At 37.6% G+C, this 144,179-nt stretch overlaps 2 pseudogenes; one reads left to right on the top strand and one right to left on the bottom strand.

Moving 5' to 3' along the window:
* LOC143404295 (endoplasmic reticulum chaperone BiP pseudogene) overlaps positions 1-877 on the top strand; it is a 3,469-nt pseudogene extending 2,592 nt beyond the window's left edge.
* A 66,994-nt stretch (positions 878-67,871) lies between these two features.
* Positions 67,872-135,715, bottom strand: LOC143404294 (COMM domain-containing protein 2 pseudogene; annotated as a pseudogene).
* Positions 135,716-144,179: the final 8,464 nt, after the last annotated feature.

Genomic DNA, 144,179 nt, shown 5'->3' with positions numbered 1-144,179 from the left:
GATTCTGACTTGAAGAAGTCTGATGTTGATGAGATTGTTCTTGTGTGTGGCTCTACTCAAATTCCAAAGATTCTGCAACTTGTTAAAGAGTTCTTCAATGGTAAAGAGCCGTCCTGTGGCATAAACCCAGATGAGGCTGGTGTATATGGTGCTACTGTCCAGGCTAGTGTACGCTCCAGTGATCAAGATACAGGTGACCTAATACTTTTTGAAGTATGTCCCCTGACACTTGGAATTGAAACTGTGGGAGGTGTCATGACCAAGCTGATACCAAGGAACAATGTGGTACCCACCAAGAAGTCTCAGATTGTTTCTACAGCTTCTGATAATAAACCTACCATTCCAATCAAGGTCTATGAAGGTAAATAAGCCCTGACAAAAGACACCCACCTTCTGAGTAGATTTTATCTCACTGGAATTGCTCCTGCTCCCCAGGGGGTCCCTCAGATTGAAGTCACTTTTGAGATAGATATGAATGGTATTCTTTGGGAGACAGCTGAAGACAAGTGTACAGGGAACAAAATTGACTGACAACTGAAGAAATTGATATGAAGTTTGCTGAGGAAGACAAAAGACTCAAGGAGTGCATTGATACTAGGAATGAGTTTGAAAGCTACACTACTCTCTAAAGTATCAGATTGGAGATAAAGAAAAGTTGGGAGGCAAAGTTTCCTCTGAAGATAATGAGACCATTGAAAAAGCTGTAGAGGAAAATATTAAATGGATGGAAAACCACCAAGATGTTGACATTGAAAACTTCAAAGCTAAACAGAAGGAACTAGAAGAAATTGTTCAGCCAATTATCAGCAAACTCTATGGAAGTGCAGACCCTCCCTGGACTGGTGAAGAGGATACAGCAGAAAGAAAAGAGTTGTAGACAGTGATCTGCTAGTGCTGTAATATTGTAAATACTGGACTCAGGAACTTTCATTAGGAGACAATTGAGAGAACTTAAATCTCGAATGTACTTGGAATCTTCACCTCAGAGTGGAGTTGAAAATGCTATAGCCCAAGTGGCTGTTTACTGCTTTCCATTAGCAGTTGCTCACATGTGTTGGGGTGGAGAGAGAGAAGGAATTGGCTATCTTAAAAACTTGATATAAAAATGTGGGTCAGGATGTATGTTCACCTCAGAAATGTTCTATTTAATGATTTGGTCATGCACATCTCGTGTAGGAGTGTTTTTCTACCATAAGTCACACCAATAAACGTTTGTTATTAAAAAAAATACTAAAAAGTTTGGAACTGTCAAAAAATAAAAATTTATACAGATAAAGCTAAGGGAAAAAACACTATCAGAAGCATTAAAACCATCTAAAGCCAAATAACTAAACTATATAATTTAAACTATATTTATATATAATATATTATGTATTATGTATTATATATATTATATATTACATATTATAGAATTACAATATATGATATATTATAAGTCATTTATATATAATTATAATATAATCCATATATTTTATATATTATATTAATATAAATTAAACAATAATATAATAATCATATCATTATCTTATTAATAATAGAAATTATATTATTATATAATTACATTACAATAAGTAATATAACACAATTTAATATAAATTTAGATATATTATATGATAATAATATGTTATATGTAATATAATAATGTATATTTATATTTTGTTTATATATTATTATATGTGTATATAAAATATGTATTTCATATATTATAAATGATTTTATTAAATATTTATAAATCATATATATTTTTATATATATATACACATAAAATTTATATAATATATGATTTATATCATATATATACTTTACATATATATTTACAAATTAATATAATTTATATGTAAGTATATACATATATTATATATATATAATTTATATAAATATATTATATATAGATATATGAATATATAACATATAGTTTATATTATATATAATTTATATTATTATATAAATTATGTAATATATAATATAATTATATATTAGTATTTATTATTTATATATATATATTTAATATATATATAATTTATATATATTATATGTATATATAATAAAATAATAATATAAATTAATATAAATGAGAATGTTATATGAATATTTCTATCTATTTTCTCTTGAGATCACGTGGGTTTTGTTAAAACCATTCCTTTTGGCCAGGAACAGGGATGTATGCCTGTATTCCCAGTAGCTCCAGAGGCTGAGACAGGTGGATCTCAAGTACAAAGCTAGCCTTAGAACTGGAGAGGTGCTTAGCAACACTGTCTCTAAATAAAATTCAGAATAGGACTGCAGTTATTCAAAACATTACAAAGATTGCAGAATCACATCGGTTACACATCCACATTTTTACATAATACCATAATAGTAACTGTTGTATTCTGCTACCTTTCCTATCCTAACCAAGAAAAAAATAAAATAAAATAAAATAAAAAATTAAAAAAAAAAACAGACCAAAAAAAAAAGAATAGGACTGCGGATGCAGCTCAATGTTTCAGTGTCAACTAATGACGTTGATGTCATTAGTACGGAGAAGTAATTTATTTAAGTTTATTTTGAGAGTATAGTAAGTCTCATTGTTTGCAATTTGAGAAATGTAGATTACTGAATCTGTTTCACTTATTAAATACCCAGTTTTTAAAAACTAATTCATTCCTGTTTTTTTCTGGGTTTCATCATCTTGCCTAAAATACGATGTAAAAGGGACAAAAATAAAATAGCCTTCTTTTGTATGTTTGAACTATATTGTGAGTCAATGTTTTTGTATGATCATATTATACTTGATAAAAAATTATATGTACAGGTTTATACACACATTATAATATATTAATTATTTCAAGTACATCAAGTAATTGTGGCTTCTCTGAAACTGTTGCCTCTTGGAGTATGATACCTTAAGATTATTAACTATTGACTCAGTGGTCAACACCTGGGCTCATCACTTGACTATAATATGAAATGGGTTTTAGGGCATGTTGTCTTATAGTTCTCCATAACATTAAGGACTAAGGAGAAATGAACACATGGCGTTTTTTATACTAAAGCCATTTTTTTAGCCTTCCTTATACAAAGTACAAGAATTATATTGGTTTGAACTTAAAAATAAAATCAGAGCTAGAATTAATTGAGCTTCTTTTGTGTATTTAGACTTTACCAAGTTGAAATTTCACAGCAACCTATAATGGGTAAGTAAGCATTTTATAATTCCTGTGTTACAGGTGAGAAAAATGAGGCTTAGCTAACTGACATGCCTTTAGTTTCCAGAGATGCAGCAAGCAGATCCAAATCTCAAATACAAGGCTGTCAAATTTTGATTAGTGCTTCTTTTTTTGGGGGGGGGGGTACCAGAGGTTGAACTCTTAAGCACTTGGCCACTGAGCCACATCCACAACCATATTTTGTAATTTATTTAGAGACAGGGTCTCACTGAATTCCTTAGCACCTTGCTTCTGCTGAGGCTGGCCTTGAATTTTCAGTTCTCCTGCCTCAGCCTCCCGATGGGATTACAGGTGTGTGCCAGTATGTCCGGGTGGTTAGTGCTCTTAATGAATGTGATTACTAAATAATAGCAGGAAACACTGAACGTTAGAAAATGCATCTTTGGATGATTTCATTGTAAAATACACATAAAATTAGCCATTTGAACTATTTTGAAGTGTACAGTTCAGGAACACTAAATATATTCACATAATTCTGCAACTATACTCAAGGGTCCATTTCCAGAACTTATTCATCATCCTGTGAGAAAACTTACTTAAATTTAAACTCCTTCAGTTTTAAGGCGTGGATACAACTCAGTCAAACCTCACAAATACAGTTGCACTTTCATGTCCTTCCTGGGATTTTGTTCAGCTTGGAGCCTTCAGCCTGAATGTTCCAGCTTCCTGGAGGCACTGAAGCAAAGTGTCTCTGGAGAAGGGTTGATGTTTCTAGAGTACCCAGAGCATACACAGTGCCCTGCTACCAATAATGTGGTAGAAATTGTTCATTGGAAAGTTGTTTTAGGACACTTGGAAACAGATGTGAGCAAGGGGAAAGGGCATCATGAAGATTCCTGTTAGAGCTGCCAGGCCACCAGAATGCTTTGTGCAAAGCATATTGTTTATGTTTATGAGAAGTATTTCCTTTCATGGGCCTATTTTACATGCTGAGAATTTCAGGAGAATTTATGAGTATTTTAAAATACTTTTAATGTACAGTGTTGGTATGGATATATATGTAGACAATTCAGTGAATATCTGTAGTTTGGCAAAGTTTCATTCACCATCAGTATGGAGTAGTCTGTTCTTATTCCTGGATATGGGCCACTAACAGAAATTAAGATCTCTTTAATAATGAAATGAAAAGTAGAAGGGCTTAAGAATGGAAATGTATAAATATCTTCATGGATAAAATTTTAGACCACATCAGAAATTAGAAGCCTCAATATTGTAAAGACATTCATTTAACTTACATTTATGGATTTAATATAATCCCATCCAAAATATTTTTGGATCATTTGAAAATTAAAGACATAATGCTCCATTACCTCTAATCACTTGAGTGTGTACTTAAACAGTGACACTCCTTTTTAACCATAGTATACATAAAACTCCGGACATTAATATGATAACATCTAACTCATAGATTGAATTCACATTTTGGTAATTGCCCCAATAATGCTACTGTCTTCAAGCATCCCAATCTGGGATCACATGGTGCATTTTGTTGTCTTATCTCTTTGGTCTCCTTCCATCTGAAATACTTTTTTGGTCTTTTCATTCATGACCTTGACACTTGAGGAGCATAAGCCAATTTGTATAGTGTTGCTTGCTCAGTTTGGGTTTCTGTAATATTTCTCATGATAAGAGTTGTGATATATATTTGTGTCATAAATATCCAAAATGATGATTGATTCTTTTCATTGTATCTTACTAGAAGATGCACAGTGTTTATTTGTCCCCCTACTGGTGATGTGGTCTTTGGCCACTAGGTTAGGATAGTATCTACAAAGTTTTTCCATTGTAAAGTTAGTAATTGAGGAGATTCCTGGAGACCATGAAATGTTCTAATTCCTACATAATTGCTGACAGCTAGTTTGAGTCTATTGACAATTCTTTCCTGAATCAGTTACTATTTTGATTGCCAGGTGGTGAGTCCACCACTTCTGCTTTGATATCCTATAGTAAAGAAGAACCTTCCCTTGTCTATGTGTTTATTCATTTATATCAGTTTAGTCTTCTGGGTTCTCATTTTACTTAAGTAGCTGATAATATATCATTTATTTTCATGCTGAAAATTTCCCGGATTTTGTCTGTAGGAATCTTTTTACACTATCTTCTAAGTCCCTTTGACATGTCTTCATGTCTTTTTGGATTCTTCCTTATTTTTGGTGCCTCAAAATGTTACAAGGTCATCTTGTACTTTTCCCTACCCCAGATCTAGATTAGACAGTTTCAAAGGAACACTGTTTTCTTTAAATGGTGAATGGTATATGGAATCCAAGACTGGAGAAGGATTCATAGCTAATTGGGAAGTTACTGGCTTTAACCTACTGGGAGACAAACTTGTACATATACACATGTAGACACTAATACATTGTTGTGCATTCTCATGTAAGCATACATTGCAAACCTTGAAAACCTTGAGTTCCCACTGATATTTAATTGTTCTTCTTTGATGCTTTGGGATTTCAACTATTTCCCTTTTTATATTTGCAAATCCCTTTTCTTGTGGATTGGGATGCATGAAGACATCCCAATCAGGCTTCTATAATCCTAAGTATTTTATTTGTTCTCTTAACCTCCTGACAAGGTCAACTGCTCCTTCATTCTGCTTGGTCTCAAATATGCCAAATCCAGTCTTCAGTCATTGCTGTACTGGTTATGTCCACATGGATCCCTGAAATGCCACTTGATACATAACCTCTACTACACCAGCCTAGACCACACTAACTGAACTCTTAGCCTGAGGGAATTTCTTGCTGAGCCCACCATTGGAATCTTAGGTCCCTATCATTTGCTAGAGAGAGGCAAAAAACAAATCAACTATCTGTTGAAAATGAGCATTTATTGAATTTTGAGTTTACTAAGGAAAGTTTAAAAAACAATGGTTACACATGTTTACCAGAAATAATTAAAGAAGCAAGTATTTACGACATTTTTAGAAATAATTTGTAAAAAATAAAGTATGATTTTACTTTTGACTGTAACAAATTTCAAATAATAGTAATAAATTAATTAGTAAACCATATATGTTATGCTGTTCTAAAATGTCTTTACAATCAGCCAGTTTAAACCTAACACTTAAAAAGAAGAAAAAGAAAAAGAATAAAATAAAATATTATCTAACCATATATCACTAACAGATTGTTAATCAGCAAATTACATCCCTCCTCCCTCCTTAATCATAGGGCTGTTTCTTCCCCCACTAGGGTAAACATTTGTGAATGGTTGAGCTCGGGAGTGCTAGAATTAACCCAGCATTTTGCACATACCAGGCAAGCATTTTACCACTGAGCTAAAAGCCCAGCCCTTTTTCTATTGGATGTTGAGGCAGGTTCTAACTTGCTCAAACTGGCCTAGAAATTGAGATCCTCCTGCCTCAGCTCCCAAGTAGCTGGGACTGCAGGTGTGCACCACATCACCCAGACATTATCTTGAGTATTATCATTTTTTGTTTGTTTGTTTTAATTTGCCATGAACATAATATTCAATTTTGCCTGTTTTATTGACCTTTTTGCAAGTGGAATCACCAAATCTTTTGTTACTTTGTACAAGGCTGGAAAAAGAAACTTGGAACTCTCAATGTAAAAGCTCACCTAAATACACTATCATGTGATAAAACAAATTTTATGTGAAGAAGCACTATCAAAGACAAAGAGGGATATTTCAGGCCTAGTGTCATCATCACACTGCCTCAGGGAACAGAATGTCCAGGATGCATATATGAGCTGGTTTTCCACAGCATCAAGCTCAGAACTCAATATTCCTTGAGCTTCTCTTTGGGATACTGCCTCCTACTAGCACTTCCCATCAATGGATAGAACCAGCTCTTCAGGATTAAGCAGTTCACTCTCAAATCCCACAGCATAGTGTCCCCTCTGTATTCTGAATGATGCTCTTGAACCCAATTCTGTGCTTCCTTGAGTAGTATTGCAAAAACTGCTCCAGCATAACCAGCTTCAAGATTTTTCCCTTTGTGTGCATCTCCAGCCTGAGCCACACATAGCAAAGTTCTCAGAGCTGGGTCACTGCCTCATGGGGCCCAGGTGATATCCACACTGCTTGAATCGCTATCAAAAATCTTTGGGTCAGGGAGACAGTTCCACGTAATACTTGATCTCTCTTCACTATTGGGATTGTACTCAAGTAAACTTCACTATCAGAAGTTTTCCCCTCTTCATCTGGAGTTGGGATAAGTGCTGAATCTTCTTCCACTAAATATGCAGTCATCCTGAGTTACAGTACTTCCAGAAAATACAGTCAAGGCAGTATGAAAACCTGAGGTAAATGCCACATTTTCTTCATGAGTTCTCCCCTGGCTCAGGAACCACAACATCCTTGTTGTCCATGGCAGATGCAGAAACTCTGCTTCAAATGGTTTCCCATAAACTTCTGATGTAGGCACCTCAGAAAGTGAGTTAGTTACTTATAAGATGAAATGATACAGCTTATGTATGTGATGTAAAATCAGCAAAGAATTCAGAAGATAAAGTTGCTATGGCCATTGTTTATATTTCAAAACAGTCAAAATAAAATTTAGAAAGATGTTAAAAATAAAAGTAATTTAAAATAGAATAAAAATTATGAACCAAAATTTTGTGACTATTTATTCTACCAGCAAACTACACTATTATTCTCAGAACAATATGCAAAAACATACTCTTGGCACACATTTCAAATTATATCATGTCTTGGTAATTCAAAGTATTCCAAACTTTTTAAAAGAGTGATTAAAATAAAAAGACAACTGGTTGCTGGGGTTGTGGCTTAGCAGTAGAGTTCTCTCTTAGCACGTGCAAGGCCCTGGGTTCAATCCTCAGCACCACATAAAAATAAATAAAATAAAGGTATTATGTCAATATTCAAAAAATAATTTAAAAAAACTGCTATGAGGAATGCAGATGTTTGCCAGGTAACATTGTGCAAAGGTTAAAGCCAGGTTCAGATACTGCCTCTGCTATCTGCCTCCTGTCACTCACACTGGACGCATTCTCTAACCTCCCCATATTTCAATTTTTCTCCTCTAAGAAACAGAGAAAGTATCTGGAGAAATGAAATGAAATTGCACAGTATTCATAACAGTCTCTGGTTTATAGTGTGTTTCAAAAATAAATCTTAGAAGCTGCTGTATGAAGAATATGTGTAGTAGGTCTAAGTCCACTTAAATTTGTCCACTAAAGTAAAACGATGGACAAATTTGTAAGAAGAGAATTTTGTTCCTCAACATTAATGATGATCTCTGTGTTAAAAGAGATGTAGCTTCTTGGGACACAGAGAGAAAATAAACCTTTGGGGAGGAGGCAAAAACAAGTAAAATTGTGGCTTTTAATTGCAACATTAAGGTTAAATTAATCTGTCAACCCCAGAAGTGTCTTTATTTGGCTTAAGTGGGTAGAAGGTAGTATCCTTCATTGGGAAAAACTGAACACAAGAATATTTTGTTTTATTTATTTATTCACTGATGCATTTTGCTAGTGGGATTAGGGAGAGAAAAATGATCTGATTTTGGAGTGGCTCATTTGGAAATGTTTAGTAGGCAGACAGACATTTGCTAGAACTCAAAGAAGAGGTCAGGACTGAAAATACAAATGTGAAGGTCCTAATCATGTAAATGGTCACTGAAGACATGGGAATGGATTAGGCCATTTGGGAACAGTGGACAGAGAAGGAATGGAAAATAAATCCTAGAACTCCAAGGAACACCAATACTTTGGGTATTGGAGAAGGTGGGCAGTCAGAGGTCACTAAAATGTCAACAGAGGAAGAAGCAAAGATTAGGTTATCACCAAAACCAAAGAAAAAGATTTTTAAGAACGAATTGCTCAACATTATCAAGTGTGGCAGAGAGGTCAGGTAAGATAGAACTAAAGAGGGCACACTGGATTTACCAACAAGGAAGTCACTGATAACACTGGTGAGTGTAGTTTCAGTGAAAAGGTGGAAGCCAGATGACCATGGGAAATGAAGACAGGGAACACAGACAACTCATCTGAAATCTTTCAGTAATAAAGAGAGAATTCAGGGTGGCAGCCAGATGGGATACGACATAAAGGAAGGAATTCATTTTAACATCCAAGAGACTTAAGTGTGCTGTAGGAGGAGTGGGAAAGAACCAGAATGGGAAAAAGCTGAAGATGAATAATGGAGGAGATCCAGTGCTGAGAAAGTCAGAGGGAAGGAATTTAGAGGACAGTTAGGAGAATGGGTGCTGGACAGGAGAATGTATCCTCTTTTATTATGAGAAATAAAAAGAAAAGAAAAATATTTGATATAGTCAAATTTATCATTGAATTTTCATCACCCAGAATTGTTCTAATGAAAACTTTCATAGAAACAGCATAGCACTACTTGGCATGTAGAAGGTCCTCAAATGTTGGTGTGATACTTACTTTCTTACAATTTCATAAAAATCTTTGTAGCTTCATATAAGAAAATACTTCAATTGGATCACACAAATCCTAATGATAAATAAAAATTTTTTAAATAGCATGCCTTTTCTGGAGTAGGAGAAGGTGTTACCGTCTAATGAGGGATTAATATTCAAAACTTATAAGGAATTCACACAACTTAACAGCAGAAAAACAACAACAACAAACAACCAAAAAAAAAAAAAAAACAAAACTCAATTAAAAATGGGCTAAAAATTTAAATAAACATTTTTCAAAAGAAGACACATAGATGACGCACTGGAATATGAAGAGAAACTTAACAGTATTCATCAGGGAAGTGTAACTGAAACTACAATGACATAATACTCCACAACATTTAAAGCAACAATTATAAATAGATAAAAGAGAATAAGTTCTGGCCAGGACGTGGAGAAAAGAGAACACTTATACAGTATTGGTGGGGATGTAACTGGTATAACCAAAAAACAAAACGGTATGAAGGCTCCTCAAAAAATAAAAAAAGAACTGGGCACAGTGGTGAACAATTATAATTCTAGCTAGTTGGGAGGCTCAGGCAGGAAGATCCCATGTGACTTGGGCAAGTTAGTGAAACCTGTCTCAAAAGGGCTAGGAGCCGGATTTGGTGGCTCACACAATCAACCCCAGCCTTGAGGATTTGAGGCATGATAATTACAAGTCTGAGTAACTTAACGAGACCTCAGCAATTTAATGAGACCAGCCTCAAAATAAAAAATAAAAAAGGTTGGGCAGGGTGCGGTGGCACATGCCTGTAATCCCAGTGGCTTGAGAGGGTAAGGTAGGAGGATCACAAGTTCAACGCTAACCTCACCAACAAAGAGGCACTAAGCAACTCAGTGAGACCCTGTATCTAAATATAATACAAAATAGGGCTGAGGATGTGTCAGTGGTCAAATACCCTTGAGTTCAATCCCTGATTTAAAAAAAAAAAAATAGGCGGGGGGGGGGGTTAGGATTAAGCTCAGTGGTAAAGTACCCTGGGTTCAATTCTCATTACCATTAAAAAAATTAAAAATAGAACCATAATATTATCTAGCAATCCTATCCCTGGGTATTCACCCAAAGGAAATAAAATTAACATTTTGAAAAGACAGCTGCAACTCCATATTCACCTCAGCATTATTTGCAATAGCCCAAATAGGGAAATTGCCCTAAGGGATGAATGAAAAAAGAAAATGTGATGTGAGATACACACACACACACACACACACACACACACACACGTATGCACAATGGGTACTATTCAGGTTTTTTAAAAAAAAGGTGGGGGGGGAAATTTTCCCATATGCAACAATGTAGTTAAACCTGGAGCATATTATGTCAAGTGAAATAACCCAGACACAGACAAATACTGCTTGATCTCAATTGTATAGAATCTAAAAGTCAGATTCATTGAAGGAAATAAATTTATTTGGCTACTGCTATACAAATTCATCAATTCCACACTTTCTAGAAAGAACAATACAGATACAGAAGACACAATAAAAAGTAAAACGAAAAATTCCTAGGTTAATTAAAAAAAAACTCATAATAAAATTTTGAGAACACACACCACAGTCTAAAAAACCAAACAAAACACCCAAATTTCTCTACCTCATCTGTTGTTGTTCAGTTCTCTCCCTTCCCTCACCCTTTCCGCTCACAACCTCATATATGTGATTTTGTATAACGATGAGGGTTTCCTTCTGTTTCCATGCAATTTCTCTTCTCTCTCTCTTTCCCTCCCATCACTCATCTCAGTTTAATGTTAATCTTTTCCTGATGCTCTTTCCCCCTGCTCAGTTCTTAGTTGCTCTCCTTAAATCAAAGAAGACATTTGACATTTGTTTTTTAAGGATTGGCTAGCTTCACTTAGCATAATCTGCTCTAATGCCATCCATTTCCCTGCAAATTCCATGATTTTGTCATTTTTTAGTGCTGCATTATACTCCATTGTGTATAGATGCCACATTTTTTTTTATCCATTCATCTATTGAAGGGCATCTAGGTTGGTTCCACATTCTAGCTATTGTGAATTGTGCTGCTATGATCATTGATGTGGCAGTATCCCTATAGTATTCTCTTTTAAGGTCCTCAGGGAATAGTCCGAGGAGGGCGATAGCTGGGTCAAATGGTGGTTCCATTCCCAGCTTTCCCAGGAATCTCCATACTGCTTTCCATATTGGCCGCACCAATTTGCAGTCCCACCAGCAATGTACAAGTGTACCCTTTTCCCCACATCCTCGCCAGTACTTATTGTTGTTTGACTTCCTAATGGCTGCCAATCTTACTGGAGTGAGATGGTATCTTAGGGTGGTTTTGATTTGCATTTCTCTGACTGCTAGAGATGGTGAGCATTTTTTCATGTACTTATTGATTGATTGTATGTCCTCTTCTGAGAAGTGTCTGTTCAGGTCCTTGGCCCATTTATTGATTGGGTTATTTGTTATCTTGTTGTTTAATTTTTTGAGTTCTTTGTATATTCTGGAAATTAGGGCTCTCTCTGAAGTGTAGTAAGGGATAGTAAAGGCAGCAGAATACAACAGTCACTAATATGGCATTATGTAAACATTGTGAATGTGTAACTGATGTGATTCTGCAATTTGTATTTGGGGTAAAAATGGAAGTGCACAACTCACTTGAATCAAATGTATGAAAGATGAAAAAAATAAAATAAAATAAAAAAAAGAAAAAAGAAAAAAAAAACACAAAAACACCCAAATTTCAGTAAGATTTAAAAATCCTGCAAGGACATAGGAAATTAAAATCATTTGATGAACTGTGACCTTCTGAAAAAGGTAAAACTAAAAAGAAAGCAAAAGGAATCAGGGTTGAAGTAGAGAAAAGAAAATGAGATGGTACATAGTGGATTTTTAAGCAATGGAACTATTTTACCTGGCACTACATAGTAGTACTGGATGGTGGATACATTCTGCATGGTACTGTATGACGGATACATCTCATCACACTTGTTAAAAGGGTTGGGAATGTAGCTTTGTGAATGAGGTGCAATGAAGCATGCAGTTCAGTCCCAGACCTGCAATTATAAAAAAAAAAAAAATGGAGAAAGCAACAAGTGAATATAGAACTCGGAAGGTGATGTGAACTGTGGCATCTATACCTAGTCCAAACTATGCCTTTCAGAAAAAGGTAAAAATGCTTCCCAAAGATGCATAAAACTATTACCTTTCTGAATAAGAAAAAGAAATATACAATCACATAAAAAATAAATAAAACGTTAGGTCTTAAAAATTAAGAAAAACTGAGGTTGTCTGTTGTTTAAAAAGTACTGTATATATGAACAATAAGACTTTTTGCACTTTGTGAATATTGTAAAAACACAGGTGAAAATAATAGCTGTGAGCACTTTCTATTATCACATATTTTATTATTTTATGGACAGTTTTCTCAAGAATCTTGTGGCTCTTAGTGTATATACCACCATGTTCACTGAAGCATTGCTTGCAAAAGCCAAAATATGGAAATAACCTAAGTGTCCCTCAACACATAAAGGGATCCTTTAAAAGGTGATATGGTGGTATATAGCCACAATGAAATACTATTCACCCTACAAAAACAGGAAATTCTGTCATTTATAACAATATGGATGACATTATGTTAAGTGAGGAGATTATGTTAAGTGAAATAAGCTAAGTAGTGAAAGAAAAAACCTACACTCTCACTTAACATGTGGAATCTAAGAGTCAAAATCATAAAAGTGGAGAGTAGAATGGTGTTGACCAAGTCTCATGTGTGTGGCAGAGTTGCAGGAGGCAGCCGGTAGTGTACATGGGGAAAAGGGGAGACTTTGGTAAACAGGCATGAGGATAAGTTAAATAGGAGGAGGGCTATAATTAACAATAATGCATATTTCAAAATTGCTAAGACAGAATTTTAAATGCTCTCATCACAAAGAAATAACAAATACTGAGGTGATGCATATGCTAATTTATCTGAAATATCACATAGTACCCTATAAATATATGTGAGTAGTTTATTAATTAAAAATAAAATTTTAAGAAGGAATATTTACCAGTTTTTATAGATACACATGAAGCTTTACATAAACCACAAAAGGTTTTGCTTTAAGACTTCACACCAAAGCTTTTCTTAAGTCCCTGCTTAAAACATTTCTCTTGTTCTGGTAAATTCCTGTAGTCTTCTACATGTAGGTCTATAGCAGTTCCGTTGTAAAGATAAGGTACAAGAGCAAGGGGGATTAGAGTTTAATGAAATTTTGATATGTATTATGAAAGTATTCTGCTGGTATTACCACAAAACTTCTTATCAAAAGAGAAATACATAATTCTAGAGGAGTAAAATGATGGGGGTTTCTGTAAGAGGAATATTAAGTAGTGAAGTCAGAAAAGCCTGTATAGGCCACCAAGACATTCTTGGAGAGACAGATAAGGAGAAGAATGCAAAATGTTGACCTTATTGAGATTAAGAATGAAACAGCTGGGGCTGGGGATGTGGCTCAAGCGGTAGCACGCTCGCCTGGCATGCGTGCGGCCCGGGTTCGATCCTCAGCACCACATACAAAGATGTTGTGTCCGCCAATAACTAAAAAATAAATATTAAAAAAAATTCTCTCTCTCTCTCTCTCTCTCTCTCTCTCTAAAAAAAAAGAATGAAACAGCTAATGACAGAGTTGGAGCATGACAAAACAGCACAAAGAATGCTGCAAACTTTAGTGTGAAGCTCCATTCTGGCTGTCTGGGTTATCCTTGTGATAATCATATCACAAGGATACAAACTCCTGCAGCTGAAGTAAATTACCTTCAAAGAAACAGCAACACTACTAGCTAGCTCTACTTTGAAGGAAGGTCTGGGGAGGAGCCTGGAAGGGCTCTATCTACACATCTGTGAAAGGATGAGATTCCAAGGAGGCTATATATAAAAGGCCTGTACTGAGCACACATGCTGGGGTATTTCTTTAGTGGCATAGTTGTTTTTTCTTTTTTGTGTCTTGATTTTTATTTTCGATATTTTTATTGGTGTATCATAGCTATTACACATTTATGGAATATTTTGTTACATATTCATACATGCACATTTTATAAGAATATAATTTAGCCAATATCACTCCTTATCACTTTTCTCTCACTCCCCTTCTTCCACTCCCTTGTCTCTTTCCTCTTTTGATCTCCCACTGATTTTTAGGAGATCCTCTCCAACTTTTGTTTTCCTTTTTCTCTCTAGCCTCTACATATTAGAGAAAAACATAACAACCCTTGATCTTCTGAGTTTGGCTTATTTTGTTTAACATAATAGTCTCTAGTTCCATTCATTTTCTTGCAAATGACATAATTTTGTTTTAATTTATAGCTCAATAAAGTTTTGTTGTGTATGTTCACCACATTTTCTTAATATATTCATCTGTTGATGGACACCAAGACTAGATACATGGATTGGTTATTGTGAATTGTGTTGCTATAAACATGGACATACATTTATCCATATAGTATGATGACTTTAATTCTTTAGTATAAATACTGAGAATTAGTATAGCTGAGTTATATGGTGGTTCCATTTAAGGAACCTCCATACTGATTTCCATAGTGCTTGTACGAATATACAATCCCACCAACAGTGTAAAAATGTCCCTTTCTCTCCACATCCTCTCCAGCATTTATTATTATTTGTATTCTAAATGACTGCCATTTTGACTGTTGTGAAATTTGCATTTCCCTAATTACTAATAATGTTGAACATGTTTTCATATATTTGTTGGCCATTTGTATTTCTTCTTATAAGAAGTGACTGCTTAATACATTAGTATTTTTATTAATTGGGTTTTTTGATTTTTTTGAGTTCTTTATATATTCTAGAAATTAATCCTCTCTCAAAACTGTAGGTAGCAAAGATTTTCTCCCATTCTGTAGGTTCTCTCTTTCTATTCCTAATTGTTGCCTTTGCTGTGCAGAAGCCTTTTAATTTGGAGCCATCCCATTTATTAACACTTAGCATTATTTCCTGAGCTTTAGGGGTCCTATTGAGAAAGTCATTGCTATGCCTGTATGCTGGAGTGTTGATCCTATATTTTCTTGTAGGAGTTGAATTGTTTTTTGGTGCAATAGTAGCACAGTTTTTCTGTGGAATCTCCTGCTGATAATGATCATGATTAGTACAAATAATCTTCATATTTATGCATCACTTGACCTGTTTTACACCACTCCTCACATCTAGGAAACCTAAGAGTGTATAAGGTAGGTGAGTTAGAGAAACAACAAAAAATATTTAAAACATCTTCTTAATTATTTTGAATGCTAAACAGATGTTTCTTTGAAGCAACATAATACAGCAGAGAGTTATATGGCCACTAGGTTTTATATGTTAGAGAAGCAAAAACAGTTTTCAAATTCATTTTGACTTGTTACCAGCTGATATATTAGTTTTCTCAAATAAAGAAATGGTAAGTGCTGATATTGCAGTTATTACTGAGTTCCTGGTTGCTGAAGGAAGCCTGACAATTTATTAGTATAATGAATTTACAATTCTCAACTTATTTAATTTCAAATACATATTATCTGTATTACTAGTTTGTTGATTATTTTTCCATTAGTATAAATTGTAAGTGTCATTTATAGTGGCTCATTTACAGTTGCTTATAAATGATTCTTTATTACTTTACTCTAAAACAAAATTTTAGAACCAATTACCTTTTTGTAAGCTCTATGAACAATTTTTTGAATGACTTTGCTGGGGCTAATATATCTGAAGTTGTTCATATCTTGTACATGAAAATTGCAATGTTCACAGAACAGTCCAAGCAAGATAGTCAGGTGAGCTTGCTAGAAGTCATTTATTAACAATAAGGAATGACCAAAATGCACAGATGAGACATAGAGGTGATTTTTTAAAAATATAAAACTTACTTGGAACCTGAACAGGTCAAAAAAGATTAACAATAAGAGATAAAATGTTAATAATTTTTTTACACATCAGCACTAGAGAATTCCCAGAAAACTGCTATTGAAATATAAAATTTCAGGGAGGATATTATTAAATGAGCTAATTCTAATGCTATGCTACTGATGACTCATATGAAACAATAACAAACATGCAAAGTCTAAAATCAACATTATATGTAGTTCCTCATTTCTTCAGGCTAAAATAGGTCTTGAGTGTAAGTCAGATTCTAAGCCACAATGCATGAAAATACCAAATAATTAGGAGGAGTCTGAAAATTTCTTCTGAAACTAATTACCAGGATTAATACAAAAAAGAAAATAAAGTAAAAACAGCAGATGGACTTCCAATCTTCAGTTTGTTTTTAATACTCATATCCCTATTTTCTCTCTCTCTCTCTCTTTTGTTTTTTTAGTTGTTAATAGTCCTTTATTTATTTATTTATATGTGGTATTGAGAATCGAACCCAGTGCCTCACACATTCCGGGCAAGTGCACTACTGATGAGCCACAATCCCATCTCCCTATTTTCTCTTATACTATACCTTTACCCTAACAATGTTTCAGTCTCTATCTTTAAAAATAAATACCTAAGACTATGGGGGTTGGAGGGAAGGCAATGATCACACGTCGGCTGCTGGAAAGAACTGGATTCTTGTTTCAGATCACCATCAGAAAAGCTAAGTTTGCCTTACAGTAAGGATCAGGAGATCTGATCCTGTTTGCAGAACCATCCCTGATTACAGGGTCTTGGGCTGTGTCTCTCACTTCATCCTTCCAGATCATCCCAGAAGATCTGTAAGATTCCATCTGGGAAATCACTAGGAGTTCTTGGAAGGGAAAGAAGGAAGATTGTTGGTTGGAATAAAAACAGGGTTGAATGAGTTCCAGAAAGCAGGGTTCTCAAACTCATGGACAACAATCTGCCAAAGAAGACAACTTTATAAAACCAACTGGAAGAAACATGCAGAGAAGTAAGATGAGAGGGGCCTCCTCAGGAAAGAAGACAGCTGCTCCACAGCCAAAGAATCTTGAGCCAGCTCTCCCAGGAAGATGGGGGGTTGCTCTGCAGAAAACCCCCCTTTGGCATCAGTGAGGAAGACAAGAAAGAACAAACAGAAGACCCCTGGAAATGGAGATGGTAGCAACTTATAGGAGGAAAGAAAATATTTACAAATCACATATTCCTTAAGGGTTTAATATACAGAGTTGGGCTGGGTTTGTGGCTCAGTGGTAGGGCACTTGCCTAGCATGTGTGAGGTAGTGGGTTCAATTTCCAGCACCACATAGAAAAATAAATAAAATAAAGTTATTATGTCCAAATACAACTAAAAATATTTTTAAAAATACCCAAAGTAATAGGTTTTGGTTTTGGCTCAGTGGTACAGTGCTTGCCTATCATGTGTGAGGCCCTTCACCACATAAAAATAAATAAGTAAAAAAAAACATATGTGTCCAACTAGAACTTAAAAAATATTTTTTAAATAAAAAGTAAATAAAGAACTTCTTCAACTCAACAACAATAATACTTGATTAAAAATGGGCAAAGGACTTCTCCAAAGAAGTTGCACAAATGACCAATAAGCACAAGATGCACAGCATCACTTATCATTATGGAAATGAAAATCAAAACTACAAGTAGGAACCACCTCACACCCATTAGGATTGCCTACTATTAAATAATAATAATAATAATAATAATAATAATAATAATAATAACAAGTGTTGACAACAGAATGGAAAAATATGAACCTTCTTGTGTTGTTGGTCGGGTAATTTAAAATAGTGCAGCCACAATGGAAAACAGTATGGCAGTTGATGAAGAAACTTAATAAGCAATTCCACATTAGGGTATAAGTACTCAAAAGAATTGATAACAAAAACCAAACAGGTATTTGGACACCCATGCTCATAGCATTATTTGCAGTAGCCAAATGTGTAAGCATTTTAAGTGTTTATCAAAGGTTGAATGAATAAACGAAATTTGGCATACACACATAGAGTAGAATAGTATTCATCCTTAAAAAGGAAGGCAATTCTCATAAAACATTTATGAAATTTAAGGATACGATGCTATGTGAACTAAGGACAAATACTATATAATTCTACTTAACTTAGTTAATCTGACCAGAGTAGTAAGATTCATACAGACAGAAAATTAGATAGGTGTTTGTCATGGAATGAATAGTGGAATGTGGAGATGATTAGTGGAAATGGAGTTTTGGTATGTAAGATAAAGAGTCCTGAAGATTGGGCACACAACTGCATGACTGTAATTAACCCACGGAACTGAACTGTACACTTAAAAATGGTTGTGATGGTGAACGTTATGTGTAGTCTACCATTATTTTTTTTTTAAATGAGTAAATATTTTGATCAAGCCCCAGATTTTTATAAGGCTAAACTAATTATTTATGTGTTATTATATTCAAGTAAAGTACACAAGTTTTAAAAACAATTTTTTTTCAATACTCAATTTTTGATGAGTTCAGTCAGTCACTCTACTAACTAATATGATTTAGTAAACTATAGGCATGTAGGCTTAGGCTTATATGGTGATTATTTTTCTTTGACACTTTTGGAAAGTTCCTCCATCATAGTATAACGTTTAACTCTGAGGCATTGCCAAGTTGTTTTTCAAGAGGCTGCACTAGGAAATGCTTTCTTGACAGAAACATGACTGCAAGCAAATGTGCTTCAGGATGACTGGGTTCTGGGGATCAGGGTTCTAAAAAAATTAGATTTAAATCCAAGATCATAGTAGAACATGTGAAGTTCAATGCCATGACTGTGATGGTATAGGAGGAGAACATGGAAGGTGCCTATAGGACCCTCAGCAGAATCCTCACCGTGGATGGCCATGAGGACATGGTGCTGTGATGTGCCTGGCCTCCTTTAATGGCAGGGAAAAAGTAAAACTGCTGGTGGATCCACAAAGTGGAAATGGCTGCAAAAATCAATTTCTTTTTTATTACTCCCCAGTATAGGGACAGGAAGCCAGGAGCATTCTACCTCTGAGCTGAATCCCCAGCCTTTTAAAAAAACTTTATTTTGAGATAGGGTCTTGCTAAGCTGTCTAGGTTGCCCTCAAACTTGCAATCCTCATGCCTCAGCTTCCTGAGTAGTTGGGATTATAGAAAGGTTAATTTCTGTTTTTATGTTTGTTTGTTTTATTATTAATTGTTCAAAACATTACAAATCTCTTGACATATCATATTTCATACATTTGATTCAATGGGTTATGAACTCCCATTTTTACCCCATATGCAGATTACAGAATCACATCGGTTACACATCCACGTTCTTACATGCTGCCATACTATTGTCTGTTGTATTCTGCTGCCTCTCCTATCCTCTACTATCCCTCCTCCCCTCCTCTCCCCTCCCATCTTCTCTCTCTACCCCATCTACTTTAATTCATTTCTCACTCTTGTTTTTTCCCTTTCCCCTCACTTCCTCTTATATGTAATTTTATGTAACAATGAGGGTCTCCTTCCATTTCCATGCAATTTTCCTTCTCTCTCCCTTTCCCTCCTACCTCTCATCTCTGTTTAATGGTAATCTTCTTCTCATGCTCTTCCTCCCTGATCTGTTCTGAGTTTCTCTCCTTATGCCAAAGAAGACATTTGGCATTTGTTTTTTAGGGATTGGCTAGCTTCACTTAGCATAATCTGCTTCTAATGCCATCCATTTCACTTAAATGCCATGATTTTGTCATTTTTTAGTGTTGAGTAATATTCCATTGTGTATAAATGCCACATATTTTTTTATCCATTCGTCTATCAAAGGGCACCTAGGTTGGTTCCACAATCTAGCTATTGTGAATTGTGCTGCTATAAACATCGATGTAGCTGTATCCCTGTTTTAAGGTCTTTGGGGAATAGTCCGAGAAAGGGAGTATCTGGGTCAAATGGTGGTTCCATTTCCATATTTCCAAGGAATGTCCATACTGCTTTCCAAATTGGCTGCACCAATTTGCAGTCCCAACAGCAATGTACACGTGTCCCCTTTTCCCCTGGCTAGCACTTGCTGTCGTTTGACTTTGTAATGGCTGCCATTCTTATTGGAGTGAGATGGTATCTTAGGGTGGCTTTAATTTGCATTTCTCTGACTGGTAGAGATGGTGAGCATTTTTTTGTGTACTGTTGATTGATTGTATGTCCTCCTCTGAGAATTATCTGTTCAGGTTCTTGGTCCATTTGTTGATTGGGTTATTTGTTTCCTTATTGGTTAATTTTTTAGTTCTTTGTATTCTCTGGATATTAGGGCTCTATCTGAAGTGTGAGGAGTAAAAATTTGTTCCCAGGATGTAGGCTCCCTATTTATTTCTCTTATTGTTTCTCTTGTTGGGAAAAAACTTTTAAGTTTGAGTAAGTCCCATTTGTTCATTCTTGTTTTAACTTGTGCTATAGGTGTCCCATTAAGGAATTTGGAGCCTGACCCCACAATATGTAGATTAGAGCCAACTTTGTCTTCTATCAGATGCAGAGTCTCTGTTTTGATATCAAGCTCCTTGATCCATTTTGAGTTAAATTCTGTGCATGGCGAGCAAAAGGTATTCAGACTCATTTTGTTGCATATGGATTTCCAGTTTTCCAAGCACCATTTGTTGAAGGTGCTATCATTTTTCCATTGCATGCTTTTAGCATCTTTGTCAAATATAAGATAGTTGTAATTTTGTGGATTGATCTCTGTGTCCTCTATTCTGTACCATTAGTCCACCCGCCTGTTTTGGTACTTGTACCATGCTGTTTTTGTTACTATTGCTCTGTAGTATAGTTTGAGGTCTGGTATCGCTATACCACATTTTTCACTCTTCCTGCTTAGAATTACTTTTTCCATTCTGGGTCTTTTATTTTTCCAGATTAATTTCATGATTGCTTTATCTATTTCTACAAGAAATGCCATTGGGATTTTGATTGGCATTGCATTAAACCTATAGAGAACTTTTGGTAATGTAGCCATTTTTTATGATGTTAGTTCTGCCTATCCATGAACAGGGTATATTTTTCCATCTTCTGCGATCTTCTTCTATTTCTCTCTTAAGGTTCTGTATTTTTTATCGCATAAATCTTTCACATCTATTGTTAGGTTGATTTCCAAGTATTTTATTTTTTGAGGATATTGTGAATGGGGTGGTTGTCCTCATTTTCATTTCAGAAGATTTGTTGTGTTGATTTTATATTCTGCCACTTTGCTGAATTTATTTATTAGTTCTACTAGTTTCTTTGTAAAACCTTTTGCATCTGCTAGGTATAGGATCATGTCAGCCACAAATAGTGATAATTTAAGTTCTTCTTTTCCTATCATTATGCCTTTAATTTCTTTTGTCTGTCTAATTGCTCTGGCCCATATTTCGAGAACTATATTGAATAGAAGTGATGAAAGAAGGCATCCCTATCTTGTTCCAAATTTTAGAGGGAATGACTTCAATTTTTCTCCATTTAGAATGATGCTTGCCTGAGGCTTAGCATAGATAGCTTTTACAATGTTGAGATAAGGTCCTGTTATCCCTAGTTTTTCTAGTGTTTTGAACATAAAGGGATGCTGTACTTTGTCAAATGGTTTTTCTGCGTCTATCGAGATGATCATAATGGTTCTTATTGTTAAGTCTATTGATGTGGTGAATAACATTTATTGATTTCCCTATATTGAAACAGCCTTGCATCCGAGGGATGAATCCTACTTGATCATGGTGCACAATTATTTTGATATGATTTTATATCTGATTTGCCAGAATTTTATTGAGGATTTTTGCATCTAGGTTCATTAGAGATATTGGTCTGTATTGTTCTTTGAAGTGTCTTTGTCTGGTTTTGGAATCAGGGTGATGTTGGCCTCATAGAATAAATTTGGAAGAGCTCCCTCTTTTTCTATTTTCTGAAATAACTTGAAAAGTATTGGTATTAATTCTTCTTTAAAGGTTTTGTAAAACTCCACTTTATATTCATCCAGTCCGGGGCTTTTCCTGGTTGGTAGTTTTTGATGGCGTCTTCTATTTCCTCCATTGATATTGGTCTGTTTAAATTGTGTGTATCCTCCTGACTCAATCTTGGCAAATCATATGACTTAAGAATTTATGGATGTCTTCACTATCTTCTATTTTTATTGTAATATAGGTTTTCAAAATAATTTCTAATTATCTTCTGTATTTCTGTAGTGTCTGTTGTGATATTGTCTTTTTCATCCTGTATGTTAGTAATTTGAGTTCTCTTTTCTTCTCTTCATTAGCATGGCTAAGGGTCTGTCGATCTTATGCATTTTTTCAAAGATCCAACTTTTAGTTTTGTCAATTTTTTCAATGGTTTCTTTTGTTTCAATTTCATTGATTTCCGCTCTGATTTTAATTATTTCTTGCCTTTTGCTACATTTGCTGTTGTTTTGCTTTTCTTTTCTAGGGTTTTGAGATGAAGTGTGAGCGCATTTATTTGTTGTTTTTTTCTTTTTTGAGGAATGAACTCCAGGCAATAAATTTCCCTCTTAAAATTGCTTTCATTATGTCGCATAGATTCCGATATATTGTGTCTGTATTTTCATTTATCTCTAAGAATTTTTTGATTTCCTCCTTTAGGTCTTTTGTAACCCATTGTTCATTTAGTAACATATTGTTCATTTTCCAAGTGAGGTAGGATTTTTCCTTTCTTCTTTTATCATTCATTTCCAGTTTCATTCCATTATGATCAGATAAGATGCATGGTATTATCTCCACACCTTTATATTTACTAAGGGTTGCTCTATGGCATAATATATGGTCTATTTTTGAGAAGAATCCATGTGCTGCTGAGAAAAAAGTATATTCACTTCATGATGGTTGATATATTCTATATATGAGGGTTAAGTCTAGGTTATTGATTGTGTTATTGAGTTCTATATTTTCTTTATTCAACTTTTGTTGGAGGATATGTCCAATGGTGAGAGAGGCGTGTTGAAGTCACCCATAATTATTGTGTTGTGGTTTATTTGATAATTGAACCTGAGGAGAGTTTGTTTTATGAACATTGCAGCACCATTATTTGGTGCATAAATATTGATAATTGTTACGTCTTCTTGGTGAATGTTTCCTTTTAACAGTATGTAATGTTCTTCCTTATCCCTTTTGATTAACTTAGTCTTGAAGTCGATTTTATTAGATATGAGGATGGCCATACCTGCTTGATTCCTAGGACTGTGTGCCTGGTATGATTTTTCCCAACCCTTCACCTTCAGCCTGTGTATGTCTTTTCCAATCAGACGTGTCTTCTGAAAGCAACATATTGTTGGATCTGTTTTTTTAATCCAGGTTACCAGCCTACGTTGCTTTATTGGTGAGTTTAAGCCATTAACATTTTGGGTTAGTATTGATATATGGTTTGTACTTCCAGTTGTGCTTGATTATTTATCTTTTTTTTAAAATTTGGTTTGTTTCTTTATGATTAACTTTTTTTCCACCCACTCTCGCTTTACTGAGGTACTTCCCACTGTTGGTTTTGGTTGTTGTTTTTCATTTCTTCCTCGTGTAGTGTTTTACTCAAGATGCTTTGCAATGCTGGTCTTTTGGCTGTGAATTCTTTTAACTTTTGTTTATCGTTAAAGATTTTTATTTTGTTGTTGTACCTGAAGCTTAATTTTGCTGAATACAAAATTAATACAAAATTCTCAGTTGGCATCCATTATCTTTCAGTGTTTGTAATACATTGTTCCAGGATCTTCTTGCTTTCAGTGTCTGTGATAAAAAAATCAGCCGTTAAACTTATTGGTTTACCCCTGAATGTAATCTTCCCTCTTTTTCTTGTAGCTTTTAATATTTTCTCTTTGTTCTTTATATTGGATATCTTCATAAGAATGTGTTTTGGTGTTGGTCTACTGTGATTTTGTATGCTCAGTGTTTTGTATGCATCTACAATTTGTACATCCGTTTCCTTTTTTATATCTGGAAAGTTTTAAAAAAATATTTCATTCAAGAGATTGCTCATTCCCATGATTTGAACCTCTATACCTTCCTCTATCCCAAGGATTCTTAAGTTTGGTTTTTTAATGTTATCCCATATTTCTTGGATGTTTTTCTCATGGTTTCTTACCAGCCTTTCTGAGTTGGCTAGACTCTTTTCAAGATGATATATTTTGTCTTCATTTTCTGACGTTCTAACTTCTACTTCCTCCAGTCTGCTAGTGATACTCTCATTTGAGTTTTTAATTTGGTTTATAATTTCCTTCATTTCTAGGATTATTGTTTGATATTTTAAATAATCTCTATCTCCTGGTAAAGTTGCTTATTTGCTTCTTGAATATCTTTATGTAATTCATTTTCAATGTGTTTTTTCATTGTTTGAATTTTCTGTCTCATATCCTCTTTAAGATTCCATTCCATCTTTATAAGGTATTTTTTGAGTTCTTTATTTGACCATTTTTCTGATACTTCTAGGTTCTCCTATAGATTTAGGCTGTCCTACATTGTTTGTACTCCTTTTCTTCCTTGCTTTTTCATGCTGCTCATGTTACTTTCGGTTCTGTTTGACTGCTCAGTAACTGTTTACTCCTATAAATTTATTTTGGTTTTGTGTATCTGCAGAGTCTCTCCTTTGTGATGGAACACTATGACTAGAGATGATAAATTTTATTGCACTTTAAAGCAGATTCATTTGTTTCATAAAATGTATATGGATTCTGATGGCATATAGTGATCTGCGGTTTGGTCTTGGGACTTATGTTTAGGTCGAGTGATGTGATGGTATAGAGGTTGGTATATCTTGGCAACCTTGGAAGATTGCTCTACTGATGAGGAATATTAACAGGAGAAAGGTCTGGAGTATTTGGGGGTAGCTAGGGAATTGGTAGCACTATATAATGCCTTGGAACATTACCTATACCCATTTAGTAAATTACACATAAACAGCATCATAATGCTTGGGAAGTAAGGTACTAGAAGGGGAGTGAAGAAGTTGCTAAAGAGAATGAAAGTAAACAGGTAAAATTAAAGAAAAGATAAATAAGAAAACTGAAATGAAATGAAAACACATAAAAAATTTAAAAATAATTAATAAATAAAAATAAATTAAATTTAAAAAAAATTTAAAAATGCCATCTTAGGGTTCGATTAACTTCTCTTCCAGTAGTTGGAGCTGTGACCACCTGGCCATGCTTCTCCTCTCAATACATAGGAACCAATCCCTGTGAGGTGGCTTCTCCTCCCCCTATGGGCAGCTCTCCAGGCAGATCCTTTCCTGGTCTCCAGTCACTTCCCTGCTTTTCCTCCAGCCAGGCCCCACCCACCAGTGACTTTCACCACAAAATTGGCTACACACCCAGTGTGTTGCTCCTGGGAAAACTATTTTCTTGAACAACTGGGCACATTCTCTCTATTTGCCATTTCCCCAGACCCTGAGGTTGTGGAGCCTGCTGGGAACTGTCAGCTTATTTTGCCTGCCCTCTGGTAGCCACGCCCCCGGTATTTGGTGCAAGAGACCTCGGTTTTCAGCGCTGGTGGGAGCGGTAGCCGGGGGTCATGCACTGCTCCTGACTTCCTCGGTCTGACAATCGTGCTCAAGGGAGAACTGGGTGGGGGGGTGCCTTGAGATTTCTTCTCTGTGTGGAGAGGAGGGACAGGGGGTCACACACCTGCAGACGCCAGTTTCAATAAAGCTATCCCCTCCGCAGAATTCTGGTGATGTAAGTTCTCTGCCATGGTGGTGTCCATTGCGAAGGGCGGCAGTTCGTTCCCTTTGCCAGGTGTCCGATGCGAACGGTGAGTCTGGTCCAGCTCTCCCAGGTCCTGTCTCAATCCTGGGCCTGCTGCCTATGAAGGCTTGGTTGGTATTATCTCAAAAGGTTCACAGAGTAACCGAAGAGTTATTTCTCTATCTCACGGGAGTGTCTGTAGTGCTGAGTCATGACGGTTGGCGGTGAGATGCAGACAATCAGCTAGAAACTGCCTACAAGGAGCCTGAATTCACCTGCTCCTGGCTTGGTGTGGGTTCTGAGGGGTGCAAACTGCTCGCCCCAGGTCCACTTTGGCCCAGCATTGCCTAGTGATCCTGAGCAAACAACATTCAGTTGGTTTAAGACTCCCTTTGCCCACGCAGCTGAAGAGGTAACAGAATTGATCCCTTAGCGCCTGCCGCCATGTGCCAAGTTTTCTTAGTTGAATCAGTCAGCAATACTCAATGTATTGCCATTGAGGAGGGCTTAATTTCAGAATGTCTAGTCCAGAATAATGGGAACAGCCAGAAACATCCACTGCCAAGTATCTGAATAAAGACAGAAGGCAGAATTGCAATCCTCACATTGCGCTCTACAAATGCTGAGGCCGTTGCTGCAGCAGCCTCTGTAGACATGGTCCCAGGGAAGACAGATCAGGTCTCAGACAGAATGTGGGTGGAGGCATTGGAGCAAGACCTGGAAGGCTGAAGCCAGGTCCTTTACTCACCAGTTTTGTGGCTCTGCCCATCTCACTTATTCCCTCCAACCTTTGTGGTCTTATAGGACAAATGGACACTGGTCACTATCTAGCTCCAGGATGCACTGAGTATTCACTTACTTTAAAATTCCCCCTCCCCCTGAACCTGGGTGACAGATACTTTCTTCCTTTTTCCTTGTTTTCTCCATGGCTCGGTCAGTCGTTTTACAGCTTTACCTTGAAAGTTCTCTTAAAGCAACTTAAGACTATTTTCTATCATTCAGAACCTGGAATTTTTTCAATAGGAACCTTGAGGTTTACTTTGCGTGCTTGGAGAGACTAATAAAATGCTTGGCAGGTAGTTGAATGCTACATGAACTAATGGCTTAAAAGTCCTTCAAGGGGGTGGAAATAATTCTCAAGAATATTTATAGTGTTTGAAATAGGAATTAGTAATAATTGGGCCTTTAGAAATTATATCTGGCCCTCTGACTATACAATCTGATTATAAATTCTTACATTTCATATAGGAACATGACTCGGCATTATTAAAAGTAGATTTTTCTTATGCATCTACAATTTCCTCTTTTTTCCATTTCTTGGCAATAAAATTGAGGTAAAGAGAATGCTTTTGTAAAAAAGGACTGTCTGGGACTATTGCACAGTAAAATGTTTTTAGACTCACTCCATAAATGAAAGGTATTTTGCTTTAACATTTATTGAGGTTTTATTTATTTTTATTTTTGGAAGTACAACATTCTCTTTAGGCCAACAATTAAGAAACAAATTTTCCCTTTAAGAAGCATGTCTGAGACTCACCACTGCACTGTGTTGCCTGATGCTGGAGTGACATGTCATTCAGATAGAGCAGAGTCGTGTCTGAGGAATGTTCAGCCATTAGCAGATGCAGTCACACATTTTCTACTTGGAGAAATGGAGCCCCAGAAAGGGGAGCCACTGAACCTCAGTTTTCCAGCAATTAGGCAGAGGGCAGAGAGAATGGTCCCCAGCTACAGGTTTACAGTTTCGCTTATGCTTCCTGAGTGTGCATGGGCATCTCATGGACATGTACCCTGCTGTCAGCTGGCCACTTTACATCGGAGAGGAAAGCAGTATCTGCAGCCTGATGCTGGGTCTTCTGCATAGAGCACAGCCTGGGCCCCTCTGGTCACCAGGGATCCCTAAGGGCCGCTGTGCCTCATCACCCTTGGCTGCCATCCTGTCCCATGTTGGCAGCACACTCAGCTTTCTGAGAGCACCCAGCTCACTGGCTGTACTTCTGGATCTTCTCTGACCACTGCTTTCCACCCCATCCAGCCCCAGGGAGCACAGGGCCTTGACTGCATGCTCCTGGCCCTTACTCACAGTGCCCAGTGCACAGTTCTGGTTCCTAGATGCCAAGACAAAAGGCTATTTAATATGAGAGGACATTTTCTCCAAAGTCAATCATGGCTCAATTTAAGGTGTGAAGAGTTGAGTTATGAGCAATATGATTATCCACACATCCAGGAGTACATTCAACCTCTGCAGAGTTAGACATTGGGACTTGCAAAAGAAACTAGGAAGGGCCGGTTCTCCTCAGCTCTCCAGGACTTTTCATCCCTATGTTGGTCCAGCAATGGACACCAAATGCCACCAAGGCCAGTAATTTCTTTTTCTTGAAAAGGCAAATAGTTGGCTCAACTTTATTGCATAATTACATTTCTTTTGCATGATCATGGCAAGATGGTTTTTCTACCCCTCAGAATACTACGTGTATTTTGAGCTCTCTATTTAGAATGAGATGGAAGAAGCTTAATATCTGCCAGAAAAGATCTCCTGTGGCTCTCCTTCCTCTTAGCCTTTTTGGGGATGCCTGATGACCAATGTTGCTTCCCACCTGCACTGAGCTCACGAGCTCCTGTGTCTGACAGCCCAATACGTTGGGCCTCCCTTCGTTCTTCTTCCCCCTGGAAAATGCTGCACTGACTTTGATTACATTTAGAAGGAGCTTGAATTTTCCCTGCTCTCTTTGAGTGGTAAAAGACATAGTCACTAGCTTTGGTCTGAAGTTAAATTCAACAGCAAGGAAACCCCTTGTAACATAGAGGCTGGGATGCTTTGTCCTGGAATCACCTGCAGATGGGGTCATGTGCGGCAACTGTGACTCAGCAGGGCTTGGGCAGGAGCTAACACAGACACATGTTGGAGTGACTCAGGGAAGGGTAACTCCCTTCCAGTTTAGAAGGTGAAAGACCCCAGCCCAGAAACCCCAGGCCCCATTGTGAAACCATCAGGGCCTGTTACTAACCCACTAAACACCGGAGAGGTCTATCTGTTAATCAGTTAAGGGTAGTCTATTGTGAAAGGACAGGATGGTTGGAAAAAGAACAAAAAAAAAAAACAGGTCCCAGGGCATTCTTAGGCAAATAGGAACTGATAACATAAAGTGAAGAGCAACTTTGCCCTTTAGGTAATCTATATGCTGGGTTCAAAATAACCAATAAGAAACCTGTTGCTTACCGCGCGCGCAAAACCTGCCCCATTATCCTATAAAAGACCTGTACCCGAAAGCCCGGTGTGCCAGTTCACCAAAGCTCCGGCTGAGGTTTTGCTGAGCACCCGCAGGCGTCTGTGTCTGAATAAACCTCTTGCGTTTGCAGCCAGTGCCTCGTGCGTCTTTCTTGGACAGGGAATCGGTGGGTCTTTCAAAGGCATCACAATTAACATAAAAATCCACTGATTTTCAAATCCCAGTCAACATTGAATTTCGAGAGAGAAGTCGTTGCAGTCTGATCTGAATTGGACATATGATTATATTCCCAATAAACATTGGGAACTTCTAATGTTACTAAATACATCTATAAAATATATAAAACAAATTATCTCCCAGAAGAACTCCAAGACTGGGGGGAGAGCTGTGTGAGTGTGCTTGAGTCTCCCCTTTATAAGCCTTCCCTGACTGATAAATGGCTTCCCCAGGCCCGGGTCAGGACAGCTGGAAGGTCTCTTCAGTCATCCTTGCAGGGCCCATGCAGTGTCCTCACAAGGGTCTTCTCACTCCCTGGCTTCTGAGGTTGGCCCCAGCTCAGTGAGAAATGCCCACACCCCCAGGTGTGGCAGTAGGAGTGACTCCAGTGTACAGGGAGGGACATCTACATAGAAAACCAAGTTGTGCACCTCAGAACTTGCTTGCAAGCTCTTGTGGTTTTCTTTCACTTTTTTAGTGCAACAAAAATCTACCTTTTGTCTTCTTACCCAGGTTCCTCTCTTAGCACTTGCAATGCCCTTCTCATTCCCTTGCAGTCCCAGGTCTTGGTACCTGAGTTATCTGGGTCCTGCCACATGGAACCCTTTGCTTCAGCCCCACCTTAGTTGGCAGGAAGCTGCCTGAATACATGACCCAGCAGCACTCACCTCTGGCTTCACTTATTGTCTGGCCTCAGCCCTGCAGGTGCTGGGCCTTGGTCCTGGGAGGGTCTGTTCCCAGCCAGGGCTACTCCCAGGCAGAACTGCTTCTCTGGGTTAGAAGTCATCCTCTCCATAGGCCTCCATCCTCACTGGCAGCTTGTTTAGTAAACGTTCCTTTCATGCTTTCCTTGGATGCCTGCATTTGTTGGGACTTTTCTTTTTTTTAAATTCTCTCAATTGCTTTCCTCTCCCAGCTGGATCACACAGAGGTCCCCTGCACACATCTCCCAAAACCTGGGTTTATCTGAATCTGCAGACCTTCTCTTCCCTGTGCCTGCCAGGCCCCTCAAGCTGCTGGTCCTTTAAAGCTTCACCTAATTCCAGTCTCCTTTCCTCCACGTCTTCTTTTCTGGGTTCCCTATTTCAAATATGAGACATGCTTCTGGCTACAAATGCTGGGAACAGTAGGTACCCATGACCTCTGTCTTTCTCTTCCAGAGTCCCCCACACTACTCTGCTGCTGCACCTCTTCATGGCACAGCTCTGGCAACCCCTTAAGGAAATTCATTTTAATTATCCCCTGCCTCAAGCCTCTCCCAATGGACTCTGCCTCGTAAACACATGGGCACTTCATTTTTTGGGATCCCTGCATCAGCCCAGCTCTGCCTCTTCCAGGTTCCTTCCAGGTGGGGCTTCAATTCAGTGGGTGCAGAGCATGGACGCTTGCTTTAGGGCCTCACATGCAGGGACATAGTGATGGCCTCATGGCCTGAAAGGCAGAGGGTTTGGTTCTAGATAAGGAACTTTTCTCCTGGAAAATTTAATCTGTTTGCTTGAGATTGAAAGAAGGCATTTACATGGAAGGAGGACTAAGTAGACCTGGAAGTCACAGATGGACCAGGTCTGATATGCAGTTGTCACATGGAGAAGAGAGATGGTGCCTGCTGCTCCAGTTTTCCCAGCCACTCCCACTGCCCTGGGCCCCAGGTGTCCTTGTTCAGTGTGAGCCATTACATCTTAATCAACCTCCTGCTGACTTCCCACCTTCTCAGACTGGTCTGTGTAGTAGCTGAAACCTCTCCCCACCTTCTCTGTGCTCTCCACCTGCCTTCCCTCTGCTTCCTTCTGATTCCTTCTGAGCCCTGGTCCCCATGTCCTCTTTGTCCTCCCTATTAGCCATGGCCTCATCTCCAAAACCTCTTAGGATTCTGGTGATGGCAAGTCACTATGTCTGCTCATGCTGCTCTCCAAGGGCCAGACTCAAGTCACAGGGATGTCCTGGCGCAACTACAGAAATTTCAGATAGGCTGCCCACCTGGAGCGCTCTACCTCCTTTACTCAGAATACAGATGAACACAACCACACCCACCTGTCCCCAGCGTATACCTGTCAGCCGAACTTCTAACCAGAGTGCATTTGTAACGACTGCTTCAGTAGTTTGTGTGTACGAGCCCCTGTGCATAGAATGTTTGATGGCTTCAGTGCTGGCCCCCTGGGCCCCCAGATCTTGCTAAGCTGGAAGGGCACTGCCTTCCCTCAGGAAACCTCCACTCTCCTGGCTCATTCTCTTCCTTAGAAGCACTGCTGCTCACTGAGACACAGTTGACATGTTTGTCTCCAATACTGGAACATTGACTTGAAAGGAGTGTTGTCTGGTATATCTAAGGATTCTGGTTTCCTCAGCAGCCTGGAATCAAAACCATGATCAACAACAGCTGGTTGCACTGCTTTTATTAATTGCGATAAAAGCAGTAGCAAATGACGTAAATGCAAATGCACTTAAAAAGATTTTCTTTCAGTCTTCTGATTAGTAAAGATGAATGCAAGAATGGGATTGTGAGGTGGTAATTAGAAAACTGTCTATGTATATATATCAATGTCTATATCATAGATATATAGATATAGTATTATATATCTATATAATTTTATGTATCTAATATATATATATATATAATGCAGACATTTAAAATTCAAGAAACTAGGTGAAAAAATATTCCAAAAATTAATTTTCTAGACTGATGAACATAAATTTTAAAAAATATTCTCTGCTTCAAATAATTATAAAACAATGGAAAGATTTGTTTTCTAGAATCAAACCACACTGCAGGTTTAACATTTATGCTAATTTGTCTTCTTAAAATTATAACAAAAGTAAAACAATGTGGTTACACCTGAAGTCTAATTACAAAATCGACAGTTCAATTCTTTTATTAAGAAGGTTCTCAAGGCTTGTCAGTGACTCAATCTAATTTGTTACAAGAAGAATGAATTTCAAATTTCAAAAGGCTCAGTGAAGTGGAAAAGCTCTCTATTTTACTGAATATAAAGAAATTGGCAAGGAGTATTCATATGTATGCTTGTTATAACCAAGTTAAGTAAACTGTTAATGAAAGCATCACCTGGTGAGTGGAATGGTTGCTAGAGGCCACTCCATGGATGAGAGGAGATGGTGAATGAGGAGGAAGCCAGTGGATCTCCCAAAGTAAAGAAATGCTACGTGTCTCAGAACCCACTTATGATGGAACAGACCATGTTCAGGTACACTCTGTTTACACAGTTTTATATATTTTATTATTGCTACTAAATTAGAATAAGATTTAAAAATGTGCTTAGTATGAAAAATAAGAAATCTATCTTTGAAAACTAAAAGAAAGTGAACATGGAGTTGGGTGAGGATGTACCTTTTCATTCATGTGAGGGACTTTTGAGATGAGGGAAGAAGGTACATCTCACCTGCTCACTGTCTGAAGGCTCAACACACACAAAAGCCAGAAGTTGGATGGGGAACTCCCAGTGTGTGCCTTTGGTCATTTATTCAGAAAGAATTTTTAAAGAACTATTAAGTGCCACATGATAGATACTATCAGTGGAAAGAAAAAAAAATACATCTCCGCTCTTAAGAATATCAGTGAAAAATAAATACATGGACCATAAATAACACCTGTAAACTGTAGTGCAGTACCTTAAAATTGGGGTCAGACAGACTTGGACTCTCAAACACTGACATTGAATTGTGATCCCAAAGAGCTACCCAGCATTCACACATCACTACAAGTTAAGGAATCATAATGGAGTAAATAAGATGGTGTAATGATTCTTTGCCCATCCCTGTTTATCCATATTCTATAATCAATTGGTTGATTCCTCTGTTAGTAAATTTGCAATCCAGAGGTGGCTTCTATTAGCATTACTCTAGTTTACAGTTTAGACTGATGCCACATTTAACCCTTCTGACTTAAAAAATACATGAACTTAGAAAGATGAGTGAAACGATGTGCCTGACTGTGATAGCCCCATGTATGTTCATGGTTAGTTGTTGTGAAAATGGAAAATGCACTGCAAAGAATAAAGAAGCAATTTAAGTCAAAGTTAGAGAAACCAGGTCATGTCTCAATCACAAGAGGGTGGTCTGTTACCATTTATGCTGCACTTGTGGTGTGTGTACGGTGCAGGGCACCAACCTCTTATTGGAACCAATATATTTCTCATTATACCTCAGCTCCTTGCTTCACCTGCCTGAGTCCCAACAGCCTGACATCAGCAGAGTTTCCTATGATAAGGGGAGTGATCATCCTTGTGCTCTCTAGTGTGGTAATCCCTGACCACATGGGGCTACTGGGAAAATGAGGGGCTATGGTTCAAATTGGATGAAAATATGCATAATGTAGAATTTGCTATGTAAGCACTTTTAAATTTGTGACATTAAACACATTGACATTGTTTTGCCTCCATAACCAATATACATTGCCAGAATTTCCCATCTTTAATATATATACATAAAGACTGGAATTGAACTTCACATGTTTTACCATGACCTTGGATTGAAATCTAAATTTTGTAGAACCCTGCATCCCCAGAACCCAGTCAACTTGAAGCACATTTGCTTGCACTCATGTTTCTGTCAAGAAAGCATTTCCTAGTGCAGCCTCTTGAAAAATAACTTGGCAATGCCTCAGAGTTTAACATTATACTATGATGGAGAAACTTTCCAAAAGTGTCAAAAAAAATTAATCACCATATAAGCCTAAGCCTATATGTCTATAGTTTACTAAATCATATTAGTTAGTAGAGTGACTGACTGAACTCATCAAAAATTGAGTATTGAAAAAAATTGTTTTTAAAACGTGTATTTACTTGAGTATAATAACACATAAATAATTAGCTTAGCCTTATAAAAATCTGGGGCTTGATCAAAATATTTACTCATTTTTTAAAAAAAAATAATGGTAGAATACATATAACATTCACCATCACAACCATTTTTAAGTGTACAGTTCAGTTCCATGGGTTAATTACAGTCATGCAGTTGTGTGCCCAATCTTCAGGACTCTTTATCTTATATACCAAAACTCCATTTCCACTAATCATCTCCACATTCCACTATTCATTCCATGACAAACACCTATCTATTTTTCTGTCTGTATGAATCTTACTACTCTGGGTCAGATTAACTAAGTTAAGTAGAATTATACAGTATTTGTCTTTGGTTCACATAGCATCGTATTCTTAAATTTCATAAATGTTTTATGAGAATTGCCTTCCTTTTTAAGGATGAATACTATTCTACTCTATGTGTGTATGCAAAATTTCATTTATTCATTCAACCTTTGATGGACACTTAAAATGCCTACACCTTTTGACTACTGCAAATAATGCTATGAGCACGGTTGTCCAAATACCTGTTTGGTTTTTGTTATCAATTCTTTTGGGTACTTATACCCCAAAGTGTAATTGTTTATTAAGGATTTTCAGCAACTGTTTTCCAAAGTGGCTGTACTATTTTACATTATCCCAACAACACAAGAGGATTCCTCTTTTTCCATTCTGTTGTCAACACTTGTTATTATTATTATTATTTTTTAATACTAGGCAATCCTAATGGGTGTGAGGTGGTTCCTACTTGTAGTTTTGCTTTTCATTTCCATAATGATAAGTGATGCTGTGCATCTTGTTCTTATTGGTCATTTGTGCAACTTCTTTGGAGAAGTCCTTTGCCCATTTTTAATCAAGTTTTATTGTTGTTGAGTTCAAGAAGTTCTTTATTTACTTTGTATTTAAAAAAATATCTTTTAGTTCTAGTTGGACATATATGTTTATTTTACTTATTTATTTTTATGTGGTGAAGGGCCTCACACATGATAGGCAAGCACTGTACCACTGAGCCAAAACCAAAACCTATTACTTTGGGTATTTTTTAAAATATTTTTAGTTGTATTTGGACATAATAACTTTATTTTATTTATTTTTCTATGTGGTGCTGGAAATTGAACCCACTACCTCACACATGCTAGGCAAGTGCCCTACCACTGAGCCACAAACCCAGCCCAACTCTGTATATTAAACCCTTAAGGAATATGTGATTTGTAAATATTTTCTTCCCTCCTATAAGTTGCTATTTCACTATCATCTTAATATATTTTAATATAAATAAAACTCTTGGGTTTTTTAGAAACTTTAATATCCTCATCACTCTTGAAGGTCTTAAAATATTATACTTTTCTTGCTTGTACTTTTTCCCCACCCAGTTCTAGGTATGACATTACTGCAGTCTTTTTGAGCTGTGTGATAATTTTAGACTTAGACCCCTGGGTAAGAAATCTAAACTTTTTCTCATTATGTAAAGAGGAAGCCACATAAGATAGTAAAAAGTCTTGGACCAGTAGGGAGAAATCCCAAAGTTTAGACCTGCTCTATCACTTATTACTGTGTAATCCTTGGGTAAGTCATTTAACTTCTTTGACCTTAAGTTACCTATTTACAAAGCAGAATACTAAGATTGGCCTCCTGTGGACCATTAGCCTTTAAAAAGGGTGGACGACATTTTCCCATGTGGTTCAGCAGTCATGTTCTCTGGTATTTAATCCAGTGAATTGAAAACATATCCACCTAAAACCCTAACTATACATGTTTATACCATCTTTATTCATAACTCCCCAAACTTGGAAGCAATCAAGTTGTTCTGATGAAAACAAATGAATTGAATTCTAGATAACAGAATATTATTAAGCAATAAAAAAAAAGTTAGAAAGCCATGAAAAGACATGGAGGAAGCTTTGATGCATATTACTAAGTAAAAGACAACAATCTGAAAGGGCTCCATACTGTTCGATTCTAACTACAAAATATTCTGAAAAAAACGCAAAATTATGGAGAAAGTAAAAAGATTAGTTGTTGGGGAGACAGGGAAAATAGGAAACCTACAGAGGATTTTTAGGGTGGTGAAATTATTCACTATTATAATACAATGGTGGATACATGTCATTATACATTTATCAAGACTCATACAATACCTAACACCAAGATTGATCCTTAATGGAAACTACACAATTTAGGGAACAATGAGGTTTCAGTGTGGATTGCTGAATGTAACAAGTCTGCCACTGTAACAAATGTAGAATGACCATGTTGGGGAAGGCTCTTTGATTGGGAGCAGAGTAGGTATATAGAAACTATGTACTTGTTTTTAAAATAAAGTTGATTTCTTAAAAATGGGGAGAAGTAACACCCTCAGAGAATTTAGTAAAGGGAATAAAGAAGTGGGAGGTAAAAGTAGAGAATATGGTTCATGAAACCAAAATATTCAAGTTTCAAGAAATAGGTAAGAAATAGTTCTGAGCAGAGCACACATGTACAAATGAGAAAATATTGATTAGTTATGTCAACTGGAGATGACAGATGATATTAGCAAAAACAATTTTTGAGTCAAAGGGTACAGCAAGACTGAGTAAGGGTTAAGAGGGAGGAAAAGAATGCTTAAGAAATAGAAAATATAGATTATTTTTTCATGAAATTTGGATCAGAATTGCATATCAAGACAGGGAGAAGAAAATAAGTTGTGGATTTGGTGAAAGATATAGGAATGGTAGGAAATGGGAGGAACATTATGTTTCTGAAATGAGAGCTAATAGGCAGATGGTGATGAGGATTAAGTCCATAGGTAGAGGGGTGAGAAAGGTGACTTGTATCTCCAGGGCCTTTGATATAAACTATTTCATGTCCATATTAGACATCCTCAGGCCTCTCTTCTACCTATGCCTTTTATCTTCACAATCCACAGGAGAAGATGAAAATGGAAGTCCTGGTCACCTATTCTCCTTCAGTCCCCAAAGTGCTCTGTCTTTTCTCAGTCTTCACTTTGGATTTTTAAAAAATTTTCCTGGCCTGGTTTCCATCCTTATGCAATTTGGATCCCATAATTAATTGCTTAAATTTCTTTCCACACTCTTAATCCCTTGCCTTTTGACCCTTCCATCTAGCTATCAACTTCTAAACTTGAATCAATCCTACCATCCATTTCCTTCTACACCTAACCTATGAGCATTGCTAGAGGAAACTTATAAATGTGCATGCTACTGTTAGTAAAATTCATATTTTAAAATTTCAGTGGGGACTTTTGAACTTGCCTTTGTTCTGCTTCCTATTCCATCCCTTGCAGAACCTTTTCTGGTATTTTATTGTACCTTAGTCTACCTTTCATGATTGCTGAGAAAGCTAAGGTGGTCTGTCAAATGAGAATTCCTCTCAATTTCAGCCTAAAGCCAACTTACCACTTTGTTTAAGTCACTCTTCTGTTTTTGGCTCCCTAAATAAAGAATGCACACAAGTCTAGACTCCTTGAAATAACCACTTCCTCTCACTATCTTTCTGTGGCAGCATAAAATACCAGTATCCTCACTGTGCCCTCATCACACTATGTTGATCAGGCTGCTGTGTATGCTGTTCCTTCTGCCACTCTATTTCCTCCTCCAGTTAGACTTAAAAAACAAACAAACAAAAAACTTTGCTAAAGAAATCTCTTCCATTTCTCCTAACTCCCCTCAATAAAAAAGGAGAAAAAGCACTTAAATACTTCTTACTTTCCTTCTCCTCCTCCTCCTCCACCACCTCCTCCTCATCCTCCTCCTTCTTCTTCTTATTTGTATTACTGCAATTTTTACATGGCATGGTAATTATCTATGAAGGTAATATGAAGAACAAATTTGGTGTGAAGGGACTGTTAGGAACAGGAATTATTACAACGGAGTGAGAAGTCAAAGTAGGATGATGAGGAAGGTTCTTCATTCATTAAACAAATAACCAATATAATAACAACATATTTTGTATGTACACCAAGTGTTGGAGAGAAACAAGTGTGTAGGCTGTAGGTTGGGACAGGTATGGCAATCAAACTGATGAGACATTAAATTATATCTAGATCTTGAAGAAAGGTTGGAATGTGAATCAACTAAAAGAAGCTTAAAGGAGAGGTAGGGAAACAATGGGTTACCAAGGAAAAAAACACATACATATTTGGCTAATATAAGCTGACTAGTCCTGGCTAAAAAGAAAGGTTTAGGAACACTGGTATTAGGAGACAAAACTGAAAGCTCAATCACAGACTCTTGGAATTAGAAAAGACCTTAAGATTCACCTAAGTGATCCATCTTCCTAATGAAGAATGTTTCTCTCTCTCTCTCTCTCTCTCTCTCTCTCTCTCTCTCTCTCTCTCACACACACACACACACACACACACACACACACATACACACACACACACACTCTCTCTATCTCTCTCTCTCTCTCTCTCTCTCTCTCTCTCTCTCTCAATTTTAAGATAGGATCTTGCTAAGTTGCTGAGGGTCTTTGTTGCTGAGGCTGGCTTTAAACTGCAATCCTCCTGCCTCAGCCAAGGTGCTGGGATTACAGGCATGGTGCCTAAGTAAGAATGACATCCCTGACAAATGGACAAGGCCATTCAATTGGTAGTAGCACTGAGGTAGCCTATTCATTATTGTACTCTTCTAAATGTTGAAAATTATTTGTTCTAATATTAACTGTATAGAAACATGCCTCCTTTAATGTCTCCCTACTAGTCCTGGTTCTGACTTCTGATGTACCCAGCATAACTCTATGTCCTGTTTTTCGGCCAGTTTTTCAAATATCTTAGTTATGTGCAGACTTGAAAAAATCATTTTCTGAGGATCAGCTTTCTCATCTCTAAAAAAGAGGTGTACAGAAGCTAATTGTCTCCCGATTTCTGCTGTCCCCTCCATTTTTTATAGTTAGATGATTTTTCTAGGTATATGGAACCCAGCAATGATTACATTTTTTATCCTTCTGGACAATTGAATGTGATATTCTGCTTATGTTCTGGTCAATGAACTGTGAGCAGAAGAAAACTCCTCATCCCCTTTTCTCATTCTCAATGGTTGGGGCTAGAATTTGGATGTAGGGTGAGCCAACTTAATCACTGTGGATGAGCATAATACCCTGAAAACAAGATAAAAAGAGACCAGGCCCCTGACAACTTGACAAGGCAGAACTACCATGCCAGTTTGGACTTTATATGAGAGAAATAAACTTCTATTTTGTTTAAGCTACTTGTTACTTTTTAAAAATAAATGTGTTATGACACAAGAACATATTGTCCATATTTGTTGTTCTCCTCTAATCTGTGGTCACCTGAAATTTTGCTTCAAGACCTAAGCTTGCTTTTTAATACTCAAACTATTTTTTGAAATATTTACTTTTTCGTTGTAGATGGACACAGTATCTTTATTTTTTTATGTGGTCCTGAGGATTGAACCCAGGGCCTCACATGTGCTAGGCGAGAGCTATACTGCTGAGCCACAACCCCAGGCCTTAATACTCAAACTATAAGGAAGAAAAGAAGTACCATACAATTGCACCATGGCATGGCACATGTAACTTAGGGAACATAACACTTAGAGTCATAGTGGAGAAAAAGAGCATAGGGTCTCCACCACCACTCCACTCAGAGAGCAAAAGTCCCCAGTCAGAATGAAATGGGAGGCACCAATTTCAATTTCTTCAGTTACTTTGTCCTAAGTTTCTTGGTAAATATTAAAACATGCACATCTTGCTACACAGGTATAATTCTAGAATTTAAAGATATGTATTGTCATGCAACATTATCCTTAAAAAATAATCCAACAACTTCATTGTAAATTTATGTATAATACTGACAGAGATATGCATATACTACTGCATTTATTGTTTTGGTTTTGTGGGTGTTTCTCATTGTTTTCAAGAGTAACTTTGTATGTTGTGTATGTGTGTGTTTGGGGGCGTGTACTGGGAATAAAACCCAGGCCTTCATGCTTATGAGACAAGCATTCTACTACTGAGTTACAACCCAACAATTCATGATTTTTTTTTGACTCTATAACCTTTCACAATTACAACTCAACTATAAGGAAGAAATACAGGAAGTAAACAACTAAAAAATACTGCATATGATATCACATCCTGAAAACTTCATGTATCGGATTGGTTTTTGGGGGTCATCTAAATCAAGAAGAGTCTGTATCAGTCAGGATAGGGTCCATTATGCTTCAATTAATATGCAACCCCCAAATTCTGATGATTCAAAAAACATCCAAGGGTTTGTTTCTGTTCATGTTAATGTCTAGTGGAGGTTACTTGAGGTTCTGAACCATACCATATTCCTTTAGTGTCCAGGTTGACTACACATAGAAAACTGTTTGTAGTAAAGGAAAAGAGACACAGCAAACTGCATCATTTCTCTTAAACTTTCTGCCCAGAAATGGCAGATATAATTTTGCTCACATCTCATTGGTCAGAGAAAGTCATATGATCACTTCTGAGTTCCACAGGTATTTAATCTACTGCAGAGAGAGGGGAACAGAATACTTAGCAAACTTGCAAAGATTCTGGGATGGGGTGGTAGCTCAGTGATAGAGCATTCGACTCACATTTGTGAGGCATTGGGTTCAATCCTTAGCACCACATAAAAATAAATACATACAAAAATATTGTGTCCATTTACAACTAAAAAAGTATTTAAAAAAAAAAAACTTACAAAGATTCTCTCTTCAACATTTCCCAAAACAGTTATTCAGTCAGTGTTTAAGACTCTACCATCCTCTCAAAGAAACCCATTTGATGTCCAGTCAGTACAAAGCATTGGGATATGCACTTTAGGTTGATTATAAATCTACTCCCCTGGAGCTCCCACCTATTGGTCCTCATTTTGTGCTCTTGTGACACTAAGGTCAGATCTACTTCTTTTCTTTTTCTTTTTTTTAACTTTATTTTATGTTATTTATTTATATGTGGTGCTGAGGATTGAACCCTGGGCCTTACATGTGCAAGGTGAGAGCTCTACCACTGAGCCATAACCGCAGCCCCAGATCTACTTCTTTTCTATGAGACAGTTCCTAAACTATCTAGCACTTCAATTATTTCTCATGTAATAGGTTGAATGGTCTTTTCTGAATATTTTTCTTTTTCTAAACCCTTATTCTGATAATTTTCTTAACATTAAAAATTTTAAAAATGTGTTATGACATATCTGCTAATCCATGAAGAGTTAAAGGGGTTTTTTAAGAATTGGGTAAAATTAGGAATGTAAAATATACATGCATATATATGCATAGATAGTATATATATATGTGCTAGACTATACATGTATATTTTATTTTATATACTATAAAAGCATATATATATATACATATATATATATATATGTGTGTGTGTGTGTGTGTGTGTGTCTGTATATATATATTTATATTCAATTCTCAGCATTTGAAGACATTCATCTCTCCCCCATTCTCTTGTACTGAGGAACTGAATTAAGTGTATATTTCCACTGAGGCACATTCTAGCCCTTTTTAAAATTTTGGGCCCTCTCCAAGTTGCCCAAACTTGTTTTGAATTTGAGATTCTTCTGCTTTGTGTACATGGTTTAATGACATAATGGTGAATATTTACTTAGTGGCATAAAATGGCATTAGTAAAAATTTTACAAGGCATGAATATTTAGTAATGAAACTGAATATTGCAGACTTAGAACTAGAAATCCACAGCTTAAAAAATAGAGTATATGCATGAGTATTATGTTTCTTATCTTTTATATACGATTATCTTTAGGCAAATGTAAATGGTTCAGGTCTACTAATCCATTTGGTGGTATCACATATTGGAACCAATTTCCTATATCTAACATTCAGGAAAAATCATACTACATAGATTTATGTACTGGTTTTCTAAAACATAAAGCTGAGAAAGCCTAAAACCCAAACGTAAGCAGCATTAAAGTCTAGTGATTAAAAATGGACCCTGGAGCCTGCCTGCCTCCTGGCTCTGCACTTAGTAGCTAACTTTCAACATTTCTTTGTGTTTCTATTTCTTCAGGTATAAAATGAGACTAATAATAACAATGGTAATAATAGCAATAGTAATGAGAAAATAATAGTATTTTCTCATAGGATTATTTTGAAGATTAACTTAAAGACTTAAAAATATATTAGGAGCTGGTGGAGCTTAGCGCAGCCTGCTGGGCACTGTGGGTGTGCAGTGCGCAGGCAGGCCACCAGTGCCAGTTGCCGCCTTTGGCTGGCCGGTGTCAAATCCCAGGACATGCCGCCCGGAACCGGCCGGGGTGCACACTGTAGACCAGACGGGCGTCGTGCCCGTGGAGGTGGCATTGGGACGTCAGTGGGGACCCCGGCCGGAGCCAAGAGGATGGCCTCGGTATTCATGTGCTGTGTGGAGGACCTGCTGTTCACCAGCAGCCCCTTCGTGTGGAACCTGACAGTGTCCACAATGCGGAGATGGTCCACAAAGCGGCTGCGGGCTTGCCACCAAGTGCTGCGGAGGTGTGCGGGCTGCAGATGTGTACCAGATGACAGAGGACAGGCACTACAGGTACACCTCCTGGATGACAGAAGGCTGGAGCTGCTGGTTCAACCCAAAGTTCTGTCAAAAGGGCTGCTGGACCTTGTGGTTTCACACTTCAACCTGAAACAAAAGGAGTACTTTGGAATAATGTTCATAGACGACACTCATCAGCAGAACTGACTGCAGTTGGACCACGAGTTCTGGACCATGATCTGCCCAAGAAGCCGGGCCCAGCCACCTTGCACCTTGCCATCAGGTTCTGCACAACTGACACACCGCTCTGGGGCATGGACCAGAGTAAGAGGAACCCAGAGAGCAGAGCAGCTGGCCCCAGCCCCATGCCTGGGATCCACATGACTCTTCCCAGCTCCATAGTAGTGACTTTGACCTCCAGTAGGAACCAAGATCAACGTGTTGGCAACCTAAATCCAAGTGCCTATTCAAGGAAAGCCCGCCAAAATAACTCCAGTGCTTGCTCTCTGTCCCCCGTGTCCAGTCCTTTGGCTGACAGCCTGCATGCTGTCACCATCATGTCCCACTGAAGGGTGGTCAGGTGAGCCATCAGGAAAGAGAGAAGATGCTCATGGGAGGAGTCAGAAAGGTGGCAGCAAAACCTCTGGGAGCAACTGCTCTTCCCCAGAAAGCATCCTTTGTGACGCTGTTTGAAGTTAACTCCAAAATCTACACCAGTTCAACACCTCTGAGTTCATTCCAAAGCTGAAAATTTAACCGTGGGCATCAACTGAACAAAATCCTGGAGAAAGCCCCACCAGTGCATGTGTAGAAAGCAAACTGTGTTTTCAAAAAGGGTTGAAACAGTTGGCCTTTATTCTGTGAGTCTGGGATGGTCCATCGGCTTCCATGAAGAAGCCCTGGGCTTCGCATGGTTGGTTCATGGTCCATCTGATAGGGGTGCCTGGAGCCCATCTCCCCAAGGACCCTGTGAGCTTTCCATGAACACCCCCTAAACAGACACTGGTTCCAGTGTCCCCTGAGGCAGAAGTGGCTGGTGGATTCAGACAGCAGGTAATCAGGTGCACAGGCAGAAGCAGGCACAAGAACAGGTCACGGAGAGGTGGGTGATAAGATAGGGACTGCTTGCTGGAACCCCAAGAGTCAGGGTAAAACGTCAAAAGTCAGGTGAATGCAGAACCTCATTCCAAGGGGGATGAGCCATGAATCAACTAGTGCTGGGCCATCCATCTTCCTGGTCTCTTGAAGACCAGCAAGAGACCAGGTCTTGTGGACAGGCCCTCTGCTTGCGATGTCCTTCCTAACTTGGTCACCTAGTGTGCTTGGCCCACCTGTCCCCTCTCTGTGGATGCATCTGATGGATTTCAGGTGGGCGGCAATGTCCCTCTTGACCCATAAGCTGGGTTGAATATATCCATCTCCCTGGCCCCATAGCACTGTGTGCACTTGTCATTTCACTGAGGTGGTGACTGCAGGAAAGCTCCGGATGTGAATGCAGAGGTCTGACAGACCCCAGTTTGAGTCACAGCTCCAACACTGCCTAGCTGTGTGGCATGAAGAAGTTGACCTGACATCTCTGTGCCCCTGCTTTCTCATGTAGAGTCCATAATTTCCTTTCTACCCCATCTGCTTTTGCTGACAATTAAAGGAAGTGACCCCTGTGGAGCACTTGGTTGCCCCAGCATGTAGATACCCTCTGTTAACTGGGTTCATTGGTCACCAACAGCCACTGCTTGTGACTAACATAAACACAACTTGAAGAAAACTAAATTGATCAGGCCTTGGAAGAGAAGAAAAGATGACATCAAGAGAAACAAGTGGCCGATTCCATTGGGGTACTGCTGGCTGAACAAAAAGACTCTGCCCTCTCTGACTCCTGGTCATTCTGTTAGTATCCCACCGTGAGGGAGTCCTTTATGGCTTGGTGCCCGGCCAGCTAGGTTTGTGCTCTTCTGCCCTACACTGGCCCCCACTCACTAACACCAGTGAGTCCTGCAGCCTCTGCACCTGTGATCTGCAGGCCAGAGCAGCCTGACTGAGTCAACTTCACAGTCCCAGATTAAGGGACTCAAAAAGGAAGCATTGGAGACAGAGAAAACATGCATGAGAAAATCCATGGACCTTGTAGTATTGGTCTGACCCTTCTCTGATAGAGATCTGTGAAGGGTCAGACCAATACTGGAGGACAGCAGGTACCATGGTGTCTCCTCACTCTCTGTACATTTACTGTCCTTTGTGACCTTTGGTATTTGGGGAAAGTACGTCTGTCTTCTCTATGAGGACAGTGTGACATAGCTGGACACGTTTTTGAACCTAACAGATCATAAGTTAGTTAACCGCTTTGCAAGTAGAACTGATCATTTGCATTAGATATTTTCTCTAATTCTTTGTCCTTTAGTTATAAAATGGGAACTAAATTAGGTGGAGAATTCCTGTTCCATGCCTACCTTATAGAAGGCTCCAGAGAAAAGTCTGCTGTTTAATTCCCGGTATCCCCGGTATCGATGTCATCATTACTAAAGATTCCTAACACCCTTCCCAGTGTTTGGTGCCTAATAGGTATTCAGAAAGTATTTAATGAATGAGCAATTTGTACTTTTATATATACACATGATCATGTACATATAATTTAATTGGAGAATATATATATATATATATATATATATATATATATATATTAGGAAACTGCTCAAATAAGTGTTAGCTACTAGTAGATTACAGCTATTATAATACAGTGAATTGATGACTCCATTTCCAGTAAGGATATAAAGAGTTCTTCTTACATCTTTATTTATATTAATATATAGTTGACAAAAATTATGCACATAATTATATATTTATTTCATAATGTGTTATTACATGGTGTATAATTATGTTTTGATATATGTGTGCATTGTGAAATGGTTCAATTAAGTTAATAATTTCACCAATTCACTTGTTTTTTGTTCTCAGAACATTTATCATCCACTCTCAGCAATTTCTAAATGTACATTAACTTTAATAATTATGATATACAATATATCTCTGGGACTTACTCATTCTAACAGAAATTAGAAATTCCCCATACCTTCCACCCCTATGCTCTGGAGACCAACATTCTCTCCTCTGCTTCCACAAGTTGGCCTTTTTCATGTTACACATGTGCACTCTCTATGCCTGGCTTACCTCATTTAGCATAATGTCCTCCAGGTTCACCCACCTTGTCACAAATGACAGGATTTATTTCTTTTTAAAGACTGAATATTATTCCATTGGATATACCACATTTTAAAAATCCATTCATCTGTTACAGACAGGTTGTTTCAGTGTCTTTGCTATTGTGAATAATGTTGCAATGAATGTGGGAGTGCAGACTTCTCTTCCGCATACTGATTTAATTGCCTTTGGATATATACCCAGAAGGGCCATTGCTGGAGTAGGGTGTAAACAATTGTGTGTCATATGGTCAAACAGCATTTTCTAATATTTGCTACTTTTGATATTTGATATTTATTAGTTTTTTTTTCATCATCAAAATTCAATTTATTGCAAAAGGGTGAACTGGCAGTATATGTCAAATGTTTTAAAAACTTCAATGCATTACTAGATATTTCCATTTCTAAGTGTTAATCCTAAATAATCATGCACCAAATTGGGCTATATGGATGCTTATGATGGTTTATTTATAAAAATATTAATTACAAAGGAGAAAAGGGCTGGGGATGTGGCCCAGAGGTAGAGGTCCAATACCGAGCATCTCAAAATAACAACAAGAACCTGACTGCTACAAAAAGGTTGGTACAATAAATCATGAAAATTAATAAAATAGAATGATATGCATCCATTTAAAACACTTTCGTTTTTATTAGCACATTATAATTATACATAATAGTGGAGTTCATTCTGATACAATCATACATGACTTGAATACAATTTGCTCTTTTTCAGTTCCAGATACTTTCTGTTTCCCTCCCCTCTTCCCTGGCTCTATTCCCTTCCTCTGCTCTGCTGATCTTCCTTCTATGTATTTATTATTTTTTTAAATTGGTGCTTTATAGGTGCACATAAAGGTGGAATTCATCATGGTACAATCATATATGTACAGATCATAAATTTGGTCATTTTATTGTGCATCCTCCCTTTTACAGTCCCTCCTCCTTCCCTTCAATCCTCCTCTTCTACTACATTGGTTTCCCTTCTATTTGCATGGGGCCCCTGCCCTTTCCCCTTTATTTTGCTCTAGATTCAGCATATGAGTGGAAAAATTTGCCCTTGATTTTCTGAGTCTCCTTTACTTCACAAATGCCATGATTTCATCCCGCTTTATGGCTGAGTAGAATTCCATTATATATATTACATTTCCTTTATCCTTTCATCTGCTGATGGGCACCTAGACTGGTTCCATTACTCCCCTATTTTGCACTGAACTGATATAAACGTTGGTATGCATGGATCACTATAATATTCTAATTTTAAAGCACCTTAACATTGAAAATTTAATGATATAGAAGTAAAAAAAATGCATTAATTACATTATGATCTCTTTTTAAAAAGCTGATGATTGTGGAGGGGGCATGCATATATGTCTATGTATGTATGTATATGTGGGGATTGATACAGGTTCTTAGTTCATACACCAAAATACCAGTAATAGTGTTAATTTCTGGATTGTTCATTTACGTGCAATTTTTGTTCTTTTCTTTTTGCTTTTCTAAGTTTTCCACATGAGTCTATATTACTTTTGAAGTATGGAAAATTACTAAAAAGAAATAAACAATGAAGTGAATTAAAATCTTGAGAACAGGGAGGGGGCACAGGGGTAGGAATAATGGGGAAATGAGTTAGAAATCATTACCCTAAGTACATGTGCATAGACATGAACAGTGTGAAATATTTTGTGTACAACCAATGACTTGAAAAAGCGTGCTCTATATATGTAATATGAAATAAATTCTATTCTGCCATCATGTTTACCAAATTAGAATAATTTAGTTAAAATAATAAATATTTGTTATACAAATTTTAAAAAAATCTTGAAAACATAAAGACAGTCTTTGAAAAAAAAAAAGAGAGAGAGAAATCTTTTTAGCTTGTTTACAAAGTAAAAGATCCAATACACAGACGTGTTCAATAGCTTCCTGGACACTCCCTGAATTCACATGTGTTTTTGCCACAAATTCATGTGAAATCTGAAAAATTACTTTACCTATTAGAACCCACCCACCATAGAGATGAAGAAATAGGGAAAATATGTAGAAAAAATTTTTTCCTTTTTTTAACAGAACAGAATTAAATTTTTCCTGACAGTCTTAATAAAACTTCAAAAGTGATTTAAATGTTTACAAAAGAAGAACTCTAAAAAGATTCAAAAAATATAATATTTTGTCTAAGAGATATTTGAAAATATTATGTTATGCAAGAATTTGGCTTCAGCTGAATAGAACAATATAATTGTACAAGGTATTTTCCAAATGTTATGATAATTGTGCTTATGTAAAATCTAATAATTTACCCTGACCATTTTAATAACAATTATAGTTGGATATAGTGGCTCTCCCCTATAATCCCAATGCTGGGGGCATGGGGGGTTATGGCAAAAGGATCCCAAGTTCTAAGTCAGACTCAGCATTTATTGAGACTCTAATCAACTTAAAAAGACTCTGTCTCAAAATAAAACTTAAAAATGGCTAGGGCTCCTCAGTGGTTAATCACCCATGGGTTTAATCCCCAGTACCAAAATCATAAAAACAACATCATTCATTACAAATAAATACCTTCTAGTCTTATTTCTTTTTTTTTAAATTAATTTTTATTGTTGGTTGTTCAAAACATTACATAGTTCTTCACACTTTGCTCCCCCTTTTATTTCTTTTTAACCTTTCACTGAGCAAACATTCCCTGAAGAAACTGGGTCCTTCTAAAATTAATTTTCACTAACAATCACTAAAACGCCAAAACTGTATAAGGAAGATCTAAATGAGAAATAAGCAGGTTTGTATGGCTCCCATAGACTAGAATTTAAGAAACACATATATCACAATAAATGTGACTTCGGCTGCTTATCAGACTCACTGTCACCCCCAATGTATCATGTTATCATGTTATCAACTTAAGTCTTCATATCTTCTACCACCATATACAATTGTCTGGACTTTCTTATATCTCTCCTGGCATCAACAGATCTATCACAGCATTTTTATTTATCAGTCACTCATATGAGAAACTTGAGTTCAGGATCTCATTAGCTCCTGCCTGCATTAATAGGCTCCTAATTTTTCTCCTCATCACATCTATTATCACTTAAATTCAAAAGCATCATCCTGCCAGGAAGCTCAAATATCACTTTAATCATACTACAACTCAGTTCAAGAATCCTAGCTTGAATTTTATCCTATGAGCAGTGGAAAGCAAACTATAATTGCATTCAAAGGCTTTTTCTAAACTTCTGCTTTTGCTCCACATGAACTCTGTGGAATCAGGATGATCTAGAACCAATTCTATGAGTGTCTTGCTCAAGCTTTCCTCCCACCTTGCTTTCTTGTCAATGCAAATTCATCCTCTTAATATGTTCAACTGAAATGCAAATACAATTTTCAGTCACCAGTACAGCTGTAAATGAACTCTTTTCCTTTATGATTTCTACAACCCTCACATATTGTCTGACCCATGGACAGGGCAGCAAGCCATACTGTCTCCTACTGACAAATAATTATAATTATTTTTTTTTAACTTGAGGTAATTTTTTTGGACCCTTTATTTGTTGTACTTCTCACGATTCCTAACAGCTAGAAACTGGTAAATGCACAATTAATATTTGGTGAAAAATGAAGTATTTACATGTTTAGGTTTTATACAAAGCCAAGTGTTTGGTGTGTGTGTATGTGTGTGTAAGAGACAAGAATTTTCTATATATCTCCAAGACTTTTCTCTAACAAACAAATATTGTTTAACATTAGTTCATGTAGGGGGGTTCCCAAGACTATCCCTGGGTTTGGAGATTCCTCAGGAGAACTCACAGGACTCAGTATATAGTTGTTTCATGGCTATGATTTATTACAGCAACAGAATACTAAGCAGACTCAGGCACAATTTCTTTAGCATCAAATTGTGGCATGTGTTGTCTACTATGAAAACTCATTAGAGACTCAGTGCTGAAGGTTTTTATTAGGTTGTTTACTTTAGCACCCTTTGCTTAATGGACCCAAATGCATGACTCTCAGAAGGTGTTTATCAAGAATCATATTTTGTGCAGTCTAGGCACATTAAGCAGCTTGTATCATTTAGATGAAGTTTTATATCAGGTATAGAACTATTTATCACTCAGGTTCCCAGACACTAGTCAAGAACAACCTGGTAAACCTTTCTAAAGACAGCAGTCTTGAGTGTGCTTTATTATATCTTTTATATATTATTGATTTCACATTCTTATTGGAGAAATGTTACAGTGTTTAATGTTTCTGATTTAAAAGGGTCCCACAAATGGATTTTTAAAAATTAAAACCTAGCATTTAATCACAGTTGCATTCCTAGACTGGCATCCACTAAGTAAGAGTTATGCAATTTTGAAATATTTTACTTACCACTGGCATTTTAGGATTTTTTTTCCCTTGTAAAATGGGGAATGTTTCTTAAATCAACATTTTTGTACTTGTTCAGGAAAAAGGAATTAACTATAACATCTAAAGCAAGCAGACCTTTTCAAATAAGTTTGTCATCTCTTCTTTAAGTGCCAACTAGATGCCAAAGCACTGTTGGGCACATCTTAGGCACATCAGCTTACTAAATCCTCAAAATAGCCTCAAGTGTCAGTTACTATTTCAATTTTACAGATTTTTAACTTTGAGAGCCTAAGTAACCACAACCAGATCTACCATGGTGGAACTGAGATTAGGCTTAAACCTACCTCATTCCAAACTCTTGTTCTTAGCTTTATGCTAACTCTCTCTACCTAACTTCAAAGGCACATACTTCTTATTTTTAATCATTTCCCTCAAATTCTGTTTCTTTCTTTGTTTGGCTGTACCAAGCACTATTCTTTTGTTTCCATAAATACAAATTTTGTAATGATAAGAACTGAAGAGGAGGGGTGGGGCTGTAGCTCAGCGGCAGAGCACTTACCTAGCCTGTGTGAGGCACTGGGTTCAATCCTTAGCACCACATAAAAATAAATAAAGGCATTCTGTCCATCTACAACTACAAAAATAAATTTTAAAAAATTGAGGATGAAGAGGGGGAATAAATCAAGAATCAGAGTTTTCTCAATCTCTGCTCATCCTAAAAGGGAAAATAAAAAGGATGAAAAAATCAAGCAATATGCTTAACAGTGTTTACCTTGATTAAAGCCAGATTTTTGTTGGAAGAGAAAGGGTGAAGCTTATCACAGCATAGTTTTTCCTTTCCAACTCTTGAAGAGGACAAATCAAATGATACCCACTGTACTTTAAAACCATTAGGAAGCTGCCTATTTAGAAATTTTTCAGCACAGAACCCACTTTCTCCTTTTATTGGCATCACCCTGTTTAATGTTACACCTGTATCACAATCTCGGCATTACACATATCATCTGTGGGGACTTTGAATCATTTATTCACAAAATGTGGATCCCTAGGCTTGCTGGGAGAATTAAATAGGATAGTATACTTTAGGAGGATTGTGAGTTCAAAGCCAGCCTCAGCAATGGTGAGGCCCTAAGGAACTCAGCCAGATCCTGTGTATAAATATAAACTACAGAATAGAGCTGGGAATGTGGCTAAGTGGTTCAGTACTCCTGAGTTCAAGCCCCCGGGGGAAAAAAAAAGAAACAATTATAGAATTATATTCAAAGGTAGCCAGCAAGTGTTCTGACCACCAGGTGTCACCATTGCCAGGAGTACTCACCTATCTGCTCCAGGTAGGGGAGTAGAACCTAGCAGCAAAATAAGACTGTCACTTTCACATACAGTACACTCAGAATTGATATAGGCTTTTCTGTACCTTGGGAGCTGGTATTACACACACACACACACACACACACACACACACACACATATTATTTGCACCATTCATTATTTTCTTACAGGTGTGCTAAAAATTATGTACTATAATTAATTGGCTGAATATCCTCAGATTTGTTACCAAACTTAATTTTTAAAATTATTCTCAGTGGACCATTCATTAATTTTGAGAATCAATAGTGCTTTTCACGTCCTTTCGTTTAGCCAACCAGACATTATCAGGCTGCCATAATCTTCAATATTGCCACAGTGGACAATTTTCTGGCTCCAATTCCACAATCCATTGACATTATTTTCTTTACAATTTTAATGGGATGATAGATAAAAAGGAAGTACAATATTTTTAGTGTAAAAATAAAGTCTGTGACCAATATATATATATATATATTTGAGTTAAACAAACATCATTAACCCTTCTCCTTGACCTCAAGAACTCAAAAATTCAGTGATAAACTTTTTGAGTATTTTTCTTTTCAAGAAAATAGAAAAACACCCTAGGGCAAATCTGTCAGTCTGTGAATAATCCTAAAATTACTCAAGGAACATTGCCACACCTGGCTGCATTCTGGAACCTATTAATGTCTCTCCCAGAGAGTGCACAGGGCGCACAGGGAGAGGCTCATTTCAAAATGAGCACAGAGTTTGGGATCCCCTCCTGGTTCTAAGTCCCCCACATTGAGACTCACAGTGGTCACTTCAAGACAGGTAATTAGATGAGCTTTACTTCGGAGATGGAGGTGCAATCTACAGTCTCATGGACTGTTGCCTCATCTGCTAGGATCACTTGCCTTAAATTAAGGCTAACCTGGCCTACTTCAGCCTCAATCTGGACGCACAAAAACCCCTCCTAGCCCACCAAAAAGAAGAGTGACACCAAGCACAGGCTCTTCACAGGGGGCATTCTTAGAACTCAGAGAAGCTGGGATCCTTTTTGTTTTTAACAACGGCTCCAATTCCACTTTGTATTTTACAAATATGGAAATGTCTTAAAGGAAACAAGAAGCATCCCCTCTCTCCCTTTGGCCATTGCTCCCATTCCTAGAGAATTGGGAGGAAAGAGCTGTCCCCAGGAACCATTTGGAGCCAGGAATGCAGAAGCCAAGGCCACCCTAGTTAAAGCCATTTGTGAAGCATTTTGTGCTGATGGATACATTCCTGACTGGTTTTGGACGGGTCCCTGCAGGACAGGGAGCTCACAAGGCTGGCTGTCAGGCTGGAATGAAGGGGCCAAGGGAAGGTATGCTGTTCATGAACTAGGCCAAGCCAGCGCAGACAGGGTTCTGTTGGCTCGGGAGGCATGGAGGGCGCCTTACCTGCAGTGAAGCTGCTGCAGTCCAGCAGCCACATCTTGAAGAAGAGGACCCCACTGACCAAGGGTACCTCGAGCTCGAAGTCCACCTTAAACTTCTTCATCATTGTGAGAGCCAGGCGCCAGCAAGCGGGCTGTGCGGTGGGCGCTGCCTTAGTTCCACTGAGCCCAGGATCTGCCCAGACCCAGGGCGCCGCTGGACAGCAGGGGCCAGGACCGCTGCTGCTGCCTCTCGCAGCAGCCTGAACCTGAGCGTGGAGGCGGCTGGGTCACGGACCCCAGCCGCCTTTGGCAAGCGGTTGTGCTGCAGCTTCCCCGGGGAAAGGGTGCCCTTAGGTGCGCACCTCGCCACTGTAGCCACCCTTCTGAGAGCTTTGAGAGGCGAAGCTCAGAGTAAGGTCGCTGTCTCCACTTCAGCGACTCGCCCTGGGGAGTCCCCCAGTGGCCGCTATCTGCAGCGCACTGTGGGGCGGAAGCAGGAGGCACCTGGAGGGCGGAGAGATTCTGGGCAGGAGTGCGCCTCCTGGGGGAAACTAATCCGCGACTGCAGTTAGCGCATCACACCTCTCTGGGCTTAAAAAAAGACAAATGCAGCCAAAAAAAGCTGCCTTCTATGGCTTCCTGGGCGCCTTTGCTTTCAGTTTTTGCAGCGCCTCTTTTCTCCCCCTCCCCTTCCAGCGATTTCTTTCCCTTGGGTTTCAGAGTTAATAGGGACTGTCCTAATATGACTGTTGTTTTAGTCAAATTGAAATCCAAAAACTAAAACATCTTTTAAATACTCAACATTCACAAACCTTCAAATATTAAATAAAGAAGAGGAAAAAGGAAAGGAATTAAAATGTGTTGAGGGCCTACCAAGTGCCCAGCCCTGTACTGATACAGGCTTTTTTTTTTTTTTTCTTTTATTTAATGCCTGTCACCCAGGGTAAAAAAGAGCATAGAAGGAGTTAAAATCACACCTTCCCTTTTAAAATTTGCCCATACTCGGAATTGAAAATGTTTAAAATCAAATTCTGCAGGGTAAGCTTAAAAAAAAAAAAAATCTTGCTACTTGCATAGCAATTAACTGTCCTGTATAAGCACATACAATATCTTGTTAAAGTGTATATTGACTTGGTCACATAAAGTTCAGGTTTTTTAACTGAGACTATTATCCTTTAATCTCAAAGATTCTCTTGCAATAACCTCTGAAAGGGTGTAATTGAAAAGATTCTCTTTCCCAGTTAATTCATTTCTTCATTCATTCATATAAAATATTTTAATTGCATAAAATATCAATCACAAGCTAGTTCCAATGATTAAAAAAAAAAACCCTAAGAATTTTACCTTCTACTGATGGAGACATGTTTAGATCCAACATTAAAAGTCATGGCATCAAGCCAGGTGCCCTAGTTATATACTCAGCTCAGCTACCAATCAAGCCCAGCTGCTTCTGAGGCTGAGGCAGGAGGATCACAAGTGGGAGGCCAGCCTGGGAAACTGAGCCCCTGCCCCAAAATTTTAACAAGCATGGGGAATCTATAGCACAGTGGTAGAATGCTTAACTAGCATGTGTGCAAGGTCCTGGGTTCAAACCCCTGAACTGCAAAAACAAACACACAAATCCCACAAGCAAACAAAAATAGAAATCACTTAGGTAGAACTTGGAGGAAAAAGCAATGAATTGAAATTGACTAGTTTTCTGAATTTCAAAGAATGCAAAGTATTTGAGTTAAAGTGGGGGCATAGTGTTTTTGGTAAAAGAATTAGGAAAAATAAAGACTCAGAAACAGAGTGTAAACTGTGAGAATGGATAAAACATGTTGCCCAGAAGGACAAAGGGGGGAAACCAGTGGAAAGAGTTGGGGGACTTTGAAGTTTGTCACTTGGACAACTGGGTGGACTGAGTACTGGAAGCAGGAGGAGGACAGGTTGGGAATGGAGAAATAATAAAACTTTATCTGAACTGCTTGAAGGGAGAGAGGGCCAGCCTTAGCTCATGTGAAAGGTTAAGATTGAAAATATGCTTTGGGGGATTGTGGTATTTACTGATGGTTGAAGTCCAAAAGACAGATAAGAATGAGCTGCTCTGAAGAACAGTTAATGGGGATGTTAAGGTAGGGTGAGCGTTGGAGGAAGAGACCACCAAGAGACTGTCTCATGCAACAGCAGAGGGTTTACTGGGGGTCCAGCATGCTGGGGCTTAGAGCTCACTTGAGAGGAGCTGAGAGCCCCGAGAACCATTTAAGCAGAGCTTATATACATTGTTTGAACTGGGGAGTTCATGCGGAGGTCAGGAATGCGGGAGGGGTTGTTTGTACAGAGCAACCAGATGGTCAGGAGACATTTCTCAACATACATTTAATAGTTTTTTCCGAAACTTGTTTTGACACCTACATAAATTTCAGGTTTCAGGAAAACAGAACTTCAACCAAGAAAACAAAACTTAACCTTTACATTTTTAACCTTTCATTTCCCACTTCTTCTTCTGACTACTTTTAATCTTAAAAGTGATAAATTATTGAGGGGTGTCACACTCTGTTTCTGCCAGTGAGGTATATTGTTGTCTCATTACCATAAGTTTAACTTGTCCAATTTGAGCTTGGAGCAAGGAAACTACACGGTTGAGCAGACAGGGTCCTACAGTTAGTAATAGTATGAGGATTATTAAAGGGCCGGCTAGAGCTGATAAAAGCGTAGTTAACCAGGGGGACTGTGTGAACCAAGACTCAAACCATCCTTTTGGGGCTTCTCTCTCTCACTGATGCTCTTCAAAACATTTTCTTAATTTACTCATAGATTCTTTTACAACTCCAGTATGGTCAGCATAAAAACAACATTCTTTCCTCAGTGTTGCACAAAATCCCCCTTCTCTCATGAAGAGGAGGTCTAACCCTCGCCTGTTCTGTAAAACAACTTCAGAGAGAGAGGTTAGGGATTCCTGCAAAGCTGTGATGGAGGTTTCTAGTGCCTTTAAGTCCTGGTCTATTGCTGCTTCTAACTGGGCCATTTGTTGAGTCCCATGGACCAGGGCACTAGTTCCTGTACCCACTCCTGCAGCAACTCCTACCCCCAATAGGATGGCCAAAGTGAGGGATATAGGTTCCCGGCGGAACTGGGTTGTGTGTCCCCCTATTTGATCTTCGAACGAACCTGTGTCATGATAGAGCACCCTGGGAAATATCTGATCCATTACACAGTAATTTACAGAGCTGTTAAATATCTGGGCTGAAATGCAAGGAGTTAACCCTGAGTCACATGCCCATCAGGTTCCATTTTCAGGGATAAGGAAGCCCTGTGTGGTACTGATTCTTGTGTCTGGGTACATAGGTGTTGTTTACTTTTAGGTGGGGAGCCTAGACATAAGCCTGCGCTGGTTACTTCTGGGAGGGTTAACTTAGGATTTTTACCCCAGTTACAAGAAGAACGTTGTGCTTTTACTGCATAAGTCCCGTCAATTGCTATCCCTTCATCGTAAGGGGGAGCAGCAGAGAGACAGAGCCAGCAAGATTGAGTTAGGTCTGGTTGCATGGAGTTCAGTGCCATATAGGCTCCTTCAATTAGCCCCCAAGGGGAGGGGTTGGCCTCACTCAGGATTGGGGGGGTAGGTGAAGATGGAGTTTGGGAATTATGGGATGGTGGAGGGGTTCTGGTATATTTGGGCATGGGAGGTTTAGAAGGCCTAATTCCTGGTTTGAGGGGATTGGGTCCTATTGCTGAGGGATTTTCTTCTTTTTTAAGTCGGATGGTGAACCAAAGGCCGAAATCATATCTTGGGGCGTAAAATCTCATTCCCCAAGTATTGCCTGTGAGCCATGACTGGGTGTGCCCCCTTCCTTTGAGAGTGAAGGTTATATTTAGAGGGTTACATAGACTATTTGCTCCACAGCGAGTGCTTGCATATTTGCTAGTGAAACAGTTATTGGGATCTATCCAGGTGTCATTTCATCGTACCTGAATTAGACTGTCAGGAGAGTTTTGGTTCCACCAGGCAGCCCCTGTCTGCTCACATCCCCATGAATTCCAGTAGAAAGCGTCTTGTCCCCCGCATAACCGTGACTGCTTGCAGCTTTGAAAGTCTCCAGGGCAGACATAGTAATCTAAACTGGCTAACCTGCATCTGGCTTGTGGGTCACCGCAACCATAAGTTATGAGTTTACGTTTGTGTGTGTAGGGATCAGTGAGGGGGTCGGGGTTCAGCGGGATTTTGTTGAGATCTTCTACATCAGGAATATCCCAATAGGAGAGACCTATAGCAAGCTGACAAATGTCCGGGTGAAGAGATGGCCACCAGGTCCATAGGGGGGCTGTATGTGAAATAGACCATACTTCTTGCCCAGTAGGATTTATAATTTGCCATCGTTGTTGAACAGGCTGATGGGGATTAGGGCTGCTGGTGGTCAAGGGGAGAATCCATAGCCCTATCCACACAGCAAATATGCAATTTGAAAGGGTTGCCAGTCTTTTCCAGTTTCTAGTTGGAGTCTGGGTGGGGGGGTGCAGGCTTGAGATGGGAAGCATGGATCCAGGAAGTGATCCTGTCCACTTTCACTGCTGTAGGTGTTATAAGTAGCACCTGGTATGGTCCTTTAAAGCAGGGCTCCAGGGATGACACCTGATGCCGCCTCACGTAAACAAAGTCTCCCACTTGGTATGGATGTGGGGTTCCCTCATCTCCAGGGTGGTAGGCAGTGACCAGCTGTTTCCACAGGTATCACTGGGTTCTTTCAAGAGCTTTAAGTCTGTCAAGCAAGGGGGTATGGAAGGAATCATTAAGTCTCAGAGTTGGGGTTAGGTCCCTTACTGGAGGAGGGGCACCATAGAGAATTTCATAGGGGGTGAGGTTACACAAAGAAACAGAGAGAGTATTTCTTGCACGAAACAGTGCATAAGGCAGGAGCATAGTCCAATCTTTTATGCCGGTCTCTAAGCTTAATTTTGTTAAGGTCTCTTTGATAGTTCTGTTCATTCTTTCTACCTGCCCTGTGCTCTGGGGCCTATAAGCACAATGTAACTTCCAATTGATCCCCAAGGTCCTGGTCAACCCCTGACTTACCTGGGCCAGGAACGCCGGTCCATTATTGGACTCTATTACCTTAGGCAGGCCGTATCTCGAAAAAATATCCTCCAGGATCTTCTTGACCACCATTTGAGTCGTTTCTTTTTTGGTGGGGAAGGCTTCGACCCATCCTGAAAAAGTATCTACAAAGACTAGAAGATATTTAAGTCCATACCTCACTGGCTTAATTTCAGTAAAGTCTACTTCTCAGAATTGTCCTGGTCTGGTTCCCCATAGGTGCTTTCCTCCAGGAAGCTTGGAAGGGTAAGCATTGACTAATTGACAGACCTGACAGGTTTTTGTTACCTGTTCAGCCAGTTCCTTTCACTTCGAGTCGGTTAGTGGAAAGCTCTGTTCTTGATCCTTCAGGAACGCCTGTAGTTTTTTTGAGCCAAGGTGAGTGAATTGATGCATGTTTTTAATATAGTTTAGGGCTTCCTGAAGTTGCAGGCAAAGCTCAGAAAGGGGTTCAGTGTCAGTGTCCTTTGATGGTGAGTAGCCTGGGTGCTCCAGTGAGGCTAAATCTCCTGATTTTTGTTCCCCCGGTATGGAAAGCGTTAACATGGTTACTCTGTTTAGGGCTGCCAATTTAGCCTCCTCATCTGCCCTTCTGTTTCTGTCCGCCATGGGATCCTTTCCTTTCTGGTGTCCTGGACAGTGCACTATAGCTAGTTCCCTGGGGCTTTGCACTGCTGAGAGAAGGCGAAGAATCTCATCTTTGTTTTTCATTTCTTTCTCAGCTGAGGTTAATAGCCCCCTTTGCTGGTAGATAGCCCCATGTACATGAGCGGTAGCAAATGCATAGGGGCTATCAGTCTATATGGTGGCCTTCTTGCCTGCTGCTAGTTCCAATCCCTTCGTAAGGGTGATCAGTTCTGCCTTTTGAGCAGACGGTTCCTCCGGGAGACCAGAGGACCAGATGACTTTAGTTCTGCTAACTACTGCTGCCCCAGCCTGCAGCTTACGGTCCTGGAGGAAGCTGCTGCCATCCGTGACCCATATGACCTCAGGATGGGGCAGTGGCTGATCCTTCAAATCCTGTCATATACTGGTTTCTTCTGCCAGTATATGCTGATAGTCATGAGTGACAGGTCCTGATGATTCTCCAGGTAGTAGTGTAGCCAGGTTAAGCGGGGTTGGGGGTCCCAGCGTTATTCTGTCCTTGTCGAGCAATAGGCTCTGATAGTGAGTTATTCTAGAGTTTGACAGCCATCTGTCTGGAGGCTGGCGGATGATGCTCTTCAGGGCATGCGGGGCTATAATGGTTAGCTTCTGTCCCAGCGTTAATTTATCAGCATCTTTTATTATAAGGGCTGCCGCTGCTATAGCTTTTAGGTAATGGGGCCACCCACTAGCCACTGGGGCCAGCTTTTTAGACAAGTAGGCTACAGGCCTTTTCCAGGGCCCTAAAGTCTGAGTGAGCACTCCTCGTGCTATTCCTTTCTTTTCCTCAATGTAGAGAGTAAAGGGTTTTTCTACATCTGGGAGTGCTAAGGCCGGAGCAGATAGCAGCACCTTTTTAAAATTATCAAAAGCTTGCTGGTGCTCAGGGGTCCCCTGGAATTGGGCATCCCCCTTTAACAGCGGGTATAAAGGAGCGGCCAGGGATGCGAATCGAGGAATCCATAACCTGCAAAAGCCAGCAGTCCCAAGAAACTCTCTGAGTTGCCTTTTATTAGATGGGGGTGGTATCTGCACAACGGTTTGTTTTCTGGGTTCAGTGAGCCATCGTTTGACGTTCCTAAGGGAATAACCTAGGAAGATTACTTCTCGCTGGCAGATTTTGGCTTTTTTGGCAGAAGCCCTATGTCCGAGCTGAGCAAGCTCGGATAGTAGTGCTTGGGTCCCAAACTCACAGTTTTCTTTGGTGTTGGCTGCCAGTAGCAGGTCATCCACATATTGAAGCAGGGTGACTTCTGGGTGCATAGTTCTGAAGTTATTGAGGTCCCTGTGGAGGGCTTCATAAAAGAGAGTGGGGAAGTTTTTGAACCCCTGTGGGAGTCTAGTCCAGGTTAGTTGGCCAGATGTTCCTGTTTCTGGGTCTACCCAATCAAAAGCAAACAGCAACTGACTATCCTTATGTAGAGGCAAGCAAAAGAAGGCATCTTTTAAGTTCAGGACAGTATACCATTTCCACTCAGGATTCAGAGTGCTGAGTAGATTATATGGATTAGGTACCATGGGGTGAATGTCCTGTACTCTTGTTGTTGATCTCTCTTAGGTCTTGAACAGGTGGGTAGTCCCCAGTTCTTGGCTTCCTTACTGGTAGCAGGGGAGTGTTCCAGGCCAATTGACAGGGCCTTAGGACCCCTAGGGCCAGATATTTCTGAATATGGGGCCTTATCCCATCTTTAGCTTCTTTGCTTAGAGGATATTGTTTAACACTGATTGGTGAGGCAGAGATTTTTAATTCTGCTACCATTGGAGGTTTTTTTACTGCTAGGCCTAACCCAGCAGTTTCTGCCCAGGCATCAGGATAATCTATTATCCATTTCTGGGGTAGTTTGCCTGTTTGATCAGTCTTGGGGTATGTGAAGAGTTGATGTTCATCTTCTACTGACATAGTCAAGGCAATGACTATGGGAATTTTCACTGAAGGATTTAGAAACTCTACTTGGGGACCATCAGGGTTAAAAGTTATTCTAGCCTGGAGCTTGGTGAGCAGATCTCTGCCCATCAATGGGGCCGGGCATTCTGGGATTACTAGGAAAGAGTGATGGACTTTTCCCCTCCCTAAGTCCATAATCCTCTCAGTTGTCCAAGCCCAACATTTACTGCCGTTAGCCCCTTGAACCAGAGACCTCTTTTTTGACAGGGGGCCCAATGGAGCCTTAAGGGCTGAGTATACTGCTCCTGTGTCCAGTTCAAAGTCCACTTGGGTCCCCTCCACTTCAAATGTTACCCTGAGCTCGGGGAGGGGATCCGAGTCCTGACTCCCCTAGTCATCTTCCAGAGTCAGAACAGCTGGCTGGCATGGCTGTTTCTTTTTAGGGCACTCTTTGGCCCAGTGTCCCTTTTCTTTACAGTAGGCACATTGATCTGAGGCCAGGGGCAGCCTTTGGCGTGGGCCCAAGTATCCTTTTCTGTCTCCCTGCTTTCTAGCTTCCGGTCTATTTGCTATTGTAACCAGGACCTTAGCCAACGTCTTAGTCTGCCTTTTGCTTCTTTCATCTTCCCTTTTTTCCCTTTCTTTCTCCCTTCTTTGTTCCCTGTTTTCCTCAGTTTCCCTCTTATAGTACACCTTCTCAACTTTTCTGACTAAATCCCTCAAGGTTATATCTTGTAATCCATGTAAGTGTTGTAACTTTCTCTTAATATCTAGGGCAGCCTGCCCAATGAAGGCCATCGTGACAGATGCCCTCTGATCCTCTGCCTGAGGATCAAAAGGAGTATATCTCCTATATGCCTCCATAATCCTCTCTAAAAACATAGAGGGAGTTTCATCATGCCCTTGAATAATCTCTCTTACCTTGGCCAAATTAGTTGGTCGCCTGGCGGCCGCTCGGACACCCACTATTAGAGCCCGGTGATAAGTAGACAGATGCTCCCTACCTTCAAAGGTGTTGGGATGCCAGTTGGGTCAGTTTAAGGGGAAGCTGGCTTCAATTATGTTGGGAAGTTGGGTTGGTCGCCCATCTAGTCCGAGGATATTTTTCCTGGCTTCCAGGAGGATTCTTTCTTGCTCTTCAGTCATGAAGAGTGTCCCTAGAAGTTGTTGGCAGTCATCCCAAGTGGGCTGGTGTGAAAACATCAGTGACTCAACCAAACTTGTGAGTCAGGTGAGGTCTTCAGAAAAAGGGGGATTGTTATTTTTCCAGTTATATAGGTCAGAAGAGGAGAAGGGCCAATATTGGTAGGCTTGCATTTCTCCCCCATGTTTATCATCAATCATTGGCCCGTAGGGACGAAGGGGGAGCATCACTGGAGCCTCAGGGTTTCCAATCATTTGCCGCCAGCAGGTTCCTCTAGCCAGCTCAGCCTCCCCCAGGGGAGGAGAGACTGGGTCTGCTGCAGGGGAATCATCCAGAGGGCGCTGGGGATTGAAGGGCAAGGAATAAGGGTGAGGAGGAGAGTCTAGTAGGGTCAAATCCTGAGACTCAGGAAGAATGGAGGGTGGAGAGGGAGTAGCAGAGGGTTTGAGTGATAGAATAGTGGGGGAAGGAGTGGGGGTAGAGACAATAACTCCACCCCCAGATTCTTTTTCTAGCCCTGTTTTTCCTCTCAGTCTTCCTTTTATGGAGTATTTTACATCCTCTGATCATGACAGAAAACCTTCAATAGGAAATATCACAATTGCCTTATTTTAGTAGAAGAGGAAACTGAGGCACAGAGAGTAAGAAAGCTGAGTGTGAAGTTAAGTGAGAGCCCCAGGTCTGTATTCTTAACTAAGGTACCAATCCACCCAATATGACCAGTTAATGTCTTAGGAGAGGCAGTGATTCATTCTTTTTAGTTGCTGGGAAGTGATTTTTCTCTCCTCTGCACCACCACCCATTTGTTGGATTTGTCCATTCAGGAAATAATTAATCAACGTTAATGTGTGTTTTCTGGAGCTTGCATTTGGACTGCACTTTTTAGTCTCCAGGATGATCTTTTTTTTCAGGGAAATTATTATAATTATTATTTTATTTTATTTTATTATTATTAATCTCTTTATTTAGCTTCTCATTTTTTAAAATTTATTTTTATTGACTTTTTAAAAAATAAATGACAGTGGAATGTATTATAATTCTTATTATACATATACAGCATAATTTTTCATATCTCTGGTTGTACATAAATCATGTTGACACCAATTCATGTCTTCATACATGTATTTTGGATGATGATGTCCATCACATTCCCCATCCTTGCTAATCCCTTGCCCCTTCCCTTTCCCTCCCTCCCCTCTGCCCTATCTAGAATTCATCTATTTCCAGTAAAAACTGATCTTACTGCATTTTTCCAACAGATCCTAGGGTAGATAGGGCAGGAATTGTGAGTTTTCCTGTCATTTCCATTCTAGGAGGTGTCAGAACCAGCTTGGTATTCCTCGACCCTATCAGGAGCTGCAGGTATCTAAGGAGAGGCCTGGGCACTCTGCTTCTCTAGGAAGGCCTCACACTTCTCCATTTCTCATTGTGGTCCACCCCTCTGTCCTGTAAACCCTCATCAAAGACCCTCAGATCTCCTCTTGTTTTGCATTCTCCACGCCAGCCCCAGGACAACCAGAACTTTGGACAGTCCCATTCCAACTCATGGGCACATCTCTTCCTGAGAAGCTGCCTCCATCAACCTCTCTCAATGTAATATGTGTCCTCTCTGCCTCAAAGAAACAGAATATAAAAGCAAATGATGCACACACTCACTCCTGACAGGCAGAGTTGGAAATAGAGGCTGGGTTGATTGAGAGTCCTTGGGGGCGTTTCCAGGAAGGTCTCCTGGAGCAAGGTCCCTGAGGTGTGCCAAAGGCAGATGTTGCTTTACCATGCAAGACATGGCTTGCAGCCTTCTTGCTTAGGTAGCTAGATTATTATTCCATTTTTATTTTTAGAGCCAGAGTAGAGATGATCAATGTAATATCAATGCTCTGATCAAAAACCTCCATGTTAATATTTCCCCTTTAAATTAAGTATTTATGAGTCCTTAAAGAAGCACCTGGATATTCTATCTTGAGATCCCAAAGCCATTTAGCTATAAATTATCGAACCTTCTCTTAGACCTTTTTCCTTGGTCTGGACTTGATTATTTCTAATGGTGATAAATGCCGCTCTAACATTCCAGACATGCACTGTTAAAGTCACGCCAACAGCCAGAATTGAAGCAGGGTACCCAGTCACCCATGTGTCCCCAGCCCAGTGCTGAGAGATGTAATGACCTTCACACCTTTAATTGTACAGGAGAGAGGGTGAGGAGCATGCTGTGTGAGGGGTCGGATCTCATTGGGTATCTCTGTCTTACCTTCTGGAAACATGTGCTGGCCTCTCACCGAACTCCGTGAGCAGTGCCTGGTGATAACTCTGAAGCCAGTTCCTTATAAACATATTTAAAAGTGGTATGTAGCATGGTCCCCAAAGCAATGTGGGCTCCTCCTTACCTTCAGAGGTCAGGACAGTTGAGTTTTGCCAGGCTGCCATGCAGCCGTCTCTACAACCTGGTGCGGCTCAGACTCGCTCCTGTGCTGGAGCCAGGCAAAGGCTCTCATTCCTACTACTCCTGACACCTCCTGATATGCCCATCTTCACACAGCTCTTCTGGCAGACTGAGCAGCTGCAGATACTGGCGCTGAGACCATCAGAAGGTTCAGGCTGCCAAAGCATAGTTACAGGGAGGCAAGAGGCAGGGCAACCTCTGACTGGGCTCTGACCTTTTCTGTACTGAGCTCTATTCCAGAGCCAGTGACCTGACAGAGCAGCGGCCCAGGCAACCATCTTCTCCTCATGTGATCTCACAAACCAGAGATGCTTTTACTTCCTTAAAAAATCCTGATGTATTTCTGAGCTTAATTTGCAAACATTTGTGTTTGGCGCTACGGGGGTCCCCGGACCCACCACTTGCAGCTCTTCACCCGCATACCTGTCCAGGGCTGTCTAGTCAACAACTGAGTCACATCCCAGTCCTTTTTTGTATTTAGAGACAGGGTCTCACTGAGTTGCTTAGCATCTCCCTTTTGCTGAGGCTGGCTTTTAACTCAGGATCCTTCTGCCTCAACCTCCTGAGCCAATGGGATTACAGGAATATGTCACCAGGTCCATAATCACTCATTGCTTTTAACCTTCTCTCAAGCCATCCAATGATTAACAAACATTTTTCTGCAGCAAAGAGTTCCCAGGCGCTGCAAAGCTAGCACATCAAAGGACCAGGGGTTCCATTCTGCTCATCATCACTACTTATCACAACCTACCTAATCACCAGTTTGAAATCCTGGGTCCCACCAGACACCCCTGAGCATCTTCCCCTTTCGGTCTCCACATACCACACTCAGCCCATTTGCTTCCAAATGCCTCACCTTTCTCCAAAGCCATCAAGAAGGGCATCCAACTGCCTGAAACTGCCAGCCTGTCCTCTTGTTCATCTGTCCTCTACCCTCTGCCCTGTACTCTTTGTACAAAGCAGATCTGGTTGTGCTCCTCACTTGCTTGAAACTAACTTTAAATCAGAGCTCAGACACCTGCATCCTGAGAGCATCCTGTCCTGCAGGGAGTCCCAGACCTGCACTGAGAACCCCTTGGTGAGCCTTCAGATATGTCCTTTCCTAAACTCATTCTAAGGCCAATAAATGTGGATGTCTGGGGGTGAGATCCAGGCACTAAGAACTTCCCACGTGACTCCAAGGACAGCCAAGATTCCACAGTTCTGTTTGCTTGTCAGATGACTGAAAAATGAGCACAAGTGTGGGAAAGTGCCTCTCCTCAGCATGTGGCCTTTGTTTTCCTCTTCCACCCCCATCCACTGACACCAGAAATCCATGCACATCATTGAAACATTGATTACTAATTTTCCATGTTTCAAAAGATATCAGATGCCGAAGATTCAAGTGCCGACAACTCACATTGATAACACACTTACATTGTCCATACTGGCCTGCTTCTATTAGTAATTTCTCATAAACCTACCTTGAAAATTCAAGTGTAAAAACTTTCATGAAAGTGTACACTTTCCCCTGCCTCCTTTCACATTTAGGAGTCCTTTTCTCTCACTTTCTTTGAAATTTTATTGGAGCTGCTAGTATTCCTAACATTATATGTGTATTTGTATGTGTTTGTGTGTGTGTACAAATGCATATAAATGTATAACATATTAGTGATCCTTTAATTTAACAAAAGAATTCTGTTGAATGTATCTACATTCTGTGTAGTCTGGGAAGAGATAAGGAGAGAGAGAATGGGAGAGAGATTAGTTTTGATGTGTTGTTTCATATTATGGGAGCAGACAATCAGAAATCCATGGCACTTGTCAGCATGCTGGAAATTTAGGAAAAAGTAGATGTTGCAATCTCGTGTCAATTCCATAAGTTAGCAGGTTGAAAACTCAGATGAGTCTTCTATGTTGCAACCTTGAGAAGAATCCTTTCTGCTTCACGAACCTCAGTTCTTGCTCTTAAGGCTGTCAACTGATTAGATGAGGCCCACCTACACTATAAAGGGTGGCCTATGTTACTCAAAGTCAATGTCAATCACAGCTAAGAAGTATTTTTTCCACATCTAGACTGATGCTTAACGAAACAAATGGGGACCATAACCTTGCCAGCTGGACACATAAAAATAGGCATTAAAGAGTGGTGGTCCTTAAACTCACCCACTGTGCTCACTGGTTTTGACTGGAGTCAGCCTGTGGATGTACCTGGTTGCCTTCCTCTCTCTCCTGCTTATGCACTTTTGAGAGATCTCCAGGTTTTTGCTGCTCTGAACCTCATTGCTACGAGCTTTAGGCACAGGCCTCCCTTGTGTGGGACTGTCCCTGGTATATGTGCTGGGAATGTGGCTGCTGGTCACAGGGCATATGAGAGGTCAGCCCAGGGATCACACCAAGCTCTCTTCCTAGAAGCAGCATCAGTTGCCACAAGTGTCGATCACATGTGAGATTCCCTTGGTCTAGTCTCCTTGGAGGTGTCCAGGCACTTTCTCATGGTCTCATAGTGTTGGCAATAAAATCTTCAGAAGCTATTTCATTATAAGGTCTATATTTATTGTCATTAATGTTACATTCGTTTTCTCTGTTTGATAGTCATTTGTATTCCTTTGTAAAATTTCTGGTCATATATTTTGGTCATTTTTAACTAGATTAATTATATTTTTCTTACCAATTTTTCGTTATCATTAAATATTTTCAATTTTCAAGTGTGTTAGTTATATTAAAACCTCTATCAGTTATATTGAAAATATATTCTTAAATTTCAAAACATTTTTAGTTTAAGACATCTTTTTCCCACAGATAATCAAGCATTGATTACATTATTGTTGTATCCATTATTTATTAATGTAAATGATAGTGTGTCTCTTAGTTGCTTTGGGTATATAGGAAAAATTAATCCTTGTGAAAATATTATTAACAATCACACAAAATTAAGTACTACTTAAATCAATGAATCATAAGTCAATCTTCAGCAATATGGTAAAAAACTACCGACCTTTACATTCAAAGAAAAATGCATGAACTTCCTATAACAATATGGGCATATAATTTTAAAAAAACTCATACACACTTTACATTATTCTGTAGCTAGTAACATCATGAGATGTTTTAAAAGTCAGAAATATTGTATTATTTAGAAATACTCTGAATAGGAAAGAAATTATCTGTAAATTTTGTTCTCAAAATTGATCAATAAGGAGGAAAATACTAGTTAAGCAGACAACAATGTACCAAAAACAGGGTATCACTCATATATACAGAAGATATGAACAGTATAGATTTATTTCTAGTTGATTCAATCCTATTTACACATTTAAAATACAAAATTACATTTCAGTCTGTCAAGAAGCTGACCACATTTAGCATCAGAAAAGGAACTTGACTTTAGCTTCTGATCATGACCTCAATATCCTGGAATAGGAAAAGGAATTTCATGGAATCTAGATGCATTTATCAACACCAATTAATAAAAATTAATTCTGAAAAGTAGTTCCTGAATGTCATCCATTCACAAATGAGTCAAAGGCATTAGGACCTTAACACTTGGTACTACTTGAAGTTGTGAACTACTCTCCTACAGTGGTTTGTTTTCATCTTGTCCAAGGATTGTTACAGTTGCTGAACTAAATGAAGTAGGGTGGCTGAGTCTGTCTGCAGAACTTTGGTGTTGTGGTCTCCATTCTGATTTAGGTGTAGTTTTATAGTCACTGCTGGCTTAATCTGTTGCCTGAGACTTCTTCTTGCAAGCTGTACATCTAGTCGCCACTCAAGGCTGTGGTAACTGGGAAGCCTGGGTGCCAATTCACCCAGAATAGTCCTGATCTCTTTTCTGTTGTCCAGGTAAAGCTGAAGAAATAATTTGTTCAGTTCTTCAGAGAATCGCAGAACAAAAACAGAGTCTTGGAAATCCACGTCAGAAATCATGAGCTTGGATCTCTTGGTGAGCAGGTAGGTCAACCCTTCCATACATGCTGGACAGTGTTGCTGCTCACGTTGAGCTTCCTGGCGGAACCCTCATAAACCTTGGGGATGGTCCCTCACCTCAGGAACTCCACTCCAATTCAACCAAATTCCATCACCACTTCAGCAGAAAGGCCTGGTGCTCCTTATGCTCTTCTGACAAAGTCCAGCAGCATCTTTGCTGGGCACCCTTTTTCACCCAGCAGCACCCTGGTCTTCCTGTTTAAGACATCTTTGGACATACAGATGTCTTTAATTTTTTTAAAAATATTTTTTAGTTATAGTTGGACACAATACTTTTATTTTATTTATTTATTTTTATATGGTGCTGAGAATCAAACCCAGCACCTTTCACATGGTAGGCAAAAACTCCACCGCTGAGCTCCAGCCCCAGCCCCAGATGTTTTTAATTTTATGTGCTCAAATTACTAATCTTTTCTTATGTGATTATATGTTTTTATGTGTGCATTCTTAGGAAATATTTTGTAAGATCAAGTTTTAAAAGCTATCCACAATATTTTTCACTAATCATTTAAAAATTTTCTTTTAAAATATTAACATGGTTAACATATCTAGAGTTGTCAATACATATGGAATGATGTAGGAATGCAAGTGTGTATTTTATTTGTGGAATGTCAGTTCTCCAGTCCCATTTCTTAAGTAATTCTCTTTTTTCCTACTTCTCTATGATGCCATCTCCATCATGAATCCAAGTTGTCTATGTGGACAATTCTGTTTCTGGGATTCTTAAGAATGTGTTGATAAACTTGTGTTTTTATTCTTTTGATAAATGATTCTTGCTACATCGGTTGAGAATGTTTCCTTCCACTACAGAGTAAAAAGAAAAAATATGGTCATAAGACATCCACTTGTATAGAAGGGAAATAATAGTAATCTGTGTGATATAGCTTTCCTTGGGAAGAATATATGTTGGACATATTTTTTTAATGTGGGAGTATCAGAACACTGCTTATAGAACCCACTCAACACTAAGTAGCCACAAAGCAGAGACCTGTCCCCTACCAATGGACATCTCTCTTTCTTTCATGACATCTATTCTTACCCTATGAAACGTCTTCCAAGTAAAATAATTGCCACTTACTCAGTATTGTAAAGAGAATTGTGAGAGACTCTGTGTCTAATAGAAGACAAAATAGGCCTTAATCTTATTATGTGAGATTAGGCTGCAATTTCTTTAATAAGACTTTTACTGTACAAGAATTAAAACCAAGAATCAATAAATGGGATGGAATCAAACAAAAAAAGTTTCTTTTCAGCAAAAGAAACAATCTGTGAGGTGAACAGAGAGCCTACATCCTGGGAGCAAATCTTTACACCTCACATATCAGATAGTGCACAAATCTCTAGGGTACATAAAGAACTCAAAAAGCTAAACACCAAACAAACAAATAACCCAATCAACAAATGGGCTAAGGACCTGAACAGACACTTCTCAGAAGAGGATATACAATCAATCAATAAATATAAGAAAAAATGCTCATCATCTCTAGCAATCAGAGAAATGCAAATAAAAACCACTCTAAGTTATCATCTCACTCCAGTCAGAATGGCAGCTATTATGAAAATAAACAACAATAAGTGTTTGTGAGGATGTGGGGGAAAAGGTGCACTCATACATTGCTGGTGGGAGTCGAAATTGGTGCAGCCAATATAGAAAACAGTATGGAGATATGGAACCACCATTTGACCCAGCTATTCCTCTCCTCAGACTATATCCAAAGGACTTAAAAACAGCATATTACAGGGACACAGCTACATCAATGTTTTTAGCAACACAATTCACAATAGCTAAAGTAGGGGAAGGCAGGGATGTGGGGATAAGAAAGATAGTAGAATGAAATAGATGTGAGCCAACCTAGATGTCCTTCAGTGGATGAATGGATTAAAAAATGTGGCAAATATACACAATGGAATTTTACTCAGTATTAGAAAAGAACAAACCATGGCATTTGCATGTAAATGGATGGCACAGGAGAAGATAATACTAAGTGAAGTTAGTCAATCCCCAAAAAACAAATACTGAATGTTTTCTCTGATAAAATAAGGTTGACTCTGATAGGGTAAAGTTTCTAAGCTGCAAAGCCTGAGTTACAATGTAAAGGACCAGGTATTGTTAAGTTCCTATGCTACGCTCAAACCCTGAAATTCCTGTAGCTGTTAGGACAATTCCCTGGACTCCCCATTAGATAATCTCCCCTGACCATTTAGTTGTTTAATAACCTAGGACCCTGTGCAGCTTGGCATGTAGGTATCTCAGGGCCCAAACCAATCAGTTTGAATGTATCCCCCTCCGTAGGATTGACCTATCACTCCTGCCCGACATGTTTCTGCCAATGAATGTACTAATCATGTTTGAGAATTGTTGTTTGATTTTCCCGTGCCTCATGATGATTTGCTCTGATATATGCAAAGCCCCCGCCTTCCCCAAAAAGTGTACTAAACACTGCTCAACCCCTGCTCGGGGCTCTTGGCCGCTCTCCCTTGTTGAGTGAGCATGGAGCCCCAGCATGCTTGAATTTCAATAAATCCCCTTTTGCAGATGCACGAGTCGGTCTCTTCGTGGTCTCTTCCTCCATCATTCGCCGGACCCTTACATTTGGTGCATTGGCTGGGAATCCTGCAGCGCCGAACAAGGAGACCCTAACGGACTCCTCTAGGGGTAAGTGAGGCACCTCTTTCTTTTTTCTTGCGATCGCTCAGGTCAGGTTGGGATTAAGGGTTGGCAGAGTGGCTGCCAGCGGAGAGCATAAGCTCCCCCTGGCGGTGGTGGACAGACGTGTCCTGAAGTCACAGGCCACATCCCCAAGGGACGCCTTGGAAGACTCGGGAAACTAGGGGATGGAAGCACCCTCAATTCAGGTGTACTCTGTTGCCAATCTATCAGGTTCTGCCGGCTACTCAGTTTTGTTCATTGTCTCGTGTTGAGTTTACTGTCTGTCTTTATTGTCCAGCTTGCCTTGAACTCCTGTTAAACATTTACTGTTTGTCCTTGTCTGTGTCACATCTGTATTGTCCTTGCCCCTGTTTGAGTAACTCCCAATATGGGACAAAGCCATTCCACGCCTCTGTCCCTGACTCTTGATCATTGGATGGATGTCCTCTCAAGGGCCCAGAATCTTTCTTTTTCAGTGAAACGCCGGACCTGGCAGACTCTCTGCATTACAGAATGGCCCACCCTTGGAGTTGAATGGCCCTCAGAAGGATCCTTCCACCTCCATCTAATTCGCAAAGTCAGAGATATTGTCTTTCAGCCGGGGCCACATGACCATCCAGATCAAAAGCCATCTATCTCAACCTTGCAGGATCTCTGCGAATTTCCTCCTATATGGGTGAAGCCCTTCCTTGTTCCTGCTCCCACTCCAACCCCTTCCACCACCTGACTCACAGGTTTAATGGATTTGCTGATGTTCTCACACCAGCCCACTTGGGATGACTGCCAACAACTCCTGGGGACTCTCTTTACAACAGAGAAATGGGAGAAAATCCTCCTGGAAGCCAGAAAAAATATTCTCGGACCAGATGGGAGGCCAACTCAACTTCCCAACATCATTGAAGCTGTCTTCCTCTCAAACCGACCCAACTGGGACCCTAACACCTTTGAAGGTAGGGAGCATCTGTCCACTTATCAGTGGGCTCTTATAGTGGGTGTTCAAGTGGCCGCCAGGCAGCCAACTAATTTGGCCAAGGTAAGAGAGATTATCCAGGAGCCCAAAGAATCTCCCTCAATGTTTCTGGAGAGAATTATGGAAGCATGTAGGAGATATACCCCCTTTGATCCTCAGGCAGAGGACCAAAAGGCATCTGTTGCAATGGCTTTTATTGGGCAGGTTGCCCTAGATATTAAGAGAAAGTTATGACCTTTAGATTGATTGCAAGATATGATCTTAAGAGATTTAGTTGGAGAAGCTGAAAAAGTATATTATAAGAGAGAAACTGAGGAAGAGAGGGAACAAAAGGAAGACAAAAGAAGCAAAAGGCAGACTAAGGCATTGACAAAGTTTCTGGTCACAGCTGCAGATAGACCAGAAGTTAAAAAGCAGGGAGACAGGAAGGGATACCTGGTCCCATGCCAAAGGCTTTCCCTGGCCTCAGATCAATGTGCCTACTGTAAAGAAAAAGGACACTGGGCCAAAGAGTGCCCCAAGAAGAAGCAGTCATGCCAGCCTGTCATGCTAACTCTAGACGATGACTAAAAAAGTTGGTGCTCGGATGCCCTCCCTGAACTCAGGGTAATATTTGAAGTGAAGGGGACCCCAGTGAACTTTGAAGTGGATACAGGAGCAGTATATTAAGCCCTTAAGACCCCACTGGGCCTTCTATCTAATAAAAGATCCCTAGTTCAAGGGGCTAATGGCAATAAATATCGGGCTTGGACAACAAAGAGGACTATGGACCTAGGAAAGGAAAAAATTCATCACTCTTTCCTATTAATCCCAGAATGCCCAGCCCCATTAATGGGTAGGGATCTACTCACCAATCTCTGGGCTAAAATAATCTTTAACCCTGATGGTCCCCAAGTGAAATTTCTAAATCCTTCAGTAAAAACCCCCATAGTCACGGCTTTAACTATGTCAGTAAAAGATGAACATCAACACTTCACGGCCCCTGGGACTGATCAAACAGGCAAACTACCCCAGAAATGGATAAAAGATTATCCTGATGCCTGGGCAGAAACTTCTGGGTTAGGTCTAGCCATAAAACAACCTCCAATAGTACTAAAATTAAAAGCCACTGCCTCTCCAATCAGTGTTAAACAATATTCTCTAAGCAAAAAAAGCTAGGGAGGGGATAAGGCCCCATATTCAGAAATGCCTGGATCTTGGGGTCCTAAGGCCCTGTCAGTCAGCCTGGAATACCCCCCGCCCCCTGCTACCAGTAAGAAAGACAGGAACTGGGGACTATCATCCTGTTCAAGACCTAAAAGATATCAACAACAGGGTGCAGGAAATTCACTCCTCGGTAGCAAATCCATATAATTTGCTTAGAACTCTAAATCTGGAGCGGAAATGGTACACTGTGCTGGACTTAAAAGATGCTTTCTTCTGCTTGCCCCTGCATAAGGACAGTCAATTGTTGTTTGCTTTCGAGTGGACAGACCCAGAAACAGGAACATCTGGTCAACTAACCTGGACTAGACTCCCACAGGGGTTCAAAAACTCTCCCACTCACTTTGATGAAGCTCTCCACAGGGACCTCAACGACTTCAGAACTGCACACCCCGAAGTCTCCCTACTCCAATATGTGGATGATCTGCTGCTGGCAGCCAATACCAAGGAGAACTGTGAGTCTGGGACCCAAGCACTATTATCCAAGCTTGCTCAGCTCAGATATAGGGTTTCTGCCAAAAAGGCACAAATTTGCCAACAACAAGTAATCTTCCTGGGTTATTCACTTAGGGGTAGCAGATGATGGCTCACTGAGCCCAGAAAACGAACCCTTGTGCAGATACCGCCCCCATCTAATAAGAGGCAACTCAGAGAGTTTCTTGGGACTGCCGGCTTTTGCAGGTTATGGATTTACATCTCTGGGTTTGCGTCTCTGGCTGCCCCTTTATACCTGCTGATAAAGTGGGATGCCCAGTTCCAATGGACCCCTGCACACCAACAAGCTTTTGATAATATCAAAAAGGCGCTGCTATCTGCTCCAGCCTTAGCACTCCCAGATGTAGAAAAACCCTTCACTCTCCACATCGAGGAAAAGAAAGAAATAGCACGGGGAGTGCTCACTCAGACTTTGGGACCTTGGAAAAGGCCGATAGCATACTTATCAAAAAAAAAAAAAAACTGTACCCAGTGGCTAGTGGGTGGCCCCATTGCCTAAAGGCTATAGCAGCAGCAGCCCTCCTAATAAAAGATGCTGATAAATTAACGTTGGGACAGAAGCTGACCATTATAGTCCCCCCATGCCCTGGAGAGCATCATCCGTCAGCCTCCAGACAGGTGGCTATCAAACTCCAGAATAACCCATTACCAGAGCCTCTTGATTGACAAAGACAGAATAACGCTGGGACCCCCTGCTCCACTCAACCCGGCTACACTGCTGCCAGAAGAATCATCAGGACCCGTCGCTCATGATTGTCAACACATACTGGCAGAGGAGATCAGCCAGTGCCTCACCGTGAGGTCGTATGGTTCACGGATGGGAGCAGCTTCCTCCAAGACGTCTTTGTAGATACTTTTCCAGGATGGGTCGAAGCCTTCCCCATGAAGAAAGAAATGGCTCAGATGGTGGCCACAAAGATCCTAAAAGACATCTTTCCAAGATTCGGATTGCCTAAGGTAATGGGGTCCGATAACAGACCGGCGTTTGTGGCCCAGGTAAGTCAGGGATTGGCCAGGACCTTGGGGAGTAATTGAAAGTTACATTGTGCTTATAGACCACAGAGCTCAGGACAGGTAGAAAGGATAAATAAAACCATCAAAGAGACCTTAATAAAATTAAGCTTGGAGACCTGCATAAAAGATTGGACTATGCTCCTACCGTATGCACTGTTTCGTGCAGGAAATACCCTCTCCACCTCTTTATGTAACCTCATCCCTTATGAGATTCTCTATGGTTCCCCTCCTCCAGTAAGGGACCTAACACCAACTCTAAGACTTAATGATTCCTTTCACACCCCCTTGCTTAATGGTTCAATTTAAATTGGGTAAACAGATAAAGGTAAAGATATCTTTAAAATTAGGCTTATAAGTTTTTCTAGGTGTTCAAAATGGCCCTAATAAAATGTTGATGTCTATAAAATAATCTGCTTAAATTCAAAAATTTATGAGTAATGTTTCAAAATGTGAACAGAAGGAGGTTAACAGATGGAAAAGAGAAACTAGAAGGTTCTAGGTATGGATTTAGTAGAGGGAAAATGTGTTTCTGGATAAGAAAGTCTATGTGTTTAAGTTAATAAGAGGGTTTAAGCAAGTGATAAAGAAGGTCTGTGTAAGTTGGTTATAAGTGTAAGTTTTTGAGCAAGTAATCTTAAAGAAATTAAAAATTATACAACTATGGTTAAACAATAACTGTTATTTTTCAATATTGTAATATTATTTGTTTAAAAGCTAAATTTGGTTAACATAAAATCATCAATGTAATTGTGGTATTATTAATGTGTTCATATCTTCCAGGTATACAAGTCTGTAAGGTAGAAGCTACAAAAGAGCATTATATCAAGCTGGTGTTCTAAAGTTGTATGGTAATTTTAGGCTTAAAAGAAAAACAGGTTGGAGATTTATATCATTTGTGTTCTATAATTGGACTTGTTATCAATAAGATATATAAAGTTCTATGTTACTTTTTACACTGAGATACAATTTAAATGTATTTTTAAGTTAATGAGAGCCTAATCTATGTAAAAGTTTTAATACAAAACACAAAAGTACATTACTACTTTTCTACAAGAGGTTAAAAGCTTTCAGCCTTTCTTTAATTCATGTTTTAGATGTGATATTATGTTGTGTTAGCTAATGTTCATGTGAATTCGAGCAACAATTTATGCAGGCTTTATAAAATGATGTCTAAAAAAAAAAAAGATGAGATTCAGAAGTATAGTATTTAAGATTTATGAAGAGCCCCGCCTTACTTGAGATAAGGCTCTATGTCCCATCTCATGTGAAAGTGACTGTGGAGGAAGTAGGCCAGATTTCAGTACATTTAAAGTTGTGTCCAAAAGTTGGTTTTTGTCATGATTACCAGGATCTCAAACAGGGAATTATAATATATAACTCTGCCAAAATTCAAGGTAGCTATTACATGAACTACATATGTTTTTACCCTAGTTAATTTTATTTTGTAGTTTGCTTATAGATGGTCTAAGTATTGCCTGTTAATTTTTTACAGAGGTACTGATTTAAGAACACACAACCTGAGTTAATTTAAGATAATAAATTACCACCTACAGGATAGAAAGATAGACATTAAAGCCCAGTACTCTTAATATAAGGCTGTTGAAATTTATTTGCTAGATGTTTAAGATTAAGTTTTAAAATTAGTTAAATTAAAAGGGCCAAGAAAACCAATATCTGGCTCTGGCCCTCTGAGTCAGTCTGAGTCAGGGAATAGGGGACTTCTCCAAAGAACTTTGCAAACTCTGGGCCACATAACTTCCGGATCAGGGAGATTAATGAGACCAGTGGAGGACAAAAAGCCAATCAGTGCATTTGCTGTGAAGAGGAGGGTCATCAGAAAAGGGAGACATCCCTGATGCTTCCGAGGGAAGCTACATGGTCAAGCAAGGCCTGGAACCATCCTAGCACAAATGGCAACTAGCAGCACAAATAGCACTAGCGGAACTGAGAAGCTGCTATAAGTTCCCAGAGGACTCTCAGGGACACTCAGCTGACTGTTAACAATAGATAGAATCAAGAGTCTGTTTGACTTGCTTCATCTTAAACACTTAGCAAAAACAGTCAAAGCCAAAACACAGCTGTTCCTGGGCATTTTAAATGATAATAATAGTTAAATGTAACCTCCAAAAATAAGTAAACTGGAGGCTACAAAAGAGATTCTCAGACAGGAATGCCTGATAACTACCAAAAGGAACTTCCAGAGTAGTTTTTTAGTTTAAGGCCTTTATTTCTAACCAACACAGGTAGGCTTAATGTTTGCTAGTATGGTTATCCAGCCCTAAGTAACAGAATTAAATATTTCTCTATTAGACACAGAGGTCATACTAGTAAAAGGATTTTGCAAGATCCGATGATGTTAAATTATTAAACTGTATCTTAAGTAAAAGGACATCTGTGACCCTACAAGTTAAATGTTGTGTTTATGTCCCTGACATTTCTGGCAATGTGACAAATATCCTTAAATATTTACATGCTCAGATAGAAGCCATATCCTCAGCAACTTTGTCATGGAAACAATATCTTAGCTCCTGGTTCTTGGTACTTCCTGGTAAAAAACATTGTTAGTCTTTGTCTTTGTCATCATACTCATTGGCATATTTCTGTGCTGTGGCATTTATTACTGAATCAATCTGGTTCCAGAACTAATGAATTCTCATTTCTCTTATAGATCACCCATCACTCAAAGGCCCTCCAGCCTATTACTTCTCAATCAGACTTTTATCATGGACCACTCGATAGACCCAACTTTTAGAGGGGGACTCCTAACTGCTTGCCCCATCCCGTCCCTTTTCAGCCTGAAGAAGCCAGAAAGATCCTCTTCACCCTCCCTTCCTTACAGCAGTAAGGAGTTCCCAAATTAGAGGGGAAATGAAGCCAGATTTAAAGTCAGGTAGTCAGTGTAGTTAGGTAAATCGGGGTCTAATACCGAGTGAAATCTAAAATGGAGGCCATGCTAAAAATGATTCCAGGAAATGCAGGACAACTCATGGGAATCAGACAGCAATATGCTCCACTGACAGAGATGGAAAATGAGACTCCTCAGTAATTATGATTCATTACTTTTAAGATTAAAAGTAGTCAGAAAAAGGAGTGGGAAATGAAAGGGTAAATTTTCTAAGCTGCAAAGCCTGAGTTAAAATGTAAAGGATTGGGTATTGTTAAGTTCCTATGCTACGCTCAAAGCCTGAAATTCCTGTAGCTGTTAGGACAATTCCCTGGACTCCCCATTAGATAATCTCCCCTGACCATTTAGTTGTTCAATAACCTAGGACCCTGTGCAGCTTGGCATGTAGGCATCTCAGGGCCCAAACCAATCAGTTTGAATATATCCCCCTCCTTAGGATTGACCTATCACTCCCACCCGACCTGTTCCCGCCAATGAATGTACTAATCATGTTTGAGAATTGTTGTTTGATTTTCCCGTGCCTCATGATGATTTGCTCTGATATATGCAAAGCCCCCGCCTTCCCCAAAAAGTGTACTTAAACATTGCTCAACCCCTGTTCGGGGCTCTTGGCTGCTCTCCCATGTTGAGTGAGCCCGGAGCCCCTTTTGCAGTTGCATGAGTTGGTCGCTTTGTGGTCTCTTCCTCCGTCGTTCACCGGACCCTTACAACTCAAAGTGAGGTTGGGAGGGAGAGCATGGGGGAAATAGGGTAGAGGGGTGGGAGAGAAAGGGAGGGGTCAGGGGATTAGCAAGGATGATGAAATATAATGTATGAAGACTTGAATTGGGTGTCAACATACTTTATATACAAAAAAATACAAAAATTGTGGTATATATGTGTATTAAGAATTGTAATTCTAAAAAAAATATATATATATAGTGTTACCTTAGGTACAGGGAAGTGAAAGGAGGGGAAGGCAGGGGATATGGGGATAAGAAAGATAGTAGAATGAAACAGACATTATTACTTTATATATACGTGACTGTATGACCAACGTGATTCTACAATATGTACACTCAGAAAAAGAGAAATTATATCCCAGCTACGTATGATATATCAAAGTATATAAGTGCATTCTACTGTCATGTATAACTAATTAAAACAAATTAAAAATTTTAAAAAAAGAGAATTGTGGCTTTGACCAATAGTGTTGCCCCTGCATCTCCCAAAAGAGCAAGAGTGCATGGCTCTCGGGAAACTCCTTCTGCTGAGAAGCCTTGCTTCCCTTCAGTCTGGTCTGCACAACTAACCTATTACACTGTTACCGAGAAAGCCTAATGTGTTCATGGGAGTGGGTATGTCATGAGGAATAGAACATTCAGACATTTAGATTGTATATTCTTCCATTCTGCATTCTTCTTGCACACTACCCTAGTGTGTAATTTTGCAATGAATTTCCTCTTGCATTTTACAGAACATTTTTTTTCTGCTGCTCATTTTTTTATTAACTGTTCAAAACATTAACATGTTTTGACATCATATTTCATACATTATATTCAAGTGGGTTATGAACTCCCATTTTTACCCCAAATACAGATTGCAGAATCACATGGGTTACACATCCACATTTTAAAATAATGCCACATTAGTAACTGTTGTATTTTGTCAAGCACCACAGCCCAGTGGGGATGACACATGGTATTTTGCTGGAAGGCAGTGGTTGAGAGGTGAAGCCAGGGAGTCATTGAGATGATGATGGTTGTGTTAAGCTGTGTATTCAATTGTATATAGACCTTTACTGTCCAGTAATAGGGTGGTGGCTCTTGTTGCCTAGGGCGCCCACTACTTTGGAGTTCCCCTGGAGTTCTCAAGGTCCAAGAGAGTGGGGGCAGAGCCAGATGGAGAGCTGAGAGAGTTCCTGGGGAGTATGCTTGGAGTTCTGGTGGAGTTCGGCAATACAGTTTCCTATTTGAAAATACAAGTGCTTTGTGGCGGCTCAGTGATTTGTGCCCAGCCAGACTGTGACAATTTTTAAATTCTTCAAAAACTCTGTGATTCTAGAATGCTGAGTTGTTTTGTGAGCCTCTGTGTTTTCATGCAAAATGGAATGTCTAATTCATAGAAGGTTGCTGTTTCATCAAAGTAGTTTTGTACTTAATGTAATTTCTACATCTGCACCAGCATTATACTATTTTAATCAGAACAACTTTATAATGACAATAGCTTAATTTATAATAATAATAGCTTAATAGTTAATTGATAGGCCAGACCCACTCCAGGTTCCTTTTCAGACTTCATGGTGTTTTAGCCTTCAAAATACTTTGGTGGGGGAGGATGTACTGGGGATTGAATTTAGGGACACTCCAACATGGAGCCACATCCCCAGCCCTATTTTGTATTTTATTTCAGAGACAAGGTCTCACTGAATTGTTTAGTGCCTGCTTTTGCTGAGGCTAGCTTTGAACCCATGATCCTCCTGTCTGTGCCTCCTGAGCTGCTGGCATTACATGTGTGCACCACCTCACCTAGATTTCCTGACCGGCAGGACACATCAACATGGGCAGCGAACCTAGATGGGGAGGAATGAAGAAACAAGAGACACAGAGAGATGACAGCAAGACAGTAGTTCTGATCAAGCTGCAAACTTTTATTATTCACACAGGGGTATTTATGGGCTGGATATGGGGAAGCTTTCTTATCGGCAGTTGCTAGAAGTCTTCACAAGGTGAGATAACGAAGGATGCTTCAGGAAGACAGATGGTCATAGGATGTCTCAGGGAGATAGATGGCTGCAGGGTGTCTTAGGCAAGATGTCTCCCAGGGGGCTGTTTCTTGTAACTGTCAGGCTATTCTTTGAAGGAGAACTCCCTTTTGGTCCCTGGCACTGTCAGGCTATTCTTTGAAGGAGAACTCCCTTTTGGTCCCTGGCACCTAGATACCTTAAAAATACTTTTAAAAATGACCTTGACTTACTCTTATATTGACAAATGTAGTATGTGCCTTTATGTATTTATGTTCTTTTGAATATCCCCTAATAAAATTTTATAATTTTTAAATAGAAGTCTTAAATCTATGATTTGATTATTTAGGCAATTTCAGTCTCTGATACTATTGTAAATAGTATATCCTGTTCAATCACAATTTCTAATCATTTGCCACTGGAATATAAAACTTTAATTTTACTTTTATATCTCAAGCTTTTATTCAGGAACCTTGATAATTTCTGTAGGCATTTCCAATAATCTTTCTGGAGATTACATTTTTTTTTCAAAATATAAATAATTTGGGCTGGGAATGTGGCTCATCACCCAGTGCTCACCTGACATGTGGGAGGCACTGGGTTCAATCCTCAGCACCACATTAAAAAAATAAAATAAAGATATTCAGTCCATCTAAAATTTAAAAAAAATAAAAAATATTAAAAAAAAGTCATCATTTGAAAATAATGCAAGTTTAAGCTTTCTATATTTTAGTATTCCATTCTTCTACTTTCTTTTATTCTCATTATTATTTTACTCATGAGGATCTCCAATACAAATTTGATTAAACATGGTGATACTGGGTATGATTATTCTGATTTTAAAGTAAACATTTCTAGGGAGGAGAGATGCTAGCAAGAAGTCTGACTAGAAGCCCTACCATCCTTCCTCCCACAAAGACAACTTCCAAAATAAGCAATGCATTTTGGTGAGGGTAACTGAAGAGAGCCTCAGAGCTCATCTAAGTATCAGCAGAAGCCAGATAGAGCATGGGAACCTGGGATGTTCACACAGAGTATAGGACACACTTAGTGTCTGACACACCATCAACAGCCAGGAGCAGCTCAGAACAAGAGAGTCACCTCCCTGTGTGGACTAATCAAGCAAGAGGACCCCAGCAGATCCCACCCAAACCGTGGACACCTTCCATACTCACTACTAGGACTCTTGTATCCTCATGCCACTCAGCTCCCCTGATGTGAGTGCCTGGAGTCCACACATCTGAGCTCTGAGAAGAGAAGGAGGTGATGGTGTACCCCACTCCTATGGCCAGACAGCTATTAGACCATGACACCTGGGGACTGGAAATACTGCTGGATTGTGTCTTTCTCAGGTGACAAACAGCCATGGCACCCCACGTTTCCTGAGACTTAGGCACTGCTAAACCACCCACACTTGGTAGCCTGCCACTCCTGAGCTCAGCCCCTGTCAGAGCCTACCCCATGGGGCCAGGCTGCAGTGAAGCCACACATTAGTGCTCCCAGTCTCTGGTGCACCCTGCCCCTCAGAGCCTCAGTTGGGACTTTAGGCTGCCTCCTGGAAGAGGCATCTGAGTGCCCACAGCAGTCATAACCCACGTCTGACTGAAGTTTCACATCACTTTTTGGGACCTAGCAGAGCAGCCAGACTTGCAAGGGCTGAGATGAATATAGTGTGGTGGGTTCAGAAAACAGCATTGGCTGAGCTGCATCCTCACCCTACAGGTCAGAAAACCCTACAACCCTGGGTAAGACCGAGGACCCTGCAATGCTGGAACTGTGTGATCTTCCTAGACCTTCCACTCCTAGAACTGGATAGGCCTCTGTGGGGGGCTGTTGCATTTTCCTTCCCTGATTGGTTGCAGCTCTGTCAGTCACTTGCAGTGATCTGGCCACATTCAAAGTGGCCCTACATGGCTGCCCTGATCCTGGAAGTAGCAGAATGTGTCTTCATGCTTAGGCATGCCTTCCTATAACCCAGGGGTCAAATTACCTTACTTGTCCTTGTAACCCTGCCCCTCTTGACCTTATTTGGATGGAATTTTCTAAAGAATGAGGGTCTCCCTGGTAAAAGTCCACTCTTGGACATGCTCACTCTCACCAGCCCCTCGTGACATTCCTTGCTCTCCCATTTGGAGAGCTTGAGGCAGAGGAGCTGTCCTGGGTGTTTTATTTGGTATCCTAGAAAATTCACTCGAGCAACTTTAGTTTGGCTGCCTGTGCTGCTGGGGGTTGCTGGCCTCCCAAGATTCTGCAGTCCTGTAACTGGATAAGAATCCTAGACCCTACAATGGAGTGATCTCCCAGAACATTGCAGTTCTGGAACTGGGTGAGTTTTCTGGACCCGCCTCCCATTCCTGGAATTGGGTGACCCCCAAGCTGCTGAGCTGCTGAGCCACTCCACTCCGTACAGAGGAGTCATTATATATTTTTGTTTCCCTTCCCTTCAAAGTGAAGCACTGTGGAAGCCCATCCTTGAACTGACTGAGTTTACTCCCCGGCTAGGTGTGAGGTGCTCAGACACTTTTAATGTGGCAGAGCTCTCCCCACCCTTCTTGGGTTTGAGAGCTTTTCCATGTGGTGTGGAGGCATGTCTCACCACTGCCCCAAATATCCAATCATCGCACCTGACCTTGACACATTGCCCCTCCGCCTTGACCTTCATTGGATGAAATTTTCCCCAGAATTTTTTGTTCCCCAATAAAAGCCCTATCCCTAGTGTTCTCTCTCTCTCTCTCTCTCTCTCTCTCTCTCTCTCTCTCTCTCCCTCTCTCTCTCTCACTCTCTTTCTCCTCTTCAGTTAAACCTCACTGCCTCCCTGGGGAGCTTGAGGCTGAGGGTTCAAGGAGCCATCCCAGAGCTGGTTTAAAGGTAAAATGGTGTCTGTGTCTTTAATTTAAACTCCCTGAGGATTTTCCCATGTGACCAAACTGTTCACACCATCTGCACTGGCCCTGGACTAAATAGCACCACAAAATCTTCTTGAAATCATAGAATGAGAAAGGTCTGACTGTTATGTAGATCAACTAGAAGCTCCTTTGAGTTTGTTGAGATGAAAAGTGCTTAGAACAGTAACTCACCTAATAAATTCTCAGTACACTTCACCATCACCTGGTTAAGATCAACATTTCTTATTGTGTACTATATATCCTGAGATAGTGGAACTGTGTGCCTTGCCAGTGGATTGATGGCTTTTCAATGGCCTTGTTCATATCCCATTGTCCTCATCCCTGCCACCTGCTCCTTCTCCCACATCCTTGGGCAGTGGTTTGCAGACAGGTGCACACCAGCATCATTTGCAGGTCATCATCTCATCTGACCTCCTTCTTCACCTGAGGCTGCTGGCCTCTCTTCCCTGGTTCCCAGGCTCTGCTCATGTTATATGCTGTCCTGGGCCCTTCTCCACATTGATAGAAGGGATCTGAGCCATTGTGGTTGGATGGTGAACACCAGAACATATTTACAGTCCTGCAGAACTTCTAGCACCATGAAGAGTGCAGGCTCTGCAGCCATCTGCCTGAGTGCTGGCTCAGCTCCTGCTCCAGTTCTTCCCTGGACAAGTCCATTGCACTAGCCCTACCTGCCTTCCTCTGTGAAGACTGACTCCTATGTGGAGATATGTTGGCATGTGGTCTGAATGATCTACTAAGGAAGAGGCTTAGAATTACTTGGTATGTAATAAGCAGTGAAAATTAAAAATTTTAACTTATCTTTTCTTAATATTCCTCATTAGGAGCTCTAGATCTTGGGATAATAAAATTAATGGAAGCTATCTGGGTTCAAATTCTGACTGAAGGACTCATTGGTAGCACAATTTGGAGCACATTATTAAACTAAGATCAGCCTGTTAGGCTACAGGATTAATATTACCTACTTCCTAACACACAGTTTTTACAGAAGTAAATAAAATAAATGGAATTAAGCACTTTGTATAATGCCTAGCATGTAATAAATAGGAATTACTAAACTTCAGTGCAGTGGTTTTTAGACTTTATGATTACTGATACCAGATTTAAGATCAAAGATATCATATAGGACCCTATTTTCATATATCAATTGGAATTTAGCTCTACTAGTATCTAGAACTGCAGTAGCAAGAAGTAGTTTTTTAAATCAGTGTTTATGAACTCTTACAACAAAAATATACTAGAAAAAATTGAGTGAAATATAGTTTAGAAAAGTATATTCACATATGTATATTCACTAAAGGCAGACCACAGTAAAAAAAAGTTAGAAAATTCCTTATAAATTTCAAAATCTAGTTTGACCCCTGTTGAGCAGTTAGTCAAGAAAGAACTTTCACTGTGTTAACACACCCCTCAGTGGCTTTGTTTCATGGAAGAATTTCCAGTCTGTTATTTTAGTGCTGTGCTATTATGCTTTAGATCAACTAGTTTTCCTGGTTGGTTTTCTATTTGTAACATTCAATTGATAATCAACCCAGATTTGTATACAAGATTTGGGACTTTTAAACTCATTACGATGCTTTTTTGTATATACACAGCAAAGAGGCTATTTTCCAAGTGATGTTATTTTGCCAACATCATGAATGAGATGCTGCCAATTTGACTGGTTTGTTAAGAAGGTCATTTATTTAGTTTCAGGATGTCCTCTTTTAAGTCACAATTTGCTAAGTTTTTTTTTTAACATGTATGGTGTTTAATTTTATTGAATATTCTTTAACAGATCCACAATAGCAGTATCTTGATGTGATGCTTCCTCTTTATCAGTGTTGTCCAATAGACCTTTCTGCCATGACAGAAATGTACTGTATCTGCACTGCACTGTCAGGTATAATAGCCACCAGCCCATGAGCCCATGTGGTTACAAAGTTCTTGAAATAAGTGGTGGGACTGAGATACTGAAATTTGATTTTGTAGAATTTTAATTAATTTAAATAGTCATACAAGGGCTTTGGTTCCTGTATTGAATGACTAATATGTAGGTTAGCAGAAGACCTTAAAATTGGTGTTCATTATAATTTTCTTTTCCTGATCTTTTTCCTTTCCTGCCTTCCTTTCTTTGTTCCTTCCTTTCTTCCATTCCTTTTTCCTCCCTGTCTCCCTCACTTTTCCCTTTCTCTTTCTCCCTTTCTCTACTTTCCCCATTCCTTCCTTCATTCCTTTCTTCCTTCTTTCCTTCCTTCTTTCCTTCCTTTTCTCTAGCACTGGAGCTCAATCCCAGAGCCTCAACATGCAAGAAAAGTGCTTTACCACTGAAACACATCCCAGCCTTATATCATCTGTGTGATATAGCTATATATCACAGATGTGTGATATATATCATATATCACACATATATATATCACAGATGTGTGATAAGCTATATCACACAGGATGTGTGATAAAGATGTCTTAAACTACATATGTTTTGAAATTTAAGAATATATTTTCAATATAACTATAGAGTTTCAATGTAACTAACACACTTGCAAATTAAAACTATGTAAAGATAACCTACAAATTGGTAAGAAAAATATAATTAATCTAGTTAAAAATGAGCAAAACATATAACCAGAAATTTTACAAAGGAATAAAAATGACTCTCAATCACAGAAAAGGAATGTAACATTATCAATGACAATTAATATAGAACTCATAATGAAATAGCTTCTGAAGGTTTTATTGCCAACAGCTAAGAGACCGTGAGAAAGTGCCTGGACACCTCCAAGGAGACTAGACCAAGGGAATCTCACATGTGATCGACACTTGTGGCAACTGATGCTGCTTCTAGGAAGAGAGCTGTGTGTGATCCCTGGGCTGACCTCTCATATGCCCTGTGAACAGCAGCCACATTCCCAGCACATATACCAGGGACAGTCCCACACAAGGGAGGCCTGTGCCTAAAGCTTGTAGCAATGAGGTTCAGAGCAGCAAAAACCTGGAGATCTCTCAAAAGTGCATAAGCAGGAGAGTGCAAGGCAACCAGGTAAAATCCACAGGCTGACTCCAGTCAAAACCAGTGAGCACAGTGGGTAAGTTTAAGGACCACCAGTATTTGATGCCTATTTTTATGTGTCCAGCTGGCAAGGTTATGGTCCCCAGTTGTTTGGTTAAGCATCAGTCTAGATATGGAAAAATACTTCTTAGCTGTGATTGATATTGACTTTGAGTAACATAGGCCACCCTTTATAGTGTAGGTGGGCCTCATCTAAACAGTTGACAGTCTTAAGAGCAAGAACTGAGGTTCGTGAAGCAGAAAGGATTCTTTTCAAGGCTGCAACATAGAAGACTCTCTGAGTTTTCAACCTGCTAACTTATGGAATTGACACGAGATTGCAACATCTACTTTTTCCTAAATTTCCAGCATGCTGACAAGTGCCATGGATTTCTGATTGTCTGCTCCCATAATATGAAACAACACATCAAAACTAATCTCTCTCCCATTCTCTCTCTCCTTATCTCTTCCCAGACTACACGGAATGTAGATACATTCAACAGAGTTTTTTTGTTAAATTAAAGGATCACTAATATGTTATACATTTATGTGCATTTGTACACACACACAAACACATACACATACACATATAATGTTAGGAATACTAGCAACTTCAATAAAACTTCAAAGAAAGTGAGAGAATAAGGACTCCGAAAGGTGGAAGGAGGCAGGGGAAGGCGTGTACTTTCATGAAAGTTGTTACACTTGAATTTTCAAGGTAGGCTTATGAGAAATAACTAAAAACTTAATTAAAGCAGGCCAGTATGGACAATGTAAGTGTGTTATCAATGTGAGTTATGGGCACTTGAATCTTCGGCATCTGATATCTTTTGAAACATGGAAAATTAGTAATCAATGTTTCAATGATGTTCATGGATTTCTGGTGTCAGTGGATGGGGGTGGAAGAGGAAAACAAAGGCCACATGCTGAGGAGAGGCACTTTCCCACACCTGTGCTCATTTTTCAGTCATCTGACCAGCAAACAGAACTGTGGAATCTTGGCTGTCCTTGGAGTCACCTGGGAAGTTCTTAGTGCCTGGATCTCACCCCCAGACATCCACATTTATTGGCCTTAGAATGAGTTTAGGAAAGGACATATCTGAAGGCTCACCAAGGGGTTCTCAGTGCAGGTCTGGGACTCCCTGCAGGACAGGATGCTCTAAGGATGCAGGTGTCTGAGCTCTGATTTAAAGTTAGTTTCAAGCAGGTGAAGAGCACAACCAGATCTGCTTTGTACAAAGAGTACAGGGCAGAGGGTAGAGGACAGATGAGCAAGAGGACAAGCTGGCAGTCACAAGGCAGTTGGACGCCCTTCTTGGTGGCTTTGGAGAAAGGTGAGGCATTTGGAAGCAAAAATGGTGACTGTGGTGTGTGGAGACCAAGAGGGGAAGCTGCTCAGGGGTGTCTGGTGGGACCCAGGATTTCAAGCTGGTGATTAGGTAGGTTGTGATAAGTAGTGATGGTGAGCAGAATGGAACCCCTGGTCCTTTGATGTGCCAGCTTTGCAGTGCCTGGGAACTCTTTGCTACAGAAAAATGTTTGTTAATCACTGGATGGCTTGAGAGAAGGTTAAAAGCAATGAGTGATTATGGGCCTGGTGACATATTCCTGTAATCCCATTGGCTAAGGAGGTTGAGGCAGAAGGATCCTAATTTTAAAGCCAGCCTCAGCAAAAGGGAGATGCTAAGCAACTCAGTGAGACCTTGTCTCTAAATACAAAAAAGGACTGGGATGTGGCTCAGTGGTTGAGTGACCCTGAGTTCAATCCCTGGTACCCTTACTCCAAAATTTTTTTTTTTACAATAAAAGCAATGAGTGATCTGTGCCTTTCTTTCCAGAGGGCTGTTCAGGAAACTTTGCTTCTCATTCTCTGTTTCCTTGTGCGATGTCTGTTGGTGGCACAGCTTTTCTAGAGAGCAGGATTGATGGTTACTATGAAACCCACAGACTTCTCATTAGTTGTTCCACGGGGCCAGTTGCACTCACCTCTGTCTTAAGGTTTCCAAAATGCTCGTAGAGTCCCATGAACATCTTCTTGGCTTTATTTTATCTGTTTTTAAACAAAAAGTGAGGACATATTGAATTTTACCTAAAGTAATTAGCAAATAATATTTTCCCCCTTAGTTCACAGTGTCACAGCAAACCATCTAAAAGGTATTCATGAGCACAGTAATGTTAATATTAATAAATCTAATGATGATTTAAAAGCAAATTAAAAATTTAATCTTTCATTAATTCATGACATAGTTATAGAAAGCCTAGTTACTATGACTTCAATAAAAGGTCTTTTGGAGATTATCACACTTTATTTGGAAAGAAACTGAAGGGCAAAATTTTCTAAATCTAACCTACAGTTCAAATCTTCCAATTCCTCCTCCTTTCTGGAGGCATGGTGAGGTTAAAGACTTCCTTTCACTCTTTTCTGCTTTCTTATTATGGACTTCCCATCTCCTCCTGAATAATGATTTATTTGAGTTTATTAGGATGGAGGAGGAATAATCCAGGGGGTGGGAAACAACCTTCAAGAGCTGCAGCTTGACTAGATAGCACTGGGCAGGTACCCCGGTGAAGAGCTGCAAGTGCTGGGTCTGGGGGGCTCCCGGAGCTCCAGACACAAATGATTGCAAATTAAGCTCAAAAATACATCAGAATTTTTTAAGGGAGTAAAAGCATCTCTGGTTTGTGAGATCACATGAGGAGAAGATGGTTGCCTGGGCCGCTGCTCTGTCAGGTCACTGGCTCTGGAATAGAGCTCAGTACAGAAAAGGTCAGAGCCCAGTCAGAGGTTGCCCTGCCTCTCGCCTCCCTGTAACTGTGCTTTGGCAGCCTGCACCTTCTGATGGACTCAGCGCCAGTATCTGCAGCTGCTCAGTCTGCCAGAAGAGCTGTGTGAAGATGGGCATGTCAGGAGGTGTCAGGAGTAGTAGGGATGAGAGCCTTTGCCTGGCTCCAGCACAGGAGCGAGTCTGAGCCGCATCAGGTTGTAGAGATGGCTGCATGGCAGCCTGGCAAAACTCAACTGTCCTGACCTCTGAAGGTAAGGAGGAGCCCACATTGCTTTTGTGACCATGCTACATACCACTTTTAAATATGTTTATAAGGAACTGGCTTCAGAGTTATCACCAGGCACTGCTCATGGAGTTCGGTGAGAGGCCAGCACATGTTTCCAGAAGGTAAGACAGAGATACCCAATGAGATCCGACCCCTCACACAGCATGCTCCTCACCCTCTTTCCTGTACAATTAAAGGTGTGAAGGTCATTACACCTCTCAGCACTGGGCTGGGGACACATGGGTGACTGGGTACCCTGCTTCAATTCTGGCTGATGGCGTGACTTTAACAGTGCATGTCTGGAATGTTAGAGCGGCATTTATGATCATTAGAAATAATCAAGTCCAGACCAAGGAAAAAGGTCTAAGAGAAGGCTCGATAATTTATAGCTAAATGACTTTGGGACCTCAAGATAGAATATCCAGGTGGTTCTTAAAGGACTCATAAATACTCAATTTAAAGGGGAAATATTAACATGGAGGTTTATGATCAGAGCATTGAAATTACATTGATCATCTCTACTCTGGCTCTAAAAATAAAAATGGAATAATAATCAAGCTACCTAAGCAAGAAGGCTGCAAGCCGTGTCTTGCATTGTAAAGCAACATCTGCCACTGGCACACCTCAGGGACCTTGCTCCAGGAGACCTTCCTGGAAACGCCCCCAAGGACTCTCAATCAACCCAGCCTCTAGCCCCAACTTGCCTGTCAGTGGTGAGTATGTGCATCATTTGCTGTTATATTCTGTTTCTTTGAGGCAGAGAGGACACATATCATAGTGGGAGATGTTGATGGAGCCAGATTCTCAGGAAAAGATCTGCCCATGAGCTGGAATGGGACCGTTCAAAGTTCTGGTTGTCCTGGGGCCGGTATGGAGAATGCAAAACAAGAGGTGATCTGAGGGTCTTTGGTGAGGGTTTATAGAACAGAGGGGTGGACCACAATGAGAAACGAAGAAGTGTGAGGCCTTCCTAGAGAAGCAGAGTGCCCGGGTCTCTCCTTAGATACCTGCAGCTCCTGATAGGGTCGAGGAATACCAAGCTGGTTCTGACACCTGCTAGAATGGAAATGACAGAAAAACTCACAATTCCTGCCCTACCTACCTTAGGATCAGTTGGAAAATGCAGTAAGATCATTTTTTACTGGAAATAGATGAATTCTAGATAGGGCAGAGTGGTGGGAGGGAAAGAGAAGGGGAAGGGATTAGCAAGGATGGGGAATGTGATGGACATCATTATCCAAAGTACATGTACAAAGACATGAATTGGTGTCAACATGCTTTATATACAACCAGAGATATGAAAAATTATGCTGTATATGTATAATAAGAATTATAATGCATTCCACTGTCATTTGTTTTTTAAAAAAGTCAATAAAAATAAATTTTAAAAAATGAGAATCTAAAAAAAGAGATTAATAATAATAAAATAAAATAAAAAATAATTATAATAATTTCCCTGAAAAAAAAAAAGATTATCCAGGAGACTAAAAAGTGCAGTCCAAATGCAAGCTCCAGAAAACACACATTAACGTTGATTAATTATTTCCTGAATGGACAAATCCAACAAATGGGTGGCGGTGCAGAGGAGAGAAAAATCACTTCCCAGCAACTAAAAAGAATGAATCACTGCATCTCCTAAGACATTCACTGGCCATATTGGGTGGATTAGTACATTAGTTAAGAATAGAGACCTGGGGCTCTCACTTGACTTCACACTCAGGTTTCTTACTCTCTGTGCCTCAGTTTCATCATCTACAAAATAAGGCAATTGTGATATTTCCTATTGAAGATTTTCTATCATGATCAGAGGATGTAAAATACTCCATAAAAGAAAGATTGAGAGGGAAAACAGGGCTAGAAAAAGAATCTGGGGGTGGAGTTATTGTTTTAGACTTGGCATCCAAGGTCAGGAGACTGAACAATGCCTCAGGGAAAGATCTACACAGGGAGCTCAAGAATTGAGCCCCAAAGAAAACTGACTTAGGAGGTTAGGGAAATAGCAAAGAAGTTGCATTTTACCTAAGATTGCACAGCCATTTGGGCTGGAAAGAAGCAGGACAAGAGTGTCATTCTGAGCTCTTGAAAGAGCTAAGAGATCTGAAAACTGCTAATTTTATGCCAGATTCATGGGACCCCAATAGACCTCCAGGAGCCAAATCCAATGCAATCACACAAGAGTCTTTATTCATTCACTACCATTACCGACACAGCGATCTCAGGGAGTGAGTCCTGGTCCTTTGTTCAGTGAGATTTTATAGGTTTTGGGGGGATACTGTATGCATCACAACATCACACAGCAAATCATTCCATACCCTGGGAAAGTCAAACAACAACTCTTAACATTGATTAGCACATTCAATGGTGGGAACAAGTTGGGTAGATGTGATTGGTTAGTACAAAAGGGGGATTTGTTTGAACTGATTGGTTTTGGCCACAAGGGGTATACGTGCTAAACTACATGGCTTCCCAACATGTTATCAAACACCATAAACTACTTGGGTGTCATCTGGCATTCCAGATATTTTCCCTGTCTCATGCTGATTGGAGGTTGCTAGGGGGGTTGCTATGGGTCCTCACCTTGTCTAACTGAGTCAGAGACAACTGGTGCCACAGACCTCTCCTGTTATTTACAGACAAACAACTTAGCATGGTGGGTATGTGCTTTGAAGTGCTCTGTGGGTTTTTCCAAGGACAAGGGTTATGCCCTATTCCTTAGGACAGGCCTTGAAGTAGAAGCTGCTGTTATTTATTTATTTTTAAAAATGGAGTTACATTAGTTTCTCACTAAGAGGGGGTCAGGGGCTTGACCCCTCTTTTGTGGTCTTAACACTATCCAATAAATGCCATTCATGGGTTCAATCACAAAAGGCCAAGAATTTCTCATGGATTTCACAGCAATGTGGAGGTCATCATTGACTTCAGAGGGCACTTTTAAAGGGAGGTGTGTTAAGAGGTTAAGAGGAAACTTGTGGAAGTTAAATTGAACAGTTTATTTGAACAAATAATATTCCTGAATATTCCTGAAGCAGGCAGTTCTCAGAACCAGGAGAAGGCTGGAGAGCTCTGCTCTGTAGATGGTGGGCATTTCCAGATCAAGCTGGGAAGTTGAGTACAGACAGGGCTCCCCTGTTGAGAGCCAGGAGTTTGCCTTGCCTGGTCATGCATGGTCTGGTGCTAGGCAGCTTGTGATTGGCTGAAGCTCAGCTATGTGTGATTGGTTGAGACTTGGCTGCTTCCTTAAACTACTGAGTTTAGTTTTCAGATTGTTTTTGAACTACACTGGATTGCTATTTGTTATACAGGAATTCAAATCATGACCACAGTCTCTGATCAGGACTCCTACTCATTTAACATGACAGATGGGGGCAAGAGCTTCACTGAGGAGCATTCCAGATAGAGCTCAGAGAGACAGTCTACAGGTAGAAGAAGAGACTTGGGGAGCTGAGCCACTGAGCATGGTTGGAGATGGGTGGGAGACATAAGGGGGGAGCAAAGCCACCAGAGGAGGAGCAGCAGATCCCCATGAGTCTGATGCCCTGGCAGCTTTGAATCCACAGTGTGAGCTTGTTTGGGTCCTCATTCCCATATCTGAGGCTCTGTAACCAGGTCTCCTTCTTTCTCTTACACTGAAATTCTTCAGACAAGTTTCTAGAGGCAAAAATACAAATAGACATAAGAAAAGAACCACATACACTTGGGAGTGATCCCAGGGCTTCACGAAGTAAGAAAAGTGAAAAGACCTGAAAGAATCTGAACCTTGCAGAACTAAACAAACAAGTCTAGTGCTGCCTGAAAGCTTCTGGGGTGACCTTCAATGTGCCTTGTGACCATGCTGGCTTCATGTTTATGTAGTCTATATACATCAAAATTAGTGGCTTGTTTCTGTCCTTTGATAGAAAGGATTTTCTATCAAGGGACTTTTAAGATTTTCACTGAATGTTCACTCTGCACAAAGAACTTTATAGTCAAGAAGATGTTCATTGGCCTAACTGTGCAAATCTCACAATACCTCAGGGTTTATAACAGATTTTTATATACATCACTTTATTTACTATCAAAGCAACCCTAAGAAATAGGTCTTATCATCCCCCTTTTTATAAAAAGAAATCAGAAACCCAGTCCAGATAATGTACTTCACAAGTTGCCATGTCAGCAATGGATCCCAGGCTACCTTACCCCAGACCCAGGGCTGTTCCCAAATACAAGTCAGTCATCCCTTAGCAGTAGGGCATGTTCTGAGAGATTCACTGTAAGGTGATTTTATTGTTAGGTGAACATAATAAACTGTGCTTACCCAAACTAAGGTATTTACAACATCAGTAGGAAATATGATTTTGAGATCATTGTCATACACAAAGTCCATCAGATGTGGCACATGATCATTCAGCAGAAGTGGCACCCCTTTGTGATCACCACATTGCACCCCAAAGGCAAGGCCTGAACAGTGTAAGCACACAGGAGGAGGGAATCATGGAGACACCTTGGAACTCTGTCCAGGATGTTCTCTGAATCTCATAGCTGTGTTCTCTTCTCCTCTCACACCAGGCTTCCATCACTACAGAGATGGTTTCTGATGCCCTCAGAAGACTTTGCAATGCCCACCTGGAGGTACATAAGGTGTGGTTCAATCATACTGACATTTCTGGGCTCCTATTTTCTCACCTGAAAAATTAGAGGGTTGAGCTTCATCAAAGTTGTTCTTGTAGCTCTGAGACCAGAATCACTTCTTTGAGGGTTTGTGGCTCTGCTCTAGGTAACTGGCTAGCTGAAATTTGGATTGTTCTATAAATAAGACATTAACTTATTTCCTTGTAATGAATATGTTTATAACTAGCCCTTCTATTAGGATGTTGAAAAAAAATTTCATCTTACAAGCACCACCCAACAGACTTTGCCTTTACTTGGACACTTTGGTTCTGATCCATCATTGTGGGAAGAGAAGAGATGCAGTCTTTTCAGGGCAGAAATCACTTTAGTTCCCTAACTCTGCCATCTCCATGTTTTCTCGGTTAATAAATTACATCTCATGTTTATTTTTTGAAGACTCTTTTCAATATATATATATATATATATATATATATATATATATATATATATATAAAGATGTTAGCCGGGCGCAGTGGTACATGCCTGTAATCCCAGCAGCTCAAGAGGCTGAATCAGGAGGATCAGGAGTTCAAAGCCAGCCTCACAAAAAGGGAGGTGCTAAGCAACTCAGTGAGATCCTGTCTCTAAGTAAAATACAAAATAAGGCTGGGTTTGTGGCTCAGTGGTGGAATGCCCCTGAGTTCAAACCTTGGTACCCCAAAATATAGGTTTTTATCTATTGAGGAAATATACCTACTTTTCATATAGATGAATTAAAGTAAACATGCTTTACACCAGTCAAGTCATCTTCAAAGTAAAAAGAAAAAGAAAAAAGGAAAATTTTCTTTACTTGAGCAGTGTATCTACCATGATATTTCCATGTACTTTATCATAATTCTTTAAAAATATTGGGGAAATAACTGGAAAATCCAAACCATAAATCAGTCACTAAACTTTTCTCTTTTTGAAGGTTTGCAAATAGAATTTACATATCACTTTCTGAGTAAAAACTCAGGTGCATATGATTAAAAAATACAAGCTTTGACGTTATAAAATATCACTTTTCATAGAGAAATTACAAGACAGTGTCTGATCCCTGTATTTTAAAAGAAAGAAAAAAACCTTTTCTTTACTATTATTCAATTTGAAACAAAAATTCCAGAATTGTTTTATGGAAAAACTTTCTTTCAACCCAGGGCTGTACTTCTGGGAGTTACACTTCATGGTCTTTTCCATTCACATCTGACTGAAAGTAGACTAGCTGCAGCATTTTAAATAAATACAAAGATCTAATGAAGTTAGGCAGAGGAGCATGACATTGCTTCTTTCTTTTATTTATTTATTTATTTTTAGTTGTTGGCCTTTTTAAATTTATTTGTATGTGGTGCTGAGACTCAAACTCAGTACTTCACACGTCAGGCAAGTGCACTACCACTGAGCCATAAGCCCAGCCCCTGCTTCTGTTTTTTTGGCATATTTCTTTCTGGGTCCACTGAACTTGGAATTTCTTTTTAAAATGTCCCATTAATTCCTATTAGGGAGTTACTAGTAAGGAAAATTGCATGTTAGCTTCTATCAATCTGTATGAATAAGTGTTAACCATTCTCAGTTAAAAGTCCTCCTTTTATCCCTACTTATGTGCAAACATCATGCACCTCAGTAAATCATTCAGGAAATTAATGCACTTCAGCCTACACAAGCACTTGTGTAGGACAGATTGGAAGCTGTGGCTTCTGGGGACATAGTTGGAATGACAGTAGAAACAAAGGTGCATTTTTCTGTCTCCCCCCACACACCACCAGGTTCAACTTTGCCCATCTCAGAGTGGCTGTGGGTTTCATTTTTTCTCAATATTTCAGTACAGCTAGAAACACAGTCAACCAATTTAGTGAGCAACAAGACTCAAGCGTAAAACACCTAAGCTATCCCTACCTGTCTCTCCCTGAGAGATGTCACTCCAGTGACCAGAAGGGCTCTGTGTACCAGTCAAACCCTTGATATCACTGCCCAATATGGTAGCCACCACACATGTTGCCAGTTACATTTAAAGTAATTAAAAGTAAGTGAACTAAGAAACAAAATCCTCGGGACACAAACAGATATCTGTTCAGTTATCTGCACATTCAAAAGATAAAACAATTCCACATTTTCAGTGATGGATGAATGGATAAACAAAATGTAGTATGTATACACAGTGGAATATTATTTGGACTTAATTAACTCTAGTACATTCTGCAAAGTGGATGAACCTTGAGTACAGTACAGTAAGTAAAGTAATCTAGTCACAAAGACAAATATTATGTGATTCTCTTTATGTGAGGTTCTCAGAATCATTGTTTAGTCCAAACAAAGTTTTACATTTACAAGATGGGAAATTCTGGGGCTGGGGTTGTAGCTCAGTGGTATAGTGCTAGCCTAGCACATTCAAGGTGCTGGGTTTGATCCTCAGCACCACATAAAAATTGATAAATAAAATAAAGGTATTGTATCCAACAACAACTATACACACACACACACACACACACACACACATATACACACACCACATACACACACCATGCACACATACACACACATATATACATACACACATATACATACATATTAAAGATGGGAAATTCTGGCAATGGATGTTGGTTATGGAGGCACAAAAATGTCAATGTGTTTAATGTCACAGATTTAAAATGCTTACATAGCAAATTCTACATTATGCATATTTTACTCCAATTTGAACTATAGCCCGTCATTTTCCCAGTAGCTCCATATGGTCAGGGGTTACCACACTAGAGAGCACAAGGATGATCACTCCCCTTATCACAGGAAACTCTGCTGATGTATATCTAGTTGTATATCTAGATGTATATCTATGTATTCCTGGGAGCCATCAGCCAAGTAGGTATGACAAATTCCTTGCCAGCTTACTCCCATGCTGTCTAGTGGAAGGACTTCTGAAAGGTGACCTTGCTCAAGGACCAGGGCAGGATCCGTGTTTAGGGTGCTCCCCCTTTAGAATAGGGCAGTTTAGCATAATAGGAGAGTAGGGTGTTTCCCCTTTAGAATAGGGCGGTTTAGTATAATAGGAGATTAGGGTGTTCCTCCTTTGGAATAGGGCGTATCCTGCTGCTGAGTTCCTCTTGAGTGCTTAGGGTCAGACAGTATATTTTGGGAGACAGAAGCCCATGCGGAGAGCAATTAGGCAGAGTGGATTTGGGCAGAGAACGTGGATTCCCCCAGAGCGTGTTTGTAGACGGCCGGTGTGAGTTCGGGAATAAAGAATTGCTGTTTGAATCTACAAGCTGTGTGGAGACTCGTGATTTGTGCCCAGCCAGAGACTGTGGCATCTGGTGGCTCTTACGCGGAACGCCTGAAGCTTGGGGGTAAGTGAAATTGCTCGCCCCTGAGGGAAGGCGAGAGAATGGGTGACCATTTCAAAAAACAATGTGTTCTCCTTTTGATTTATTTTGTTTTTGTTTCAAGCTGCCTATCCCTAGAAATTTCTCAGGCAAACTGGAAAAAATGGTTGACTAAAGGCTTGAAGTTTGTCGGCCCTGAGGAAGAGAAAATTGATACAACGATTTTTTATTACGTTTTTGCTTCATTCAATTTCAGTTTTGTTTTGTGTTACCTTATTGGGTTGTGTTATCTTTATAGTAGATTAAAACAAACTGAAAAGATGTTAAGTAAATTGTTAGAGGTTCAGAACATGGAGAAAGACATTTTAGATCAAGCAAAAGAGAAGGTCTCTCGAGCTAGTCAGACAGAGGAAGAAAATTTAAAGGAAAAGGGGTTGTTAGGAAAAAGGCCACAACAGGAGGCTGTTACTAACTCCATTTTATCACAAGAGAGTTTAATTCAACCAACAGCCCCACCGATAGAGACAGCTGAGTGGCCCTCAAACCCCGTAGTTGATAAATGGTATCCTGAGACAGGACGTCAAAGATTAGCATGCCCTGTACTTGAACAGGTAGGAGGGCAGCGAATTCACCGTGCTTTAGATTTTAAAACAGTGAAGCAGTTAAAGGAGGCTGTAACAACCTATGGTCCCCAAGCTCCCTTCACGGTGAGCATGGTCGAGTCCATTACTAACTTGGACATGACGCCAGCAGATTGGGCTAGCATGTGTAAATCTGTGCTAAATGGAGGACAATATTTGTTATGGAAGGTTGCCAATGAGGAATTTTGTGCAGAGACAGCTAGGAGAAATGCAGCAGCCGGTTACCCTCAAAGAAATTTAGAAATGTTGCTAGGAAAAGGACCTTATGAGGGTCAGCGGCAACAAATTGAATATGATCCTGCTATATATGCACAAATTGCTGCAGACGCAGTTAGGGCATGGAAGACTTTACAAGGACATGGAGATTTACAAGGTCAGCTATCTAAGGTAATACAGAGAGCTAATGAACCTTACACTGACTTTGTAGATAGGCTAATTCAAACGGCTGCCAAAATATTTGGGGATACGGAACAAGCAATGCCATTAATAAAACAACTGGCTTAGGACCAAGCAAATCGTTGCTGCAGAGAGGTTATTAGACCATGGAGACATGAAGATTTAAACACATATATTAAATTATGTAGAGATATTAATGAACAAGGGCAAGTCTTGGCAGCTGCAGTACAACAGGCTTTAGATGCCAGGCCAAAAACATGCTATGATTGTGAACAAACAGGACATTTTAAAAGGAGTTGCCCCATAGGAGGAGGGTTTAACAAAACTAGGTATCAAAGAAATAGAATACCGGGTATTTGCCCACGATGCCGTAGAGGGAGACATTGAGCTAATGAATGCCGTTCTCAAACTACCATAGAGGGTACTCCCTTATCAAAAAACGGACAAGGACCAGGTATTTACCCAAGATATCGTGGAGAAAGGCATCAGGCTCCATTGCCAAAAAACGGACAGCGGGGCCCAATGCTCCGGGGCCCACAACCACAAATATACGGGGCAGTGGAGGAACCCAGCAACACCATCAGAGTAGTGCCCAGGACACATTGTCCATTAAATCCCTCATCAGACAAACCCGAGGGAGCGCAGGGTTGGACATCTGCGCCTCTGCCAGAGCAGTACTAACTCCAGAGATGGGAGTTCAAATCATTCCTACAGGAATAAAAGGACCTCTTCCCCAAGGGACAGTAGGCTTATTATTGGGACGTAGTTCATCTACATTAAAAGGACTTATGATAAGTCCTGGGGTAATTGATCCCGATTATGTAGGTGAAATAAAAATTATAGCTAGTTCTCCAAGAGGTATATCAGTAATTTCACCTGGAGACAGAATAGCACAGTTGTTAATAATACCCAGCCTACATAATAAATTTCCTACTCATAGTGTAAAAAGAGGTTCCAGAGGATTAGGCTCCACAGGTGTAGATTGGGCTATGTTGTCTTTAAATTTAGATTCTCGCCCAATGTTAAAACTAAATATTCAAGGACACGACTTTAATGGGCTACTGGACACAGGTGCAGACCTTAGCATCATATCTAGTAAGGAATGGCCAAAACATTGGCCATTACAACAAGCCACTCAAACGCTTCGAGGCCTAGGAGTGGCGACTAATCCCCATAGAAGTGCAATGATATTAGATTGGAAGGATCCTGAAGGTTGTGAAGGAACTATACAGCCATATGTATTGGATCATCTTCCTATAAATTTATGGGGACGAGATGTCCTAGATCAATTAGGACTAACATTAACAAATAACATCAATCCTAATGCGCCCACTACTAGGGCTAGACAAGGTTTTAGGAAAGAAAAAAGATTAGGAAAACAAGGACAAGGTATAGCAGCACCAATTCAAATAGATCAAGGAACAGACAGACATGGGTTGGATTTTCATAAACGGCCACTGAGACAATCAAAATTACTTGGAAATCAGAAAGACCAGTGTGGGTTCCTCAGTGGCCCCTGACTAAAGAAAAGATACAAGTAGCCCATGATCTGGTCAAACAACAATTAGCGGAAGGACATATACAACCTTCCATATCTCCCCATAATACTCCCATTTTGTCATTAAAAAGAAATCTGGTAAATGGAGATTATTGCAAGATTTAAGAGCCATTAATAATGAAATGGTTATTATGGGATCTGCTCAATCAGGGATTCCTCAATTGTCTGCTTTGCCAAAAACCTGGCATGTTTAAGCCATAGATATTAAAGATTGTTTTTTTTTCAATTCCAATTCATCCCGAGGATAGTCCACGTTTTGCATTTACTATCCCTGCATTAAATCATGAAGGTCCTGATCAGAGATATGAATGGAAAGTACTCCCTCAAGGGATGGCTAACAGTCCAACTATGTGTCAAATATATGTTAATAAAGCAATCCAGCCACTTAGAAATCAAAATCCTGAACTACAAATATTTCACTATATGGATGATGTATTATTGGCACATAAAGATAAAAACATATTGTTGGAATGTTATGCCACACTTACAAACTTATTAAAAAATTATAATCTAGAGATAGCAATAGATAAAGTACAATTAAATTTTCCAATTAATTATTTAGGAGTTCTATTATCCTCAACCATGGTCCGTCCACCAAAAATTCAAATATGAGTAGATCAACTCAAGTCACTTAACGACTTTCAAAAGTTATTGGGAGACATAAATTGGATAAGGCCTTATCTAGGCATACCAACAGGAGAGTTGGGACCTTTATTTGATATTCTAAAAGGTCCATCAGATCCAAACTCACCTCGCATATTAACTCCTAAAGCAAGAAAGGCATTGAAAATTATTGAAACATATATGGAAAATATACATTTGGATAGAATTGATATAAGTTTGCCTTTATTATTTATTGTACTACCAACAAAAAATATTCCTACAGGAGTATTTTGGCAAGAAGGTCCATTATTGTGGATACATTTATCTTATTCTCCTTACACTATTCTTACTAGGTATCCTGAGGTGGTAGGACAATTAATACTCAAAGGAATAAAAGCAGCGAAGGGAGTGTTTGGAATTTCTCCCAATAAAATTATTACTCCATATACTATGGATCAAATTGATGAGTTAGCTAATGAGTTAAATACTTGGGCAATAATCATGTGTAAATCTAATGTTGCATTTGATAATCACTTACCATCTAATCCTTTGTTGTCTTTTTGGTCTAAGCATCCTGTAGTTTTTCCAAAAATGACAAGAAAAACCCCTATCATGAATGCTCCAAATATATTCACTGATGGGTCAAATAATGGTACAGCAGTAGTTACCCCTGATCAAACTTTTACATTTTTAGTACCCAAACAATCAGCTCAAAAGGTAGAGATTAATGCAGTATTACAAGCCTTTTTAATGTTTAAAGATTCTGTATTTAATTTATTTTCTGATAGTCAGTATGTAGTTAATGCTATAGTATCTCTTGAAGATGCTGGTAGGATTTCCCCTTCTTCTACTGTTTTCTCTTTGTTTTCCACTATACAAAGTCTAATCTGGGACAGAAAAGATCCGTTCTTTATAGGACATATTAGAGCACATACAGGATTACCTGGAGCCCTTAGTTTGGGCAATGATTTAGCAGATAAAACTACACATGACATACATATTTTCTCTACACTAGAAGAAGCTACGAATTTTCATAAAAAATTCCATGTTAATGCTAATACTTTACAAAAGCGTTTTAAAATAACTAAGGAACAAGCCAGACATATAATAAAACAATGTCAAAATTGTGTGACCTTTTTACCACAAGTTAATCTTGGAGTCAATCCTAGAGGACTGATACCTAACCATATTTGGCAGATGGACGTCACACACTTGCCAGAATTTGGAAAATTAAAATATTTACATGTTACAATTGATACTTCTTCCGGATTTTTGATGGGCTCCTTTCATGCCGGAGAAAAAACTAAAGATGTTATAGCTCATTGCTTACAAAATTTTGCCACTGTGGGCGTTCCTAAACAGTTAAAAACTGATAACGGTCCTGGCTATACCTCTACCTCTTTTAAACAATTTTGCTCATCATTTGGTATTACTCATATAACAGGAATTCCATACAATCCACAGGGACAAGGCATAGTTGAAAGAGCTCATCAAACTATTAAAACGTACTTATTAAAGCAAAAAGAGGGAATTGGAAAGGGGTATATATCCCCCAAAGATAAACTTAAAATAACGCTTTTTACTCTAAACTTTTTAAATTTGGATTCATCAGGACTTAGTGCTGCGGAAAGGCATATGTATCCAAAAAATGTGCATAAGCCTAAAGTTCTTTGGAAAGATATTCTAACAGGACAATGGAAAGGTCCAGACCCAGTGATTGTCTGGAGTCGGGGCTCTGTTTGCGTGTTTCCACAGGGAGAACAGCAGCCGATTTGGATTCCAGAAAGACTAAGCAAAACGATTTCTACAGATCGAAAAGAAGATGATTTGACTCAAATCCATAACAGCTGATATCCAGAACTCCAGCTTGGCCATTCTTACATCTGCGACTGTGATTAACCAGGATGCTTTTTTCAATATCTATTTTATTATTGCATTTTTTCCACATCATAAGGTTCTATTTTTATTTTTTGAGCTCATACAAACCTAGGTTAATGTTTTTCTGATCAGTTTTATTTTTTTTGACTGTGGAGTTTTTAAACATTGCAATGGAGATTTCACCTAGGTAAAGCTACAAGGCCTTTATTATTATCTTATGTGTTGTACGTTTGTTTGCACATTTGTGTTTTGTGTTGTATGTCTGTGTGTGCGTATTTCATATATGAGGAGCGCTCATGAGAAAATGGATCCAAATTATTATTTTTTTTATTCACATGATTTAAATGGCTTAATTTAAATTAGATAAACAGCTGTTAAAGATTGTTTTTAAAGGTGGTTAACAGATCCGCTTGTTTACTAATTTAAATCAGGTAAACAGCTGTTAAGGATTGTTTTTTAAGTAGGTTAACAGATCTGTTTGTTTACTTTCACCTTTCCTTTTCATTATATTTAATAATTCTTTTCAGGTTAATGTCTTTTTAGCATCATTGCCAGAATTCCTATCTTCATCCCAATGAATATAACTCAACAAGTATGCTCAATCAAGGAGTCAACTTACTTTGGGAGGAAACGGACTTTGGGAAGAGACGAACAGATTGATAGATTCCTCCCCTTTGAACTGCTTACAGAACTTGCCTGGACTATGTAACTACGTTTAGTGCAGCAAATTGTGGTAATGCTGGCATATCTTTGCTGATGGTGTCACCAGTGATCTTTGCTGATGGTGTCACCAATGATGCAATTTTTCCAAAGGAACTGTCAATTGGCTTGGTGTCGTGGCATTTCTGTATCCTCCTCCCTTCTGCTAGTGATGGTCTAAATTTGGGGGCCAATGGCTATATGCTGGACCGGCAGTCAGTGACGGGTATGATCCAATTGCAATGGTATCAACCTAAGACAGGAGGCTGACGCCTAAAGGTCAGTTACCTAAAGGTCAGTTTTCCGATGATGGGTAAGAACCATATGTTGAATTGGACAACCTACCAGGCGCGGTCCTTAAGCCACATTAACTTCACTCCCCCACTGGCACCAAGGCCAAATTTGGGGGCCAACAGAGGTGAGGCAAAGAACCTCACCCCCCCACTGGTGCATAGACCTATCCACAAGTATGGCTGTATGCTGGACCAGTAGTCAGTGACGGGTATGATCCAGTTGCAGTGGTATCAACCTAAGACAGGAGGCTGACGCCTAAAGGTCAGTTTTCCAATGACGGGTAAGAGCCATATGTTGAACTGGACAACCTACCAGGCATGGTCCTTAAGCCACATTACTTGTTGTTTAATTAATCAGAAGTGGGGAGATGCTGGGAGCCATCAGCCAAGTAGGTATGAGAAATTCCTTGCCAGCTTACTCCCATGCTGTCTAGTGGAAGGACTTCTGAAAGGTGACCTTGCTCAAGGACCAGGGCAGGATCCGTGTTTAGGGTGTTCCCCCTTTAGAATAGGGCAGTTTAGCATAATAGGAGAGTAGGGTGTTTCCCCTTTAGAATAGGGCGGTTTAGTATAATAGGAGATTAGGGTGTTCCTCCTTTGGAATAGGGCGTATCCTGCTGCTGAGTTCCTCTTGAGTGCTTAGGGTCAGACAGTATATTTTGGGAGACAGAAGCCCATGCGGAGAGCAATTGGGCAGAGTGGATTTGGGCAGAGAACGTGGATTCCCCCAGAGCGTGTTTGTAGACGGCCGGTGTGAGTTCGGGAATAAAGAATTGCTGTTTGAATCTACAAGCTGTGTGGAGACTCGTGATTTGTGCCCAGCCAGAGACTGCGGCAATGTATATCTAGTATATCTAGTTCTTTGGGAAATTTTTAAGTAAATTTCTTCTCCATATTTTAACTGACAACAGAAGATAAAGATTGTCATAAGAATGTCATGATAAATTAGAACTATCTATTGTTCTAAGTGCAGACAAGACAAGCTAGTACTGGGGTTTAAAGACATTTAATCTCTGCAGGAGACCGTATTCTTCCTCTTCATGTTGTAAATTGTTTTACATTTTCATATACAAATTCTGGTATCCACGACCAGTAAAATGAACAATTTTAGGACTGTACTATTTTATCTAGGAAAATCATTAGAATTTAAGAACTTGGAATTAATAAATGGATGAAACATCATCCACTTTCTCACAAAATTATGCTTTTTCATGTAACATATTTATGTACAGGCAATTTTGACAAGAAAGTCTGTTATAATCAGAAATATTATTTATGTTTTTAAATACAATGTTTTAGGATAGTAGTCAAGTGGTACATATCATTCTTTTCATAATCAATTAAATACTTTCAATGAAAAGCAATTTAGCAAGCCAATTCCTCAAATTGAAAAGAAAAAGCAAAACAAAAAGCCTAAATAATGTAGGGCAATCACTGCTTTGAAACTCAAAACTTTTACTTGTGTTTGGCTTAACATAATACATAAAAACTAAAAAATATTTTTTTTCATGGGGAATTCAGAAAAATCATAACTATTTCAAAAACTTATTCTAAAGAAATGACAGTAAATATACCCAAACACCAACTAACTACAGAGCTGAAATTCTGAATTAGAAAGCTTTTCTTTAAAAATAATAAGTACATTCTTATGAAGATTATGCCTGAAATACAATTATTGACAAGGAAAAATTGTTTTCTAAACCTAAGAAGATAACAACCATTAATTTATCTCTCCCTCCTATAACATTATTGCCCAAATGAAGAAGTAATTTGCTTCAGTAATTTGAAATAAAAAATGTAGAAGTTCTCTTAACAGTGCTTAAACAGACTTTAAAAATATATTTGAAGATTTCATATTTTATTAGAAAAAAATGACATTGACAAAAATAATAGCAAGAATCTAAATATAATTGGAATAAGGTATTATTTTTTGAGTGTATTGAATTATATCGTGTTGCTTTTGTTGAGTATAAGAAAGAATGATTGAGAAATAATCTATGAATGCTTGTGATTAGAGAAAAAAATGTCAGAATGTCTCAGGCACTGAAAGGGTAATGACAGAGGGTGGAAAAAAATGAATTAAATCTCATTTTTTCTGCTTTACTTAAAGATTGAATTTCTGAAAGTTTTTATTTGACATAGATCTGCCTTTTACAGTTTTGAAAGCATCTAAAATTTTCTCTAACTTGAAGTACAACATTTAAAAAATATTGTTCCCCAATGAAATCACATATATAATTATTTTATAAAGAATAATAGCTTCATGGATAAACTTAATACATTCAATATGCAAAATTAATTCTGTAATGAAGAAAATAAAATTAATGTTTACAATGTGTTATTAAAATGTTTAAGAATGCTAAATATTTTATTATTTTAATTAAAAAGGAGTGCTCTAAATTTTATCATTGAAACCCAAGGAACCTAAGGTTTATGTATATTATGTCAGACGCTAAAGGTTAGTTGAAACATTATATTGGGAATAGCAAGGGGTAATTTACACTAAGAAACATTTTTGGTAGTAACACATCTAATTTACTACATAATTTAGTAATCTAAATTGTTACATCTAGTAGTAATTTCTGATATCAATTTAACAAAACAAAATGAAAAATTCTTTGTGACTTTACCAAATGCATTTTATAGAGCTGTTCTGTTTTATTGAAATAGCCAAATTATTAAAGATTTGAATTAGCCAATTTTTTTCCTTGTTTAGAATTTGAATGCGTGATTTTTTTTTTTACTAATTGTTTTTGATAAATTTCCAAAGCCTTGGGGGAAAAAAGCTTTTACTTTCAATCTTTATTTTGAATAAAATTATTTTCATGTCAATTAATCTCTTGATACAGTCATCACAGCAGGAAAAAGTTCTGATTTGCATTTACAGAAGACAAAACAGAGAAACCAAATACTAGCTTTGGGGTGCATGCATGAATTATTTCATTCATTCATTTTCCAATCAATCAAAACATTAATAGTATATCCAATCCTGTCCTGTCTTACAGGAGTACAGAAATAAATTGGGAAAAGTTTTGATCTGAAAAGAAGAAGGAAAAAAAAAAGCTCTTCTCAAGAGTAGGAAATTCATGTTTAAAAACAAGTTACAATAATATTGTAGAGGTGTAAATAAGCTATGTTAATGTGAATATAATCTAGATAGGAATGAGGTGTTATTCCCTTGCCAAAAAATAACTCAGCTTTATCTGTGGAATAAGTATACCTAAATGAAAATATCCATTGTGAGAAAAATTACCGTAGATGCCACACATTAGTACTAACAAAGAATGACTACATTTTATTGAGTACTCACTGAGTGCCAAATTTTCCATTGGGAACTTTAAATGTATCCTTTTAGTTCTATGAGTAGGGTACTCCTACTAAGCTCTTTTTCCTACCACATTAAGGGTAATAAAGAGAGATTTGGTACTGTGATCTTGGTAACACAGTAAAAGGTGGAACTGAGATTTGAAAGCTCAAGCAATCTGGGTGCAGAGCCCCTGTGATTAACTAATACACAATACAGAGAAATTTTTCCCATTCTGTATAGAAATAAAAAAAAGGATAATAAATGAGAATTTTCTTTTGACATGCCATAGTTAGAAGAATAACTTTATATAAAGTGATTAATTTATAAGTTACTATTCAGAGTTGTTAAAGATATCTACCACATAATCTCTCAAAGCTAAATTTTTATTTAATCAGCATGTATTTATTGAACACTTGAAATATTCCAGGTATTGTTCTGGGCTTCTGGGAATTACGGAATAAAAACAGGTAGGCATCTCTTGCCTTTTTCAAGTTTATATTATAGGAAGCTCCTATTCTAGTTAGTTTGTACTAAAAACAACAACAACAAAAAGCATGACTAACAATGTTCAAAATGATTTATTTAATACAATATTTCTACCATATAAATATTCTAAAATTATTAAAGAGGCCTGGAGCAGAAAAGAGACATCACAGGCTAGTGTAGAATCTTTCTTAGCAACCATCTATTCTGATAATAGCAACTGTCTATTCTGATAATAAAACCATCATAACAATGAATGACAACACATAAGTGCTTGTAAAGCTGGGAAGATGACCAAATTTCAATAATTGAACATTGATATAGTTTGTGTATTGGCGTTTAAAATTGAAGTCGAGTTCTCAGAAATCTTTTGCAGTTGTTGTTTTATTGCTCTTTAAAAACCAGAAGAACTGATGTGAGTCTGTTTGACCCTGGGCTTCCTTTTAGGCAACAATGACTGTAAACCCTAGGCTGGTCTCCAACAATAATCTTTTTAAATACCCATCCCTAATTCATGCTATTCTACAGTGCCATAAGGTGCCACTTATTTCTGAGTTCAGAAAAATTGGCTATCTGGTATTATGATAAAACCACAAGAGCTGTATGTGTTTTTCTGAGTTGACTGAACAATCCCTTGTGGAAGAGAATATGTCACCTCTAATTTCCTATTCCTAAAAATAATTTTCATAACCTTTATTTTATTTTACCCTTCATTCTGACATAAGATATTTTTTTTGTTTTTGTTTCTATAGTAATTGGAGTGAGATTATGAGAGGCTAGAGTGACAGGATATTCTATGAGTTCACACACACACACACACACACACACACACATATAAAACATTCATTGCATATAATTTAATTGAGGAAAATATCCAACCTGACATTAAGTAAACTTTACTGATTTTTCCAAACATACCTATAAATTCTGGAGGTAAATTACCAAAATATTATGTATACGTCACAAATTTCTTCTAACATACAGGAAAAGAGATAAAGTCTCACCCTTGTGTTAATTTATATATAGAATATACAACATGTTAAATTGAGTACTGGGAAAAAGTAACTTTACCAATTAATAAAAGACTATATATATAAGACACACAAGCACATATAACCACATGTGTGTACACATATACATATACATATATATGTGTGTGTGTGTGTATGTGTGTGTGTGTGTGTGTGTGTGTGTATATACACACACACACATATAGTGTGTCCCTGGTACAGGAGAAGTCTCTGTCAGGGAAGTATGTGCAAACAAACCAATTTAAATTCAGCCAGTCAGCAAACAGGAAAATCTGTCAATTTGAAAGTGTATATTTTGCTTTCCTTGGACAAACAATGCTCTTCGTCTGTTATAAATGACATTACTTAACTTGCCATAACAAGGAGCTTTATACAAGGCTCTTAGCAGAAGAAGCATTTCTTTGATTAGCTTGAAGAATAGAAACAAGGTAAAATGGATAAAAATAGGCAAAAGTCCTCTCTTAGAATAATACACAGGAAATATTGTGAGGGATGAAGAGAGAAAGAAATCATGTGTCTGTCTTAATCTAGTCTGACCTACAAAAAAAACCCCAAATGTGGCTATTTTTGGGGAAATCTTATCCTTGAAGACAAAACGTAGAGGATGTATTAATTGGCTATCGAATAATTTTATAAAATTTATCTCTAATGTTATCACAGATACATTAAACAAGAAAGGTTTTATAGATTCATCTTTAAAAATAAATTGAATCTTTAAAAAGGATGAATTAACTTTTATTATTTACTATATACCAGACAATATACTTAATATTTTAATGTAAAATTCTCACAAAAATCCTATGTGTACTATTCTTAAACTCATTATTAAGGTAAGAAATATAATACATATAAAAGTTTTCAATTGCCATTATCATAGAGATAGCAATTCACACAGCCTGGTAGTCTGTAAACATCTCACTTTTAAACAGAATATGAATTCAAATCTTTGAGACATAGCTGTTCTTTATCATTATTATTACAAAACTGATGTTCAAGATTTTTATCATATTTTTCTTTAAAACTATTTTTTAGCTTAATATAAGCCTCTCCTTAAAATTTTCTTCTCATATTTCAATAAACACTTCTTGTTACCAAAAAATTGAGGGATAGCTCTTTACATTTTTGGAGACTTACCATTTGGCATGATTCTGATGAGGCTGCCCATCAGTGGACATTATTTACTGATTAATTAAAATGGAATTCCCATAGAATCTCATGTTATGTTCACATTAAAATCAAATGAGCTCATTCTGATAAATGGAACAACACTGAAATACCGAAGAAATTAATGGCAATTATCTACTCATTGTAAAGGACAGCTCATAATTATTGCTATTATACACACAAAAAAGTACATTTAAACAATTATCATACTGCATGCATGCATTTGGTACCATTAGAATGCTGATCAAGATGGGTTCATTTGGCAATCACAACCAAAACACAACTCCACCAATTATCTGTGGTTCAGATTTGAGAAAAGAACAATTGAGTATGTTCTTGCAATTTTGTTAAAATATTCATAAAACAATTTTATTTCATGAAAAAACATTTTAAAGTCTGATGACAAATGGTATATGGTAGTCCTTTATTAGGGTAGGGCAGTTTTACAGTTACAAGCCTTAAAAACTAAATATAAACTCTAAAATATTTAAATGTTGTATCATTGATTGTGATGAACATTCATTTAAAATTCTGTGTAATTTTGAGTAGAAGTATCTAATGGTGTGAAAAATATGACAAAAATGAATGTGTGGAACATATAAAATGACAAGTACATTCTAAACAAATATTTTAAGGAAATAGATTTATATATTTCATAACTTTTCTTTTAAAAATCTTGATGAAGATAATGAGTTAAATTTAGTACTCTCCTCTTATCTGCTCTTTACCCTCCACTGTTTCAGTTGCTTTCAGTTATTAGTTACCTGGGGTCTAAAATATTAAATGGAAAATTCTAGAATGCATAATTCATATTTTAAGTTGCACATCATTCTGAGTAGTGTAGTCAAATCAGACATCATTCCACTGTGCTCCACACAGGATGAAAATCATTCCTTTGTCCAAGTATCTATTCTGCACGCCCTACCTTTAAGTCACTTCTAGCCATCTTTATTATCAGATTATCCATCATGATGTCATAGTGCTTTTGTTCAAGTAACCTTTATGTAGTAGCTACTGTTACGTTACATTGCCTACTTCCCTTTATTTCATCACACAGGCATGAAATCATCTCACATCATCAAAAATTAAAGGGTGTATACAGTACTCTAAAATAGTTTGATAAAGACCACATTCACAAAACTTGTTACAGTGTAGTGTTACAACTATTCTATTTTATTATTAGTTGTTGTTTTTATTCTCTTACTGTGCCTAAATTATAAATCAGACTTTATCATAGTTATATAGGCATAGGAAAATCCATAGTATATAAAAATGGGCTTCAGTATTAACTGCAGTTTTAGGCACCCACTGGGGACTGTGGAATATACATCTCATAGATAAGGAAGGGGATAGTGTTGCATTAGTCAGCTTTTCATCGCTGTGCCCAAAATATCTGACAAGAACAATCTAGAGGAAGAAAAGCTTGTTTTGGCCTCACGACTTCAGAATTAGCTGACTTCACTCCTCTGGTTCCAAGTCAAGGCACAACATCAGGGTGGAAGACAGTGGCGGATGAAAACTACTCAGCTCATAGTGGCCAGAAATCAGAGACAACAAGGAGCCAGGGACAACATATAATCGCCAAGAGAAGACCCTCAGGGACCTACTTTCTCTAGCCATGCCCCACCTGCCTAATTACCACCCAATTATCCATTTAAATGATTAATTCATCAGATGAGTAAATCCACTGATTATGTCATAGCTCTCATAAGCTAATGATTCCCATCTCTGAACATTCTTTCTTTGTCTAACACAGGAACTTTTTGTGGGATTCCTAATATTCAAACCTTCATATCGTATAGCTATCATCTCTTTTCAGTTAAGTAAATGTAGTTGGAAACACAAAATATGGAATTTATCCCAAAGGTAAATTAAAAGTAATATTAACTGTATGCACACTTTTGTACAGCAGATCTCTAGAAGTAATGTAGGCAAATTTTAGTTCTGAAACGTTTATAAAATTCTTTGTTGCATAATTGATTGACTTTTCTAGTGGAATGTTTGTTAGAGATATTATTGATGATGACGTTTTTAATCAATACACCCACTTACAAATCATGAACAGCCTGGGCATCATTTAAAAGATAAAGTCCTAAGGTTTACAGGGTTTAACATGCACCACAAAGTTCATTTTAATGAGTCTCCATCACAAGCGAAAACTGGCAGTTCCATTTTGCTTTCCTCAAATCATTATTGACAAAAGAAACTACTCTGTGGCACCAAACAGACCTGTATTTGCTGAGTAACCTGACTCTTCTAGCAGAGTGTTATTTCTGAATGTGACACGATCTTTACTACAGCAATTTGAAAACTTCTGATGTCTTTTAAGCCGGGAATATTCCTATGAGGATTCTGTACTCACTGAAAAGCTCTATTTGTTCTCATTTTAAATGATGAATCTGTTGGCCCTTCAGCAGAAAGAAGAAGGTTAATACTTGTATCACTCATTTCCCTGAAAACTTTGGGACTAAGAAAAAAAGTCAAATAAAATGTCCCACAGGAAAATTAAATGTTATTTATTTATGTATTTTAACAACACTGAAGAATGCATTTAGAGTTAAGCAGGTTGATTTGTTTTTACAGGAGTCAGGGATAGGTGGGAGAAATATAGAGACTTTTAGAAAATTAAGAAAATTTCTGTGACCATTAATGTAAAAACCCCACTAAGTTTTAAAGTTTCTATTTGCAGGAATCAAAGATAATTTGTGCTACATATTACTTGTTTTATATTATTCCATTCTACAAAGAACTTGAAGTTCTGTAGAATCCTGGTGGACAGGTGGGTTCTGGAGAAGGCCATCCACATCTGGCACTCCTACCTCTTTCTGAGGGTCTTCTGGCAAAGTAATTATTATTTCTGAGACTCAGTTTTCTTACCTATAAAAATGAGAAAAGATACAATAGTTTTTCTTACTCAGAGATTTCTATTTACATGCTGTGTGAGTATAGCTGCTCTGTCATGGAAAACAGGGAGGCATGATAGAGCTGCAGGGCACAGCTCTATTTGTGAGAGCTGTAGGGATATTTTGAGGAATTGGGGCCTCATTCTGACTGGGAAGGAAACCCCAACAGGGGTTTGAACATGATCACAGTTGCTTCTTGCAAGATATGTGAGTTCATTTGGTTCTTTTCCCATCCCATACTGCAACTTCAGATCTCCTTTCTTATTCTAATTGATCTCCTATAAGCTTGACACAGTTGATTTGGGTAATCTGCTACCCCAGTATTCTGCAAAGCACATAATAAACTGTTTAGCAAAATCACAGTTTAATGCAAGATAATCTATTTGTTCACAAAGTGGATGCTTCCTTTATGTCACCACATTTATGCTCTTCATTTGTTATTTATTTTGCATTTGGTATTCATGTGGAGTCATAGCAAATTTTAAATAATCCAACAAATCCTACTTGTATGAATATTTTTCATGAGTAAGTTTATTTTTACAAGAAGCTACTAATTATTCTGGCTGACTTTCAGGGTTTGGAAGTATACTTGAAAGCCAAAGGCAAATTTTCATTGAGAAAGTATATTTCATTCATGTTAAGGGTCATGTTTGAATGGATGTTGAAGGAAAGAGAAAAAATCAGAACATTTTCTATTCTGTATAGGATCTTACATTAAATGTACTTATTTTGACACAAAATTTTATATGATGGAAAGGATCATTTGTCAAAATGTTTTCCCTTGCATGTTATTATTCCTGTTATATTCCAAATGATTGTGCCAATCATTTTGCTGAACAATTTGTGATCTTGTTTCCTATGAAAAGATATTCTATTACGAATGTGTTATATCATTTATTTATTCTTTGAATCTTATAAAACAATACATTATAATATTTTCCACTCTTCACTTTCATTATTGATCAAAATGAGAAAAATATTAACTTGATTTCAAATCAATGATTACAACATGTCCTTTCTAGACACATGGCATGTTGAGCATTATCAAAACTATCTTTTGTTTATTGAATATATTTTCATGTTGTCTTGATCAGTGTGGATTTAATAGATATAGAATAGTGATTTTTAAATCTTTAAATAAAATTTAAAATTAATTTAAGTGTAAATGATAAAAATTATAAAGAACAGATAGAGAAATTGCAGGTTAATTAGGGTAAAGGAGAAATTTTTATTGTGTATAATTATTTAGTTGGAGGTAATAAGAGCAATAACTTCACTGGACTGCTACAAGGAATTAAATTTAATTCCTCATGTAAAATGCATTGCATGTTGCTAATAAAATGAAACATAATATCATTTGTGATAAGATGACAAAAATAAAATCAAAACATGATAATGAGAATTTTTATAAATCAAATAGAAATTTCTCTTTAAGTCATTGATTTTTGTTAGTTTTTTTAAACAACTTTCCTATGAATTTATAACTGCTTTATCTTTGTCCTCAGGGTGACTCTAATAATTTTGTAGAGAGCTGCCAAAATTTAGTTATTGTTCTGTTAATCATTGCTAATAAGAACAGAGAATTTTCTGGATGTCCCAGGAAAATTATACTAATTAGAAATGTCTGCATTTGTGCATCTCCTTAAAGATTAATTTATTCATCATAATCAGTTAATCACTTTTCTTTACATAATTAGATAGCTTGTGATGGAGAGGAAGACCCTTAGTTCTCTCAAAATGTATAAGACTATTTTAGCTGACACTAGGGAAACTGGAAAGACCTTCTTAGTATGTACCATCCACAACAGCATACTGATTAGTGCAGGTACCATTGTACTCCCAAATAAGAATGGATTTCAAAAAATATTCAGGAAATTGACTCTGGAAAAATCCCATGTTTATACTGATGGGCAGTATTTTTTATTTTATGAATTATTCAATAACCAAATTAATAGAGACTCTTTATATATACAATCTGTTTCTATTACTTTCTTTATTCAGCCCAACAAGGTAAATCCCTTCAAATTATATCTGAAGGAGAACAATATCACTACTGAATTTTTCTCCTTGTTCCTTAAAAAAGGAAAGAAAAGGAGAGTCATATATTTAAAGTTGAGTAAATTTTCATGCTCTGTGTATCTCTCTATCTCTCTCTCTCTCTCTCTCTCTCTCTCTCTATATATATATATATATATATATATATATATATTGAACAATATAAAGCTGAAAAATAGAATAAACAGGAATAATACAACCAAATTAGCAATCATTGTTTTATTAGAACACACGTTATTAGTGTTTGGCAAGGGCAATCAGTATCATGTAATCCAAAATATCATTTTGTAAATTAACCAAATTAATGGGAAAAAAACCTTCTTTCTGAGTACTTCATTTAAAAAGACCACTAAAATATAGATTACAGGGAAAAAAAATTTCAACCCAAATATATGAACTGAAAAGCAAGAAAAAATAAATATTCAAAGATTTTGATAAAAATGAGGCATATCTAGATATTTATCTCTTAAAGAGTTTGAAAATTTTGGCTAAAATTGGATATGGAAGTGATATCTCACTAAAATATTGGAAGATCATAAGTAAATTTCACAGAGCAGGGGGCCTCAAATTTTTAAAGCATTGCCTGCTCATTTCATAGTCTTGGAGGAGGGCAGAATTACTGAAAATAATTGAATGTTTGCAAAATATTTAAAATTCCCTTACTCAGATGAATATATTCAATCCTCATATTTTTCCCACAAATTTTCATCAAATATTAACAAATATTTACTATTTTAGTCCTTTTCTATATTATTAAATTAATTCTTTAAACATTTTGATATTTTAACATTTAATATTCATTAATAATAGTAATATATAAAACACAAAAGACATTCTAGGTATTACCATTCATTAATATAATAAATACACAATTTAAAAACACTCTTTTTAAATCTAAGGGATATTATGCTGTTAAAGTATTTATTGTTTCACATATTATAACAAATTTGTAGAGATAACATGTGAATATTATTGCCTATATATTAGCCTAATGTATTATTTCTGTTTTTTAGGGTGACTTTAAAATTACAAACATATTGTTATTATAGAATATTAATTATGTACCTTGTACTTAGCAATTTTAATTTTACGAGTCATACCATTTAAATTATTATTCTCTCTCCAGGCAAAAGAACAGGCATAACTAAAGATGTTTATATATTAATTCTGATAAAATTTAACACTGTCTAAAGTTGAAATGAAAAGGAAAAAAAATCCTTTCTCTCTATTAAAATGAATTCCTGACATTTCTAATCATTGTCAACACAAAGTCCTGAACAAACTAGAATACTACTGTGTACTAGAAATGAATATGGAATGTGAGGTGAAAAAGTGATTGTTAGCAAACGATTAGTCTAGTATTTTAAATACTCTTCCATCATAGCCTTATTTCATTATGGCTCACAGTTTGCTTGTTAAATGTTTCATAGTTATGATAACACAAATAGTTATTTAAGAAAATATCCAGTCCTTAGGTAAATTCTTTGTCATATGTTTTTCTACTAATAGATGATAAAAATAACAATGATTCCTAAAACAGCATTTACTTTATGCCAAGTACTCCACTTCATATGTAATTTATATACTTTACTTGATCTTTACAACAACTCTTTGACATTATTTCAATTTTATAGATCAGGGAACTGAATCTCACAGTATTTAATTGTGTTGGATCTGGGACAGAAAATCAGTCCTTTCTGATTCGAAGGCCTATGCACTGAACCACCAGCTTATATTGCTTTCCACAAGTAATAGAAAACAAATTACTTTTTAAAAATAGAAAAAGTTCAAGAATAATTCCTAAAAGTCAAAAGGAGGGTTGGTGCTATAGAAGACCTAGAAATACAAATTTAAGACTAATTTAAAGAACAAAATCTGATAAGAAGCCATGATACTATAAATAATAACACAGATCAAATGTCATTTCAGAGATGCTTAGCCATTTTACTCTAAGATCAGGCATGTGATTTTCATGCCAGGAGTCAGGATCAATATGACTAAGGACTGCCAAGATTTTTTTTTTCCCTGAGATAAACCAACAGTGTTAACCTGAAGCTAAAGATAGGTACTACTATCATTGGATTCTACCTATGAAAGAAGCATTAGAGTCTTCAGCTAGGAGGATAGGCTGACTGAAAATCCTCATTGTCATATGAAGTGATTTTATATATGACTCCTTCTTCTGATGGATTTTTTTTTACTCAGAAAAACAATAGCTCAAAATTAATAAGTTAAGACTAAGGATCTTTCACTGGTGACTCAAGTAATTTGTGGCAGATTAGAATTAGAGGTCAATTAGAATATCACTCACTAAAATATAATTTTGTTTTATTGGCTGAAATAGTCCTTCATTATTTGTCTCCCAGCAAACATCACCTTTTCTGAACCCAGAGAGCCTCTAGGTGGGCATTGGGGACGATGCCACCTTCTTTTCACTTTAGTCTATGGTCTTGTAAGTTTACTCTCCAGTCAAGTCCCAGAAAATGAGAGTATGATGATCTGGTCTAGGATGTCAGAATATCACATTCCAGATGCCTAAAAGTAATCTCGGATTTTGTCAGAAACAGAAATTCCTATCACTTTTCCACTAAATGTGAAGCTACGTCTAATCTCTGCAGCTACTGGAAGCCATGATGCTACCCTAGAAAGACAGAGGAACTTGCCAAAGAATGTCTATTTAAACTTGTCTCCAACTACACTGAATCTTCATCTCTCTAAAACTTTTCAAACTAAGCACGTCAATTAATTTCCCCCCTTTTGCTTTTATACCTACTTAAACTTTTTAGGCAAATGTTATAATGTTGTTCCCAAGAATGGTTAATATTTTCAATTTATGCTTAACTTTCTTTTCATTTATCTTTAGTGAGGAATCATTTTCTAAGGATGTTATCCTCTTCGCTCCCTTCTTTATCCTTCCCTTTCATTCCCCCTCTGTGTTTCTTTCACTTATCCATTCATATATTCCTTTGCAAATGTATCATATTTATTGTCTAGCTTATATCATTGTGGCACTTCTCCAAGCACTCACAAGGCTACAAGGATGTCTGAACCATCAATTACAGCCAGCTCATGATTTGGGAGAGTGAATACAATATCTCACTCTATAAATAGAAGTAGGTCCAGAAACACACACACACACACACACACACATACACACACACACACTAAATGTAGATTAAATAAAGAAATAAAAAAATGTTGATGAAATAAATAAATAAATAAATAAATAGAGATAAGGTAACATTGATCTGGACCATAATAATCATGCATGATGTAAATGTATGAAGTTTTGAGGGAAGGCAATTCAGGCAGACAAAACATGTGAAGAAAATCATGCAGCACGTAGCAGGAAAAATGGGATTGATTTGAGAAAAAAACAAATATTTCATTGTGCCTACTCACATTGGCTAGAATTTTATGTCAAGTTCAAGTCAATATTATGATACATCCAAATAAAGGGAAATGGCTTATTTCCTCCCTTTTGCAGTTGGCCATGAATAAGGTTTTAAGTGAAAAAAAAAATGCTATCTACTACTTAAGAGTCATTTGCCTTGAAGACAATTTTTCAATGTGAGTAGATGATTATTCCTTTTAAAATTGAACAAATATTGCAACAAAATAGATTATGGTTGTTTATTATACACATTTAAAACTTGATTTTGGGTTTTCACAGCAGCGGTTGCCTAATTCCTCCAGAAGATAAACCCTCTACTAGAAACTCTTAGTTCAGTACATGAGGAATGACTTGGAACAACCACTGTATAATCATGATGGCCACTGGGAGTGGTGGGCAATTTGGAAGTAATTTGAGATAAGCAGTTAATTTGGACAATGTCCTTGAAATGTTACTTTTACTGACCAGTTACATAGAACTCTAATATGTCCGATGTCCAGAATGCCATTTCCCTAAGGAAGTGTAAGAGAGCCATATGCAAATAGCTATGTTCAGGAGCACAGGGAGTCTGTGCTTGGCAGTCTGAGTTGTCTAAAAATCACAGAAGCATTGGCTGTCTGAGAGGTGGAACATTACCTGTCATTTGTGGATTATGCTTGACTATGTTCAGTAACTCTGCTGTCTAATATAATTACCATTAGCCACAAATTTAAAATTAAATTTATATTAATTTAGTTCCTTAGTCACACTACTCACATTTCAAACACTCAGTACCTATATGTTGATGGTGACTCATAGAAGCACAGATGAAGAATACTGAAGTTTTAATTTGATAGTATTGTTCCATAACACCCCAACAACGTGCTTTGAAAGGTATTCCTGTACATAAAATGCACCATTTATTTTGAGGGTAATGCTTCCAATTTGGATAGAAAGTCTCTCTTCTTGGTGCTTATTACTCTGCATTCCTGATGAGGTTCCCTATGTATTAATACTGTCTTTCAATGCTCAGGTCTTCATAAGAACAAGTTTATAGTCCTTTTTACAATGTGTTTAGATCTTCAACACAATATATATTCACCAAGTTCAGCTTCTTTAGACACCAAATGCAAAAGAACATGCATTCGTGGCAATTTCAGAATGAAAAACCTAACAGAAACTCAAGCATAATTATCCTTATTTCAACACCATAAATTGCACATTGGTACCAAAAATGTTTTTGAACATGAGCCCTTTTTAAAAGTGATAGGTCATAACTTTAAAAATAATAGACTATGTAAGATCAAAATATGATTATGGTTGTTTATTAAACAAATTTAAAACTTGGATGACCCAGCACAAACGTTATTAGTATAGTGACCCCTGTATCATGGATGCTCAACAGATGTTGCATGAACTGAATTAACAAAGTAATAAAGTGATAAAAGTGGTTGAATTATCATAATTTTTTCTATACTTGTCATGCCTGACAATCAAGACCTTAGAGCTCAAATTCAAACTCATATTCTAATTGCAATTAGAGATATTTAGTAGGCCCAAAGCTGGAAGAAGTTTAAAAGTGTATTAAAGGGTACATTTTAAGAGAGTGGCTTCATCAATCAACTTCAAAAAGAGTAATGTTGCTAGTTAACTATGTCAGCTCTATAAACTACTGTATCCCATGACTTATGGGCCTACTTAACATAATTTGCCTTATGTTGGGATGAATTTTGAACATCTCCTTTTCACACAAGGAGTAATTTTTTCCCCCTTTGGCTTCTTTTCAGACATTTCAAGATTAAAATAAATACTATAATGCTTTTCATAACAAATAAATATGAGTTAGGAAATATTATTTATCTCAGTTTAAAAGCAATGATAAATTTTGTACAATGACACTGAATAAATTTTGATCCATTTATTTGGATCTCCATTCATTTGTCTAATTATTTTCCAGAAAATAAACAGCTGAAGGCAAAAAATATCTTTATAATTTACAGCTCTATTATCAACATAATGTATGTCATATATAACATAACTAATTAACAAATTATTTATACCTATTTCACATTGTAGATTTTTTTCCAGTCATGAAAACCAAAGAGTTCACTTTAGATGAAATGTACACTTACTTTTGATATGCTGAGTATAGAAATTTGGAGTAACTAGAATGCATTGGGACTTAGATCTTAATCTACTGATTTTGCCATAGCCGGCATAATCCAACAATGATTTCTTTGATATGATGCCAAAAGCACAAGTAACTAAAGCAGAAATAGATAGGGATACATCACACTGAATAGGCTATAAAGATCAAAGAAAACAATAAAAAGAAAAGGCACCTATATATTTCAAAATATATCTGATAAGTTGTTGATTTCTAAACTATGTAATATACTCCTACAATTCATTAGCAAAAAATAATAACTCAATAAAAATGAACAAAATCTTGTCAAACAGTTTTCAATAGTAGGTATATACCAAATATATTATGAACTACTTTAGAGTTGGGAGTAAAGCTCAGTGACAGAGGAATTTGCCTAGCATTTGTGAGGCCTTGGATTCAAGAAAAAACAAAAACAACTGTATCATTCATCAAGAGAAACAAATCAAAACCACAGTGAAATATCATCTTACACCTGTGAAAATGACTATCATCAAAATAACAGAAATAAGTATTGGTAAAAATGTGAAAGTATTGGTAGTAATTGAAATTCTGCATACCATTGTTTGAGAATGTAAATCAGTGCCGCAGTTCTGGAAAACAGTATGGAATTACTAAAAAAACAAAACAAAACAAAAAATTAAAAAAAGAATTATCTATGATTCAGCAATTCCAGTGCTAGGTACCTAGGTACATACCCAAAGACAGCTGAAATCATCAATGTAAAGAGATATCTGCACTTCCACATTCATAACAACAGTATTCACAATAGCCAAGACAAAAGATTAATATAATTAATATAATTCTGTGGAAAGACTAATAAATAAATATATGTTGGGGTAAAGATACACAATGGAATATTATTTAACCTTTAAAAAGAAGGAAAGGCTACCATTTGTGACCATGTATAAGCCTGAAGTATACCATGTGATGTTAAATACACCAACCATTGGGCAGATACTGCATTTTCCACTTAGATATTTCTAATAGTCAAATCCATGGAAGCAGAGAATTTAATACACACTTCTGTGGAGTGGGAATAGAGAAAGTGGACAGTTATTGCTCAATAGGTAAATATTTCAGTTGTTACATAAATAAAGTCTAAGGATCTTCTGTACATAGTGCTTATAGTTTTCAATATGATATTGTGAACTATAAAATTGGTTAAGAAGGTGGATCTCATGATACATTTTTCTATAACATGTGAAAAAAGGATGGAAGGAAAGAGAGATACAGATGGGGGGGAGAGAGAGGAGAGAGAGAGAGGGGGAGGAAGGAAAAAAGGAGAAGAGAAGAAAGAAAGAGTAAGGGAGAGAGAAAGAGAGGGAAAGAAAAGGATAAAGAAATGGTGGAGTGAAGGAAGAAAGAAAAATACAAGACAGTACACAAGAATATTCTAGCAGGTTTTGTGTATGTCTCTTAACATAAATTGTGGTGATAATATCACAGGCATTTAAATTTATCAAATTCAACCCATTAAACATATGCAGTTCTTTGCATTTATATTATAACTCAATAAAACCATTAAAAAGAGTAAAAACATGGTATGGCTATATGAACAAAGCAAATACAAAAGATACTTTGTATTGTTATTTCTTAGAGTGCTCTACACAAATAAAAACATATTGCAAATGTCATGAATAAATTCAAAGTACAAATTTGTGTTACAAAATATAAACTATTCATTATTTCTTTTAAAAAAACTTTGAAGTTGAAGCTTTACCTGAAAAATTTTGTAAGCACTGAGCTCTTCTTATGTGAAAATCTGAATTAATATATTCCTATATAAGAAATTTTAGATTTCTAATTTAACCCTTTGAAGGAGAAAGTCTTCACTTGGTATTAGATTTTTAAATTTTAACTAAATTTTATTTATACCATAATACAAGATTTTAAATGACACATATTTTCTACAAAATTCTAGCTAAACAAATCCCAGAAATTTAATAAACACTTCCCTAATGGGCATAAACTATGTTTGAGAAAATATTCTTTTCTGTTAACAAATTTTGACACACAGGAAAATGCTGTCTGGATAGTTGCATTACAAGTATATGTCCACTTTTATATATAGAAATGCATGTTATAATAAAATATATGCACATTGCTTATTAACATATATGTTGAAAATAAAAACATTTTTATTATCAATCTATCAAGACAATAATCAAGTTGTTAGCTAAATTCATTCTATGAACATTCATTAATTATTAATCATTTAACATCTAAATAAAAGTCATTTTCTAAGGATATCTTTTTAAAACAGGACACTTTAGTAATTGTTATTTCAACATGTTAATAACCTTGACTTTAGGACATGAACTGCTTATGAAGAGAGAATGGTGGGAAACAGATGTATGACTACCTGCTTGACTAATTGACTTAACTTTCTGTTTGACTCCTACAAACTACTTATGGTTCACTTAGAATGATTTTAATTGGATCAAAATCTTTTTGGTGAATCAAGAACTTTAACCGAAAATGGCTACAAAAAATTGGAAATAGTACCAATACATGTACAAATTTTCCTACATTATAATACTTAGTTCTTCTAGTCTTCTTAGGACTAACACTGTGAACAGAGTCTACAGTGACCATGTACATCATAGAGTCTAAAACTGATGACTTTTTCTTATGATTGACAGGGAGCTATTAAAGATGCAGAAATAGAATATTTACATTTTTACTTCAAAGTATAATTCCTAACATTGGTTAGCATGTGTGGAGGAGAGAAAGAAATGCAGGATATTATTCAAAATAGGAGCATAGTTATGGAGCCATAAAAAGGGGGTTTTACAAACCAGGAATAGGCAACAAAAGATAATTTTTTTATATTTTGGTGGACTAAAGATGCCAGTCATAAGCTTATATGCTATAGAAGAAGTAAGAGGTAGAGAGAAGATTTCATTACCAGGTATTTAATGAGTCCTGTGAAAGCTTTTCTAAGAGATCTGTGTAATATCTGATATTATTTCTCTCCATTTCTTTAAACTTCCTGATCCTCAGTCTCTTTGTAAAGCAATAAGCTTCACCTGAGGTCAGAAAAATGATACCATCATTTGAAAAGAGAATTTCATGATTCTCACACTATCAATAAAAACTTCCTTTTCATATTATCTGTCATGGGTCAGCACTAGGGTATTGATCCTCTGTGAATCAAAATTTGTTAGGTAATACACAAAATATAATTCAATAATGGAATTGAACTCAAATTTAGAGCCAGCAAAGTCCTGAGCTCTGGGCTGGCCTGGTCTTGCTAAGCATTCCAACAATGAGGTAGATGGATACAGGTTTCTACCATTGATTTAGCAGTAATGGATTGTGCAGTCTGTAGGGAAGGGTATGCCTTGACAATGGATATTAGATCAGTTGGGAAAGGACTCAGAGAGAAATCTGCCACCATCACCTTTTTTCCCTCCACCCCACCCACAGCCTTGATGTAAGAGCTTCAGTCCTCTAAGGGAGATCAGTGCTGAATATTATCACATTCCCTACACAAGCAAGACAGTGAAAAGAATTTTCAAACTACTGAGGCACACACATGTGCACACATGCCCCGCCCAGAACAAAATCAACAATGACAAGAAGCCAAACCAGAAAGACAGTTAGCTTTATAGGAATTGCTTTCTCTTTTATTTATGTTTATATTGCATTTTTGAAAGAGGAAAATAAAGATAAAGGTCATGATAGCTGCATTAGTATGGATTGATTTGGTTCAGTGAACTGAATCCCCTAAATGAGAATTTCTAGAGTAGTTAAAATAGAAAGAACTTTTTAACAGGGACTTTGATTGATGACCATAACCTATACAAGCTTTTGCCTTAGTGATATGGTGAAGATGAAATGCTACAGCTTGTTTGAAATGAAGAATGGTGTTTATAAATGACATTTTCTTCAGTTCGTTGGACAATGTAGAGCTTTAGGAGTCCCAGCAATTTCTGATTCTTAGTGCCTAGAATTCATTTCTGCTTCCTATTGTAAGAGCTACAGTTCTCCATTGAAGCAAATTTCAACTAAATCTGTTCTTCTTCCTTGGGCATCAAATCTAAAATCAAGTAAAATTATTCAATCGGTTACTTTTTTTTTTAAATCAGAAAGGAAATATAATTAATGATTTCTATGCAATTTTAATTTTCCCTTTTATTCCATTGAAATGTATTAGATAGCCACTGGTCATTGTATTAGTGCTTTATATATTTTCTAAGACCTTGCAATCTCTCATAGTTGAGAGATAAAAATAAATATTGAAAACTATTATAAAAATAATACAAAGCAGATAATATAAACACTTCATGATTTCTCTAATAATTTTAGAAACTCAGGGCCACTTAGGTTTAACAAGAAAGGACCATCAGGTAATGGCTAAAAAAATAAATGTCTCTATGGGGGAATGTATGACAGAATGTTCTTGATGCTCACCACAGCCTCTTAGAATGTACTTGAGGAACTAGCCATATAATTCTCTTATCCCTTGGAATATAAAGTTAGTCTAGAAGAGACCATTTCTCAATTTATAAGTGGTAAAAGATCCATCTCTAACAAAATGGGATAGTGAGGCCAAGGAGATTTCTTGTTGGAATAGGTGATATATTTGAAATCAACACTAATGATCAAACTGGCTGACTTAGTAAAGATATGAAGGCCAGAAGGTGACACTTCCCAATCAAGGGCACATGTACAGACGTTTTTACATTCTAGGATCTACTCTCTTAGATGTCTACCAGAAGACAGAATAACAATAATATCTAATTCAAACATTTTTGACCCTTCTTTGAACTCCAACAAGTCTTGGATTTCTACAATAATGAATAAAAATTGTTCATTTATAGATCTATTGTTTAATCATATATTGACATTCTATAAATTGAGCTATTTCTTATTCATTTTATTAAGGTAACTGTTAATATTAATTAATATTATTGTAACTGTTGTCAACTCTGCACTTTAGTCAGAATGTATCATGGTCCCATTTTAAAGATGAAATAAAGGTAACTGAGTTATAGAAGTTGATTATCTTAAGGTCATGAATTATTCTGAGAATGTATTTTTCAAACCCAAATTACTGGGACTTTAATTTCTTCATTCTAAATTCTTGGATGAGTTTCTGATATCAAATATACTCAAGCATACATTCAATTAATATATGTTTGAGTGAGTAAATAAGTGAAGAGTGAATTAGTGGTAAAGTAGGCACCAGAACAAACATTTTCTCATAATTTTCAATGAAGTGTTCTTTTTACTGTTTTTTTCCCAATTTTTCTATTCTATTTATTTAAAATGTCTCCTGTTTTTAAAATTAGTTCATGTAATACCTCCAAAAAATTGCTAAATGAAGCAAAATATCCTATTTCTAAAGAATAATAAAAATTATTTAAAAAATCCCTACTATTATTATTTTTTTGGAGGGGGGTTGGTTACTGGGGATTTAACTCAATGGCACTTGACCACTGAGCCACATCTCCAGTCCTATTTTGTTTTTTGTTTTTTTTTATTTTGAGACAGGTTCTCACTGAGTTTCTTAGTGCTTCGCTTTTTGCTGTGGCTGGCTTTGAATTTATGATCCTCCTATCTTAGCCTCCTGAGCTGCTGGGATTACAGGTGTGTACCACCATTCCTGGCTCCCTATTGCTTCTTAAATAATTGAAAAATACAGCAAAATCATGGACTGCACTCTTCCTTTTTCTCTAAGCATATAAGAAAAAAAAGAAATGCCAGGAATCATGTTCTGGCTTAATGAGAAAATTTATAAGATTGTATTGTTTAGAAAAGAGATATCAAGCCTTATGCCTCTAATCCTGGGAGGCTGAAGCAAGAGGATTTCAAGTTCAAGGCAAGCCTTAGCAATTTAGGGAGACCTTAAGCAACTTAGTGAGACCCTATCTCAAAATAAAAAAAATAGAAAGTCATTGTGGATGTAGCTTAGTGGTAAAGTGCCCCTGGGCTTAATTCCCAGTATTGAGACAAGAGAGAGAGGGGGGTGGGGAGAAGAAGGGAAGAGAAGAGGAGGAAAAGAGAAGGGAGGAAATGGGGAGGTGAGAGGAGAAGGAGGAGAGGGGAAGGTAGGGAAAGGGATGAGATGAGACATCAACTTAGATATTACCAGGACAACAAGTTTTATCAGGCCATAACCAGTCAGAATCAAAGAGGGTGTTGAGGATAAGGCTTGACTTTACAGAACATAGCAACACTTTAGGAATCTTAGATTTGTTAAAATAACTGAAATAACGGCTGTATAATGCATAATGGTGTTGGGTTTCTAACAGCTGTAAAAAAAAAAAGAAAAAAATATTTTCTCCTTTTTATAACACTGTTTTATTTCATTGAACTTAGTAGAGTGTGTAGTTTTCAAGACCAAGAGCTACAGCTTCCTTAATTAGCTCCAAGAGAAGAAATGGCAAGCCTAAGAAACCTAAAACTCACATAGCACAGAGAAAATGGCATAGAACTGCATTATTAAAAATCAGAATGTGGAACAGGCTATAATTTGTATCCACAAAGCAATCCCAAATATTCAAGCTGCACAATTTTCTATCCCACTTCTGAGCATCTTGACTATACCTTAAGCAGCTACTTAACATTTTATTATATACTGTATACTAGTTTAGTATCCATTCTTTTTACTATGAGAAATGCTCTGCAGTGACCTCTTGCAGTACATCAAACGTTACTGTGTAGGCATGGTCTATTAAACTATTTACTAAAGAAAAAAAATGAAATTTTAAGATTAAATGTAATATAGTTTGACCAATAATAGGATTCAATTTCAGGAAAGCAATGGCTGTTAGGAAATACATCTAATCCTTATGTTTTATTTGAAAAGAATTCTCCTATTGTTCAATAGATAAGATTTATCACTGTTGTATGCACTAAAAAGTTATTGTTTATCTTATGCTCTGTTTTAGAGCTTTTTCAAAATATTTTGAAATGCAAAATTACTCTCACAAAGGTCATCCTCTAAAAAACATTGTTTACACATGAATATATATTAAAAATTAACTATGCAATAAAAGAACAGTCACTGAATAATAAAAGATTAATCAATAATGAGATATATCTCACTATTCTTTCATTATTTCACTGAGCTCTAATATATAGTCTTTCCAAAGAAATAGCATAGTTAAGTGGAAAGAAAACTATGTCCAGATTAACATAAATCTGACTTCAAATGCTATTTTGAAAATCTACCTCCTTTGAAACATTGGATAAACCCCCATTTTCTCTTAAGATTTCTCTCAAATGTAGGAAAACATGTACTTATTTTTATTATTAATCAAAGTCTTCCAATGAGAATGTCTGATGAGTATTGATACTTTTATCAGACCTTAAACTTGGTAGAAGAAAATTCAGCTCTTACTAAAATGTGTGAAATCTTATTATGGATAACTCTATAATTCTTTCATGAGTTTTATGCTATTTAAGAGTACAATAAACACTTATATAGTTTTGTGCAATGCACTTTGGGACACAAAAAAACTGCATTATCTAAATATGCGGGGGTACCTATCATTCCAGCTACTCAGGAAGCTGAGGCAGGAGAACTACAAGTTCAAGGTCAGCCTAGGTAATTTAACAAGACCCTGTCTCAAAAAGAAAAAAATAAGTTAAATAAAATTAAAAATAAAATAAAATCACATACAAATAAAATAAAAATCTACCAAACAGACAATATATATTTTTTGTATTTTAAGATCAGAAAATAAGTCCAATCCTTTTCCTCCCCCTCCTTCTCTTTGGTACTAAGAATCTAGGTTACAGGATAGTGCTTTACCTCAATTGTGTTCTAACCATTGAAACAATTAGAACAATTAAGACAAATTGTCTCCAAATAACTGTTCCCAGAATTAGGAACAATTGTTCTATTTTAAAGATGTACAAAGTAAACAAAGCCAAATCAAAGGACTAGCTGAACTACCCATGTTCAAATTATTATTTCCAAATTTACCAATTAGAAAAGGTCTTCTAACAATTTTCCTGAAAAAAAGTAACTGATGGGGTCTTAAAGGGGCAGGTTCTCCAATAATTGTGAATCACCCATTTGAATATGTATCCTGGGAGCATGAAATAACTATTCCTATCATAATCTCCTCACATGTGAGCATATGTGTGAAATGCATTTCAGGCTAGTCAGATTTTGCATGACATGATTGTGTATTGCTAATGCAAAGTTATTTCTATTAAAATTTATAGAAATACCCGTGATTTTTTACAACCTTGGAATTGAAAGCATTCAAAATTAATTAAATAACATATTAAGGAATATATTCAAGATTGTTTTGGTTTCTTTATATTTACTCCTCATTTTAACCAAATAACTTTCTAAAAGTATATTAATGAGCCTAACCCAAGAACTAAAATATATCTGCTTAGATATCTGCTAGGCAAATCATAGAATTTCATTAGAAATCATTTATATTGACTAAAATAATATAACTCATAACAATATTGGTATACTTTGCTAACAAAAACAACAACAAAACAAGATCAGTTGTACAGTTGACAGAATTGAATTTTTTTTCTATGTGGCACATTTTTTATTTATTACACCTTAAATTCAAATATATAAATGTATGACACACATGATAAAATAAAATTGACTTCCACCCCAAATATTGTAAAATATAGTATCAAATCTAAAATTGGTCCAAATGAATTTTACATATATCTTTTGCCTTTTGTGATTATATTTAATTCTATTTTCACTTTATCTACAAAAATGGAAGTGTTAGTGAATATAAACTATAATAATTTAGTGCTGCATAATAGTGTTATTGAACACATTTAAATTTAACAGGCAAATAAAAGGAAACAAGATAAGAAAATGTAGAAATCTATATAAAACTTGACCTGTAGTTGGAAGTGGTATTGAATTTATGTCATATACTTTCTAAGTGTTACTGTGGTGAAATATATAACATTATTTGTACAAGGATATAATTAAGGATAAAAAAGGAAGTTGGGACCATGGAACTGGTAGAATGAAAGAAAATTTTGAAAAATAGTTCAGACCTAGATAGATAACCAGGGAATTTACATACAAATATATTATAAATCAATCTATTCCTGTTTGGAAGTCTTTACTTTAATGCCAACATCATATACTCAGGGCTTTCTGGGATTGATGAAATCTACAGGTTATACAAATGCAAGTTTAGAAGGCTTCAGTAAGGAAGAGACAACTATCTTGACAAGTCTAGTCAGCTCTGTTCATATGCTAAGCTTAGAGTTATAGTGAGATCGCTCATACCCCAAAGGCCTATGGAATACATGAAAGGTTGAATCAGAGCAAGATTAGCAGAAAATTGGGAATGTTGGTTTCCATCTTTACTTCCAATATTTCTAGGAGATTGTCAGAGACAGAATATTATAATTGTTTTGATTTAAAGCCAAGAAGCAAATACCAGCAGGAAAATGTATTTTAAATAATTCTTAGGCAAATGTTCTTTTCAGGCAATGACCCCTGTGGGTGGAAGAGATGAGACATTATGTATACTCAAATTATGTGAATTATGCACTGAACAAAATCTGAGTGAAAAAAATAGGCAGTAATTCAAAATCTCTGGAGGCCAAGAGACTCAAAACATATTTTTAAAAATATGTAACTCAAATTCTTCTCTATTTTATCTAGATAAAGTCTTCTTCAAACTTTACTGTTCTTTTTTGCCAAATTAAAGCTAGATACATTTTATAACCCCATCTACAGTTACTATTCAAAGTTTTGTCAAATGTTTTTTGTCAACATGAATTGATTAGCAAGGACATATCATATACTCAATTCACCATATATTACATTCACCTCACCTTTATGATCCAAAGAATGCAAAACATTCCACATTTTTCTGCCTTCTCTCTTTTTTCCCCATAAGACTCAAAGAGCTCTCTTTGTTCTCGATTTAGTAATTTAATTCACTTCTGCCCACCTTGACATCTTTGTCTATATGTAATAAATCCTCCCATCAGTTTGTCTTTCAATATAAACATCAACCAAAATGGAACCAGTAATTTCTTAGATACATAATTTTACCTAGTTACTTCTGAACTTAAATTTCTTAAGGTATAAAATGTGAAATCAGACCTATATGCTTTTCAATATTTTATCTAGATATTAAGCCTGAGACCATAATAAATAAATAAATAAATAAACAAACAAATAAATAAATAAATTTCATGGAATGGGTAGAGAAAGGCTGCAGGAAATAATCTGGAAAAGATAAAAATACTAGCACTAAATAAAATAATAACACTGAGTTGTCCTTGTACTTACTATTGGGTGCTGTTAAATGTTTGCCTAAGTGATATGAGAATTTTACAGTTTGAATCATCTTGGTGCTTTTAAGTTAAGGTAGTGAAAGCACTGGATGGAATAGGAGCAGGAGCAAACAGGACAATATAAGGCATTCTCCTTTGACCTAATCAGTTGGATAATATAATGTACACTATGATGTTATGATTATAAGCAATCTCCATTGTTTCCTTCCTTTATTAAACAAATTAAAAAAGAAAAAAACAGTAGTGAAGCATGTAACTGAAACAGGTCACAGCAAATTTAAAAATAAGGTCTTTTCACCAAATGTCAAGGATTGTATGGTTCAGACAAAGTGAAAAACTGACAACCTAGAATTTCATGTGAAATTGTGACACTTCCAGAAACTAACTTACCCTTACGTGAAAAAATGAAAAAATAAGCTTCAAAAATGCTAATCAAGAGTTTCTTCCTAAAACATTGAAGTAATACATCTTTGTGTTCAAATAATTCTATACATATGTAATCCTTAGAAAAATAAAGATAACACACTTGAAAATCAAAATGAGGCAGGGAAGTAAGGCTCATGATGTTACTCTCTAAAACACTGATGATTGAGTCTATATTAGGTAAAACACTCATTTTGATGCTTGGTGAATGGAACCTTAATCCATATGAAGTTTTAAGTCACTGGATTTATTGAATTAAAATTTTTACTTGTACTTCTTGTGACAATGGAAATATAATTGGGCTGCTACCTGACTCATCATGTATAACTTTAAACATCACTCACATGTTTACTTTAAAAATATCTACTGTGTTCTTTCTAAGTGCAAAGCAAATGGCTTGCTGTATGTTAGATACAGTGACAAATTTAGACATGAGCCTCACTGAACTTATTATCTTGAAAGAGAGAGAAAAATAAAATGTATAAATAATGTGTTCTTTGAGTTGTGTGAAGAACTATTATACAGGGTTGGAAGTGAAGAATGCTATAAAGAAGTTCAGATAAAGCACAATTCATGTTCAGAGAAAGCAAGATTATTTAAGGTAGTAATAAATGGAAAGATTTTGGATGTTTTGAAATTTGACCTGAGCTTAAAAATGCAAGTGGAATTTTAACATGGGAATAAGATAGAAGCATATTTCATGTTTCAGGTGTAGGCACATTTTTAGCAATAAGCTCTGTTTGTCTGGAATGTAAAGTACTAACAAATGAAAAAGAAAAGCACAACTTTAATTAAATTTGGTTCAAATTGTAAGAGGTGCAGATTGCTAGTGTTAGGAGATTAACCTTATTCTGGGAACTTTAGTATGACACTGAAGGTTTCTATGCAAGAAGAGACAGAAATCAGTTATTCTTTTGGGAATACTATTGGAACATGCATAGACACACACAAAGTGTGCATTTGTCTTTACTAACTAGATGCCTAAAGGAATTCTAAGAACATTCTTACAAAGACTGGAAGAAGTATCTTACATTTTTCATCAGCAACCTCAGGTACTATTCTTTAGATCAACAGTAATAAAGCTTATAAACAGAAAAAAAAAATCTCTACCATAGCCTATTTACCTTAATGCTGAAACCATGCTTCTTATTAAAAAAAAAAAGTTCAGATGACAAGAATGTAAAATAGGTGACAATGGATTTTCCTAAGTAAATTAGTTGCTAAACATGTCAGTGTTACGAAAAAGAGCAAGTTTTAGGGCTTGAAGAACTGCATTGCATACGAATAAACAACACTGGATTAGTGAAAAATCAAATGGCTTAGAGCTCATCTTGGAGGGAGTCTCAAGGAGAAAATATAGTTAATTAAAAACAAGATCCATTTATCCACTCATTCCTGCTGGATGTGCCCTTTGAACTTTTATTAGTGCTCAGATTCAGTTTGGTGTTCTCACATCCTCTGGCCTGTTTCCTTTGTGTCTAAATTCCTTCAAGCCAGCACTACAAATCTCAAAGAAGGCTTGTCAAAATCTGTTTTGTGACTTTTCTATAAGATTATCTTTTCCCCAGAAAAACTCACATCAGGATTCCAGTTTGGGCATTGAGCTGCCTAATTCCACACTCAGCCCTTCATACCTGGTCTATCTTTGACACTTTAAACACTTTCTTGCTAGGAAGTAGATTCCCTGTGATTATATTCACTCATCTTTGCTTCACCTTGTTTGGATGTCAGGGAATGTGCCTGAAAATTATTTGTGTTCCTCTTCACTGTTTTAAACCTGATAGGCACTAAAATAAAAAAAAAAAAAGGAAAATGATGCAAGTTATTAAATAAGTAGATAAATAAATAAATGCCCCCTTTGGGAATAAGAACAACCTGAGGGAAAAATGCTATTATTCAGTCCTTTTTCCAGACGTGAGTATTTTGAAATCACACCATTTTCTCATTCAACATTGGAACAAAAACACTTCCAGTCCTTCATGTAGTTAAAAATCTAAACACTGCCAAAGACACATCTCTCATTTCACACTTCAGAAATGATGCAAGAGATCATTTTACTCCCCTAGGGCTTGAAATAATGGGTAGTCATGGCATGTGCTCTGGTCGGAAAAGACAACAGACTGCCCAGTTTCTTTTAACCATACCCATCCGGACACCACCACATCATCACCACTAAAAGCTTCATTTTTTTAACAGGAAGGGGGTAAAATGAGAACAAAACACTTGTAAATGTGTGAACAGTTCAGTAAATGTTAATCAGCCCTTGAAGGTGGAAGATAGCCTCTTTTGCACTCACTCAGGACTTGAGTACAGTGTGTGAGGTTTTCTACCCCCAAACCCAGGCTGATTTTGTAAATTTCTCTCTCACAACTTAATGTGCAAGATCTTAAATAAACTCTTCAGAAGGAAGATACACCATAAATAATGATGCAGATAGGGCTCTGCATCATTCTTTTTACCTCCTTTTGTTTTCGTTTTACAGATGCATACATAAGTTGTGTTGATTTTTTCCTTTTACATAATTTACTAGTGTTGATGAATTCTGATGAGATATTTTCCCAACCACAAAAGATATAATTTTCTTAGTGGTAGACTCATGAGTTTATATAGGGAGTTTACAACAGGTAAGTAACTGATAATATTGCGTGAACTATTTTTTCACAGTTTTATGTAACCTGGAAACTCAAGGGGTTGTGTAAGAACTATGATGTTTCAAACTTGAGAATCATTCGCTTGTTTCTGAGAACTTGGGCTGGTTTCTTGCATTTTCTAAGCCCATTTTGTTACCTATAAAAATGTGATGACAAACTAAGGTAGTGGGATGTCACAAGGATATAACTGCATTTTCAGTTACACAATAGGACTTAGTAGTGTATTTTATTTTACCCCAATTTATATCAAACAGTTTAATGCAGCTTAATTAATTTTATACTTTAATAATCCAACTATGCGTTCAGTTGACTTCATCTTTTTTTAACAAGACCCCTTCAGAAGCCAACAGAAAATTCTCTGAGGGTAAAATATATGTCTCTTAAATTAATTTTCACTGAGGTTTATTAATTAACACAATTAGTATTAAAGAAAAAAACACTAATGTTCTATGCTCATTTATGAAATATAGGTGCATAACTTGGTGTCTTCCCCATGACAGCTCTTAAGGATTCTCTCAATCTGTGATTCATTTCCATTGCTACTATACCAGAATATGGAATCTAAACAGTAATCAACAAAGATATATTGAGTTTCTATAAAGTATAAAGACAGGAATCATAAGACACTTTCCACATAAGACACCATTGGTAGTGATACTCTGTGATAATTAATTAATGAAGGTTTGGGGTAAATGTGTGGTTTAATTCTCATGTATGTCTTCTTATACATTTTGATTTTTAATCGTATTTGTGTATAATATTTAAATAACTAAAAGAACAAAAAAGCATCCACTTTTACATACTTTTAACAGGAACATGAAGGATATGATGCACAAACCCAGGACTTTTGGTTTAATGCTTTGCTGTCACCATCTTGAAAGTCTTAATAATTGTGGAACAAGGGATTCTGTATTGTCATTTTGCAATGGGCTCACTAGTTACATAGATGGGCCTTCATCTACATAAAGGTGGCATTATAAGTTAGTATATCGTAGGAACAAAGTGAACAATATTCATGGTGCCGCAGTCTGGCTGCAGCAAAATAACTTGGGGGTGACGAGCAACTTGTGTACATTGATACAGCAGGAATGGGAGCCATTTATTGTAGGACAGGAGGGGTATATATACATTGCACACAGCTTATGTTAATTAACATAAACTAGATACAGCAGTCAACCAATAAGGAATCTCCACACTTAATGACTTGCTGGCGTTACTTCACAAACCACTCCCTCTGGCAAAATGCCAGGAGCCATCTTGACTTGTTTACAGACCCTAACACATAGTTCTTGAAAGAATTGATGAGCTGAAGAAACTGTTACCCCAAAATGTAACAATTTATGTTACATAAATTGGGGAGCCAGCAGAAGCAGGAAAGGCTGCTCTCACCTTCCCCTCATCCTTCTTCTCTGAAGCCACTGTAAAAGGCAGGAAGGTCACCCTCTCTTCTTCCTTGAAGATGTTTATGGGATAGAGTGCTACCCTAAACCTAAAAGGAAGGAAATTCACATGAAAAATCTGAGCAAAAGTCCTTGCTGAGCCTGCAGTTTATCACTATTAGATTGTAGCCTTCTCTCTTCCAACTAAATTTCTGCATGACTGTCCATAAACATGCACACATTTCCCTATTTCTTTGGGTCTTTATTTCTGCAGTCACCCATTCTGCACAAAATTTTTTAAATACATTAATGGGCTTTTCTTTCATCAATCTGTTTTGTTATAAGGGTCTCAGCCATGAACTTTGTGATGAGTAAGAAAAAGACATTACTTTTTCTCCTCTACATTAAGAAAGGTAAGAAAAATAAACCCAGACATTCCATCTAAACAAACAGGTTGCAGCCAAATAAAATAAAATCGATAACAGAAACAGGTTATGCAAAGCCTCTTGCTACTGCTGGAAAGGGTCCTGTCTCTAATTTGTCTTCACTCACATTGAAATAGGGCTGATATCTCTATTCCAACCAAAAGATGATTAGAATTCTATAGACATAATGTTTTTCCACTTTGGTGCACCAACATTTCTAAGTAGCATCTGTTCACTGGGATAGAATAGGTTCCTAAGTCCAAATTCATACCTATTAGTAATCAAGAGTGTAGGCCTTTATTAACTTAGCAAAAGTTAATTCCTCTCTCCTTTAAACTTAAAGCTTCTGCCCTTCTAATATGTGTGTGCTATTGCCCTTTTGAAGAAACCCTTTGGGGACTAATTGTGTCTATAATTCATGCAATAGGAACAAGTTGTTGTCAACAGACTGACAAGATACTGTCAGATGGGTCACTTCATGACACATTTGAACTTAATTGGTAAGAATTGTCAAAATCCTGGTGATGCTTCTGAATGCAAGGGTTTATCGATCCAAGCTACCAAATGAAGTTCCATGAAGAAAAGCGTACCCCAAAATCTTTCTGAAAAACAGTATATATCAATACTCACGTACAAACTGTTGAGAACCTTCACCAATGACCTCTTTATAGATGCCCCTTTTAAAAAGTTCACATTTATTGATATGAACATGTGAACGGCATGCGTTGTGCCTGGCTTTTCTTAAGAGAGAGACTGAAACTTGCGCCAACTGACTGAGGAAGCCAACCTCTTGCAGCTGATTGTTTCTGCAAACTGATCTGCAGAGCTGCCATGGTGGCAAATGGCACTTAGAGGCATAAGAAAGTGGGACAGAAAAAGCACTGGGCAAGACAGAATGATTGATGGCATGCCTCTTTTGCTGGGTGCCATCTGTTGAAGACTACAAGGAGATAGATGAATAGAATATATTTTTTAAATAGCTTGTTACTTTTATGAAATCAATCAATGTAATAGAACTTAAAAAGTACATGCTGACTTGCCCTTCCAGATTCCAGCCCTTGTCTGCCTTCGCCTGTCAAAAATATTTTTGGTAAGTAAAAAAGTGGCCTTATGTCATATGTGTTTTAATATGATAATTTTGAAGCTTTTATTTCCTTTTTCCTCCTCAGTTGAGAAAAAAAAATCTATTTCATAGAGTGCATTCCAAAAATCCCTTGAAAAAAAAATTCAGAAAAAGTGGTTTCCCATTTTGTGGTCGGTTATTTCCTTCACGGACGTTCCCTAGGGTTCAAAGCTATAATTTTAATTTAGAGTGGAAAATGAATAGTCAAAATGTACTAATACTACTGTGAATTTTAGATATAGGGCTAGTGAAAACCTTCTTCTACCTTTCATTGACAGCTTCTTCATTTGACTAAGGTTTCTTGACAACTTATATGTTTATTAAAACCTGCTCTATTCCCAACCCTTGAAAACTATCTCCCCTTCTTTTTTCACCCTTACAGAGAAAATAAAAGGATTTTTTGTCTACACTTAAATTCACTGTTTAATGTTTGAAGTATTAAATGACCATCAGGATATTTTTCAATGAATGTGATCAATGCTTCTTATAAAAGGAGTATGTTTCAGAAACCTGATATATTGATGGTAAGGTCCAGCCTATGTTTCACATGAAAATATGCACCATTGCTGATGAAGGAAGAGTTGTGTTTACATTTTCATAAGGAATTTTCATATATCTCCACAGCAATAGGATTTTAAATATTCCGTGAATTTTTTTCTCCTGTAAGTCAAGATCCTACAGTGATTTAAAATAAAATAGATTGTCTGTGCTACAAAATGAAAATTCACATATATTAAATTGCATGGGTTAGAAAAGGGATGTGAAGAAGACATTCTATTCACTAACCCATTTCTTGAAAATATGTATGCTGATTTCAAATATTTTTGTGGGTAAGTATCAATATTAAGATAGTTTTTTTAAAAAAAATATATTTGGGATTGAAATTGGGCACTCATCTATGGAGCCACATCCCTAGCCCTATTTTGTATATCATTAAGAGACAGGGTCTCACAGAGTTGTTTAGCACTTCACTTTTGCTGAGTCTGGCTCTGAACTAAAAATCCTCCTGCTTCAGCCTCAGCCTCCCAAAGTAGCTGGGATTACAGGCATGCATCACTACACCCAGAAAGATCACATTTTAACCATAGAAAATTTCTGTAAAGATGAGATTAATGCCATCAAAAGAAAGTTGAAATTTGCTCAATTTAATTAATACTTTATAGAGATTATAACTTTGTTAAAAAACAAATTTGTCATAGGTAGGTAATTATTCCTAGAGAAAAAAATACCCAAATGTCTTTAATAAATTTATAGAGATATTTTTATTGGGACTTGAAATAACCAGCATATTGTATGAGTTTGAACAAAATCTAAGTCCAATTTTGTTTCCTGTTCCTGGTATTTTGACAATAAAATGGAGACCCAGTGAGATCTATCATAAGGCTCTAATAATACAGAGGAAAAGAATTAAACCATCAAAAATAAAAATCTACAAGAAAATAAAAACTTGTCTCTGTACCACCAGTCTGATGAAACAAAAGTTTTTTTTTCCTTCCTCCAGAAAAAGTAATGAAAGACATTTTAAAGAAATATTACATGTAAGTAGAAATCAAGTTCAAACCCTGATCCTTTACCTTCTGATGTTAATGAGTCTTACAGAACATGTACTGGTTCCAGTTTATTCTTACATATTGAGCTGTGTTGGAATTGAGTCAAAGCAGTCAATAATATTTTCCAACATTAATCTGGACTTATCTATTAATTCATCAAATATTTTTTTTCTGAGATCCTACTAAGTGCTCTGCTAGGCAGCATGTCACAATCTTGTCTGTGAGATACAAAAGACATACTCATTTCTAGCATAGTAAAACATTAAGGAAAAAAATAGGAAAAGAAAAAAAAAAGAAAATTCCATTCCAAACAAATGAAATGCATTTTCCTGCTGCCCTACCCCCAATAGCTTGTTTATTATTATCAGTATAAATTAATATGAATATATATATATATATATATATATAAATAATTGCTATTAATTTTTAGCAGAATGACAATATCATATAGAATGTATACAAATGTGAGATTTCCTCCAGTGATTTGCTTGTGTTTGTGTTTTCACAGTGGGAGTGTTGCTTTAAACGTTTTATTCAAACCCCGCATGTTGACCAACTCACCCAATCTGCTCTATTTTTCTCTCTAACTAAATGAACATGCAGCTTTGAGAAGTGGGAAGAAGACAGTGATGAACTGGAGAAAATAGTCAGAAAGGGGAGAAACCAAGTATAGAGTCTGGTAGACAGAAAATAGCATAGCTTTCTACCAAAGTTCAGGGGTACACTTCTAAAAGATGTGGTGGTGGAAGGGTAAAATAATACAAAAATTAACTTAAATTTGTTCAGACAATAATAATGAACACATCTATTATAATCAGAAAACAGTTTGGCAGGCAAAGTTTGAAACTAGGAGGGCTTTCTGTGTTGTTATTATTTCATCATCTTCTTTAGTGCTTGTGATGTGGGTATTTATACAAATACCATTAATCAAACCTTTCGCTGCAACTTAATTTGAGAGTGTACACAGGTAGGAATCATTGGCTGTCCAATAACATGACATTTCCAGGGGCTTTGGTAGTGCAACATCATGATTATTATATTGATTTAGTCTGGTTGACCAAATAGAAACAGGAGATCACAGATTGTGACAACAGACATAAGGTGTAATTTCAAGAAAAAAAATAGTGATGAGGAGAGAGACAAAATGTTAAATTATACTCATAAAAAAGAAAAAGCTTATGAATATAGTTTTATTTAAACCACTTCCCAAACACCTAGATGAGCATTTTATATATGGTAGATGTTCAGTAAATATATTTAGCTCATATGTCTCCAGGTGTAATGGTGTCCTACCATACCCCATTATTTTGACCATGCTCTATCCCATCTCTGCTAAACATGGTGTACTCAACACTTCATGTCAACTCCAGCAAAAGGCAGGAGAAGGAGCATGTGGCCAGGATTCATGTCTTTTTAATTAACTGACTCTAATTTTTTACTTAAAGAATTGGAATAGGTATAATAATTTCAGCATTATTTTAAAGATATTAGGATTCAGGTTTCTAACAGTTGGAGGAGGGAACTCCTTCAATGGGAAAGAGGAATGGAATAAAATTCTGTGGTTTTGAATTGAAATTGGACATGCTGGTGTGAAATTTTGTTTGTGAGATATATATCTATAAAAATCACATATGTATGTATGTAAATATATTTTAATTTATATGGGTTAATTTTATATATATATATATATATATATATATATATATATATATATATATATATAAAAACATATTTTCTGGCCTTGCTTGCAGAAACCTCAGCAACGATAATACCCTAGTACCAATGGCAAACCTAGTATCTTTGCTCTGGTTTCTAAGACTCAGGTCTCCAACAAAAGAAACGGGGGCTTTTGGCAAAATGGTTGATTCCAGAGTTGGGTCAAAGAAATCATAAAAAAAAACCTACAAGGTAATTCCTGCCAGAAGAAAATATATGATCAAATAACAAAAGATATTTTTCACTTTAACTTGTTGTCATGTTAAAAGAATATTAGAACCAATTTAAAGACATATATGCTGCCAACCTTAAGAATATATGAACATCTGAATAAATGGTGATTGTTGCATATAGCTCATTGAGTCCTGGATTTCTAAAGTATATAAATTGAGTAACTGAATAAACATAAATAGTCTGTGGATTATGTGGTAGTATAATATTTATGGTAAATTTCTAATTTTCATAGTTTTATTGCAGTAATGCAGGAGAATACCTTGTTTTAAGGAAATATACACTATAGTATTTAGGAATAATGGAGCATTATACTCTTAAATGATAAAAAAAAAGAACCAGGACATATCATATACTTAGAAACAGAGTAAGGAAAATGTGGTAAAATCTTAATGAAAATCCAGTGAAATACATAAAGGGTTTTATTTATTTATTTATTGACTTTGTAGTATTCTTGCAACTCATTCTATAAATTTGAAAAAATAAACAAAAAAGTAGAGGTCTGTTGCATATGTTGAAGTTCTTTAACACCTAATTTAAGCTTGATTGATTTATAAAGCAATCTACATGCAGCTGAGTTTCTTCTTATAGTCCATTTTAATAAGCTACTTGTGCAATGGTCTCAGGAAGATTTGTGAAAGCATTTGTCTTCATTAGAAAGCAGAATGTTCTAATCCAGCTTTAATGGGTGCACGCGTGTGAGCACACACACACACACATATACACACAAAAAAACCCTATTTTTTTGCTTTGAAGCATGTTTATTATTTTGAGTAAGATGGATATGAGACATTAATATACATTTAAAAGAAAGAGTTGACCCCACTCCTGTTAATAGGTAGCTTGAAAAGTAAAAAGAGCAATATTACAAGGAACAACTAGCAGTGTGTTGAGGTAGTGCAGGGTTTAAAGGCCCACTGAATGATAGTAGAAACCAGCAAACCTAAGATTGGCAGAGAAAAAGAGCCTATTTTGAATTATAAAGTAATACTCCCCCTCACACACACACACACTCACAAAGCATTTTTCTAAAAATCAAAGGGCTAACTGCAGGGTATGAGAATCTGATATCTACTCCATGCAGTCTCCATCTGTCACATCACAATAATAATTATTCAAAGGTCATCATTGATTTATCAAGGATAAATAATCACATGCAAATATTCATTTTATGGAGGATAAGTATTGATTATAGTTAGGAAGACTTCCTTGAAATAGTTTAAATTTAAACATCCCAGACATATCTTAACAACACTTATTATAAAGGTACTCAAAACAACAAAGAATGGAGGGTTGTTAATTTTAGGTATTTATGATGCAGCATTATTCATAGTAAACTTCATTTTAAAGGTGATATATAAACAATGTAAATAATAGATAGCCATTGTTGAAAAGGAAAATATGTATGCTAAACAATTAATGGCAAGGATATTTATTTATAAATGGGATTTTCAGCTATGTTGAATTTTTACACTTATATCCTATGATTGAATAATAGTTTATATCTTTCTATATTTACTTGTACTTTTATAAATATGTATATATCAATAAAAATGTTCTCATGACTATTGTCCATACCATTTCAGAAAATATGCTAGTTAGACTACTTATTCTCTGACGATTCCAGAAAGCCAAAGTTTTACTGTTTGAAATAGTGTTGATTATTGAAATTGAACTCTGCACACTGAAACTGCCTGCATTTTAGTACACATAACAGAAGATGAGAAAATAATAATTTGGCACAATTCTCCAATAGAGACAGACTATGTAAAAGATATATACTAATGCTATATGAGGTTATCCTAGTTTTAAGTTAATAGATTTCAGGCATGACTTTTCAAAATTTCCACTGAAAATAAATATCAAGTTATTAATAACTTTTTTTTCTTTTTACTGTTGCTCAAATAGACATTACTTTCAGAAAACGTAAATCATTTTATTTATCTGTATAAGACTATGTTATCTTACAAAGAATTATATGCTCACAAAAAATTTTGCAAAAGTGATCCTACTGTGCTCCGCCAAGATCCATAAATCTTGGTATCATGCCGATGTAATGGTTCATCCATAATAGTATTTCTTCAAGAATCAGAAATAATAATCAAGGCATTCAAATAGAGCAGCAATTCAGAAAATAGGGAGCCTCCCTTACTATTGTGACAACTCCCTCTAGACACCTATAAATTAGTAGCTGGACCTTGAAATGCTGCTTTGGAAACACAGTGTGTATGCCCAGTGCATCTATAACCAGGCACTGTATCAATAACCCAGGGTTGTGGTGTTTGATGGACTGGGTGCTTGTGCCCCTTCAAAATTTATATTTAGAAACCCTGACTCTCAATGTGGTTGTATTTGAAGATGGTGCCTTTTAAATGTGAATAGATCATGAGAGTGGGACGCTGATGAATGAAATTATTTTAGCCCTTGTAAAAGAGAGACCTCAGAGAGCTCTCTCCCCACTTCTGCCACATGAGGACACAGTGAGAAGACAGTGCTCAATAAACCAGAAAGAGTGTCCTGACTGGAACCTCAACATGCTGGCAACCTCATCTCAGACTTCTAGCCTCCAGAACTGGAGAAATATGTATCTGTGTTTACAAGCCACCTAGTATGTGGTACTTTACTATAACAGTCAGACTGACTAGGACAGGGAAAAAGTCTCCCTGTTTTCCATCTTCTAATTCAAGTGCAAACTGCATCTATATGAGAGAAATTCATTTGTGTCTTGAAACCTACATGCAAGGGATTCTGAGATATGTAATTTTGATTTTTCAAAATGTGCTTAAGAGGATTGTAGTACATGGCGGCCTGCGAGGAGGCAGCACTTTCAATGCCTCCACAGTAACGGGAGCAGAGAGGCCCATTAATTCACCTACATGCGACCTGCTGAGGGACTTCTAGCAAAATTCTGATGAAAGGAGACCTGCTGGGAATTAGTAAGTCTATTGGAGGGGTCAGTTTGCCCCAGAGGAGTGAATCTCAGCAACGCAGATCCCGCCAGCCAACGCCGAACTCCCGCTGCCCACACATTGCAGCAAACTTACAAACGGCCACAGCCTGCTTGGGCCTTGTGGGCCCGGCTCTGTGAACCGCCTCTTAGGCGGTTCGGGGCTATAAACGACCACCCCCTCCCCCCACGCCGGCTCGGCTCTGTGAACGACTACCCCCACCCCCCCACCCCCTGCGCTCCTGTGAACAGCTCCCGCGGGGGAACACTCCCGCCGGCTGCCACCAAACTCCCGCTGCTCACACATTGCAGCGAGCAGGCCACTGCAGGCCACTGCCTGGCTGGGGCCCGCTTTCCTAGCTCTGTGAACCGTCTCTGGTGGTTCGGCGCTGCAAACGACCACCCCACCCCCCCACTCCGCGCTTGTGTGGACAGCTCCCGCCTGCCAGGCACTGCAAAAGTCCCGCCCGCCCGGCTCTTCGAACAGTTCTGCCTGCACGGGGGAATCAGGAGTGGCGCAGGACCCGCGAGGCTGAAATCCCGGCTACCGCTACCACCAGTGCTGACAACTGAGGTCTCTTGCACTAGCTTCCAGGGGCATTGCTACCAGAGGTCCAGCAAATTCGCTGGGGGTTCTCAGCCCCAATCTCTACAAACTTAGGGTCCAAGGGAATGGCAAACAGGGAGAATGTGCCCAAGCGTTCATGAAAACACGGCTCACAGGAGCAGCAGACTTGGCGTGTAGCCAATATAGTGGTGAGCGTCACTGGTGCACTCAGGATTGGAGAGCCACACAGTCCAGGAGGAAAAGCTGCTGCACAGTGGCTGGCTCCCGCCTACGAAGAGGAGACGCTTGGCCCGGTGGGCACAGCTCCACCTACTGGAAGAATAGTGAATCAAACTCTAAGACTGCATTTATTAAAAAAATTTTTTTTGGTTTTGTTTTGTTTTTGTTGTTGTTTTCTTAAATTTTTTTTTAAAATTCATTTTATTTTATTTCATTTTTAATACTAATTTTCATTTTTATTATTGCTATTTTGATTTCTATTTAATTCTTTTTAATTTTCTGTTTCTTTTCTCTCTCTCTCTTCTTTTCTTCTGTCTTTGCATTTCTTTTCAATTCTCATATTCCCCCTTCCTTGAATTCTACCTGCTTACTCTCATTCTCTTTGGTGACTTCTTCCCTTACCCTATAATACCTTTCCTCCCAAGCATCAAATAAATTTATAGGAGTAAACAGTAACTCAGTAGTCAAACAGAACAAGAAGCAATATGAGAAACATGAAAAAGCAAGGAAGAAAAGGAGTACAAACAATGCAGGAAAGCCTAAATATTCAGGAGGATATAGATTCATCAGAAAAATGGTCATATAAAGAACTCAAGGAATACCTTAGACAGATGGAATGGAACCTTAAAGAGGATACGAGACAGCAAATTCAAGCAGCGAAAGAACACATTGAGAATGAATTACAAAAACAGATAAAAGAAGAAGTTAAGCATCTTCATCAGGAGATAGAGATTATAAAAAAGAATCAAACAATAATCTTAGAAATGAAGGAAATTATAAATCAAATTAGAAACTCAAACGAGAGCATCACTAATAGAGTGGAGCAAGTAGAAGCCAGAATGTCAGATAATGAAGACAAAATATATTATCTTGAAAAGAGTCTATCCAATTCTGATAGGCTGGTTAAAAATCACGAGAGAAACATCCAAGAGATATGTGATAA

The sequence above is a fragment of the Callospermophilus lateralis genome, chromosome 7 (assembly GCF_048772815.1).
Source record: "Callospermophilus lateralis isolate mCalLat2 chromosome 7, mCalLat2.hap1, whole genome shotgun sequence".
Taxonomy (NCBI): domain Eukaryota; kingdom Metazoa; phylum Chordata; class Mammalia; order Rodentia; family Sciuridae; genus Callospermophilus; species Callospermophilus lateralis.
Note: the sequence above shows the minus strand (reverse complement) of the source record. Positions and strands in the feature narration are given on the sequence as shown.